Genomic DNA, 144,179 nt, shown 5'->3' with positions numbered 1-144,179 from the left:
CCACCACCATTCGTTCATACTTACTAAGGTTTTGTCCCTTTTCCTTCTTCGCAGAATCTGCGCATACCTACATCTGATGTATGCAGAGCGGCTACCGCGAAAATCGAAATTCTCAAATTGCGGAGATCTTTCTCTTTTACTCCAATGAAGGCGTAATTAGAGTGACAGAGAAAAATCCCCGCAATTTGCGCTTCGATTTTCGCGGTTATAGCCCAGGTTTCCTCACGATGTTTTCCTTCACCGAAAAGCTAGTGGTACCTATATATCAAATTATATTCCGTATATAGTTTTCGGAAAACTCATTAGTACGAGTAAGTATTTGAACTCGCGACCTACGGATTTAAGTCAGACGCGTCAGAGCCCCTAATGTACATTTCATTCGATAGCATGACGAGCGTTCGCGTTTGCGTTATTTCTATTTTTGTATGGGATTTTGAACAGCGCGTCAAGCGGGACGTTTTGGAAACTCAAAAATCCCATACAAAATCGCACTTAAAGGGGTCCACTGATTAACAGTCCGCCGGACGGTATCGGCCTGTCAGTTGTTCGGAACTGTCAAAATTTTGTTCTAACTGACAGGCCGATACCGTCCGGCGGACTGTTAATCAGTGGGCCACTTAATGAAAACGCGTACGTCACGTCACGTTATCGAATGAAATTTATACTAGGGGTCAGATCGACTACTTCCAAAATGCAAAGAAAATACTGTATGTAGTAGTGTATGTGTGTAGTAGACGTGCGCGCCGCCGCGGCGCGCCGCCGCCATAAGGAGTCAGCGCGCCGCCGCCGCCGCCGGTAGTTTAAAATTCGCGCCGAGACAAAACCCGCAAGAGGGTATAATTTTAAAATCAATGGACATAAAGCGCGTATAACGTGCCTAGCTTTAGCGTTCCGACTGTTCCGTTTTTTTAATTCATTGCTTGATTTATTTTAACCCTTAAATCGATAATGTCCACTATACTGGACATCCCAAGAAAAAAAATCTGCACCAAATATTAAAGCATAGCGTTACTTTCCCCTGGTAGCGTACTTACACTACCAGGAAACTACGACTACTACTGCTACTTGAATGATATGTTATTTTTAAGTATGTAAGAAAATATTGGGAACCAGTGTGAACATAATCTTTTTGTCAAAATGCTACAGAACGCAGAACTTGCAAGGAAGCATCCGACAGACTGACATTTTTCCCATATTTCATTTTTTTTTTATATGACAGTATTAAGTAGCGTTAAAACGTGTAATCAGTTACTAACTGGTCTGTTTTTTACGTGGCAATATGATTTACATAAAAATGTTTTGTGTTTATGGGTACAAACAAGTGTAAAAAGTGTAATGTCCAGTATTTTGCCCGGTGCCGATTACACGGCACTTTTGCTAAGGGGCTATTCATAAATTACGTCATTTCAAATTAGGGGTTTCAAAGAACCCCGTACCAAAAGTATGGAAAATGTGGTTTCAGTTAAATATTCTGAGATTTTGATATAATATAGATTTTAACGTCCTGAACAAAAGTCTCTATGGGGAGTCCCTTTCAGAGTTACGACTAATTTTGTATCAGATAACAAATCATTAATTAGATGCAATTACCAACTATTTATTTAAACAATTGACATTAGATTGAACCTATATTGCGATATTTGCGATAAGCTGGCCATTTGACGAAAGATAAAATGACTATTGGTTGTTGTGCTCATGTTGCCAGTGTCGTATGGTACCTTGGTTATGCACGACATCAAGAAAACGGGAAATACCCAAGTACTGCATTATTAAACCACATACTTGACTGTGCGAACAGAAATGAACCCTTAATAAACCGAGTTTAAAAGTGTACATGTGTATCTATGAAAATATGTAAATATATGTAGATAAGATTTAACGAGCAACACTATTTTTCTTTCATTTTATCCGTTATTAATGGTTTGTTTTGTCTGGTACAGTCTACTGTAAAAATATGGGTGCATTAAAATGCACAAAAATATGTTCCAATGATCTGTATGTCGGTCGTTGTAATAAGAACTTCGTAAAATATTTATGAAACGATTTATTTTGCACTTGAAAAAGACGCTGGAGGTGTCATATTACTGATATTACTGTCACTGTGACAAGGTGCGAATTGGTACTAGAGTCGATTTCCTTGAGGGTACAAAATCAGTCGTAACTCTGAAAGGGACTCGGCAACAGTGGTAGCCCCCATAGACACTTTTGTTCAGGACGTTAAAATCTATATTATATCAAAATCTCAGAATATTTAACTGAAACCACATTTTCCATACTTTTGGTACGGGGTTCTTTCAAATGACGGTAGCATGACGTAGGAGGAAACGGGGTCATTCGAAGCATGATTTTTGGATGATTTTAGGGGGGGGGGTCCAAAATCGATGACGTAATTTATGGCATGTTTCCTTGACTTGTCCAAAGCTTTTGATCTCGTGTCTTATGATCTACTTTGGAACAGGTTAAGGGAGACAGGCGTGGCACCTGAGGTTGTCAGTCTTTTTTCATATTGGTATGGTAATCAAAAGAACAAAGTGAGGTGGGCAAATGTGTATTCTGACGAGTATTCACTCGGCTGTGGGGTAAGACAGGGAGGGTTAACATCGCCAAGGTTATTTAACCTATATGTTGATCAGCTGATTGGCGAGCTGAGTAGCATGCATATCGGTTGCCGCCTGGATAATATCAGCGTAAATAATATAAGTTATGCGGACGATATGGTGCTGCTCAGTCCGTCTTTCTATGGACTGCAAAAGCTGATAAATATATGTGAAAGGTATGCGGATACTCATGGCTTAAGGTATAACGTGAAAAAAAGCGAGTTCATGATTTTCAAAGGTAGGAACAGGTTGCCACAATACATTCCACCGCTTCTTTTAAACAGTGTACCGTTAAAACGAGTGACAGAATTTAAATATCTGGGCCATGTGCTATCCGAAGACCTTAAAGATGATAAGGATATAGAACGTGAGCGAAGATCATTGTCCGTTCGCGGCAATATGCTGGCTCATAGATTCACTCGCTGTAGTGTGCCTGTAAAACTATCTCTTTTTAGAGCGTACTGCCAAAGTTTTTACACGAGTGGTCTATGGGTCAGCTTTACGAAGCGGGCGTACAATGCACTAAGAGTGCAATACAATAACGCATTCAGGGCCCTGTTGCGGCTCCCTCGCTATTGCAGCGCGTCGGGCATGTTTGCCGACGCGGCCGTCGACGATTTTTATGCGATAATACGCAAAAAGTCAGCGTCCGTCATACGACGTGTGCGAGGGAGCGGCAACAGTATCCTGCAGATGATCGCGGACAGGTTGGATTCGCCCGTCCTCGGCCGCTTCATGGATCTGCATGTTATGAGGAGGCCATGGGATGCATGAAGCGACGGAGGGGGGTGGTCGCGTGTATTTTTGTGTTGTTAGGTACTTGTTATTTTATAATTTAATTTTATTTTATTCTATTTTTATGTGCTCTTTCTCTCCTGTCTTTTTACAAATAAACTAACATAGTTGTTAAGTTAAGAGTTACTAACCATATTATGGAACCTGTTTTCTGAAATAAATGATTTTTATTATTTTTATTTTATTTATGGACAGCCCCTAACTCCAATATGTTGGACGTTGCCAAGTATGCGAAGAGTAAAATTATTAAATTTTCTGGTAGTTTTTGTGGTAAATAAATTAAATAGAGGGATGTTAGGTGTTTCAAAACGTTCTAAAAAGTCATTACTTGCCGTATTACAACGTAATGAACCAAATAGATAAAAATATATATTTTTATGGATTTTTTTCCTATGGATGTGGTGTGTGTGTCTGTATGTGTGTGTTTGTTTCCTGTTTGTGTGTCGATTTGTTTTCATCAAGAGACAGACCCGATTTCATTTGAGAAATTTATTACGAAAATTTTGATAATAGTGCATGCATTATTGTAAAAACCATTGCTCAGATGTTACTGCTTCATGATACCCCGCTAAGTTAGATTTAATGAGAAATAAATGACGTCAATGACTGGTAAAATTTTACCACCTACGAGCTATAAAGTTATTGCAAAAATATAAAAATAATAGGTTTTACTTACTTAAACTCATTACATAAGTTGACATTATCAGTAAGTGTATTTCTAATTTAAAAAATGCAATTATTCTATATTTATTAAAAAAAACATGTATTGGACTAAAAAAACCTTATGCACATAAATTAGGTAGGTACTCTATAAGTCTATACTCGGCGTGTCCAAAATACTGAACGTCTTTTCATTACGCGGCGTATCTTTTTATTTACACCGATCATAGCAACGTCCAACATCCAACATACGTGACATATGTTTTTTTTTCAAAAAAACGATGTAACACAGTTTTTTTGAGAAGTTTTCCCTTGTTGATTTAAGAATTAATCTTGGTTTTTCATTATACGTATATTGAAAAGTTGAAATCCCACGCCGCCGGCGTTACGCCGCCGCCGTGGATTTTTTCGTGGCGCGCCGCCGCCCGGTATTTTTCTACCGGCGCGCACGTCTAGTGTGTAGTATGCTCAAAGTACCTATTAGTCTGAAAATACCAGACAGAAATATGATTCCAAAGTTAACTCGGCATTTTATAGGTACAATCCTCTTAAACGGCTAGTGGGCGTAAAGAAATATCTTCCAACAGTCGCCTCTGGGGACCATAAATTTTACGGTAACCTACTACATTCTCATAATGAAGAAACTTGAAGATAAATGTTACTTCTTACGTAAAATGCAAGCGATGATCTTTATATTGTAATTTAAGAGTTTTTTTTACAACACCACGACGTACCTAAAGGCACTTTTTAAACTTCAAAAACTGATGAGAAAATATCTCTTCTATCTATCTATCTATACATATAATAAAGCTGAAGAGGGTCGAAAGTCTGTACATGGAAGATATTCGAAAAAAAATTGGCTGGGGATACTTAGAATCGATAACAGAACACGTTCCAATAGTTTTTAGAATTTTTGTCTGTTTGTCTGTTTATCTGTTTATCTGTTTGTCTGTTTATTTGAACGCGCATCACGTGAAAACGGCTGAACGGATTTTGATGAAAACTTTACTAATCTGTCGAAAATATCCTCGGCCAGGTTATAGGCTATAAAAATTCAACCCCTAAAAGGGGGGGTAGCCACAACACACGATTGACTTAAGTTTGCCCCTAAATCCTATGGCGCTACTTAGGAAGGAGGGGCAAACTTTTTCGCGCCTGGTTGGGACTAAAAGTAAAAATGTACAACTGTCTATCAAATTGCGTTTATTATATCGAAAAATTTTCGCGCTCGCTTCGCTCGCGTTTTCAATAACATTCTAAGATATGATAAAGGTGATATTCGGGTGGCAACTGCAGCAGCATTACGAGTACTTTGTTGCAACGTTACTGCTGCAGCACTGTCAATTTTCGTGATAAAATGATGTGACTGATTTCCATACTAAAAGTAAGAGAGTGAGGGTACGTATGAACATCTCCATCGTAGGCATCCGATTTGACCTTACGCGGAGGCCCTTAAAGTCATGGAAAAAATCTTGCTTTCGGGCTTGCGTTACCGATTTTATAGCGAATTTTGCTCTCTTGCACGGCAGATTTGTCGGCCAAGGCGAGTTGCTCCTTAGCCGCGATCCCCGTGAAAGCCGAAAACTAAAAGCATCCTATCAAGTAGCGCTTTCGAGTGAAGCCAAAGAGCGAGCAGTACAAGAGTCGTGATTACATGCGTAGATTCGATTTCAAGCTACTCTTTTGCAGTTCGGCGTGAGGTCTTAAGGATGACTCACGTTAGACCGGGCCGTGTCCAGACCGGAGCTTCCGACGCTTATTTTTCTATGACATGACAGGCGATCACGTGACACTTTCCATAGAAAACGATGCGCCGGAAGCTCCGGTCCGGACACGGCCCGGTCTAACGTGAGTCATCCTTTATGCGAGGCCTTCTGCCTTACGGCAAAATTGATCTTCTGCCTTAATCACACTTGGGCGTGGATCCAAATCCAAGCTTTCCTCTTTCGCAGCTGGGCCTTCTGCCTTGCTCACATTTCGCCAATTCAATTCACTTGGTCAATTCCAAGCTCTGCTTTCTTGCATCTTTTCTGTATGAAAACAACCTCGCTGAGACCCTTAAATATCGAGCCCTATGCGAAGCTAGGCTGATAGAAAACTGTCCCATCCCTTCTCTGTATGAAATCCTGAACTCGCGCCTGGTTGGGACTAAAAGTAAAAATGTACAACGTCTATCAAATTGCGTTTTTTATATCGAAAAATTTTCGCGCTCGCTTCGTTCGCATTTTCAATAACAATCTAAGATATTATAAAGGTGATATTCGGGTGGCAACTGCAGCAGCATTACGAGTACTCTGTTGCAACGTTACTGCTGCAGCACTGTCAATTTTCGTGATAAAATGATGTGACTGATTTCCATACTAAAAGTAAAAATGTACAACTGTCTATCAAATTGCGTTTTTATATCGAAAAATTTTCGCGCTCGCTTCGCTCGCGTTTTCAATAACATTCTAGAGTATGATAAAGGTGATATTTGGGTGGCAACTGCAGCAGCATTACTCTGTTGCAACGTTACTGCTGCAGCACTGTCAATTTTGGTGATAAAATGATGTGACTGATTTCCATACTAAAAGTAAAAATGTACAGTCTATCAAATTGCTTTTTTATATCGAAAAATTTTCGCGCTCGCTTCGCTCGTGTTGTCAACAACATTCTAAGATATGATAAAGGTGATATTCGGGTGGCGACTGCAGCAGCATTACTCTGTTGCAACGTTACTGCTGCAGGACTGTCAATTTTCGTGATAAAATGATGTGACTGATTTCCATACTCAGCTGTATTGCGGCAATGAACGTCACTCAATTTACCAAAAAAATTCAATATAATCTTGATGACCCTAGGGAGAGGGGGCACCATGGTCTAGAAATGCTTAGTGCATCAAAATATCTTAATCCGGCACTGGTCGTTTGCGGAGTCAAACGATTTGGGACTCGCATTTTATACGCATTACCATGCCTTCCCGAAAAAAATCGAATCATTCGCGAAAGTCTCGAAACGCATTGAGGTTACAAGGGGCACGTGGTCTTCCCCAGTAGTCTGAAGAAGACCACGGTGAGTGGCGCTCTAGCCAGGCAAGCCGCTTCGCTTTCGCTCGCGCGCGTTTATTTACTGTATCGTCCGATATACACCTACTACTCTGTCGTTTAAATCACGTGTAAAATTTTAATAAGGGCGAAAAAACTATTGATTTTGGAGTGTAGTTTTATTCAGTGGTACCTAACTGTAAAATATTTTATCTGGACTACAGTCCTCTAGCATATCCATCTGTCAACTTTACTTCAAGTTCCGCCTCCAGGGTAGAGGGAAAGAAACAGAACAGACCGAATTCCACGCGGGCGGAGCCGCGGGCACAGCTAGTATACAATATGACTAAAAACGAATTTGTTTAAATTGTATTTTTGGACAAAGATATGCCTGGAGGCTAGTATAAAAGTACTCATATCTAATACTACGAGTAGGTAGGTATATGTATCACTACACTTTATAAAAGAAAGTCCCTGCCGTGTCTGTCTGTTTGTATGTTCGCGATAAACTCAAAAACCAGTGACCGGATTTTCATGAGGTTTTCACCTATTAATAGAGTGATTCTTGAGGAAGGTTTAGGTGTAGGTATAATTTGTTAACCCGTGCGAAGCCGGGGCGGGTCGCTAGTAGGTACTAAGAAAGAACATTAATCTTCGAGCTTTCTTCATTAAACTAGGCTTTGGTAGTGTTATACGGTTTACGGTTAAATTTATGGCCCCCTGTGGCTACGGTTGGAAGATATCTCTTTGAGGCATCATATAAAAATGGAAGGATAATATTTTTAGAAAGCACAGTTGACAGTAGTGTGCAAAATATACGTTATTTGCGACATAAACGGCCCTATCTTTTTATTTTTTCACAGCTTCAAGGGACTGTAAACTTGAGTACCGTAAAACGGGGTGAGTAGGTTTCACGGGGAGCTATGGGTTATGAAGGGGGAGAGAAGGATTGAGAGGGGGGTGAGGTGGGTTTTTAAGGCTACTGCTACAAAAATAATGTATTCCAATTAAAAATGGTGCTATAGTAATGTTCATAATAAAAAAAAAATCGATCCAACAATCTTCCAAAATCACCTTTGTATGAAAAACCCTCTCACCCCAAATACCAGGCACTACGGGGAGAGGTGGGTTTTCCTCTTTATCGTTAAAGTTATGAAATGGAACTACCCAAAATAAAATACAAACTAAAATACAAACGTCCGAACCACTTATTATATACACCATTCAGTTCAGTGTAAAAATAAAATTTTATCGAGGTTTGAAAGTCAAATTTTACCCAACTCACCCCATTTTAAGGTATGAGTATATGGTTTTAATTTCATATTTCAACTCGATACTTCCACGCGTTCTCGAGATAAAGGGTCTTGATAGACGGACGGACGAACACTAAAGTGATCCTATAATGGTTCCGTTTATTCCTTTTGAGGTACGGAACCTTAAAAACCGCAAGAAGTCCATCGACAATAGGGGGTTTTTTGACAAGTTTTCACAGACAATAAATACTGACATTGATGCATCAAGGCGGTTTGTTAAAGGTCCTAGGCAAAAAACGAAATTTTGTTGGGTATCTGCCTCTTTATCGCTCGAATATGCAAGAGTGGTTAGATAACGATTTCTTGTTTCGCGGTAGACCCCCAAATTGTGATGGATTGTGGTTGTGTAGCGCCCCCTATGCAGAGTTTCGCGTAATATTCCCTATTAACAACAAATTCCGAATGATGGGCCATTAGTATACTTTGCGAGGAAGATTGTCATGAATATAGAAAAGCTTCATATTTTCTGGATGACATGGGTGTAGATGTTGTTGGTGTGACGGCGGATGTCACCTTTAAGGTGACATTCGGATGTCAGCCGCAGCCGCATTACTTTTGCGATATTTACGCGACGGCGTTAATGCTATATTCATTTTATCAAGTATATCGTCGACATCAATCTGCAGCTGCAATTGACAAATAAATAAAAATCTAAAAATACCAATTTTCAGAAAAAATGGTACGATTTACTTTTTTTCGAAAAACCATCAACTTTTGGGTTATTGAAACTCAGAATCATGAGTACTGAATGAGATAAAGTAGGTACCTATTGAATGAGATAAAGAAAAAAAGTGTCCCCAGTTTTCCATACAAATTTTGGGTTTCAGTTTTGTAACGATCCATACAAAATGTACTTATGTGAAAATGCGTTAAAAAACTGTATTTTTTTTGCGGCACATTTTTTTCTTTTTAATTCTGTAGTCCTCGTGATCCTGAGTCGAATCGAAAAAAATCGAATGAAATGTACCTACACTAGGGGCTCTGAAGTATTTTGTAAAAGTTGTCCCGTAATATTTAGGTATATTTAAATCATACATCAAACCAATCTAGGTTAAAGCTGACAGCAATCAGTCACACATGTGCGCTGTGCGCTCGTTATATGTGGAACAATAGACTAGTAAATAATAAAGACAATTTTCATACAGTCACGTTCCGCATTACTGTTGTTGGTGTGTGCACTTACCCTACTAGACCAGTACGGCTACCACCAGTTTTGACATTGACATAACGCTCACGTTTACGTAACTTACTTTCTATGCATCTCGCTCGTACTCGCATATGCGAGCAATAGTGGAAGCGAGATGTACAGAAAGTAAATTACGTAGACGTGAGCGTTATGTCAATGTTAAAACTGATGGTAGAGGCTCAGTACACCTTATAAAACAAAATACCCGACGCGTCTGTCCGTCTGTATATGTTTCCCGACTGTGACCTTATACTGTGTTCTGTATCTTTAGGTATTTTCATGGTATAATAATATACTCCGCCTGGTACTCCATTCCCGTCTTTTCTAGGTCACCTAACTGACACGGGCCTACGTCATCATGCGACAGCGCTATATGATAATATGCGATAGCGCTATATATAGCGGCCATGTTGTTGTGACGTAGGCCCGTGTCACTCTGGGAATGGAAGACCATGTTTTATTAGACTATGGGTATTTTAATAAAAGTAAACAAAATCTACCCTCAAATGTCTCCTTAAGCTGAGTGTAGATGAAAACATTACACGATCAAATAACGTAGGTCAGTATTAGTAGTAGGTAGTCAGGGCGTTCAGTTACAGATCCACGCAGTTTTGTAATTGGTCGGTTAACCAATAAAAGTTATAACTACCCGAAAATGTACCTACAAATTGTTTGTTTACTTTTATCTGCTTTTATTTAAATACCGAAAGATACAGACTATTGGTATAGCTCGTAGCATTACCCTATTGTATTGTGGTTCAATGTCACTTAACGACATTGAACCACAATACACCATATTAATTATGAGTGATCAATCTTACGTCATTCCATTTGCATCAACCACGAGTAAAGCATTGTGTGATATATGGTACGCAAACCTTATTGTTTACATGTCTCTGGTAAAACACATGCAAATCACACGAATATCAGTAGGAAACGACGCCATTATGACGTCATGAAGCGTCAGCTGATGTAAATGGGATTGTTACATCACGGAACAATCATCATCAGCATCAACCGTTTATTGAATACTAGCTTGTGCCCGCGACTTCTTCTGCGTGGGATGATGATGATTGATAGAACCGGACAATTGCGAATAGGACTCGCCTACCGAGGGTTCCGTACTTTTTAGTATTTGCCTTTTGTATTTGCAACAGAAATACATCATCTGTGAAAATTTCAACTGTCTATCACGGTTCATGAGATACAGCCTGGTGACAGACAGACGGACGGACAGACGGACAGACGGACAGTGGAGACAGTAATAGGGTCCCGTTTTTACCCTTTGGCAACAGGCTAAAGGCTTTGGGTACAGAACCCTAGAAAACTAGCCTATGTCCTTTCTACGGTCCTCAAATTATCTCCATACCAAAGGAGATCGTCGATTTTCTTAAGCGTTTGGGCCTCATCAAATTTAACGTAGAAAATAACTGAACTTAATTAATAAGAAATAAAATTTGATCAGTATCCTAAAACACGATTTCGTTGTTATAAACCAACCTGTTGGCCGGTGTAACACAGTTCGCAAGTCCCAATTTTTGTGCAAACATTTCTTTCAGTGTATACTCACACTGAAAGAAATACTGCTACACTTAGATTTCGCAAAAATCCTTTTTGTGAAACCAAAGACGTCTCATCAGGCAAATATTTACCGGAATGAGAGACTTCCCCCTTATGTAGCAAAGGCCTACGCGCTCATTAGGGGCAAAAAGACTGTACCGATTGCCCTTTCATGTCCCGTCTTCCCTATTCTGTTGAGCCCGTATTTGGGAAGACAAACGGCCCAATTCCAACAATGCTTATATTATAAGATGCCACTGCCACACCGATACGATACCAACCAAAAACCGAATCAAAATTGACGTTGGTTTTTGGTTGGGATCGTATCGGTGTGATATCTTATAAGTATTGTTCGAATCGGGCCGAAGTGTAATACCAGTGAGTACCTAAAGGTACCGTTCTAAGTCAGCAACAGTATCTATTGCGGCGCGACATCGATGCCGCTAATGACAATCACCCGGGCAGCAACATCGATTTTAATATTTGCGGCAAATTGGTAATACAAAACACTTGATTGTGGCTCAGTTAATGTTAAATAGTATACTACATTACCCCGTTGTTAAAACTAGATGTATAAATGTAACACCCCGCAACCTATTATATAAGATGAATAAAGTCTAAGAAAAAAACGTGCCTCGGAAAACATAATTTACTATCACAGGACCCCTCTATACTATCTATTCTCTTTGCTATTATGTAACCTTCTTTCTTCGGCCATGTTTCTCGTCGTGGTAATGACTCCATAGAGCGTCTCGTAGTGCAGGGAAAGGTCGAAGGCACCAGGCCACGTGGTAGATCACCAATGAAATGGACAGACCAGATCAAGGCCGCAACTAAGTGCTCGGTTTACGAATGTACCCGGAAAGCTGCAGTCCGCGACGAATGGCGCCGTATTAGCAAGATCATCACTCATCGAGATTCACATAGATCACCAATGAGATGGACAGACCAGATCAAGGCCGCAACTAAGTGCTCGGTTTACGAATGTACCCGGAAAGCTGCAGTCCGCGACGAATGGCGCCGTATTAGCAAGATCATCACTCATCGAGATTCACATAGATCACCAATGAGATGGACAGACCAGATCAAGGCCGCAACTAAGTGCTCGGTTTACGAATGTACCCGGAAAGCTGCAGTCCGCGACGAATGGCGCCGTATTAGCAAGATCATCACTCATCGAGATTCACATAGATCACCAATGAGATGGACAGACCAGATCAAGGCCGCAACTAAGTTCTCGGTTTACGAATGTACCCGGAAAGCTGCAGTCCGCGACGAATGGCGCCGTATTAGCAAGATCATCACTCATCGAGATTCACAATGATGACCACGACCATGCACTCTGGCAAGAGTGTACCGACTAAGAAGATTATGTAACCTACAAATGGAAATAGAGGTCATAATAATTATTATTATAAATACAAAAACCGGCCAAGTGCGAGTCGGACTCGCGCACGAAGGGTTCCGTACCATTACGCAAAAAACAGCAAAAAAAAATGTGGTATGGGAGCCCCACAATAAGTATTTATTTTACTCTGTTTTTAATACTTAATTGTTGTTATTGCGGCAACAGAAATACATTATCTGTGAAAATTTCAACTGTCTAGCTATCACGGTTTATGAGATACAGCCTGGTGTGTCTCTCACACCGGCGGACAGACAGACAGATAGATGGACAGAGGAGTCTTAGTAATAGGGTCCCGTTTTTACCCTTTGGGTACGTAACTCTAAAAATGACCATGACCTCTTTTTCCAAAGCGCGACGCGCTGACAAACGAAAAGAATTCAAATTGAATTCGTTCTTGTCTTCTTGTTGAGTAGGTACAATCAGCAGCAGAAGTTGCTAGGCGGGCGAGGTGTTCAAAATTATCTTGACACGCTCTTATTGTCTTAACAATAAAGTCGCGCTTAGCAACTTCTGCTGCTGACTGTACAGGGCGGAACTCGCAGATACAATATTTGCGACTTGTTTTCTTCGTCTTTGATATCAAACAAAGTAACACAGTGATTTTTTACGCCTACAAATTGCTGTAGGCAATAGTCTTTCATCCCTAACAGATAAGTACCTACTTCTCATGAAAAATGTGTCAATAAAGGTGACGTTCGGATGTCAACTGCAGCGTTTCTACCGTGTAAAACCCAATTTTTGGAACTTATGTACGAAATATCATTAGATATTTACCAGTCGCTTTTCTGTGAAGGAAAGCATCGTGAGGAAACCGGACTAATCCCAACAAGACCTAGTTTTCCCTCTGGGTTAGAAGGTCAGATGTCAGTCGCTTTCGTAAAAACAAGCGCCTACGCCAATTCTCGGGATTAGTTGCCAAGGGGACCCCAGGCATAGCCGTGGCATAAAAAGCCGGGATGGGGGGGGGGGGGGGCCTTCGGAGAGTTCCGAGGTTTTCGCGAGGGTCTACAGTATGGGGTTCTTCAAAAAAGGAGTGTACAGGTTTTTAAAAGGTCGGCAACGCGCATGTAACACCGCTGGAGTTGCCGGCGTCCACAGGCTACGGTGACTGCTCACCATCAGGCGGGCCTTATGCTTGTTTGCCACCGATGTGGTATAAAAAAAGGAAGATGATGGAATTTTACAGATACAGGGGGCGGCATGACGACGCCGTAACAGTATTGCAGCTGCCGTTGACATCTGAACGTCACCTTAATGGTAACATTCCATTTCTAACCGCAGCTGCACTACCAGTACTGAACGCGTCGCTGTCATTGTCAATTTCCATAGTAAAATGAACAGTATTGCAGCTGCAGTTGGAAATGGAATGTCACTCTGAGGGTAACATTCCATTTCTGACCGCAGCTGCACTACTAGTACGAACGTCGGTGTTATTGTCAATTTCCATAGTAAAATAATTGGTAGTGCTGCTGTCGTTGGAAATGGACTGTCACCTTAATGCTCGCAACTTATGTACAGTAATATTTTGTTCGTAAGCAAAGTCACTACCAACTAGGCTTGTGTAACAGATACTTTGAAACTTTATTTTATCCGAACCCCTAGAGTAAATTTCATTCGATAGCGTGACGAACGTACGCGTTTGGGTTATTTCCCATTTTGTATGGGGTTTTGAACAGCGCGCCAAGCGGGACGTTTAGGAGACTCAAAATCCCATACAAAATAACACTTAACGCAAACGCGTACCTACGTCACTACGGCTACCATCAGTTTTGACATTAACATAATAGCTCGCGTCTACGTAAATTACTTTCTATACATCTCGCTTACACTAATATGCGAGTACGAGCGAGATGCATACAAAGTAAGTTACTTAGAAGTGAGTGAATATAAAAATGTCAAAACTGGTGGGGGTACCGATTATATCGCAGTATTCCACTTCAGCCAGTAATGCTGTCAGGTATGAAAAATTGCTAACGTGCCTCGTATAGTATAGGTATAGTCCTCGAGGTCTACACTGGAACGTCAGAAATATACAACCTTTGGTCTTGAACGTGACCTTTATAAAAAGGGTAAGCGCTCTCGACCCCTGGCTATTAGCATACTTTCCCCTCTTGGCTATAATTATAATAAAACAATAGACTTATGGAAATGAGGAGGAAGCTGTAAAAAATCGGGCAAGTGCGAGTCGGACTCGCGCACGAAGGGTTCCGTACCATATAAAAAAAAAACAAAAAAAAAGCAAAAAAAAAAACGGTCACCCATCCAAGTACTGACCACTCCCGACGTTGCTTAACTTTGGTCAAAACTCACGTTTGTTGTATGGGAGCCCCATTTAAATCTTTATTTTATTCTGTTTTTAGTATTTGTTGTTATAGCGGCAACAGAAATACATCATCTGTGAAAATTTCAACTGTCTAGCTATCACGGTTCGTGAGATACAGCCTGGTGACAGACGGACGGACGGACGGACGGACGGACGGACGGACAGCGAAGTCTTAGTAATAGGGTCCCGTTTTACCCTTTGGGTACGGAACCCTAAAAAGATTGTTATTTCTATTTTATTTGTAGATTGAAGTTAAGATTGAAGGAATAGGGAAATTGATGTTGCGATAGCTGTAGGCTCTGTTTACATTTTCAGATGAGACTAGTAAACAATACGGACTGATATTATTAATAACAAAATTTCCGCGGGACACTGAAATATTTAATACTAGCGACCCGCCCCGGGTTACACAAAATGGTAGGGGAGCCCAAGAGGGGATTTTTGTGTTTACTCGAGCGCGTCAGATTAAGATATGAATAATATTTTGCTAACCCGTGTAGTCTACCTTTACCCCTTTTAGCCATCTATGTTGAGCCCTTGGTTGGTGGGGGGTTGGTGGGGGGTTCAACAAATTGTTAAGCAGATTGTGGATGTGGTCATATTAGTCCAAATTAATGCTATTATTGTGCTATTACTAAATCTGATAATTATTTGCACGCATTTCCTTAATCTGACGGTTACAATGTAAAAATTAGGCGTCAAACTTGTGTTCGTCAGATTAAGAAAATGCCTACAAATAAGTGTTATATTAAGTTATAGAAAAAATATAGCATTAACGTGGACAAAAACGACCAAACCCACAAACTGCTTAACGATTTTTTAACCCTCCACCAACCTCCCGAAATTAAAAAAAAATTGTAGACGCTTTCCGGCTCGCTGGAAAAAAAACACTTTATAATTATATTTAACTTTTTTTTCTTCTTATCATCTAATATTTCGATTCCAATAGGTCTGTACGACACTCGAGTAAATCCCGATTTAGCATCGTGGGTTGCCCTACCAAAACTTTCCTCAAGAATCACTCTATTGATAGGTGAAAACCGCCTGAAGATCCGTTCAGTAGTTTTTGAGCTTATCACGAACATACATACACACAAACAGACAGACGTGGCGGGGGACTTTGTTTCATAAGGTGTAGTGATAGCTATATTAAAACGGGTCATTGGCGGACCGACGAAAACTACCACAGTAAAGTACCTTCTCAAACGCAAATGGGGAATTATCTATGAAAAGGGACCTTATTGTCGATGGCGCTTACGCCGCACAGCGTTGGGCGGCATTGTATTTATATCGGAGCATCGTTAATAATGACGTAAGCGACATCGACAATAAGGTCCCTTTTCATAGATAACGTCGCAAATGTTCGCTTGCTTTTTGTGGCCTTTGCTTGTTTCGACGAAAAATGTTGCGAGGGCTGTAGGCTCTGTTTACATTTTCCTGTACGATATCGTTTTCGGAGCAGATGACGGCTGGAAAGTGAAAATATTAATAACAGGCGTATTTTAATTCGTATAAAATCGACATGAACATAATAAATAACACAATATATTATTAAATATTAATTAATTTCGAACCTACAGCGTAAAAACAAAATGACAATTAAAAATAAAAGGCTTACGTATACATACAAATATTCCAAATAAACAAAAAAAAACATAAACAAAAAACGTGTCAAAAGTGATATTTTTTCAATCAAAAATGTGACTTTTGACACTGACAGATCCGATCCATATCGTATCGAGATCAAATTTTTGATGTTTATTTAAAATTAGAGTCAGGCCGCCATTTTACTTCATTACCCTTCAGCGGAAATTGAGTCAAATTCACAGTATTTATAAAAGATCCCAGTCAATGAAGACTGATCGCGTCGTTTTATAAAGTTGGCTGAATGATGTCAAGAATGCCATTCACCATTCATTCACGTTACTGAATTATTGAATTGTGTCAGACTAGCCAGTATAAGATGGAACTCTGCTGCGTAGTTCGAGTCGTGTCATTAGGCATCTCGCTCGCACTTATTTATGTACGTGAGATGCACTGCGAGACGTGTCATGGTCGTACCATAACAATGTCAAAACTATAACAAATTGTAAAATCAGAATACCGACATTAAACTATTTTTACGGATAAGCAGGAAATATTACTTGAGCCTCTTTTTTAAAGAAATTTAAATCAATGTTGCTGTCTCGCAGGCACGGGCGCAGCCTCAATAATGTGGGATAAGGACAACTGCAGCTCCATCCAAAAATTTGACATAAAAACCTCAGAAATCGAGGTTTCGTTCTCGACATTTTCTTCATCCAAAACTTAACCAATCGTAACGAAATTTTGGGAATGGAATGAGAAAAAAATTATCTGTTTGACCGTTTCGATTATTGCGTTTATTGTTGCCGATTTTGTATGCTAGGCGTCTGTTTACGACACATTTATTTGGCCGTTTTTAGCGGTGTTTGAAGTAACCTAGGTAGTTGTTATAAAAACAAGAAGAAATATAAAAAAAACCGGGCAAGTGCGAGTCGGACTCGCGCACGAAGGGTTCCGTACCATAATGCAAAAAAAAAAAAAAGCAAAAAAAAAAAAACGGTCACCCATCCAAATACTGACCACTCCCGACGTTGCTTAACTTTGGTCAAAAATCACGTTTGTTGTATGGGAGCCCCATTTAAATCTTTATTTTATTCTGTTTTTAGTATTTGTTGTTATAGCGGCAACAGAAATACATCATCTGTGAAAATTTCAACTGTCTAGCTATCACGGTTCGTGAGATACAGCCTGGTGACAGACGGACGGACGGACGGACGGACGGACGGACGGACGGACGGACGGACGGACGGACGGACAGCGAAGTCTTAGTAATAGGGTCCCGTTTTACCCTTTGGGTACGGAACCCTAAAAAAAGAACAAGACATACAGACATAGGTATTGTTTATACGACAACGGTTTGTTGGCGACATGTTTCGGGCCCGTCGGGGGTCCTTCCTCAGGCTCGAGTGCTCGCGGCGGCTGCAACTCGTGCACTAAAAATTATTAGCGACTAAAAATTCAAGTGAGTGAAACCGTTGTCGTATAAACAATTTAAAATATATGTCGCACGAAAGTTTAATATGGACATAGGTATTGGTAATATTGATCAATGTACAGTAAGCTGCAGAGATAAGTGACCTCCCCTACATAGACACATCACAACACAAGACACAAGAGCAGCTGATGCAACGAAGCCACGCCGTTTTGTCGACTAAGCGCCACTTGCACCATCCCACTAACCCGGGATTAACCCGTTAAGCCGTTAACCTAGTGTCAAATTGTACTGGTAACCATGGTAACTTAAGTTTTATCCGGTTAACCCCGGGTTAGTGGGATGGTGCAAGTGGCCCTAAATAGTGTTTAGTTTAGTTAGTATGTTAGTCTGTAAGGTATTTGTAATATGGGCCTTGATGCCTGATTTAAATTTGTAAATAAATAAAATAAATAAATAAATAGAAACTTGTTTGCAGGGGGGATCAGTTTTCTGCAGCTAACTACCAAGTTCCTCGTGCTAACGTTCTTTCACACAGTGTTTTGTGAATGGCGCTCGCTCTGTGCAGATTCCACGAGATAACTTTATGATTTATGGCCCCAGCACTCGTCGCTCACTGTATAAGTTTACAACTTGCCCTCTCCGTCATTATCTGTGCTCGATTTGCTTTAATCTGTCGGAAAGTGTCTTCGTAAACTAAAAGAATCTTGTTTTATAGGAAACTGCATAAACGCACGTGGAACAAATTTAAATGTTTGAATAATATACTTACAGCTTTTGTTCGCGTGCGTGATGCCGTCACATTATTTCGACCTTAACTGCTGAACAGACTAAATTGTGTATCAATGCTTATTCTCTAGACAATATATATCTTCACATGAACTTCTCATAGTTTCCTTTTACGCCCTGATTTAACAGGTTATGGGCCCAGTGTTGGAAAGTGTCTTCGTAAATGTGTCTTGTTAAAATAGCGGCGGTTAAAAATAGTTGCGCGACTGACGAAGATGGGGGGATTACGTCGTTAATTACCTAAAGGATGACTCACGTTAGACCGGGCCGTGTCCGGGCCGGAGCTCCCGGCGCTTACTTTTCTATGACATGACAGGCGATCACGTGATACTTTCCGTAGAAAACGATGCGCCGGAAGCTCCGGGTCGGACACGGCTCGGTCTAATGTGAGTCATCCTTAAGAGGAAAGGGGGCGGCGGCTTCTCCATACAAACGTACTTCCTGCTTCGTAGGCAGGGTCACTACTGACTAGGCTAGGAGGCCCCTGTACCGGGGGGGCGTCCTGGTAGAATGTTCGCGATCCCAGGACGCCTCCCCAAACGGCATATTGTGGGAAACGCCGGTGTGGGTTTAGTGGAGGAGCCTACCTCCCCTCTTTTCACAATTGAAAAGAGATGGGAGGTGAGAGTCCCACATAACCCCCATAATAGGCCCACCTCGGGGCCAGGGGGACAATGCGTAACAGCATTCCCACATCGACAAAAAAAAAGGCTAGGAGGCCGTCTTTTTTGATGTTTCCTGAATTTAACTGCAGTGATGTCGCACTACAATACTGCTGGTACAGTCCTAATCCGAACTGTGCCTTTTATAATCCCTGAGCAGCTTCATTAGTATTGTGAAAAGGGTTTCATCTAATACCTTCAAACGAGCAATTCTTGTTTATTATATATATTTCGGGGTCTATATAGGGGTTTTCGGGGTCGAAAAATCGATCTAGCTAGGTCTTATCTCGTGGAAAACGCATATCTTTGAGTTTTTATATGTTTTCCGAGCTCAGCTCGGTCTCCCAGATATTTATTTATTTATTTAAATTTAAATTTTATTGCACAAAGTATATACAAAAATGTACAAATGGCGGACTTAATGCCATATGGCATTCTCTACCAGTCAACCATAGGACCAAACAGACATTTACAATTGGTGCAGAGAGAGAGAAATATACCTATTTTATTTATTTCAAGTTAATAGGTACGAAACATTTTAAAATAAGCTGATGTCAACTGGCTTCAAAGCAAGTTAACGAGAGCGTGAAGAATTCTAAAAATATAACACATTCATTAAGAGATATGTTATCTAATAGCCTTGCTTCTTACTTTGCCGGTTTTTTATTTTTGCAGAAATGACGCAACGAGTACGTACCTCAAAGGATTATTCCACACGATCTTATATTAAGAAACGGAATTCCTTACAATTAGCCAATACTAATTTTCATCAAGGTCTTACGGAAAACTAGTTTTAACTAGTGAAAACGCTTTTCACTCAAAACGGGTTTTTATACTAATTTTCTATTTGTTCCATAGTTCGTGAGGAACACGATATTTTTAACATTGCGAATATTTTCAGTGGTTTCAGTATACGATCCACCAGGTTACCCAAACACAAAGCGTAGGTATACGTGTGATTATAATAGTTAATTAAAATAAGAACATTAACAGTGATAATTCAAATTAGACATTGTTTACAAACACAAAAGGGTCAATTTTATTCGGCCAACATTAAGTACCCCATTATTCCCTACCCTCCCCTGTATGTGCTCGCGTGACGTGTCATTATACTGTCCGTTAGAACAATAGACAGACCCTTATATTACCCATTATAATGAAGAAAGGATTCAGTGGACCTGAACCGCATATCATCTTAATATCAGATGAGACTAGTAAACAATACAGACTAGGTATTCTTAATAGACGGAGAGCTAGCTACGGAAATAGGTTTGCAATTTATAGAGCAACGAAATCCGTCTAGTTAGTGTGCCATTCTATCATTATTAATTAATTCGGGCGTCTGGCAGCTGTTCAGCGGTTGCACACGGAGGAGGGATTTCATTGCTCTATAAATTGCAAACCTTTTTCCGTAGAAAGACACAGACATATTTAATACTATTAGCGACCCGCGACAATTATACACAAATAAAACAAATTATACACCTACACTTTCCTTGAGAATCACTCTTTTGATAGGTGAAAACAGCATGAGACTCCGTTCAGTAGCTTTTGAGCTTATCGCGAACATACATACACACAAACAGACCGACGCGGCGGGGGACTTTGTTTCATAAGGTGTAGTGATAGCTATATTAAAACGGGTCATGTGCGGACCGACGAAAACTACCACAATAAACTACCGTAAAATGGGGTGAGTAGGGATTGCGTGGAGAGTTGGGTTATGAATGGGGAGAAGCGATGCCAGGGGGGTGAGATGGTTTTTAAAGGCTACTGCTACCTAAATAATGTATTAGTATTACAAATGGAGCTATAATAGTGATATTCATAAGAAAAAAAAATCGATGCAACAACGTTCCAAAATCACCTTTGTATGGAATCCCATCTCACTCCAAAACTACGAGGTACTACGGGGTGAGGAGGGATTTTGTGTTTATCGGTAAAGTTATGAAATGGAACTACCCAAAATCATAAAAAAATCTAAAATACAAACGTCCGGAACATTTATTATATGTATATACCATTCACTTTACATATGTAAAAAAAAATGGTATCGAAGGTCTGAATGTCAGTTTTGTCCCTACTCACCCCATTTTACGGAATTTACTTTACTAAACGCAAATTCGCTTGCTTTTTGTGGACTTTGCTCGTTTCGACGAAAAATTGCGGTAAGTAAAATTGCAGTAAGTAAAATTGCGGTAAGTAAAATTGCGGTAAGTAAAATTGCGGTAGTTACAACGAAAACGAATATAAAACTGATTCGGGCTACTTTCTAAGGCGAGTCGTCTTACAACAACGAAGATAAATGCGATTTTAATACAAATTTATAGTCTTTATATTTACTTATCTCTGTCCGTGAAGCTAATCTAGAAAACAAAGGGCCTCTCCACACAAGCAATGGAGGGTTAAATGGTGCGAAAGCTTCACACCCCTGAGTGATATATGAAGTCTATAAATATACGAGTAGTAGTACTTACTTCACTGGCCAGTGTTCACTTTACTAGTTACAATCAACCAAAAAACGTTACAAAATGTGAGTTTGTATGATTGTTAGCTCATTAAAACGCGTCCTTCCTAGTCAAAAAGGCGGTATAAAGTTATGGAAGGTAGAGGTACTTTACTCTATACTCCATGGTAAAAAATATGGGCGCCAAGGGTTATCCTCCTCTTTTTCTACTGAAACAGTGGGTTTGCCCGAGTATATATAGTTATATACTATGTTTATTGCGCAAGGAAACTAATCTTTCGTTCTGTATTAATTATTAATGATTGCTAATGAAACGGCCGAAAGTTTCCCTCGCCGCGGAGAAAGAAATAATGGAACAGTTTGTTTAGCCTCTTAAGGCCCGGCCATACAAATGAAAAATCCAGAAATTGCCACTGAAATTTGAACCTTTAGTGCAGGGAATAGAGTTGATTTTGGTTTTGTTCGAAAATTTAACGAAACAAAACAAATGCGACTCTGTTCCAATTGAATATGATTTAAATTTCATCGAACTGAATAAGTAATAGGTAGGACCTTGGGCCTTAGGAGGTTAGGTCATCTCACACAACACAACAAACACATTAACACATTCAATACCACTAAGTGCTACGGGTTACGCTCGTAGCGCGTAGCCACGGTTTCGTCGTATGTAGCGCGTAGTCGCTACGAACAGTGTACCCGACAGTCGAGTTCTTGGTGTTGAATGTGTTAACTTTTAGAGTAAATGGAGCGTAAAGTGCATTCATTATTACGTGTCTTATCATGTAAACAAACGTGACGTCAAAGCTTTGAGGGCCCGATTCGGATTTTGAAATAGACATCTATTAGATATCTTTTAGACATCACCAAGATACGATAACGATATGTTTAAGATCTAACCTGTCAAATTTGACATTTGCGTGATTCTGGAGATACCATTGAACGATTTCCACAGGATATGACTTAGAGATCCAATTCACATAGATATCTTACTCTATCTAACGTAAAAGTGACATTGGTTGCCCGAATTGCGCTGCAAAAGAGAACTAGTTGATATCTAAACTATAACGTATCTAGAATGGATCTAGTAGGTGTCGTCTCTTGTGAATATCTTGAAGTTCGAATACGGCAGTGAGTATTTAGTAACTGGAGACGCCATGGCTGTCATTTTCTGTACAAAATAGTCTGCCGGTTTTGCCGGGGAGGACGTCAAATGTATGGCTATTTGTATATGATTTGTACGGAACGTACAAATAGCCATCTCAGATAAACGTCAGTCCATACAAAAGTTTGCACAGTTGTGCAAGGTTTTCGGCAGAGGGGCTCTTAAAGGCGACTCCGGTTATTAAATGCTCTAAGCGTCAAAGTGTCATTCCAACAATACTATTTATAGGCAATCTAGGCATCGTAATGTCAGATGTTTTTGAGATGATCCGTTCGTTACTGTGATTATTGATGAAAATTATTTGATCGACGGCCCCGACACTATCATGAATACTGACATTACTTTGAAGGAATGATGTTTTTAGTGATAGTGTAGGGATTGTCATGAAGGAATGACGGCAAGTAATGAAGTTCATTTTAATAATTTCCGTCAGTATTGGAGTTATGTCAAAGTAATGGTACTAGAAATGACATTACTACTGACAGTGAATTGATTAGAATGATGGAATCAGAAATGACAGAAAGAATGATGGACGATAATGAAGTTATTAAACATTTTTAATATTTTTGAAGTAATGTCAAAATAATGACATTATACTGATAGTGAGTGGAGCGCAATCGATTTCAATTCTATGTAAGTTTCTTTAAGTGTACCTACAACAACATCTTGAGTGATGATTATTGTGTAATTCCAGAGAAAAGTGTGATGATGTCTTCGAGTAGTGTTTGTTTACATGATACTTAGGACTAGAAAGGATGAATAAATACACTTTAGGTGTATTAAGAGCTTATTAGATCCACACGGTCGCCGGGCACTTGCCAACTGGGCCCGATGTCGGGCCCGATGGCTCTTGCAACGAAATATCACATATACATAAAAAATATCATATAGGGGTTTAACGAAATATCAACACATCGTTACCAATATTTGAAGATTTTGTAATTTAAAAAGAATGTTGAAGTATTTTTGAAGTGAAAACTTCTTTAGCGGCGCTGTGCACTTTTTGTGATGGGGAAAAAATGTTAAACTCGCGAGAGCGTAAGACGTAAGACGTGACGTCACGTGTGACGGACACGTAACGAACGTTACGTGATTTAAATGCCATCTAGTGAGTTTCCCTCTAACTGGTACTAATATAACTTGAGTACTAACAGTGATGTGCTTAGGGGTTTCAAGTAATGCGACGAAATAACGCTAGATGGCGTTAACCTCAAATATACATAGTGCTGCAGACATTTTGCACTAGATGGGGCTGTTATTAATATTTTGACGTAAGACGCAACTAACTGTACAATGTAACTGTTACAATGTCATTGAGTTTTCACTTCGCCGGCACTCCCGGAGTGCACCCCGTTGTTTTTTACATATCAAATAGGTATTGTTAACGATTGTGCTGAATGATGTTAGTTATTATTCTCACACATATCAAATTATGTCTATGAGTGACAATGACCGCTTCCAATCAGAACGTCTGCTCATTTGCTGACTATCACATAAAATAAAATTAATACATTCTGTGGCGTTACAAACAGGCCAAACAGCAACGCTCTGAACTGTCCATCGGTGGACCTTATTACAAAAGGCATAAGGTATATCTATGGACAGTTATATAAGAGTGTGGGCGATGGCACAAACGACCAAACTTCGTTGCAGTATTTACCGCGTGCCGCGTGTACTTTTACGAGCAATTACCTCAGGCCTACCGCGAATTACGTTCGACGTTTTGCCTCTCTACCGCACTTGTAAATTTGTACGTAAGTGTGACAGGGAGGCAACACGTCGAACGTTCGCGGTAGGCCCTCAGCACGTTCGTGCTAAACTGCCCCACAAAGCGGTTCAAAGTTCTCGCCAATTAATCTACTTACAAAATTGCAACTAACTTCAACTTGATCTGGCCTGATATTCCGAACGCTCGAATCTCGGGTACTTAAGTAAATTTAAAAAGTTTAAAACTGAAAATCGAACCTGCATCATGCATGTAAATAAAATTTCATTCGATAACCTGACGAGCGTTCACGTTTGTGTTGTCTATTTCTGGTTCAAATCGTTTTATTTAGTGTGCCGTACAAAACTTTACTTAAGGGGCCCACTGGCCTGTCAGTCAGAACAAAATTTTGACAGTTCCGAACAACTGACAGGCCGATACCGTCCGGCGGACTGTTAATCAGTGGGCCCCTTTATGGGATCACTTCGGTCTTGCAAATCAGTTAAATGCGTTTTTCTCAGGGACCGTTTGACGTAGATAGCTAAAATTTGGAACGGTTATAGCAATTACCACCACTATTTATGTGACTGTTACATAATGCAAACGAGCCGACATCGACAGGCGAATATATATCATTAACATTACTCGACTGTTTACGATATGTGTCCATCATAAGGGGTTTAGATTTATTATATGTTTGTAAGCAGATAAAATAAATTCAATAGTTAGGCAACTAACTACTGAATTTTCTGAGGCAATGCCCATGTTTAACTTGGGAAGAAACCCCCGGGGCAATTATGGAGTTCCCGCAAACTAGATCATGCAAATTAAAAGTATGAGGCGCCACTGAATCGTTGCTTCAAAGGAATCGAAGGAAAGGAAGTTAGTAAGATTGAATATCGCGAATTCGTTGCGTATACTATTATGCCTCACTCTCCAATCATTCTGAACCTCTAATGTAAATTTCATTCCATAGCGTGACGAGTGTTCATGTTTGCGATATGTCTATTTTTATACAACACAAACACACAACAGTAACAATATAAAAGGTAATCACGGTTCATATCCCGGTCGATATAAATGTAATGTCTATTTTTCTATGGGATATTGAACAGCGCGTCAAACCGGACGTTTCGGAAACTCAAAAACCCATACAAAATGACACTTAACGCAAACGCGTAGGTACCTACGTTACGTCAAGCTATCTTATGTATACTACGGGTAATGAATAATGATAAGACAAACTTTAACAGTCAAGTTCCACCGCAAACACCGAAGTTCACGAATTGCGGGCATCTCTTTTTTTTTTTTTTGACAATCTACTCTCGTGTTCGTTTCGTTTTAGAGAGAGAGAGAGAGAGAGAGTCTTTATTTGTGAAAACACAGGTACAATTTACAATTTGTAAATTAAATATTAATCATTAGAACATAGTCACAAAATTTAGAACATAATCATACTTAAGAAATAAAATTTATACATACATTTAATTTTCATTCAAATAGTCGCTTATTTTATAATAACATTTTTCGATTAATAGTGCAGTCAGTTGTTTCTTAAATTGTGATAGTGGTAATGTTTTTAAACAATCAGGAATTTTATTATATATTCTGGTTGCCGTTCCAAAAATGCTTTTCCGCATCAATGTGGTGTTCCGTTGCTCATTGTGCAACTTCTGGTCATATTGTGATCGCGTTGGATATTTGCGGTACTCTGAGACTTTAGCGAACAAATTAGAGTTGCATTTAACAAATACTGCCATTTCTAAGATATAAATACACGGAAATGTTAAAATTTTCATTACTTTGAATAACGGAACACTGCTTTCTGCGGGTTTTTTTCCGCACATTGCTCTTACACACCGTTTTTGGGCTATAAGTACATTTTCCCTATCGACTGAGTTACCCCAGAATATAATCCCATATCGCAGTTTTGAGATTACAAGTCCATGGTAGGCCGACAGAACTGTGTCTTGATTTACTATTTTTGATAGTTTAGAAAGTGCATAAGCAGATTTGTTTAGTTGTTGACATATATCAGCAACATGAGTTTTCCAGGTAAGTTGACTATCTATTAATAAGCCTAAAAACCGTGTCGTGTCTACATTTTCAATTTTGTCATGTTTATAGTTTATGTCAATTGTATCAGTATTAATAGGATTTATACGATTGTAGAAGTGCATTACATTAGTCTTTTTAAGATTGATTATTAGATTATTATTATTTAACCACATTATAATATTATTTAATTCTGAATTAATGTCCTTTTCGTATGTAATCAGGCTATCACAATTTATTATAGATGTGCTGTCGTCAGCAAATAGTACCATTGGATAGTCAACGCCATTTGGCAGGTCATTAATATAAACGAGGAACAGTAGGGGGCCGAGCACACTGCCCTGTGGGACTCCATGTGTGACATACTGCTCTCTCGAATAGTACTTTTGTTCTGTTTTTGTCTTCGTACAGATTCTAGATATTTCGGTACATTGAGGCCTTTATCTTAAGAAAGATTCGATAAGATTTAGCGCATTACCCCTAATACCATACATTTCAAGCTTGCATAACAGTCGGTCATGGTTAACATAGTCAAAGGCTTGAGTCATATCAGTAAAAATAGCGCAAACGGGCTTTCGTTCATCAACATTTTCCATTACAATGTTAAGAAGGTCATATATAGCCATATTAATACTTATATTTTTTCTAAATCCCTTTTGTTCACTTCTAAGTAAATTTAATTTGTTAAGATATGCGTATAAACGATCTCTGTCATTCTAATTACGCCTTTCTTGGAGTGAAAGGGAGAAATACCCGCAATTTGCGAACTTCGGTGTTCGCGGTAGGCTCGCTGCTGAAAAAACTCGCCTGCGATACTGCCCACCCGTAACAACTCATAAGTAAAATAACCAGTTCAAACTTGTACTTTACAGCCCAGTAATACGGTTCATAATTGAATGAGTTTCCTAATGTAACCTGTTGATAAGGTGCGGAATATACGGACAACACTACGATGTTCTAATGAGGTGGAAATGCTTCTGCTTATGCATCTGAACATAAAATATGCGTCTATACGCATATTTTATGTTCAGATGATTGATCGCTTTTGCCGTTTGTTTGTTTATTTTGCCGAAAGTTTTGTTTACCTTGTACAGTCAACAACACTCCCAGCTGTAATAAGCCTTTTGTAATAAGGTCCACCGATGTACAGCTGGGTGTGTTGTTGACTGTACCACAGAATAAATAATAGTACTAGGTACAGAAGGTTCACTCTCTAACGAAACGCGTCTATTATGAGAAATAGTATGGTGCGTGGCAATTACTACTGCTAGACACCAAAACTGGTGTGGCCGCGTGTGCTTGTAGTGACGCGATGAAATCGCAGAGTGAGCCACGCCTGCTTGTACTATTACTTTTGGTTTTATTAACTTACCTAGTAGTTATTCGGCTTATTCCATATAAGTACAGTGATTTGAGTGAAAGTGATTAGAAAGTTAGAAACTTCTCCATACAATCGTAGACTCCATTTTCCTCTCTGGATGTTGACTTTATGGAAAATATTTTTACACAGTTTGATATATATGAACCATAGTTGCAAAGCTATGACCAGGGAATGCTCCCGGTACTGTTTGTATGGCGAGAACCGGGAATTCCCGGTTTCGGTACTGTTTGTATAGAAAACCGGGAGCACTCCTTAGCTATGACATCTCTTAGTAGTAGGCGTATTATGCTGGACCTGATGTTCATGCACAAGCTTCTAAACGACAAGATTGATTGTATGCATATGGTTAGTCAGATAGGGCTAAAAGTGCCGTCTCGTTTGCCACGTTATCCTTGTGCCTTACTCTATGTGCGTCGTAGTCGAACTAACCTCTTAGCTCACTCCCCTCTGCCTCGCCTGGCTCGCCTATACAACAAGCATGCTAACATTGTCCCCTCATTGGATGTGTTTCACGACAGTGAAGCCTCGTTTAAAAACAAATTATTATCTGCTGGCAACCTCAGCTAGCTCGTCTAACTCACCTTAATAGTTACGTTGTGTGGAAAAATTATTGTTAAGTAATATTGAGTTGTTAATTAGTATTTTATAGGGACTTATTCTAATTATTGTAAATTATACTTAGTTAGTCTTTTTCTTGAGTGTTAACTAAAATGTGTAAATTAAACATTATAATACTTAATGCATGCTGTGATTGCCTATAAGTGGGGGAGCAATAATAAATGTGCCCTCTTAGTGTGTTACTTATATTTAGTATGTAAATTGTATCTTCTGTTGGTGATCCTAATAAACAAATAAACAAATAAACAAATGACCTTTGTTTGTGTTTTACCGATTTATTTTAATCGGAGCAAAAAAAAATTCTTATTTGAATTGCTAGGGTCAGGCAAAACTCAGGATGGCCGATTGTTAGAAAAGCCGCTTAGTTTAAATTAAACATTATTAAAAAACACCTTTATGCCATTCTCGTCTTAAGTAGAAAAACCAAGCAGTCATCATAAGTGCATTGCAGAGCTCTGTGGCGCTTAACGGCGCTCTAATGAGGTGGAACGGCGGTAGGTGCATACTTGATGTCGATATGATCGATCACCCCTGCCCGTAATATTAAGCGTACCTTTGTTTTGCGAATAACCTGTACAAAATAATATGGTTGTTAGAGTTATAGATAGAATAGGTTTTAAATCGTTTCTTAAATCAACACCCGTGTTTCAATACTTTTAATGCATTACATTAAGTAGCAGTCACATAAACTACTATTAAAATTCAAGGATGGTGATCTAAAATACCTTTGAACGAGCAATTCTTGTTTATTTATATATATATTACGGGGATCTCGGAAATGGCTCTAACGATTTCGATGAAATTTGCTATATGGGGATGGGTATTCATTTTGAAATAAGATATCAACTGAAAAATTAACGCCTCAAAATATGTTGTTGACTGCTTCTTAAATCTTTAATATCCCTCCCTGATCAAATTCATAAAAGACCTGCGAATTCATAAAATCAAATGCAAATGACAAGACCTAATTAAACATAACATGGGCCCCGGGGAAAAAGCCATTAAAGTTGATTCCTACGTTTACCTGTCAACGAAAGAAAAGTAATTTCAGAGTTTTAACTAACCCTTTTAATGTTCCAAATGTCTCCTTGATGTGACAAAATAAGGCTTATCATAAAAGCGTTTTTTCTTGATTGCTGAATTTTCGTTGACAAATTATTTTAAAAGGAAAGAGGACGCTTCATACTAACGTAGTCCCCATTTTCCTCTCTGGATATTGACATTATTATTGAAAAATGTAAATCTTTATAATACGTATTTCGTTGAGTAATCACCAGCGAAATCATAATGGTCCAACTATCGAACCTGCTCACAAAAAATCACGAAAATCGGTCAGAACTGCGACAAGGAGAACATCCGGACATGAAAGTATTTTGCTCAAGTCATAAAGGAGACCTTCGCTAACGCTTCGGTCAATATTGAATAATTTTACGGCTTAGACTCACTTGTTTTAGTCACTCGCGCGACATGTCAATATGGGCTTCGATCAATAATTATTGAACCTGCGTATGATATTTTTCGAAAATCTGTTGAAAATTGCGATGCAGGAGGAGAATAGCCGGACAGACATAGAAAGCATTTTTTCCAAAGCTGAAACGCAGGCGCTCCGCTCGCGCTTCACACTTGCTCGGTCAATAAGTATGGGTTAAACGTGAATCCAATTCCACGGAAGTCTTTCAACTATTAAACGACGCATTTGCGGCGTGAAGGTTCTTACTAAACCGTGAAAATTTAATTCCCCTCACACCTTTCTAAGGAATTGTCCTTTGAATGTACTCGCCCGTGAAATGGTTCCGACACGTGGGATTATTTGGTCTAAAGACTCTAAAGCGTTTATCACACTGAAGATACCGGTACTGTTTACGGCGCGGCGTTCAACGCGCTAAAAGAAAAATACCACTTTGATCCCTTCTAGCAGGGAAGACAAAGCCCCTTTTCCGCTTACGTGAAGTCTTCTATACCTAGACTTAGTATGGACACCGTGCCCGCACAATGTGAAGATCGCCTAAAAAGGGGCCTCAAAGCCCCCCAGTAGTATAAGACCTTTGTCTGCGATATCAATTTGACCGTGTAAATCCGATCGAGATCCTTTGATACTCGGATAAACTACATCAAAAGGGCTGAGACTTTAAGTCTATTGATGAAGGAGTGTTTTCGCTTGGCTGGCGATAAAGTTACGATTGGTCAGAGAGGCGTGGGTTTTTGATGAAGCTGTTCTGTCTGGACGAATTTTTACTACTACAGCAATTCCTAGGCATATCGTGAAACGTGAAAACGTTTATCTCGTTCCGTGAGTCAACGGAGCCCCGGTATGCGAACGAACCTATCGATGTGACCGTCAAAACATTATAAGGTGGTGGTACTGGTGCTCGACGCGGTCCCAGTACATGTCATCTTGAAACTTAAGTCATTGTCAATAATAGAGGTGACAGCCGGGTATCTATTGGGCATTAGCATGTCGAGCACTAGTACCGCCACCTTACAGGAACATTACGATTTGCCTGATATTACGATCGACCGCCGACAAAGGGCGATTGTGCACTACAATGAATTTTACTGTCCGGCAGTCCGAGTTTTTACGGTCCGATATGGCACGCCATTAAATGTATATAGTAGCTTGTGCACTAGACGTAATTTTACCGTCCGACATTTTACTTTTCGCCATTCCGGACAGTTTTTTTCCGGTCCGAGATGACAGCTATGAAAAACGTGTTTATGCTTGTGCACTGCGTCTGGAAGTACATAGTATTATTCATGACTTGGCCGGGCGGGGGCGGGCGGGGGCGGACTATGGGGGATGTGTGTTTCATGCTACTACGCCGCACCTGCGAGTAAAAAGACGGACAAGTGCACAAGCCAATCATCCGTTTTTTTCATGCCATATCGGACCATGAAAACTCAGACTGCCGGACAGTAAAATTCATTGTAGTGCACAATCGCCCAAAGACACACTTGGAATATGGTAGCAGCACCCCTAGTGCAAATTTCATTTGATAACTGAAAATCGTACAAAATGACACTTAACGCAAACGAGTACGTCACGTCACGCTCTCGAATGAAAGGGCCATGGGCAACTTTGTATGGAGCCTGGATCCCACGCCAACAGAAATGAGAGTAAGGTCATTAGATAGATATTTCTATGTACATCATTTTGTTCTATGGGCACCAAGCGGAATTCCATTGCAGAACTGAGATATTGGTAGTTTAGCCAAAATGTCGTCACCCTTATTACCTAGGCAATAAAGACTGAGTAAGTAAATTAATTGCTGCAAGGTAGATGTTCGCGCACTGCCGGGTGAGCACACCGAATGATTTGCCGCGCTCGCCCGGCGGTGGACTCTATTGCCTAGGTAATAAGGGTGACGACATTTTGACTAAAATACCAATTACTCAGTTCTGCAATGGAATTCCGCTTGGTGCCCATTGAACGAAATAAAGTACAGAGAAATACCTATCTAATGACCTAACTCTCAACTCTCTTGGTTTTGGGGCAATTTTGACGCATAGTCCTTTACAATAGGGGTTCAGAGCCTCTGCCTCTGTAGAGTCGGAAGGCGATCGGAACTAAATCAACGTGTGCTAGGCTGTTATTGAGAGATAGGGTTGGACCAATTACCTTTGCGCCCGTGTCCGACCCAACAACCTTTGAAATAGTTTCAAATGTAACGTAATTCGAGATTCGAGAGGTGTTGTGATCTTAAAAAAATATTAAGAAGTAGCGTTGGACCTATTACCTTCACGACTACGAGTACCATGAGCCATTCGACATTTACGCTAGCGACTGCGGAACGCAACGCAAATACATCAGTGCGAGCGATATGGACTGCGATCGAGTTCACGCAGTCGCTAGTGTAAACGTCAAGTGTCAACTCATGGTAGCCTGTGCACTCGGACTAGTCGAGCAACTCCACAATAGAGAAAATTATAAAAGAAACCGAAAGACATAGGAAGGAGATAGTGCCACGAAATCGAAATGACTCATCTCAGTATGATGATCCCAACTTCCAGCGCTAATCTTCCGATGCCACCATCTAATGAAACAATCACAACAACCACCACGAGTCACTGACAGTGTCAACACTGACATACGCTAAGGTCTACGTAATTTACTTTCTATACATCTAGCTCTCACTAATATGCAAGTGCGAGCGAGATGCATGGAAAGTAAGTTACGTTCACGCTAGCGTTTATGTCAGATCTGTACGGTTACCATCAGTTTGTCACTGACATAAACGCCGTCGAGAACGTAATTTACTTTCTATACATCCCGTTTGCACTAATATGCGAGTGCGAGCGAGATGTATCGAAAGTAAATTACGTTTTCGACGGCGTTTATGTCAGTGACAAACTGATGGTAACCGTACAGGAAATACCTACGTGTAATAATCCGGTAAAATGTGACAGGATAACCCTTTTAATTATCATAAATTTTTCATTACATTCCCTTTTTAGGGTTCCGTACCCAAAAGGGTAAAGACGGGACCCTATTACAAAGACTTCGCTGTCCGTCTGTCCGTATGTCGGTTCGTCTGTCTGTCACCAGGCTGTATCTCATGAACCGTTATAGCTAGACAGTTGAAATTTTCTGAGATGATGTATTTCTGTTGCCGCTATAACATCAAATACTAAAAACAGAATAAAATAAATATTTGAGTGGGGCTCCCATACAACAAACGTGATTTTTTTGCCGTTTTTTGTGTAATGGTACGGAACCCTTCGTGCGCGAGTCCGACTCGCACTTGGCCGGTTTTTCTGTATCACGGTATGTAGGTAAAATACAATACAATAAAAGCGCAACAGTTCATCAAGCTTATCCTTTTTACAGCCATCAAAATGAAACATCTGCCCCAGGTGAAAAAAACCCTAATTAATTTATTACGCATTTGAGATAAAATAATTGAGGCTATTTGTCTCTGGAGTGATCGCCGTGTCTCGATGTTTATAGCAATTAATTTGATGTACAGGAAAATGTAATAAAAATACATACAGATAATATTTACACTAGGTACATACTTTTCACCACACCAGCTCGTAAAAGCTCTATTTAGTACACTATTCAAAAACTGATGAAAAGGTTGTAATTTGGCAAAGTTATATCTTTTCCTTCCTTGTTTCCTCATGTTGGCAGGTGGACTTACTTGTAAGAGTAGATTTTGTTTGTAAAATATTTTATAGCCTTGGTAAAAATTGGGATTTGAGTTTTCATATTTTAAAGTTATTATTTTTGGGTTGGCGTGGTGAAAAATGTTGAATTCACTTGGTAGCAAAGTCTTCATGTCTTCATCAAACTTCGTCTCTTGAAACCTCCGCAATGCTCAAGGCTCTTCTTTCCAGACCATTCGCTACGCTCGTGGCTCAATTTGGAAATCTTTCGCTTGCTCGGGTATCAATAACAACATTAGCACAAGGAGTAAAACAATAACTTTGCCCCCTTGTGAAACAAACATCTATTAAATTGTGACATTTATCCCTGTTGTTTTACTTGTTGATTCTAGTTTCAAATTAAAATGTTATTGTAAAGAACTATTCTTTGCTAATAGACCTTTTTTATTTTTTTATGAAAACACCGGGCCATTTCCAGGACAAAGCTCAAAAGGAAATCCTAAACCGTTTGAATCCAATTTTGCTCGACTCCATGCAATTATTCGCTTGTAATGACATGTCAACGGAGCGGTGCCAATAGAGAAGTGCCGCGGGAATATTCCCGTTCCCAAAAAAATTGAAATACCTTAAGAGAATAATACGTTCATCGATTTCAAATAAATACTAACATTATCATTTTGATATAATTTGACTTTTATAGGTTTTATATGTATAATTATGTTTTTTTTTAATACATGGCGGTGAAGAGATCTTATTGATATCATATTGACATTAAAATGATATCATTTTGGCGTGCATCTCGCTCGCACCGATACATGTACGGACAAGTACGAGCAAAATGCACGCGCGAATGATAACTAGCAGATCATTAAGATGTCAGAATGTTATTTTAAATTGGCCTTTGGGGAACGTTACACTATTTACTATACTCTGTATCTTTAGGTATTTAAAATTTTAAATTAAACAAAATCTACCCTGAAATGGCTCCTTATACCAGTTGAGGGTAGATGAGAACATTACATGATCAAATAATATAGGTTAAAGTCAGGTCGTTCAGTCCAGTCTGATCCAGGCGGCTTTTGTATTTGGTTGGTTAACCGATATATGTTATATCTACCCGAAAATGTACAAATTGTTTGTTTACTTTTATTTTAATACCTAAAGATACAGACTCAAGGCTTGGCAATTTATCCAGGTTTCGTCCCATCACTAGATGTGGAGCAAAAACAATTTCACATTTTTGTAGGCCGTAACGTGCAGAAAAGGGGAAATGATAATGGCGGCTGAAAATCGAGACTGAAAATAAATGCGGACTGGGACCGGTCTGAAATTTGGGGAAGCGATTAGGGATTTTGTTTTAAGCCGGAAATTGCGATTATCGAGACAAATCTTGGGCACAGATTTAATTTTACTAGGACAGATATGTCACTTAATAAAAATCATACAGTTCTCCGACACAGATTTGTTTCACATCATCATCGTCATCATCATCGTCATCATCATCATCAGGCTATAGTAGTCCACTGCTGGACATAGCCCTCCCCTAAAGAGCGCGATATATAGCGCCCTGTCTTCAGCTTGCCGCATCCAGCATCTGCCTGCAATCATTCGCAGATCGTCATCCCACCTGGTCGGGGGGCGTCCTACACTACGTCAATAAATTCAATTCAATTTAAGTGTATTCAATTTCAAACAATTTATTTGAGAAAATACATTCCAAACAAAATAAAATAGGTAACTAAAATAAAATTAAATATGTTAGTAACAATAGGTAATTCTTAAGAAACTTATGTTAGCATACAGGAAATAAATTGATAAAATTAATTAAAATTACAATTATTATAGTTAAATCCATTCGAAATATATAATTTATTTCACCACTGTGGTATGGGGTTGGATCCATCGCCGCATCGCGGCTGTGTTTCGGCTCTTAATGACGTTCTCCCGAGAAATATTGGCGGAAATAGGACGCATCACCCGTCCTATCATTCAGCATAACAGAGAATGAATACATATATATTCGTCTAGTTTCTACAACACAATACTTACTGAGCTTACTGTGGGTCTAGGTCGATCTGTGTAAAATTGATTAATAGATTGATTGATTAATTGTTGTGTGTATTTGTTGAATTGATTTAATATTTATTTACATGCCTGATAGTAAGCAATTATCGTGGTCTATAGCATCTAACACTGCTTTTATTAAGTGCTTCTAGTCTAATAAATACTAGCCTTTTTTTTAATTACTCCGCTCTTGAAGTTAAGCCAATGCACCGCACCTTAAATAAAATTAAATAATGTAGTTGTCTTTGTTTGTCTAAAAAAAATGCCGATGACAGGGTCGAGTGGAGCAAACGAGGGGAGGCCTTTGCCCAGCAGTGGGACACCAAAGTAGGCTAGAAAAAAAAAATAGTTGTCTTATCTTTCGTATTGTTTAATCTGTGTCTGAGTATTTGTTTCCGTATTAGGTATAACTTTATTGAAAACTCTTAATCCAGATAAATTGAGTCGCAGAACTTTAAACTCGGTTAAATCCATCTGTCAGATTATGCAATTTTGGTTTTAACAACAGGTAATAGCTTAGATATTTAGGTACTGAGGGGGTCGAATGGATTTACCCGAGTTTGAAGCTAAGCGATAAAATAAAATTGATTGATTGTACAAAAAAAAATTTCTTTTATTATAAATACACTTTGTTTGGCAAAATATAGGCTTTGTTATTCAGTAATTATAAGCAGTATGCAAAAATGAAAAATGAAGATATTGGTCCAGGTACCTACTCTTATTCTCATTATTTCCTGTAATAAAAGGTAGGTCGAGTTTTCGGTTTATTTTACGTATTTGTAATTAAATTTCCAATTGAATGAAAAATAGAATAAAAAATGTTCGGATGGATTAACGTTTAGAAACTTGCAGAGTTTATATTTTGTTTTACCTTTTATTTTATTTATTAAATTTTAAGAGTTTTAATTATAACTAAGCTTTTGCTTTAAATTTTAAAATATCCAATTCGGAGCTAAAACTTTTACATTAAATGTGATAAACTGTGGTATGTTAAATCTAATTAAGATCTGCTTTATTATTTACGTATGATTTAATTTTACATCATTAACAATATGAGTTAAATTCAACATATAATATTTATATCTCCTTACAGAATTTAATGGGAGTCCTAATTACGAACAAAAGCATATTTACTTAACGTATGTAATATGTATTCTGCACTAGTGATGTTCCACGGGAATATTTTTATTACCAGGAATATTTCTGCCAGGAATATTCAGAAATTACGTTAGTCTAATAAAAGACTAACAGAGTTCTTAAATTTAATAATACAAGCGGCTGTTGAATATCGCAGGTAAATTTCTCAAGAAGCGTGTAAAAGGAATGAATCAATCAATCAAAATAAATAAATCAATCAATAGCTCGGAGCAGTATGAAAATCCCCTAGAAATGTTTCTCTTGCCTAAGTATTTCACATACTCTATCTAACCTTACGTGAGTTTCGTGCAGTTTTTTCTCTCTATTGTAATCCTCTTCTTTCGGAAATACTTCTCAAATAAGGTAAAACGATCATTAAAATAGTTATGTAGCGTTAGTGGGAACATTCCCGAAAGTATTCTTTACGTAAGAAAATAAAAAAAATTACATAACCTAATTCAATTACGTAATTTGATATTTCCTCTAGTAGGTAAATAATATCTTCGGGAATATTCCCACAAACGGTACATCTCTATTCCAGACGGTTTGTTAACATTAGGTACATTAGGAACTCTCCAAATATTTGCTAGAATTTATTCCCCAGATGAAACATGTGCGGCTTTAGTGGTACAGCTCTGGACAAGTACAAGCATGTACAAGCATGTACATTTAATGTAACAAATGTCGGAGTTTACTAAATAATGTACCTATATGTGACGTTATCTATGAAAAGGGACCTTATTGTCGATGGCGCTTACACCATTATTAACGATGCTCCGATATAAATACAATGCCGCGCGACGCTGTGCGGCGTAAGCGCCATCGACAATAAGGTCCCTTTTCATAGATAATGCCCCATATGAAGGCGAAATGAAGACATGAGCTATGGGGTAGTTTCTGATTTAACTTTTGTTAAGGTTTTAATCTTGTTTTTATACGAACTAGGAATCCTCTAGCTAGATGGAGCTTAGAGCAATTATTTCATGAAACCGATGCTGCCAAAAATACAGGGGTGCGGGGGACGAGGTGAGCGAGTCCCGTGCCGTGATTGGTCCGTTCAAAGACACGGACGTCACACAAAGACACTTGACTCGAAAATGGAGTAAAACTACCGTATATTTGTGGCAGAGGGGGCAGCGCTACGAGCTGGAGGATGTCTTGTCTGTGAATGGGACTCTCGATGATAAGAGTGAAATTATTAAGTTAGAATCGTTGGAATTCTGGAAATAAATTAAACCAGAAAATTATTTTTAATAGACATTTATTTCTTACATCTCTCGGTACTTGTTATATGTTACATGAAATGTCTACTCTTTTAATTTAAACAAAGTAACGGCACTTTAGAAAACAATATACTTAATCCAATACAGTCGCCATCAGATATATCGGAGCGGCCGAGGTGCTCACAAATATCTGAACACGCCTCTATTGTCAAGGCGTTAGAGTGCGTGTCCAGATATTTTTGGGCACCTTGGCCGCTCCGATATATCTGATGGCCATTGAACATTGTTTTGTAAGGCGAGATATGCCCATCCCTAGTGTAAATTTCATTCGATAGCGTGACGCGCGTTCGCGTTTGCGTTGTCTATTTTTGTATGGGATTTTGAACAGCGCGCCAAGCGGGACGTATTGGAAACTCGAAATCCCATACAAAATGACACTTAACGCAAACGCGTACGTCACGTCACGCAATTTAGTGGTAGGTATTCTTTAGTCGATTTTCTATCGAAAGAACATTAAGTATGTAATAGAAAATACTTCAAATCGCTTTGTGCATATCTCGCCTTGATGAGGTCGGTTTAAGGTGACGTTCGGATATCAACTGCAGCTGCATTACTGTTGCGGCGACGTTGTTGCCGCCGCTGTATCTGTCAATTACCTTGATAAAATTGAGTGACGGATTGAATGTCAAGCCCGCTCCCCACTCGAGCGCGAATCGCGGCGCGTAGCCGCGAACGCGAGTGTGGAGTCGATGTCGCTGATCTGCGAACTCGACTCCACACTCGCTCTGCGAACTTGACTCCACACTCGCGTTCGCGGTTTCGCGCCGCGATTCGCGCACGAGTGTGGAGCGGGCTTCATGATCACGGAGTAATACGGCAGCGAACTTCATTTTATGAAAGAATGGAAGAAACACGGGGCTATAACGACGCCGCAACAGTAATTCTGCTGCAGTCGACATCCGAACATCACCTTAACACTTTACTGTCTAATAGTTTAATATAATAACACCGTATATTATAAAATCAAGGCATTAACAATTTCACAATTGCCTCTGTATATACAAGCGGCAAGCTTGAGCGGTATTCTGATTTCAAAATCTGTAAAAGTTTTGATATTTGATTGTTTTTGTTTTGGTTGGACTGCGTGTGTCATTTTGACTCATTTGGCGCATTAATATATGTCTCGCACTATATTTGGTGCACGGGAGTCGTAACAATATCAAAACTTGAATACATTTTGCAATCTGAATTCCACTATTTCTAACTTAACTTTTATACGAATATCTATTACAAGGAACTTATTTACAGCTTGGAACATTTACAGACAAACAGTATTTACAATTATATTATACAGTGTGGCATTTCAGACAGAGCACAAATTTTCAATTTTCACACTTTCGCTGCGGCAATTAAGCATTCGTATTCGCATCGGGCCGATTTGACCTGCAGCGGCAAACGTGTTATTTTAAATAAAAAAATGGAGTTTGAATATTGTTTCGTTATTAAAATAGGACAAAAGCAGTAACTCTAATTTAAGTATACTTACTCAATCAAAAAAATGTGCACTGTCTAATTTTCATCATGCAAGTATTAACCCTTTCGGCGTCGCTTAAGGGACCGTGCGCGTTGGAGGGTCTGCCATCTTGTGGTCTGAATCGCAAACATATGTGCACATGTACATTGCCAAAGCAAGTGCTACCATCTACCGTTCTCGTCGGTACGTTTCCTTGTGCATAGTAGGTTCTGCCATCTTGTGGGCTACGTGGAAGCATAAACGACACATTTACGCCTCGCGCCTATAATCTGACGGCTCCTATGCTGCCCCTATAGTTCATGCACGGGGCCTATTATTGAGCTTATTTTGAAGATGTTTTAGTGATAGCTCGTTATATTGTCGATTTTTCGTCACGTTTTCGATTTCGAACTTTGATATTCGAATTGAAAGTCAGTCATAGTAGACTTATTAAATATACAAAATAATACAGGATGGCCCAAATATACATTGACAATTTTTTCATATATTTTTCTTACTTACACATACCTAGACGTTTTACAAAATGTCATTAAAAATTAAAACTATGATCATTTATAACTAAATCAAAACGAAATATTTTCAACATATTCTCCTTTAGTTTTGATACACAAACGCAAACGTTTGTTAAAATTATCAATAATATGCGGCAAAATTTTTTTTCTTAACTGAAAGTTCAACGCCAGTATAATTTTCAGCCATCCTCTTTTTTGCCTAGTATGTTTTTGGGTCTCTCTCAGATCTCGTTCAGACAGATGTTAGAAAGAGATAGATTAGTCAGAGCGAGTGAAGACTAGCGTCAGTATCGCTCTCAGCCCCCCCAAGTAGTAACGTCGACTCGCGGGGCCCCGGGGGGTTGTCGTCCAATAGTCACAGTTCGATGGCCGCAGCACCTTTCCAAGTGACGCCAGCACGGAGGAGGTGGTACAGCCGAAGCACGCACCAGATGCATAGGCACTGCACAAAAAAATTTTTTGTAAAACTACTGTAAGGATGAGACCCAGGACAGTAGTAAAACACAAGAGTGCCGAGTAAATACTGTCCTGGGTCTCATCCTTACATGGCGACCTTGCCATTGGCGTTAAGTCTCTAACGTCACATGTGGCCTGCCGGTGCAGTATAGGTGGGGAGGCTTACACGTGGAAGGTGTCCAGTAGCTTGACCTAAATACCATTCCTTATATAGAGGAGAGTCATCTTACATGATTCTCCGTACATGGACTACATTCCTAACCTAATATGGAGGAGAGTTATTTTACATGCCTCTCCTTATATGTACCTACTACAATAATAGATTATGTTACTTATACCTACATTCCACTACCCTGTATATTTTATGACAAAATACAACCTGTATGTTTATATAGGATGTATTTTTAACCATTAACCGTTAAATTTTCGGCTTCGTCTCAAATTGTTACTCACACCACTCGCCTTTTTTGACATCTCTTAAACAACGGTTGCATAAAATACTATTTTATACCGTATTAAATAAATTGAATTTAATTAATTACAATTCGCCTACAAGTCTGTTATCTAAAGAATATGGTTATTACTTATTACTTAAAATATTCGCTCTTTCTCCAGTTTCCGTAAATTTTTAATTCAACTTGTTTTTTACTCGCCAACAAATCTCTTTAACAAACTTTGCCGAGATTCAGATAGGGATTAGTCCATTCTCGGAAACTTAATTAAACCTACTTTCTTAACTCTGACATTTTAATTAGTGTCGCCATTTTTGCGGTCTTTCATTAATAACTTTCCTTTTTTACACAGATAGACGTATTCTGATTTCAATAACAGGTTATAAATTAGTCTGCAGCGGTATCATGGTGGCATTTTTATCACCTGTCATGCCATGCGTCACTTTCTCACTGACATATTTGTTAGAACGTGACAGGCATGGTGAAAAATTATAAAGAGCCGACCATCTTAGCCCTTCTTAACTGAAAGTCTTGATTTCATATCATGCCGATTTTCTCGTGTTCTAGACACGCACACATTCCTTAGAGCATTTAGTAACTGGAGACGCCTTAGCTGTCATTTTCTGTACAAACAGTCTGCCTATTTTTGCGGGGGAGGGGACGTCAAATGTATCTATTTGTACATGATTTGTACGTAACGTACAAACAGCCGTGTCAGTCCATACAAAAGTTTGCACAGTTGTGCAAGGTTTTCGGCAGAGGGGTAAGCTCTTAAAGGCGACTCCAGTTATTAAATGCTCTAAGACACATTCACAGCTTGCTCGAAAACGACCTTATTTCATGCAGCTGTATTAAATGACAAAGGCCTATATGTTCCCGCGGGAGTTATAGGGTGAAAAAAGTTATAACTCCCTAGGGAGTTAATAAAAAATTATCTAGCCGCAAACGACTTTTCTGCGACTTTTCTGCAATTTTTCCTTTAATATTAAAAGGAAATAGCTGATCCTTCCAATTAGAATTAAAGAGTAATAGTATAAAGGATGACTCACGTTAGACCGGGCCGTGCCCGGGCCGGAGCTTCCGGAGCCTACTTTTCTATGACATGACAGGCGATCACGTGATGCTTTCCATTAAAAACAATGCGCTGGAAGCTCCGGGTCGGACACGGCCCGGTCTAACGTGAGTCATCTTTAAGAAAAATGAATTTGTAAAATAACTTACGTTTAGAAGTATTCTTGGTATTAAAAATGATATCTCTGCTTTACACATAGCGTCGAATTGCTGAAACAAAGGAAAACACAAAGTTTTTATCTGAGTTCACATTTTTCATTTCTACAAAGCATTATGTTCGAACAAAACTTTTGTAATGTCTGCAATTAAGAAGATCATTCTAGATTTATTATAAACAAACAAAAGTCTTGCTGCATTCAGATTTTGTAACTGATAATAAGACATGGGAGTTTGGGGTCGATAAAAAATAGTTATTTGTACAACAAGAGATCAAAGTTTGATATTTCTTCGAGTGCTTATTTTGAGTCCCTTGCAAGCGAAAGATTCTATAATAGAATTTACTACGCTCAAGATTCTAATTTAGAATCTTGAGCGTAGTAAGGGACTCAAAAGCGCACGAGATGTAAATAACTTTGATCACTTAATATCTATGCACTCATGTTTTCTTACGATATACTAACAATTAAGTTTAATTACCGCAATCGAACACAAAAAAAAAACGTAATGATAAATTTCAGTAAAATAATATGGAAATAACGAACATCAACTGACACTTCAATCGACAACTTTTTTTTTGTTAAATAAATTTCGTAAGATACCGTCCGAATTGCGGATAGAAAGTCTTAAAAGTAGAATAATTAATTTTGCGTGATAATCTGTGTATTTTTTTAGTTCATTATTTGAATTGTACAATAAAATACCTAAAATATAGTGTTTTTATCAGTTTTTATCAAATCTTAAATTTTATTTTTATTAAGAATTCATACTCGTACGTGGTTTGGAACGATGCGTTCTGACGTTTTTCGGGGGTCTATTTATAAACCGTCAATATACCGTTGAATGTCGTTTGAACTTTTTTTTGTCTGTTTCTTTTTGCTAACACTGTAAAAGGGACAGAGATAATAGAACCCAAGTATTTCGAACTTGTATTAGACCTCGCATGTTGAAATGACATTCGACTATAAAGGTCACTTGAATGTCATTTTGTCTCACTCCACTGAGTCGCATCGCATTTTGCTCACTGTTTTTAAGAAGCAAAGTACCCTTGTTCGAGCTGCTGCGGTGAAAAAAATATTACCTAGCGCAGAAACCTCTAGGCTAGTGTAAATTTCTTTCGATGGCGTGACGTGAGGTACGCGTTTGCGTCAAGTGTCATTTTGTATGGGATTTTGAGTTACCAAAACGTCCCGCTTGGCGCGCTGTTCTAAATACCATACAAAAATAGATAACGCAAACGCGAACGCTCGTCACGCTACCGAATGAAATTTACACTAGGGGTTCTGAATTTACGCTAGGGGTTCTAAATTTGCACTAGGGGTTCTGGGCCAAACTATAGTTTACTCTTGAGGCGAATGCTCCTCTGCGTGTTAAGAACAACTGGGCAAAGTCGATCACAATTTTCTAATAAACGCAAACGCGCGTCACGCTATCGAAGGAAATTTACACTAGGGGTTCTGATGGGTCCACGCGTATTGCGCTAAAGCGTGCCAAGGTTGTTACAAACAATATCATAATCTTTAAAGGGGCCCACTGATTATCAGTCCGCCGGACGGTATCGGACTGTCAGTTAGAACAAAATTTTTACAGTTCCGAATAACTGAGAGGCCGATACCGTCCGGCGGACTGTTAATCAGTGGGCCCCTTTACAAATTTCAAAACCAGGACTAACGGCCCAATTCAAACTTTAAGATACGTCAATTAATAGATCTAGAAACGATATGGATTAGATGTCAGTGTCAAATGTGACGTTTCTTCAAACAAGAACGTCACTTTTGACACTGACACATCTAATCCATATCGTTTCTAGATCTATCAATTGACGTATCTTAAAGTTCGAATCGGGCAGACAGTCGTATCATGACTATAATCAAACAAATTAAGATTTTACACTTACGGCTCGATTCGGGAAATAAATTAGAGATTCACTAGATATGAAATAGTAAAGATACGTGACTTTCCACGGCAAAAGGTACCTTATGGCGGCTGGCGCCGGGATTCGGGAAATGAATTAGAGATTCACTAGATATAAAATAGTAAAGTTATGTGACGTTCCACGGCAAAAGGTACCTTATGGCCGCTGGCGCTTACGTCGCATATCGCCGCAATAATATTGGAGCGACGTTAATAATAGCGTAAGCGCGAACCGCCGTAAGGTACCTTTACCCGTTGGACGTCACATATCTTTACTATATCGTATCTAGTTAGCTCTTCATTTCCCGAATCGCGCCGTTAGAATCGGCCCCCTACGCAAATGGCATCGCTACGGACACGTCGTAGACACGTAGCACGTACTACACGTCCTACGATAGCCTACGTGATCTACGTAGACGAATCAGAGCCTCTACCATCAGTTTTAACATTGACATAACGCTCACGTCTACGTAATTTACTTTCTGTACATCTCGCTTGCACTATTGCTCGCATATGCGAGTACGAGCGAGATGCATAGAAAGTAGGTTACGTAAACGTGAGCGTTATGTCAATGTCAAAACTGGTGGTAGCCGTACAGTGGGTTTAACGACGTGTCTAAAGTTTGTACAAAAAGGGGGCCGATTTTTGAATTTCGAGCGTTCGATTTCGTCACTCGAAAATCGGTGGAAAACAACGAAATGCAAATTTTTTAAATACGATAGAATTTGGGAATCGAGTGGTATTGACTCGTTTTCAATTCTATTAGTAGAATTTAAATGCCGGGTACTGGAGATATTACTGAACGAAATACACGAAATCGAGCGGTCGAAATTCAAAAATCGGCCCCCAGTAACTCTTTACTGTCCATCGGTGGAGCTTATGCCTATTATAATAAGGTTTACGAACTGTCAGTTAAGAGCCAACGGGAGTGGTAATTTCTCCATACAAAGGTACTCCTCGTTTTCCTCCGTGGTTTTTGTAGCTAGAGCAATGATTTTTTCAACACAGATTAATATTGTCAATATCTGTGTCGGACCGTTTTGCTTTTTTTGATATTTTTGTTTTTTAAGGCGCTAGAGCCCTTCGAAAATGGCCAAAATGGCCTAATTGACTATGCCGCAATGAGAGGCGTGGCATTCAAAACTGATATCAATTAGCCAAAAAAGCAATACGGTCCGACACAGATAATTTCATAATCATTTAGATTTCCAAATTTGGTTACGATTGGTTAAGTTTTGGAGGAGGAAACAGAGGAGTACGAAACCTCGATTTTTGAGATTTTTACGCAGGATTTTTCGCCTTGTCCTTATCGCACTACTTTTAGGTGCCGCTTCCGTTAGCGAGACGGGTATATTTACCTAAAATATGTAAAACTCAGCTCCTGTTTCGTCTTAACCGTGTGATGGTATCTATTTCAGGTAATCGATTCTGTTCTAACAATATGATAATTACTATGAAGTATTTGAACAAATTAAATTATTTTTCAGAAAATATTTTAATTTGTTTTTATCAAGTAGAAACACTACTATATAAATTATAAACTGAAATAAATGTCATATACTAAGAAAAAGTGACCAAGGCCTCCAGTGCCCCAGGCTGGAATCGAACCAGCGTCCTCTGCTATCGCGGCAGGTGCCTGAACCACTCGGCCACCGGGCCACAGCGACATTAGTCAAATTTTCCAAGTATATGCACTTCCTACCGAAGGCTTGTGGCGCCCCCTGGCCATCTCTAAGGTAGAACAGTATGGTTCGAACCTTCTATCTGGATCATTCTCATGATGATACCGAGCTAGCGAGAGAGATGGCGCTGCCAATCACCTAGCTCGCTAGCTCGGTATCATCATGAGAATGATCCAGATAGAAGGTTCGAACCATACTGTTCTACCTTAGAGATGGCCAGGGGGCGCCACAAGCCTTCAGTAGGAAGTGCATATACTTGGAAAATTTGACTAATGTCGCTGTGGCCCGGTGGCCGAGTGGTTCAGGCACCTGCCGCGATAGCAGAGGACGCTGGTTCGATTCCAGCCTGGGGCACTGGAGGCCTTGGTCACTTTTTCTTAGTATATGACATTTATTTTAGTTTATAATTTATATAGTAGTGTTTCTACTTGATAAAAACAAATTAAAATATTTTCTGAAAAATAATTTAATTTGTTCAAATACTTCATAGTATTGATTGGCAGCGCCATCTCTCTCGCTAGCTCGGTATCATCATGAGAATGATCCAGATAGAAGGTTCGAACCATACTGTTCTACCTTAGAGATGGCCAGGGGGCGCCACAAGCCTTCAGTAGGAAGTGCATATACTTGGAAAATTTGACTAATGTCGCTGTGGCCCGGTGGCCGAGTGGTTCAGGCACCTGCCGCGATAGCAGAGGACGCTGGTTCGATTCCAGCCTGGGGCACTGGAGGCCTTGGTCACTTTTTCTTAGTATATGACATTTATTTCAGTTTAATATGATAATTATGCTTTTTATCTTGTTTTGATACTATCTTGAAGGGCACTCTCGCTGATTTCATTGTTGTATCGAAAGGGGTCATCCATTAATTATGGGTACATCACACGTTAGGGGGAGGGGGGTCAAGAAAATGTGCCATGTTGTGAAAAGGGGGACGGAGTCACAAACTTTGTGACGTGACTTTAACTTATTTAAATTATTTTACAGTAGGTACATATGGTCCTACTAGCTGTGCCCGCGGCTCCGCCCGCGTGGAATTTGGTATGTGTCAGTAAGCGGCTAGTTTCTAATCCTAATTTCTCTCCCTCTCCCCTGGAGGCGGAACTTGAAGTAAAGTTGACAGATGGATATGCTGCAGGACTGTAGTCCAGATAAAATATTTTACAATTAGGTACCACTTAATAAAACTACACTCCAAAAGCAATAGTTTTTTCGCCTTTATTCAAATTTTACACGTGATTTAAAGGACAGAGTAGTAGATGTATATCAGAAGATACAGTAAGGTATACGCGCGCGAGCGAAAGCGAAGCGGCCTGCCTGGCTATTAAGAGCGCCACCCACTCACCGTGATCTTCTTCAGACCCCTGAGGAAGACCACGTGCCCCTTGTAACCTCGATGCGTTGCGAAACTTTCGCGAATGATTCGATTTTTTTCGGGAAGGCATGGTAATGCGTATAAAATGCGAGTCCCAAATCGTTTGACTCCGCAAACGACCAGTGCCGGATTAAGATATTTTGATGCCCTAAGCATTTCTAGACCATGGTGCCCCCTCTCCCTAGGGTCATCGAGATTACATTGTTTTTTTTTTGGTAAGTTGAGTGACGTTCATTGCCGCATTACAGCTGAGAATGGAAATCAGACACATAATTTTATCACGAAAATTGACAGTGCTGCAGTAGTAACGTTGCAACAGAGTATTGCTGCTGCAGTCGCCATATCTTAGAAAGTTATTGAAAACGCGAGCGAAGCGAGCGCGAAAAATGTTCGATATAAAAACGCAATTTGATAGACAGTTGTAAATTTTTACTTTTAGTATGGAAATCAGTCACATAATTTTATCACGAAAATTGACAGTGCTGCAGCAGTAACGTTGCAACAGAGTAATGCTGCAGCAGTCACCATATCTTAGAAAGTGATTGATAACGCGAGCGAAGCGAGCGCGAAAAATGTTCGATATAAAAACGCAATTTGATAGACAGTTGTACATTTTTACTTTTAGTATGGAAATCAGTTACATAATTTTATCACGAAAATTGACAGTGCTTCAGCAGTAACGTTGCAACAGAGTAATGCTGCTGCAGTCGCCATATCTTAGGAAGTGATAGAAAACGCGAGCGAAGCGAGCGCGAAATTTTTTCGATATAAAAACGCAATTTGATAGACAGTTGTACATTTTTTCTTTTAGTATGGAAATCAGTTACATAATTCTACCACGGAAATTGACAGTGCTGCAGCAGTAACGTTGCAACAGAGTAATGCTACTGCAGTCGCCACCCGAATGTCACCTCTATCATATCTTATAATGTTATTGAAAACGCGAACGAAGCGAGCGCGAAATTTTTTCAATATAAAAAACGCAATTTGACTTAGAAAGTGATTGAAAACGCGAGCGAAGCGAGAGCGAAAATTGTTCGATATAAAAACGCAATTTGATAGACAGTTGTACATTTTTTCTTTTAGTATGGAAATCAGTCACATGATTTTATCACGAAAATTTACAGTGCTGCAGCAGTAACGTTGCAACAGAGTAATGCTGCTTCAGTCGCCATATCTTAGAAAGTTATTGAAAACGCGATCGAAGCGAGCGCGAAAATTTTTCGGTATAAAAACGCAATTTAATAGACAATTGTACATTTCTACTTTTAGTATGGAAATCAGTCACATAATTTTATCACGAAAGTTGACAGTGCTGCAGCAGTAACGTTGCAACAGAGTAATGCTGCTGCAGTCGCCATATCTTAGAAAGTGATAGTAAACGCGAGCGAAGCGAGCTAGTGCTTATTTTGCTTAAAACTCTAAAAGGGTTAATCCGGCACTGCAAATGACAGAGGTCAATGTTTTATTTTTTCAAAGTACCCACCTTCGTGGCCTAAAGTGCATAAAGGAGGCGATACCTACGTATGAATATGAATTTGATATGGGTGCGATATAATTACGATTAGGTATAATTCATGATGGAGAAAATTTATAATTTTAAATAATTATGCAATTATACGCGTGTATGTGTGCGTGTGTGTGTATGTGTGTTTATTTTACTACTACGTAACTATGTAAACTCATTTTTAGTTTTCTTGATTACTTAATGTTTACTCAGTTCCCCAAAAGATGGCACTGTGCAATGAGGGGCAATTAATTTACTGTCGTTTAATTTTGTTGTATTATTAATTTACTAAATCAACATAATTATTCAATTATTTTTGTTGTTATCCGTACCCCCTCTTCTTAACTTAGAGTTAATTTGGCAAAATCTTCGGCTTAAAAAATCGGTGGCTTATTCATGTCACAACGTATTAAATTCAGCGCCATCTGTTAGTTTACCAGGGTACTCAATAGTGGTAGAACATATTTGAAAAAAGTTTGCCACTCCTTCCTAAGTAGCGCCATCAGATTCAGGGGCAAACTTAAGTCAATCGAGTGTTGTGGCTACCCCCCCTTTTAGGGGTTGAATTTTTATAGCCTATAACCTGGCCGGGAATTTTCTCGACAGATTAGTAAAGTTTTCATCAAAATCCGTTCAGCCGTTTTCACGTGATGCGCGTTCAAATAAACAGACAAACAGACAAACAGACAAAAATTCTAAAAACTTTTGGAACGTGTTCTGTTATCGATTCTAAGTATCCCCAGCCAACTTTTTTTCAAATATCTTCCATGTACAGACTTTCGACCGTCTTCAGCTTTATTATATGTATAGATTATTCGCTGTACAGTTAAATAACAAGTTTTTGGAACGATAATAATTTTTATTCGTTTAATTTTCTTTCCTAAACACTTTTGGGTTATAAAATTATAATTTTTCTTTTGTCAAAAATATTTTGACAAAATATTAATAATACCTACTTTTTTTTTTTATAAATATTACTTAATCATTTATTTACATACAATATATATACAGTGGTACTACTAAACGAAATATCTACTTAATTCGATTTGCGGTTTTCGTTGAAAAAATGTGACGTCACACCAGGGGAGGGAGTTGCCAAATGTGACAAGGAGGGGGAGGGGTGAAAAAACCTAGAAATTCGTGTGACGTAATTAATGGATGACCCCAAATGAAGTGAATGTAGTGTGTGAGATGCACGCCAATCATCAAGACGATCAAAGTCGTATCAAAACCATATCAATTATTTTAATTGGAATCGACCTTTGCGGCTACCTCCAGTTTGGCACTGACATAAACGATACCGAGAACGGAACTTACTTTCTATGATTCTCGCTCGTACTCGCATATTAGTGCGAGCAAGATGTATAGAATAGAAAGTAAATTACGTGGACGTTAGCGTATATGTCAGTTTTGTCACTGTCAGTGACTCATGGCACGGGTACTTATTGTTGTTTTCAAGAACCAGGGCATGAAATCAATAATCGATAAAATACTTCGAAGTTCACATATCGATAATTGTACGGTATGAAATGTCTAATGCCTCTATTAATCATTTGCTTTGACGTCATGCTTAATAGCTGTAAGACACTATCACACCGCTCCGCGACCTTGATGCGTCGCACCCATAAGTGAGAGCGAGGAAGAGATATCTGTTTCTCGCTCTCACTTATGGGGGTGCGACGCACCAAGGTCGCGGTGCGGTGCGATAGTGTGTTATCATTTTAAGGGAAGCCCTAAGAGCGCGGCCACACTAGCGGTTTGGGAGCGAGTTGAAAGCGAGGCTAGTGCGCAGCGATTTAGCCGTGAGCGCGCAACGATATCGCCGCGATACTGTTATTTAAATACCTAAAGATACAGAGTATAGTCGCAGAATAAATAATAGTCCTAGGTACAGAATATTCACTCTCTAACAAAACGCGTCTGTTACGATTAGGACAGATATGACCGCTAGGTGGCGCCAGCGCCACGCGCGGCTTATGGCTAGCCACCAAAATTGGTATGGGGCGGATGTACTTGTTGCGACGCGACGAAATCGCGGAGTGAGCCACGCCTGGTACAGTATGGATTTTTTTTAGTTCCATTTTATTTAATTTCTACTATTATGTCGCACTATAGCTATGAATCGTTTATCAGTCATTTTAACGGTATTTTTAAGAAGGGATAAAACATAATTTAACTAAATCAGGCCCGTACAGTTCTATGATTAGTCCTTCAAAACGTCAAAACAATGAACTCAAGTACGTCTAAAGCCCGTGTCAGGAACGACAAAGGGCCCGTTATTCCTGATCATTAACTAATAATTTCCACAATGAAACCACTGTTACTTTGACCTTAGAATACGGAAATGCTATGCGTGATCAGAGATCTCACGTAAAGGTTTGCTTGAGGTCAAGGCCGTTAGTGTGCCACGTTTCACTCTATTCAGTAATTTACTACACGGGGTCATCATCATCATAATTTTATCGCCTGCATTTTATACTGCTGAGCACAGCCGGGCTAGCACATGATTGGCGCGACAGTATCGCGCGGCGAGATAGACTACCCGTCCCTCTTTAATTAACATAGAAAAATACGGGTAGTCTATCTCGCCGCGAGAAACTGTCGCATCAATCATGTGCTAGGCCTACATAGTCGGTAGTAGGTATGGTAGGATTGTTATCGCCTGTCACTATGCCTGTCACTTTCGCACTTACAGACTTGTTAGAATGTGACAAGCATGGTGACAGGCGATAAAAATGCGGCCATACTACAAAGTAACACTTTTCTGTTAGAACAGAAAACACACTATTTTTAATTTTTTTTGCACATTATTTTTTTAGCTTAAATAATCTGTTTAAGCATCAGATTGTGTCAACACTAAGATTTTTTATTTTCCTCATAGTTGATGTGAAAAGCAGTATGTGTCACACGGTATCAAAATTATTTCGTCTTAAGCGTTAACACTTGAATCCCTCATTACGCTCAGGATTCAATGTACGCCCTTGACGGAAATATATCATTTTGATCCCTTGTAACACAAACTACTATAGTAGTGTGTGTGACACCACGACTCTTTGAAGCACGCGCGCGGGGATCAAACAGCGCGGCGTGAGCGATTGTCGAAGTCATATCAAAACAAGATGAAAGTTATAACAAATTGTAAAATCAGAATTGTTTTTTTCGTAGTAAACAGATCGATACTTCACGAAGGTACATTGCTAAGGACCGTGACGATAATCGCTTTGACTTTGACAAGTTCACACGAATTTCGTTAAACGATGGATAATTGGCTAAAGTTTACCAAACGACAATAATTTGACGGAGTTTATAATCAACACTCAAGGCTCCGTAAAAACTTTCTGTTAACTTGCGTTAACAGCGCCATCTATCTGATCCTTTATACACCTCTTAAAACCCTAGCTTATCCAAATCGATGTTACATATCTAACAAGGGTACGTAGTTCCAGAGACAGTCCATAGGTGGCGCTGTAATTAATAATAATAAATTTAGGATAGTTAATTCGTAAGTACTCTCATCATTTTCCGAATATACGCCATAAGAAGAACACGCTGGTTTGTCTCCAACTCCCCTCAAGATCCTCCGACCTCCGCCCACGTGCTATCACTTTCACTTTTACTTTTTTTATGTACTACTTACCTAGTTCTATCCGATTTATTAAATAGAAATTGTGTCAAAAAGTCTACTTTTTTTCTGATAATTTTCTAATGCTTTATTTCGTGCATTGTAATAATTTATTTGAAAAACAGGCATACTAGGGAGTATAGCGCTGTATGTATATGAAAGTTTCAGCAAGACCGAACACGAAACAGCAAGTTATAACGAAAATCAATTTACAGTCCTTTGACTGCAGCTAACACAATAATAACATCCAAACAAACGCTAACCGAGTTGTGATGTTTGTAGATCAATATACGGATCGTTGTCCAAATTGCATAGACTAGGAATCCTCTAGACGAAGTTTAGAGCAATAATTTCATGAAACCGATGCTGCCAAAAGTACGGGGGTGCGGGGGACGAGGTGAGCGAGGTGCCGTGCCGTGATTGGTCCGTTCAAAGACACGGACGTCACACAAAGACACTTTTGACTCGAAAATGGAGTAAAACTACCGTATTTGTGGCAGAGGGGGTAGAGCTAGCTCAGTCTGGAGGATGTCTTGTTTGTGCCTAATTGATATGAGCATGAGTTGCGTTCTCGCGCGCGACTCCATATATCTAGCGCGACTTCAAGTATGAACTCGCCGCGAGAACGCAATTAGGGCTCATTTCGACGGTGCGAGAACTCACATGTAAGTTTCATTACATTGCGTTCTTTGATCGGGCGGCTGAGTTGATGTAACCTCAATGACCCGCAATGTAACTAAAATCGCATGCGAGTTCGCCCGCCATCTAAATGAGCCCTTACTTATGCTAGACCGCCAGTAGGGCTAAGATGTTCGGTTTTTTATCATCTGTCATCATGCCTGTCACGTTCTAACAAGTATGTAAGCGAAAGTGACGCATGACATGACAAGTGATAAATGCGACCATAACGACGCAGGAGCGGTATTTTGATTATAAAATCTGTTAAATCGCTGCTAAATTGATGTTGCGATACTGCTGTAGTAATGCAGTCAGCAACATTACGGTAGAAATATTGCAGCGCGAGAGCGTGACATTACTGCCGACGGCATTATTGCCGCAAAGTCAAAATCGATGTTGCTTGCCGGATTTTTGACATTAGCGGCAGCGATATCGGAAGTAATGACGCGCTGTAACAGGGCTCTGAACCGGTATTGAAATACCTGTTAATATCGTTCCAAAACCGTTATATTATTTCGTTCATTAAAAAACCGGTTAATTGATGGAGCGCGAACTAAACACTTACGTTCTCTCTCCTAACCGGTAATAAGAGGGAACGGAACTTTATGGTTCGCAGGGTACGATATAATACCGGTTACTCTTGGCTTTCGGAGACTCTCGGTTAAACTCGTTGTCATACGTGAAAGAGATAGCAATACTTACTCGTTCCATCTCGCTTCGATATTTTCATATTAACCGGTTAATTTCGTTCCACAAAAACGGAAGGCGAACGAATTAGGCATAAATCAGTATCTTAATAGAACAGTTCTTTAACCGGTAACCGCAAACGGAAACGAAATCCTTTTCATTCCCGGGTTAATGAACGAAACCGGTTTGAAAAATAAAACGGTTTCCGAGCCCTGCGGTGTAATACAGCAGCAGTACCTAATGCTGGTAAAGTCAGAATTAGAACGGTACATTAAGTAGCAAGTTGCGAGTAAAATCCAGTCGGTTCTTTGACCGCTGTGTCTGCTGTGCACTTGTGCAGCTAACACAATAATAACACAAACAAATGCTAGCCGAGTTGCGCTGTTTGTGGAACAATAGATACGGATTGCTGCACAAATTGACATGACATTGGAGCTGGCTCGTATACGGCCAAAAAATAAGTGCATTCCCGTTGCCAGGGAGGTTTTGGGATTACACTAAGCAACTTTTCCTATGGCACCAACCCCGAAATCGCGAAAAAAAAAATTTGACTGTTTCATACATTTTGGCTGGCCCATTTTCTATGGGAGGGTAAAGTTTTTTTTCGCGATTTTGGGTATTGGTTCCATAGTAAAAGTTGGTCAGTATAATCCCAAAACCTCCCTGGCAACGGGAATGCACTTATTCTTTGACCACCGTGTAGGTATATACAGTTTTGTACCATGAGTCACTGACAGCTGACAGCACAGTAAAACCATGGTATAATAATATACTCCGCCTGGTACTCCATTCCCGTCTTTTCTAGGTCACCTAACTGACACGGGCCTACGTCATCATGCGACAGCGCTATATGATAATATGCGATAGCGCTATATATAGCGGCCATGTTGTTGTGACGTAGGCCCGTGTCACTCTGGGAATGGAAGACCATGTTTTATTAGACTATGAGTAAAACATAAAACAATACAGTCATCCGACGAAGACGTCTAGACAAACGCCGTGTAAAAGTAGTAGTAGTAAACTCCCCCCCTTAAAAAAAAAGTTAAAGTCTGTGACAACCCTACTGTGTTCTTGTGCGGTGTCGGCATTTACGCAAATACCAAAGCCGACGCCTTTGTTGACTGTTACTTTTTACACTGTGCTGATATTGTCAACACTGACATATACGCCAACGTCTACGTACTAATAATGCCAGTACGACCGAGATTCACAGAAGGTAAGTTACGTTCACGCTAGCATTTATGTCAGTGTCAAACTGGTGGTAGCCACAATGGGGTAGGTAAATTTCATTCGATGGCGTGACGAACGTACGCGTTTGCGTCTCATTTTGTATGGGATTTTGAACAGCGCACCAAGCGGGACGTTCCGTTACCACGTGATTCTATTACCACGAGTACCTATCTACATCCGCTATCGACTACGTAAACTAACTCACAATCGCAATGCATCTTCCTCGTACTGACGTTGGTGCAAGCGAGATGCACTGCGTTTGAATTGACGCAGTCGCTAGCATTTAAGGCCGCGTAAAACTCATGATGAGGATACTGGTTCTTGTTTCAATTTTTATTTATGACTTGCGTTACAACAATCAGATCCAGTTATCTCTAAAAAACTAAAATTTCAAAAAATTTCAAAATACTCACTCTGTTAACATGATCTCTGAGGATGTTGGAGTAGACCATGGCCATGGCTTCTAAAGCCATGAAGGTCATGCAGCCCACCACCCACGGGACCAAGAACGCCACGTTTTCCTGAAAAAAAAAACGCAAGTTAATTACTAAGTCAAAGAAAGTCAAATAACTTACAGACAGGTTACAGGCTCATTTTGCTTGTGTTTAAGTTTTCGGTAATAGAGATCATGTTTATCACAGAGTTTCTATGGCCACCTCCCGTCTCCATCATCAGATCAGCTCGATGGTATCATAATATGTATGTACTTACACATGTATGCCAATCTTCAGCTTCACTGGATTGGGTCAAATTTAACTTGAAAGATTTAGTTAGGTGCATTGCAAGTTAATAGAGATTGTAGCCTATATACGTCCCACTGCTGGGCACAGGCCTACTGCATGAGAGGGGTTGACCTATAGTCCCCACGCTGGCCCAACGCGGGTTAGAGACTTCACATACACCTTTGAATTTCTTTGCGGATGTATGCAGGTTTCCTCGCGATGTTTTTCTTCACTGAAAAGCTAGTGGTAAATATGGAATGATATTCCGTACATAAGTTCCGAAAAACTCATTGGTACAGGCAAGGATTTGAACCCGCGACCTCCGGATTGAAAGTCGGACATCAGATCCACTCGGCCACCACCACCGCTTCAAGTTAAATAACACACATGGATCTATTTCTAATTAAAGACAATAATAATAAGCGAATAATTACACAAAAACCTTTGAACATGCCAGTAGCAAATTTGAGCCTATTTAAAAAGAATGCCTATTATATAATATGTTAAGCAAAATTTATAATGCAGTGCCGAAATCTATTACTAGTTTAGTTGGACATAAATTTTATACAAATCTTAAGACATGGCTAATTGAAGAATGTTACTATTCATTAAATGATTTCTTTAATAATAACAATTTATAGAAATTGACATATTTATTACGTATTCTGACATTTAGTAATAATTATTGCCTTATTTTTACAATTTATATAAATTTAGATTTCAAAATAGCCAAATTATTAATGATTAATATTAATTTTCTTTTTGCTCTCAACTCTTAATTGTATATAAGATTGTTTGCATGTTGCATGTTGTAAGACTTGTAAGAGACTTTAGATATAGGTGTACATTTTGCATGCTGCAATTCAGCTAAATGTGTGATGCTTTTTCAACTATAATATTTTAGACCTTTTGTTACCACATTTAATGCAAATAAAGAGCTTACTTACTTACACACTTCCTCTACCTCTACCTCTGCCTCTATATCCACCACCACAATAATGCATAGATTGTCGAATAGTGCGTTATCTACGCCCGTCTCAAACAGGATAGATAGAGTTAGACCAAGAAAAATCTGCAGCGATTTTGAAAGCCTACGCAGTGCAAGTGTTATTCTGCCGTCATAATCCCGATAATTCACAACAAACACCGATAACGAACTCTGCGAAACATGAAGTCATAATTGTCCTGTGAAAAATGTCGTTCTGACTTTTTGACTATTTTAAGGTTAGGCTACAGGGCAAACCCTTAACCCGATCGTCTTTGTTTTAGGCTCAAATTGTAGCTGACTAAATTGTCCAGAGCCGTTTTTCTCAAATTTTTGATATCATTCTTCGTTTCCAAATTATCGAGCACCAAAATCAAAAATTCGGAAAAAATTGAATTTTATTTTCACTATTTCGACCATAACTTTTTTGTTTTTGACTTTCTCGAATAATTATTTTTGCACCTTACAGCTCTCGTGATTATGCGTCTTTTGAGCCTATTTTTTAATATCATATCTTCACAACTTTCCGAGATATAAGGGGATCGCACTTTTTCGTGAAATCGGACCGTATACTGGAGCGAACGAAAAGACATTTCCAATGTCAAAACACCGTGTAAATTTTGAAGACGGTCAGGTTGTACTGGACGACTCAATTTCTATTAATAGTGTACTTACACTAATGGTCCATTATTGATCTCTCCTAAGCCTAAGTAAATATTTCAACAGGCCGGTTCCCTAAAGACTAAGTACCTACTAAATGTAATTGATTTGTTGAGAGCTTGAAACTTGCTAAAGTAGGCACTGTCTGTACTCAACAGAGCCGTTTGTTAATGAAAACATTTTTTCTATAAAGAAAAAATTAAAAAAATCGCCGCCATTGAGAATTCTGGGCTGTTCAAATATTCTGTTTCTTTTTTTTTCATTAACCTCTTATTATTATTATTTGAATCGCATTTATAGGTATGGATAAAGGCATTAGTGCGGTGGTACAGGTTTTCTATCATTTTAAATTTTTATATAATTTATGTGTTTCCTATACTGTACCTACCTACCACAACAATGTTTAATGTACAATGTATCCACGAATGTACCACCCGATTTTAATTTTAAGATACGACAAATATTATGTCTAGATACGATATGGATTAGATATATCAGTGTAAAAATTCACAGATTTCGTGCCTCACACGACTATCGAGCACATTGGAAATGAATCTACGGAATTCGAAAAAATATTGTCGCTGAGCGACGAGAAAGTCTGGATAAGGAAAAAGTTACAAAATAAAACTACAACGTTGAATGATAATTATTTTATTCTTAGACTAACACAAGTATCCTGGACATAACGCATGTGAACAAACAAATTGCAAAATTTCCACACGCGTATCCAAGTTTGAATAATTGTCGCCGTGGCGCATAAGTATAGGTACATATTTCATTTTTCGATTAATAAGCAGGATATATTAATGTTCAAAGTACAAGAAAATTATTACACGGCAAATCCGTAGTCAACTCGAGAAGTGGTGATCGGCAGCGGCCCATTTGCTGCAAGAAATGAAATTTTCTTGACAGCAGTTTGACGCGACGAGAGATGACCATAACAGCGTTTGTCTATGTTGCACCAAACCTGAGTTCCAATAGGTACTACCAGGGTTCAGCATCAGCTATCTTGGGTAATGCTCTACCATGTGCTCATCATGACGAATCGGGTGTCCAAAACAGCGTGTGCCTAAGTTGCACCAAACCTGAGTTCCGCTAGGTACAACCAGGGTTCAGCATCAGGTATCTGCTAGCAGCCGCCAGCAACATGCTATAAGTTTTTATTTTGTGTCTCTCCCTCTCCCTCTCCCTCTCCCTCTCCCTCTCCCTCTCCCTCTCCCTCTCCCTCTCCCTCTCCCTCTCCCTCTCCCTCTCCCTCTCCCTCTCCCTCTCCCTCTCCCTCTCCCTCTCCCTCTCCCTCTCCCTCTCCCTCTCCCTCTCCCTCTCCCTCTCCCTCTCCCTCTCCCTCTCCCTCTCCCTCTCCCTCTCCCTCTCCCTCTCCCTCTCCCTCTCCCTCTCCCTCTCCCTCTCCCTCTCCCTCTCCCTCTCCCTCTCCCTCTCCCTCTCCCTCTCCCTCTCCCTCTCCCTCTCCCTCTCCCTCTCCCTCTCCCTCTCCCTCTCCCTCTCCCTCTCCCTCTCCCTCTCCCTCTCCCTCTCCCTCTCCCTCTCCCTCTCCCTCTCCCTCTCCCTCTCCCTCTCCCTCTCCCTCTCCCTCTCCCTCTCCCTCTCCCTCTCCCTCTCCCTCTCCCTCTCCCTCTCCCTCTCCCTCTCCCTCTCCCTCTCCCTCTCCCTCTCCCTCTCCCTCTCCCTCTCCCTCTCCCTCTCCCTCTCCCTCTCCCTCTCCCTCTCCCTCTCCCTCTCCCTCTCCCTCTCCCTCTCCCTCTCCCTCTCCCTCTCCCTCTCCCTCTCCCTCTCCCTCTCCCTCTCCCTCTCCCTCTCCCTCTCCCTCTCCCTCTCCCTCTCCCTCTCCCTCTCCCTCTCCCTCTCCCTCTCCCTCTCCCTCTCCCTCTCCCTCTCCCTCTCCCTCTCCCTCTCCCTCTCCCTCTCCCTCTCCCTCTCCCTCTCCCTCTCCCTCTCCCTCTCCCTCTCCCTCTCCCTCTCCCTCTCCCTCTCCCTCTCCCTCTCCCTCTCCCTCTCCCTCTCCCTCTCCCTCTCCCTCTCCCTCTCCCTCTCCCTCTCCCTCTCCCTCTCCCTCTCCCTCTCCCTCTCCCTCTCCCTCTCCCTCTCCCTCTCCCTCTCCCTCTCCCTCTCCCTCTCCCTCTCCCTCTCCCTCTCCCTCTCCCTCTCCCTCTCCCTCTCCCTCTCCCTCTCCCTCTCCCTCTCCCACTCCCTCTCCCTCTCCCTCTCCCTCTTTTTGCAAGCCCACGCAGTGCAAGTGTTATTCTGCCGTCATAATCCCGATAATTCACAACAAACACCGATAACGAACTCTGCGAAACATGAAGTCATAAATGTCCTGTGAAAAATGTTGTTCTGACTTTTTGACTATTTTAAGGTTAGGCTACAGGGCAAACCCTTAACCCGATCGTCTTTGTTTTAGGCTCAAATTGTAGCTGACTAAATTGTCCAGAGCCGTTTTTCTCAAATTTTTGATATCATTCTTCGTTTCCAAATTATCGAGCACCAAAATCAAAAATTCGGAAAAAATTGAATTTTATTTTCACTATTTCGACCATAACTTTTTTTGTTTTTGACTTTCTCGAATAATTATTTTTGCATACTATGAAGTATTTGAACAAATTAAATTATTTTTTCAGAAAATATTTTAATTTGTTTTTATCAAGTATTTGTTCAAATACTTCATAGTATTGATTGGCAGCGCCATCTCTCTCGCTAGCTCGGTATCATCATGAGAATGATCCAGATAGAAGGTTCGAACCATACTGTTCTACCTTAGAGATGGCTAGGGGGCGCCACAAGCCTTCAGTAGGAAGTGCATATACTTGGAAAATTTGACTAATGTCGCTGTGGCCCGGTGGCCGAGTGGTTCAGGCACCTGCCGCGATAGCAGAGGACGCTGGTTCGATTCCAGCCTGGGGCACTGGAGGCCTTGGTCACTTTTTCTTAGTATATGACATTTATTTCAGTTTATAATTATTTTTGCACCGTGAAATCGGACCGTATACTGGAGCGAACGAAAAGACATTTCCAATGTCAAAACGTGACGTTTGTGTTTGAAGAAATATTTGACGTATCTTAAAGTTCGAATCGGGCCGGTAGTATCGATACAAACCCGTTAGAGTTTCACGGCACTTTTCTATTTTATTTAATATAATATTTTAATATGACTTTTATTTTAATATAGATTAATACATTTTAAAAATCCGGAAATCGCTGGTTCATATCCTGGGTCGTACCAATGAGTAATATTAACCACTAGCTTTTCGTTGCATTCGTTATATTCGTTACATCTTTCACTGGACCAGCGTGGGAACAGCCCAAGCGTGAGAGGAGGCTATTGCCCAGCAGTGGGACGTATTATAGGCGGAATTATTATTATTTTATTATTTATGGGTACTTACTTTATAAATCCCGTAGAATAAGATTATGCTGAGCATAATCATGAACATTTGGGTTCCTATAATTGCAAAATACGCTATCTGTACACCTGAAACAATGGAAAATATTAAATTAGTATAACATACTATTTATATAGCACACATACATGAAAATATAGATCACAGATCATTTTCTGCTTCACCACGAATAACTAACATAAAACCCTAAGTTAATTATGTATTAAGCTAGTAAACAGCGGATGTGGCCGAGTATATGGCGGATATGACGCCCGACTTTCAATCCGGAGGTCGCGGGTTCAAATCCTGGCTCGTACCGATGAGTTTTTCGGAACTTACGAAATATCATTTGATATTTACCACTAGCTTTTCGGTGAAGGAAAACATCGTGAGGAAACCTGCATACGTCTGCGAAGAAATTCAAAGGTGTACGTGAAGTTCCCAATCCGCATTGGGCCAGCGTGGGGACTATAGCCAAAGCCCTCTCGCGCATGAGAGGAGGCCTGTGCCCAGCAGTGGGACGTACATAGGCTGAGTTGTTAGTGAAGTCTCGGTAGCTCAGTTGGCAGTGCGATGGGCTAGTGATCCAAAGTCGCGAGTTCGAGTCTCTCCCGAGAAAGTGAACTTTTCCACTTTTCATCTATTTCTAAGCTTTGATAAACCCTATGGCCCATTATAGGGTACAATAAAAATCAGTTAAAATTTTTGATAGCTTATTCAGTAAGTTTTCTTTTTATGGGATTTTATATTCTTAGCATATTTTGTGAATTACTACCTAAATAAGACTGAAACTGTTTCAAAGCGTCTTTCAAAGCTCTTCAATTTAATACTCCACACGACAGGTTTACAAGATTTGTTTTTTCTTAAGGTCGCGCAATGTCCTACATAAGTGTATTAAGTCCGCCATGTTGATTTAATTATGACGTCTTATATGATGTATATGTTACCCGAGATAACGCAAGGATTCTAATGATACATCGCACATCTAAATCGGTTAAGGAGTTCAGAAGTTATGGTGGAATAAAGAAACTCATATACAAACATGAATAAAACACACTCCTATTTTGGGCCGTCGATTAATGAAGCCCTAAACGAATTTAGAAAGCAATTTCAAATGTTAATTGATATTTTAATGAATTAGGTATCGTATTTAATGGCGGGTAATGAAATTCATTAAGTAGGTACCTATGCCAAACAATGGCATGGCTAATATTTTGGGAAGTGGTAATATTCTAAAGAAAATATATGGATTCAAGTCCGAATCTCGTCTCGTCTCGAACAATCGCTTAAAATACAATTATTTTCATCTTATTAATTAGTAAAATCCGGCGTTACTTTGCGAAAATCTGTATTAATTAACACAAAATTACTTTGCTTATCCGCGAAATAATAACGTGCTAGTCAATCAGTATAGGGGGAGTTGTAATAGTACATTACATACCTAGGGAGGTAAATTCGTAAATGCTCCAGATCGCAGGTGTTTGTGGCCCGAACCGAAGGTGAGGGCCATAAATATGCGATCTGGGGCTTTACAAATTACCGCCCGTGGTTTGTATAAAGTTTTACGTCTTGCCTTGGCCAGGAAGTGAGATTTTCTTCCCGTCCCGTGGGAAGAAAATCCCACTTACGGGCCTAGGGTGACGTAAAGGTATAAACATGGCCGACCATTCTAGACTAGACAGGCCATTCCGATGCCGGATCTCAGACCGTTAACATCTCTAGCATCTCCTGAGAATCTTGTAGAGAGACGAACTTCCGACGTGTCGGAAGCCCATGTCGCTCGAAGGAGACGAACCACGTGTCGAGTTTTTTACTGTTGGTGGTGGTTTGTAAGAGGTATATTTATTTTTGCGGTGGGAAATACAATAAATACGGTCGAAGAGTATGGAAATGCATTGTACCGCGTATATTGAATAGATTTCCAAATGAATTAATAAGCTCAATAGAAGATCAAACATGTGGGCAAGCTAGATACATTACAATCCCTATCTTGTAACAATAAAACTGTAATAGTAGTGTATAATTAATTCAATATGACTACCTAGACTCCTTAACTTAAAAAATCTTTTTAATTTAAGATTAAATATTGTGAGATTAGATATAATTAAGTTTGTAAATATGCATGCTTTTTTTTAATGAAAAACAGATTTTTTTTGTGAAATTTTCCAACCATATTTATTTCCGTACCTACAAAGCCTAATTCAACAATTTCTAAATTCGACTGTACCCTCCATGTTCTGACTCGACATAAAATTACATTTACCCACTTATTCCGCCGATATATTTTATATCCCGCCAATTACGGAGCATATGGAGAGACTTCGTATCCTATACCTTTCTTCATTAAAGTGATTACATTCATGAAACATTTATTGACCGAAGCGAAGCGAAGGTCTACGTTTTGACTCGGGCATTTTGCTTTCGTATGTCCGGATGTTCTCCTCTACAGGTCGCAATTCTTAACCGATTCTCGTGAAATTTTGTGACCGAATTTTATGACTAAATAATTTTTTTTTGTCAATCCGGTTTTTGGAAATTTTTAAAAATGGCGGAGTCGTGATACCTGGCGCCTAAACAAATAGTCGTATCGATATCATAAGAGTTTTTTCTTTTTGAGACGTGTTTACAGAGTTAATAGCAAAAAATGCAGAAAAAAATTATCGCTGGTTTAGGCGGTATTTAGATATTTAGTTTTGTATTTCCGGATGTTCTCCTCTACAGGTCGCAATTCTTAACCGATTCTCATGAAATTTTGTGATCAGATTCTATGACTATATAAAATTTTTTTGTCAATCCGGTTTTTGGAAATTTTTAAAAATGGCGGAGTTGTGATACCTGGCGCCTAAACAAATAGTCGTATCGATATCATAAGAGTTTTTCTTTTTGAGACATGTTTACAGAGTTAATAGCAAAAAATGCAGAAAAAAATTATCGCTGGTTTAGGCGGTATTTAGATATTTAGTTTTGTATTTCCGGATGTTCTCCTCTACAGGTCGCAATTCTTAACCGATTCTCATGAAATTTTGTGACCAGATTCTATGACTAAATAAAAATTTTTTGTCAATCCGGTTTTTGGAATTTTCTAAAAATGGCGGAGTCGTGATACCTGTTGCCTAAACAAATAGTCGTATCGATATCATAAGATTTTTTTCTTTTTGATATATGTTTATAGATTAAATGGCCAAAAATTCAGAAAATTTGTATCGCTGGTTTCGGCGGTATTTAGTTTTTACTTGAGAATGAGTAGCTAAATTTCGTCAGCTTTAGTAAGAACTATCATGGCGCATTTTGCAAACGTTCGCTTTTTTGTTTGCATAGGGAGGTCTCTGGTTCCATCCCCAGTAATTGTATGCTGCTACATAACTTTTTGTATTTTTTTATACTTAAATTTCGTATCAATTGTTGTTTTTTATTTTATTTTTTTATTTTGAAAAAATGAAAAAAATCGTATTTTTTATTTGTCAAGCGCGGGCTAAGCGCATTCGTTTATTTTTTGCAAGAGATGATGGCTTTTTGCGCTTTAAAGAAAATTTGATTCTTGAATATACGGCGCCATACCTTTGGCCTATGCTCGTCTAGATGGCGACACCATTTTATATTTAACAATTTTTACTCATATCAGCAAAAGAACATGGGTCAAAATCATATGGCGTTCTAAAAATAAAAAAAATCATTTATCCATACATACATAAGTACATACACATTTATTGATATTTTTTTACATTTTCATTTTAATCCTGTATCGAAAGATGGCAGTAAATTTACTGTGACTACAAAATTTTGTATGACAATAACCCTCTACATATAGGGACCGTGCGCGTTGGAGGGTCTGCCATCTTGTGGCCTGAATCGGAAACATGTACCTTGCCAAAACAAGTTCTACCATCTACCGTTCTTGTAGGTACGTTTCCTTATGCATAGTAGGTTCTGTCATCTTGTGGGCTACATCGGAAGCATAAACGTCACATTTACGCCTCACGCCAAAAATCTGACGGCTCCTATGCTACCCCCTATAGTTCACGCACGCCCACTATAGGGACCGTGCGCGTTGGAGGGCCTGCCATCTGGTGGCCTGAATCGGAAACATATGTGCACATGTACATTGCCAAAGCAAGTGCTACCATCTACCGTTCTCGTAAGTACGTTTCCTTGTGCATAGTAGGTTCTGCCATCTCGTGGGCTACATCGGAATCATAAACTACTCATCTACGCTTCGCGCGAAGGATCTGACGGCTCGTGTGCTGCCCCCTATAGTTCATGCACGTCCCCTATACACTTTATTCTCTTTAGATTAGATATTTAAATTCTTACTCGAGAATAAGTAACCAAATTTCGTCAGCTCATCTAAATGCTATCATAGCGCAGTTGGAAAGACGCTTACAAGCAAGGATATGGGATAGGTACCCGGTTCGATCCCCAGTAAATGCAAATTTTTTTATTTATTTTTTGCACTTAAACATCGTATTGCTGATTGATCAAGCGAGCGCGAAGCGCGAGGTAAGCGTATTCGTTTGAGTTTTTGTTTGAACATTTTTTTAGCGGTTTTAGTTCAAGGGCATGGCTGTTCCAGGAGTCAATTTCCACTTACGTTTATAGCATGGGCGGTCACCATCGTAGGTAGGTTAGGGTTATTTTTTTTGATGACCCTAAAAACGAAACTGCTCCCAGAGATAGGTAGGTTAGGGTTATTTTTTTTGATGACCCTAAAAACGAAACTGCTCCCAGAGATAGGTAGGTTAGGGTTATTTTTTTTTGATGACCCTAAAAACGAATCTGCTCCCAGAGATAGGTAGGTTAGAGTTATTGGCTGACAGCGTTTGGTTTTTTACTTGTAGTTTTTTAGATTATGTTTTAATTTTAGTGTTTTTGATATTTGTTGTATGTGAAATACCTACAAGTAACAAATATAATTACTACACTATTAACATACAGTAACAAGAAAATATTATCCTAGATATTTAAAAGAACGAAAACTATAGGGAAAAGATTAATTTAAAAATATTAAAAATAGGCGATTGCGGAAGAAAACCATTGGGAAAATATGGGAACGGAGTAATTGCTACCGAGAATGAATGATTTCGGGAAATTATGGGCAACGCAAAATATGAGAACGGAGTAATTGCCGCGAAGAAAAAATGATTTTCGGAAATTATGGGCCACACTCGCGCACGAAGCTTCTTAGTTGCAGTTTACAGGTTAATTCAAAGGTAATGTTGGTTTCAAGAAAAGTCTGCAGAGATTTTGACACTGGCACAAATAACATTGGCACTGCGTGTGCTGTCAAAATCTCTGCAGACTTTTCTTGGTCTAACTCTATCCACTTTTCTATGCAATTAGTATGGCGACGTGTATACTTAAGGGGCATCGACCGTACACTGACATCGGGATGATATTTTTATCATGTTATTTAGTAGTCATCATGCGTCTCGCTTGCGCCAATACATGTACGGACAAGAACGAGTGAAATGCACGATAACTAAATGACATCAGTTAGATGTCTTTCTGATATCAGTGTAAGTTTTAATTGGCATGTTAGCCAAAAATTGTTTCGTATGTTCTACTCTACAGGTCGCATATCTAAACCAATTCCCGAATTTTGTAAGCAATTGATAGTTAAGTTTTTATGGTCAAATTAGATTCTCTAAATTCTTCAAAACAACGAAACCATACATTTATTCAGTTTTAAACTCTGCTCGCGAGGTCTACAGCTCACAGAGCCACTAGTTTTTACTGTATTGTGACAAGTATAACTTGATCTAGACACAACCCTCCTTATCCTAATTAGTACTATGTAAAACAAAAGTAAAATCGTGTCTAAGTATGACCTACAACATGACAGACAAACGTTATAGTCATAATACATAATAATATTATTTATTTTTAAATGGGCGTTTCAGATTTACGAATCCATTGCACAAAGGCAGAAGGTTGGCAAATTGATAATTTAAAACTATTGTTACACTACCATTCAATTTATCACCTTCGGGGCGAAGATTTTGTCAGAATGGCCGAATATTTAGTGATATTTTTGATTTCATGAACAGGCTGCCAAAAAAATATTAGGTTGCCTACTACGATTTAAGAATGCGTTTCCTAAGAGTAAATGTGTGTGTTTTGTGTGTTCGGTGTCTGTACCGATGTGTATAATGTCTTCTAACATGGGAGTTTTTTTTAAATCACTTTTATACTAATGAACAATGTAAACGGGGGATCTTTATTAGAATATTCAAACAATGTGACTGTTTTTATTACTTTTGTAATATTTTGGTTTGTTTGACCGTATGTGTTTGGCAGTGTTGCGAATATCATCCTTCTCTTTAGGTGAAACATTTCTACGTGCAAAAGTGTGCGTGACATGTGAGACTGTGAGTGTATTCCGTAGATACGCACTTATTAAACGTAGCTTTGCGTTTCGCCTCCAAAGAGTTTCTGTTACGCCTTTTTGGGTTTGGCGAGTCCGTCAAAAGACACGAGGCAGGGCGGTATAATATAACCTTGTTTGCGTTTTGCAAATTAACTTCCCGTTTTATGTGGATATTGTACACGTGTGTAGATATAAGAGTCTTTGTCTGTTGTAGTTTGTAACGGTTTATAATAGGGTATTTTCCTACTAGTCAAATCAGTTACTTTTTTAGAGCTGTCAAAACGATTTGCTAATATGGAATTTATATGAAATATTACATCGTGACGTCACGGTCAACTCACCTACTTTTTATATTTCTAATCGATTTATTAAATAGAACTTGTGTTTAAAAATAACTCCTATCTGTGTTTTTCTAATAATTATCTGGTGCTTTATTTCATGCATGGTGTAAAATAATTTATTTGAAATGCAGTATAATACCGTATTATAAATACATATAATACAAACATTGGTAAACTCAGAAAACTGAATGATTTCTGAAAAGATAATTCATTTTACAGGCCCATTCGAACAAACATTGATATTTGAACGACATCTAAATGAATGTCATTTGTTGTTATTCAGTTATCGTGCATTTCGATCTTACTTGCCCGTACATGTATTGGTGCGAGCGAGACCCACGATAACTAACTAAATGACATCATTCAAATAAGATTCTGGTCTCAATGTACGTTCGAATTGGCCTGATAATGTATATTTTTATCTAAGCTGTGGCTAAGCTCTACAATTTTTAAAGAATATGTTCCAAATTTCAAGTTCGTACCTTCAAAAAGTTACACTGTTTATTATATTTAGATAGAGTTAGACCAAGATAAGTCTGCAACAATTTTAAACGTCAAAACTTCTACAAGATTATGACGTATAAATAACACTTGCACTGCATGTGCTATCAAAATCGTTTCAGACTTGTCTTGGTCTAACATTATGTACCTACTTAATAATAATGATTACTCAAGGAGTAACAACGAAAAACGTGCGATTATTTCTTGTATACCCGGTAAAAACGGAACTACTGAACAAACTTGTGTCGACTTCTGACAATGTGTCCAGAATCATCCTGTATACGTTATTGTTTTATTGGAACACGTTGCCGCCGCTTCCATCGGATGAAGTGTGCTTCAATTTTTGAAGCGTCGGCTTCATTGTTAAGCTATCGCCAAACCGTTTGAAAGATAGCCAAGGGCTTTTCATTTCGTCATCGGATTTTTAACCAACGGTTTCGGAGGTATTTAATTTTGTCGCTACTTTGCAAAATTGGTATGGGATTTTAAAATTATGAACAAAGTTGCTATGGATTTGTATTCAATACATGATTTTATTCGGCCACAGAACTATAATTTTTAGGGTTCCGTACCCAAAGGGTAAAACGGGACATTATTACTAAGACTCCATGTCCGTCCGTCCGTCCGTCCGTCCGTCCGTCCATCTGTCACCAGGCTGTATCTCACGAACCGTGATAGCTAGACAGTTGAAATTTTCACAGATGATGTATTTCTGTTGCCGCTATAACAACAAATACTAAAAAGTACGTAACCCTCGGTGGGCGAGTCCGACTCGCACTTGTCCGGTTTTTTATCAATAATAGCTATAATTTAAAAATGAAACGTTCGAAAAATATCTGAGGGCGTAAAAGACAGACAGACATATTTACTTTCACATTTGTAGTAAGGATACCTATGTTCCCAATGAAGAGATAGAAATATTTGAGCCAGTATTAGTGAAACGTGCTCAAAAGGCGTAGCAGAGGTCCTCCTATACGTCTTTTCAAGGACGTTTCCACTCACGATTCACATCAAATATATTATATTTTATCAGACATATCATCGAGATATCACACGAACACCCTGGGGGCCTTGAAACTTTTAATACCCAATTCCAGGTAAGGATCATATTATTTATTCGCGACATGCCTAAGTGACATAATTCCACACTTCCTCGGCGTTCTCGTCACACTTTTACCAACTCGACACACAGCCGTAACCAACATTGGAAAGCAGTTTGAATTTGGAATCTATTGCACGGTGATACTGTAGAGATTTCAACGGGTTTTCCAATGGATGTTACGGCCAGGCTAGTGGGTGCAATCGTCACTGACTTTAATGTTAACGAATTCTGAGAAAATCGTGCCGTATTTTCTTTTTTTATATTGTTTTTGTTTATTGCTCTGCCATGGAAATTTGCACGTCAAAGACGCATTGACTTGTTCGCACGAGTAAAGTAAACGTACTGATGCTCGACGCGGTCCCAGTACATGTCATCTTGAAACTTAAGTCATTGTATAGAGGTGACAGCAAGGTGTCATCTATTGGGCATTAGCATGTCGAGCATTAGTACGTTTAGTCGTTTACCTTATTAGTTAAAGCCTGACCAATAATATATGATCATTGTCAAGAGGGCGCTGTTATTCTTATTGTGACAGTTCAGTACGGTATGAAAAAAATAGTTCCAGTGAAATTCCGCAAAATGGCGCGTGATCATATATTCCTGCGGGCTCAGCACGGTTCCATTTTTATCGACTATCACTATGCGCGTCCCTTTCGCACTTACATACTTGTTAGAACGTGACAGGCATGGTGACAAGGGATAAAAACGCGACCGTGCTAAGCCGCCTGGTCAGGCTTTAACTGATATGATTCCAATATCATTCTAATATTACTGACCTATTATTATCGGTTTGATGTCAGTGCACGTTCGAATGGCCTGAGTGCCTCTCCTGCTTTGAGTGACCTTCACTTTATAAAAACACAGAGTTCACTTCACTTAGAATCAACAGGTGAAGCTTTTGACCCCTAGTAATAATTAATGAGCGCTCTCGCATACAGGGTGAAATTGTTATCTCTGTCCAAACTCTGATGGGTGAATAGTTATACTCGTACTTAACAACTTTGACTATAAAATATTTTCATAGTAAATTTAATTTAAGATGATGCCTTAATATTCTAGACATTCATATTTTTCGTTTTCTGATGGTTTTGTTGACATTTGTATATATATTGCTTTTTAATTTAGTGTTAGTACTGTTAGTTATGTTATGTATTTTTAATTTTAGTTTTATTTTTTATCGTATATTTTGACGTGTTTTTGACATTAAAGATATGTATTGAAATTGAAATGGGGCCAACCCCGAAAACGCGAAAAATATCTACATCTACATTTCGGTGAACACTGGGTCAATGTTTTTTATGGAACAGCTGATTGTTTTCGCGATTTCGGGGTTGGCCCCATAGTAAAAGTTGTTCAGTATGACTTACATATCCACCCCTCAGAGTATAGTCAGAGATACAATTTCACCCTGTATTTAAGGAGATTCCTCGACAATGGAAAATGATTGAATGTTATAAAAACTTTATCTCAACTGTTTTTGTATAAAACTTCATTGTTTTTGGATTCTTCGTCACTCATTTTATCGATTGACAGTGAAACCTGCTGCTATGCTGGAAGAAAGGAGCCCAAGCGATATCTACGCCAGTAATTTGGGGGGGGGGAACGTGCACACAGTCGCACTTCTCACTCGCTACATACAAAATCCAATGACACAAATACATAATACCTAAATGACACACGTCAAAAACAATCCAGCACACCTCGATCTCTTTTTGAGTGCAGTTGGGCATGTGTTTCGGACTCCCTTGTATCTAGGGTTGCCATGTCCGGATTGCGGCCGGACTTGGCAAGTATTCGGATTTTTAGGAATGACCTTATAAAAAATATGTTTACGTGATATATTATACTGCGTAACGAATGCGATGCGGGTCGGGCGGAGGGAAAGGGAAAGGTAGATCCACGATACAGTACACCGCAGAAAGCAGCGCGCCGCCGCCGCGGCGTCTTTAAAGCTACGCCAAATCTCTGTTACAAGAAATGTCCGGATTTTTAGGGTGATGTCCGGATTTTTATAAGGACATTTAATTCTTCCAGATGGCAACCCTACTTGTATCCGACCGTATAGCAAAGGTGACGTTCGGATCCAGGCTGTCTATATACAGGTGGAAGTTGCTTGAAGGATTCTATTAACTAGTGTTGGTTAAAATCGACTCCTTTGAGTGCTTAAAGACTCGATTCAGATTCTAGACTCAAATAATTTAGTCAAAACTCGAGCTATTTTCAAATTGTTGGGGATCCGAGTCTTTTGTAAAGACTTGAGTTGAGTCCTTTTCAAAGAATCATTCAATCAAAATCGAAGTTCTCATATTAAGAATCCAAGCATGTATCTGCCTCTTAACTGGTCCCACATTTTAAAACGAACAAAGAGACTTGAAACGAAATCGATTCCCAAGTGCGAGAACAAATCTGACCCCGTTCCTATGGTAACGCTATACGCGAGAATAAGTCGGGACCAACTAACTGTGACCTGCACCCCTATAGGTAGGTACTCGTACTTGTCGCAAAGTGGCGAGTCAGGTCATAATGCCATCTCTTTCACTCTTGGTTGGTCTTAACAAGGGTAAAGGAGATAGCATTATGATCTCAGTCGCCAGGTATTGCGTTAAGTATAGAGTAAATTTCATTCCATAGCGTGACGTGACGTACGCGTTTGCGTTAAGTTTCATTTTGTATGGGATTTAGAGTTTCCAAAATGTCATTGGCGCGCTGTTCAAAATCCCATTCAAAAATAGACATAACGCAAACGCGAACGCACGTCACGCTATCGAATGCAATTTACACTAGGGGTTCTGAATTTACACTAGGGGTTCTGAATTTACGCTAGGGGTTCTGAGTTTGCACTAGGGGTTCTGGGCCAAACTGTACTTTACTCTTGAGGCGAATGATCCTCTGCGTATTAGGAACAACTATATAAAGTCGATCACAATTTTCTCTAGAGTGTTTGCTGCCTTCGGCTTCTCTGTAAATAGGATGGAAATAAAACCAATGCTAATAATTTAAATTACTTATTTACTTGTTACAGTTAAGTAAGGATCACGTTAGACCGGGCCGGAGCTTCCGGAGCTTCGTTTTCTATCGAAAGCACCACGTGATCACCGTCAGCCGTCATAGAAAATGACATGTCGGACGCCTCGGCCTGGGCACGGCCCGGTCTAGCGTGAGTCATTCTTTAAGTGTTATAATTGTATGAAAATTAATTTATATAAAATAATGGATTATTTGAAGAACACACTGTCTCGTTCACGATAATATGTAATGTAGATATTGAAATATTTGTACTAGTATTCGTGACATTATACGTATGTATAAACTCTTTATTGTAGGTACGAAACACAAATATGACACAGGATAGGCAGTACAAAGGCGGACTTATCCCTATAATATTATAATATTTACATATTTAAACGGGTATTTATATAGCCAAATATACCAAATATACCTCCATTTAAAATTCTAACCTCGCCAGGTCGGGCAGAGACACTGCAAAGCATAATTATTAAGGGGTCCACTGATTAACAGTCCGCCGGACGGTATCGGCCTGTCAGTTGTTCGGAACTGTCAAAATTTTGTTCTAACTGACAGGCCGATACCGTCCGGCGGACTGTTAATCGGTGGGCGCCTTTAAACATGACTACCTATTAATATTGTAGTGTCCACACCCACTTACGGCCCGGCCACGACATTGCGCGACCGGCGGCGGCGGCGGAGGTAACCATAGGTGGGGAATGAAAGAAATATTAGCAAGTTGTTGTGACAGTTCGAAAAAATAAACTGATTTGACTAGTAGTCAAAAATCTTGCGCGGCATTACAATATTTGATGTTGACAGCTGTGCGCAGTGGGGTCATTTTTAGGGTTCCGTACCCAAAGGGTAAAAACCGGACCCTATTACAAGACACTGGCACTGTCCGTCTGTCTGTCACCTGGGGGCCTATTATTGAATTTCGATCGCTCGATTTCATGTATTTCGTTCAATAATATCTCCACTACTAGGCATTTAAATTCTACTAATAGAATTGAAATCGAGTGGTCAATACCACTAGATTCCAAATTTCGATCGCTCGTATTTCAAAAATTAGAATTTCACCGTTTTCCACCGTTTTTCGAGTGACGAAATCGAGCGATCGAAATTCAAAAATCGGCGCTCTGGCTGTATCTCATGAACCGTGATGGACATTTGAAATTTTCACAAATGTATTTCTGTTGCCGCTAAACAACGAATACTAAAAAGTACGGAACCCTCGGTGGGCGGGTCCGACTCGCACTTGTCCGGTTTTTTTGAGCTATAGTAGACTTATATTTTAGCTATCCCAATTCGCTTTGTAATATTAATTGTAGACCACACAGATAAACTACAACACTGCAAGTCTATCTTCATCTGCAATTGCAGAGAATATCAGAAATGCTTGCAGCTAAATGCCGTAGGGATTGGAAACAATTGCTTCTCGATATTCTGCCGTTCCTATTTCAAATGGAGCCGTTATATTTCAACAATGTCAACGATGTACAGTCGCCGTCAGATGTATCGGAGCGGCCGAGGTGCTCACAAATATCTAGACACGCCTGTTAGCGTTAGAGTGAGAGATATTTTTGAGCATCTTGGCCGCTCGCCGCTCCGTTATATCTGATGGCGTGTACGGAAGAGAAATTCGGATTGTTTTATGACGTATCTACGTTGGTATATGAGATGGATCAGACTTTAAAAAAATATGGACTAAATATTGAAATTGAAGCTAGAGTTGGACCAAGATAAGTCTGCAATTATTTGATAGCACATGCGGTGCAAGTGTTACTTTGAACGTTAAATTTCTATAAAATTATGACGTATTAAATAACACTTGCACCGCGTGTGCTATCAAAATCGTTACAGACTAATCTTGGTCTAAATCTAAATCTCAAACATTTTTTAAATAGAAAATTAAAAATACAAAAATATTTTTTTATAACATCAGTACAACAACAGTACTAATGAAATTGTTTTGGTTTTTAGACAAAAAATGCAAAATTATAGTTTTCAGATAATTTATATCCAGGAAAATTTATTAAAACGTATTTCGTACCTGCTTAAGAGTTTTTAATTGACCGAAGCGAAGCGAAGGTCTACGTTTTGACTCGGGCATTTTGCTTTCGTATGTCCGGATGTTCTCCTCTACAGGTCGCAATTCTTAACCGATTCTCGTGAAATTTTGTGACCGAATTTTGTGACTAAATAAAATTTTTTTGTCAATCCGGTTTTTGGAAATTTTTAAAAATGGCGGAGTCGTGATACCTGGCGCCTAAACAAATAGTCGTATCGATATCATAAGAGTTTTTTCTTTTTGAGACATGTTTACAGAGTTAATAGCAAAAAATGCAGAAAAAAATTATCGCTGGTTTCGGCGGTATTTAGATATTTAGTTTTTACTTGAGAATGAGTAGCTAAATTTCGTCAGCTTTAGTAAGAACTATCATGGCGCATTTTGCAAACGTTCGCTTTTTTGTTTGCATAGGGAGGTCCCTGGTTCCATCCCCAGTAATTGTATGCTGCTACATAACTTTTTGTATTTTTTTATACTTAAATTTCGTATCAATTGTTGTTTTTTATTTTATTTTTTTATTTTGAAAAAATGAAAAAAATCGTATTTTTTATTTATCAAGCGCGGGCTAAGCGCATTCGTTTATTTTTTGCAAGAGATGATGGCTTTTTGCGCTTTAAAGAAAATTTGATTCTTGAATATACGGCGCCATACCTTTGGCCTATGCTCGTCTAGATGGCGACACCATTTTATATTTAACAATTTTTACTCATATCAGTAAAAGAACATGGGTCAAAATCATATGGCGTTCTAAAAATAAAAAAAATCATTTATCCATACATATATACATTTATTGATTTTTTTTTCATTTTCATTTTAATCCTGTATCGAAAGATGGCAGTAAATTTACTGTGACTACAAAATTTTGTATGACAATAACCCTCTACTACATATAGGGACCGTGCGCGTTGGAGGGTCTGCCATCTTGTGGCCTGAATCGGAAACATGTACATTGCCAAAACAAGTTCTACCATCTACCGTTCTTGTAGGTACGTTTCCTTATGCATAGTAGGTTCTGTCATCTTGTGGACTACATCGGAAGCATAAACGTCACATTTACGCCTCACGCCAAAAATCTGACGGCTCCTATGCTACCCCCTATAGTTCACGCGCGCCCACTATAGGGACCGTGCGCGTTGGGGGGCCTGCCATCTTGTGGCCTGAATCGGAAACATATGTGCACATGTACATTGCCAAAGCAAGTGCTACCATCTACCGTTCTCGTAAGTACGTTTCCTTGTGCATAGTAGGTTCTGCCATCTCGTGGGCTACATCGGAATCATAAACTACATATCTACGCTTCGCGCCAAAGATCTGACGGCTCCTGTGCTGCCCCCTATACACTTTATTCTCTTTAGATTAGATATTTAAATTCTTACTCGAGAATAAGTAACCAAATTTCGTCAGCTCATCTAAATGCTATCATAGCGCAGTTGGAAAGACGCTTACAAGCAAGGATATGGGATAGGTACCCGGTTCGATCCCCAGTAAATGCAATTTTTTTTATTTGTTTTTTGCACTTAAACATCGTATTGCTGATTGATCAAGCGAGCGCGAAGCGCGAGGTAAGCGTATTCGTTTGAGTTTTTGTTTGAAATTTTTTTTAGCGATTTTAGTTCAAGGGCATGGCTGTTCCAGGAGTCAATTTCCACTTACGTTTATAGCATGGGCGGTCACCATCCATAAATCGCAGGGGTTAACATTGCCTAGGGTAGTGGTCGACCTTGGGCTCAGGGAACTAGCTGTAGGTTGCTCGTACGTTGCGCTTTCCCGGGCTCAAAGTCTAACTAACAATAATGTTAGTTAGACTTTGAGCCTTTTAATTTGGATCGCCTCGCTAAAATGGCCCATAATTTCCGCAAATCATTTTTTCTTCGAGGCAATTACTCCGTTTTCATTTTTTCCCAGTGGAATTTCTTCGCTTTATTTAATTTTTCGTGTACATTTTTTCATAAACTAAATTTTCCTTTTCTCAATTTATTCCCTTTTCTTTTTAATCCCAGTAGTTAAAATAACCAGTAGGTTTTTTTTTCATTAACTAAATATTCTCTATCTCCATATTTTCTCTTTTTTTTAATGCTAGTGGTAAAAATAACCAGGTTTCTTTCAAATAGGTATCATCATTCATCATTTCAGCCTATATACGTCCCACTGCTGGGCACAGGCCTCCTCTCATGCGCGAGAGGGCTTGGGCTATAAGTCCCCACGCTAGCCCAATGCGGATTGGGGACTTCACATACACCTTTGAATTTCTTCGCAGATGTATGCAGGTTTCCTCACGATGTTTTCCTTCACCGAAAAGCTAGTGGTAAATATCAAATGATATTTCGTACATAAGTTCCGAAAAACTCATTGGTACGAGCCAGGATTTGAACCCGCGACCTCCGGATTGAAAGTCGGACGTCATATCCACTCGGCCACCACCGCTACAAATAGGTAGGTTAGGGTTATTTTTTTTGATGACCCTAAAAACGAAACTGCTCCCAGAGATAGGTAGGTTAGGGTTATTTTTTTTTTGATGACCCTAAAAACGAAACTGCTCCCAGAGATAGGTAGGTTAGGGTTATTTTTTTTTGATGACCCTAAAAACGAATCTGCTCCCAGAGATAGGTAGGTTAGAGTTATTGGCTGACAGCGTTTGGTTTTTTACTTGTAGTTTTGTAGATTATGTTTTAATTTTAGTGTTTTTGATATTTGTTGTATGTGAAATACCTACAAGTAACAAATATAATTACTACACTATTAACATACAGTAACAAGAAAATATTATCCTAGATATTTAAAAGAACGAAACCTATAAGGAAAAGATTAATTTAAAAATATTAAAAATAGGCGATTGCGGAAGAAAACCATTGGGAAAATATGGGAACGGAGTAATTGCTACCGAGAATGAATGATTTCGGGAAATTATGGGCAACGCAAAATATGAGAACGGAGTAATTGCCTCGAAGAAAAAATGATTTTCGGAAATTATGGGCCACACTCGCGCACGAAGCTTCTTAGTTGCAGTTTACAGGTTAATTCAAAGGTAATGTTGGTTTCCTAACATAGGTAGAGTTAGACCAAGAAAAGTCTGCAGAGATTTTGACACTGGCACAAATAACATTGGAACTGCGTGTGCTGTCAAAATCTCTGCAGACTTTTCTTGGTCTAACTCTATCCACTTTTCTATACAATTAGTATGGCGACGTGTATACTTAAGGGGCATCGACCGTACACTGACATCGGGATGATATTTTTATCATGTTATTTAGTAGTCATCGTGCGTCTCGCTTGCGCCAATACATGTACGGACAAGAACGAGTGAAATGCACGATAACTAAATGACATCAGTTAGATAGATGTCTTTCTGATATCAGTGTAAGTTTGAATTGGCCTGTTAGCCAAAAATTGTTTCGTATGTCCATATGTTCTACTCTACAGGTCGCATATCTAAACCAATTCCCGAATTTTGTAAGCAATTGATAGTTAAGTTTTTATGGTCAAATTAGATTCTCTAAATTCTTCAAAACAACGGAACCATACATTTATTCAGTTTTAAACTCTGCTCGCGAGGTCTACAGCTCACAGAGCCACTAGTCATAAAACTATCCATCATGTGCCATAAATTTGTGTTTAGTACAATAAAGAGTTTATACATACCTACATACATACAAAATTTAACAAATTGTACATACCTACATACACATAATCCGTACTAAGTAAAGTCAGTCCATGAAAAGTCTGCAGCGGATTTGATAGCCCACGCAGTGCACGTGTTATTTTAAACGTCAAACTTCTATGAAATTATGACGTATAAATGACACTTGCACTGCGTGGGCTTATGGGCTATATCCGCTGCAGACTTTTGTTGGTCTAACTATACTATACGATGCAAGCCGTTTTAAATTTCTCATTAAGTACTTATGTAAATATCTATAGAAGTCTTTAGTCCATCGATAATCAAAATAGCGAATGAAAGACCCTTGGGCGAAAACAATGTCGTTGGAAATCACTAGCGGCATATCGCTTTAAAGACTGCCTTTACACCGTGCCGTATCTATACTTGACTGTCTCATTTCAAACATCATCATCATCAATAAGATGATGGTTTAAACAGCGTCCAAATTAAGAGTGCGGCACTTCCGCAAATGACTATTAAGTCCAATGCGAGAGCGGCAGCCGCGACCGCATAGCTGGCAGGAGAATGCCGTGCCCGGTGACGAAGGTGGGAGAGCGGCGCGCTGGTGTCTCAGTTCTCGCCTAGCGTGAAGGCCGAAGATCGCGACCAATGGAGGAAAACCCTGGGTGAAGAGGTACCTAGTTGCATACTATGAAGCGTGGTTTAGCCTTCTTCACGCTAGGCGAGAACTGAGACACCATTTCAAACATAGACAGAGAGAATCATACTGTCTTTGTCTTACGCTAGTATTAGTACCTTAAAGAAAGGGATGAGTATAATTTTCCTAGTTCTTACTGACTGACAAGTTGTGTTTGCCAGACTAACGTTAATTTCATCAGTGCCGCAACATGTACAGAACCCCTGATGTAAATTTCATGACGAGCGTAGGAGGGAAAAACAGGTTTCTCTTATAAAAAAAACTGGGTGCTAGTCGGACTCTCGATCCAAGGGTTCCATATATTAAGTCCGAATCACGCTTGACTGCACATTTCTAATAGGTTTTCCTGTCATCTATAGGTAAAGAACTATTTAGTGTATTTTTTTCATTTGACCCAGTAGTTTCGGAGATAAAGGGGGAATGGTCATTTTTAACTAAAATGAGCTCTTTCATTTGACATATAACACGATATAGTTTGAAAAAGTTTATTTTTTAATTTTCTCATTTACCCCCCAAAAGTGGCCCCCATGTAAAATTCGTTTATTTACGTTACATGCCCATTTTTGGATCACTAATTTACATATGTGTACAAAATTTTAACTTAATTGGTCCGTTTTTTTCCTTTTGAGGTACGGAACCCTAATAAAGTAAAAATCGAAAAAAAGCAAATGGTCGGGGGCATGGATATAGTTAAAATACCTACATAATATAAAAATATTTTCGATAATTGTCACTCCAGGGAGGAAAACGAGGACTACTTTTGTATGACAAATCGATTTCCCCTATCCTCTTAATAAATTCTAAAATTCCACAAAATCCGTTCAGCTCTGTTCGGTATACAGGGTGTCCCTCTGAGACCCGGGCCGATAATGAGAATTCCTAGTTACTGCTATCCTCAGGTGGCGCTTCAAGAATTTTCTCACTATCCATTTTAAGAGGAAATGTGAGCGCTTCGTTCATATAAAATCTTTAAGAGCGCTCTTACAAGAAAAGTCGAAATAATGCAAAATTGATGATACTAGTCGACGAAATTCAGGACTTTGCGCTCATTATTAGAAACAATTAGTGCTTGTTCCAGTAAAAGCGTCTTCTTATCTTTATAAATATCGTTGTAAATATTAGAAAAAGGACTTATTAAATTAGTAATGATTTTTTTTCTGATGGTCGTTTCCGAAAAACCCCGTGAAGCACTGAATGGCGAGCTCTTATTTGGAAATGTTGAGAATTTTACTCTGCTAAACCTGGCTGTTTTGTATTACTAATACCCTGTACTTTAGGCATATCAAACTATATTTTTCCTACATACCTTTGAGAAAGAGAAAATCAAAGTAAAACGAACTCGATTTTCTCTCCGAAACAAGTGTCAATTCCTACGAAAATCTACTTAATATCGAAGTCATTTTCATACTCAAGCAATCTGCAACGTTTGCTTATACTGTTGGTATACATTAGTGTTTATGAAATTCTACTATAATTTTTTGGCAATTTTTTGAAAACTACTCTATATTACCGATGACGCGCGCTGCGCCAGCTCAGTGCCGCGGCAGAGCTTGTAGAGGCAGGACGTGTGTCGGTCGGCTCCGCACATTTTCAACGGCGACGACGAGGTTTCTTATCATTGTGTGCGGCGGGCGCCGTGTAAAACGCTATACTGTGTGCGTGTAAACCGCAACGAGAGACTTTGATCCTAGCACTGTTTTTATAGTATTATAATTTATAATGGTACAGTTTAATAAACTACCGGACAGGATTAAAAATATTTGAAACGACCTGACATTCTATATGTATTTATTTGACTCAAGATAGTACTCAGGGTCTGATGATGGAGCCGGAAGGTGGTCACCGGTACCAATCAACCATGCAACTAAACCACTTCGTGTTTAGGCTCGTTTTATTCATCTCAACAACATCTTTGACACAAGATAGTACTCAGGGTCTGATGATGGAGCCGGAAGGTGGTCACCGGTACCAATCAACCATGCAACTAAACCACTTCGTGTTTGGGCTCGTTTGATTCGGCTCAACAAGATCTTTGACTTAAGATAGTACTCAGGGTCTGATGATGGAGCCGGAAGGTGGTCACCAGTACCAATCAACAATGCAACTAAACCACTTCGTGTTTAGGCTCGTTTTATTCGTCTCAACAAGATCTTTGACTTAAGATAGTACTCAGGGTCTGATGATGGAGCCGGAAGGTGGTCACCGGTACCAATCAACCATGCAACTAAACCACTTCGTGTTTGGGCTCGTTTGATTCGTCTCAACAAGATCTTTGGCACAAGATAATGCTCAGGGTCTGATGATGGAGCCGGAAGGTGGTCACCGGTACCAATCAACCATGCAACTAAACCACTTCGTGTTTAGGCTCGTTTGATTCATCTCAACAAGATCTTTGACACAAGATAGTACTCAGGGTCTGATGATGGAGCCGGAAGGTGGTCACCGGTACCAATCAACCATGCAACTAAACCACTTCGTGTTTGGGCTCGTTTGATTCGGCTCAACAAGATCTTTGACTTAAGATAGTACTCAGGGTCTAATGATGGAGCCGGAAGGTGGTCACCAGTACCAATCAACAATGCAACTAAACCACTTCGTGTTTAGGCTCGTTTTATTCGTCTCAACAAGATCTTTGACTTAAGATAGTACTCAGGGTCTGATGATGGAGCCGGAAGGTGATCACCGGTACCAATCAACCATGCAACTAAACCACTTCGTGTTTGGGCTCGTTTGATTCGTCTCAACAAGATCTTTGGCACAAGATAATACTCAGGGTCTGATGATGGAGCCGGAAGGTGGTCACCGGTACCAATCAACCATGCAACTAAACCACTTCGTGTTTAGGCTCGTTTGATTCGTCTCAACAAGATCTTTGACACAAGATAGTACTCAGGGTCTGATGATGGAGCCGGCAGGTGGTCACCGGTACCAATCAACCATGCCACTAAACCACTTCGTGTTTAGGCTCGTTTTATTCGTTTCTATAAGATCTTTGACACAAGATAGTACTCAGGGTCTGATGATGGAGCCGGCAGGTGGTCACCGGTACCAATCAACCATGCCACTAAACTACTTCGTGTTTAGGCTCGTTTGATTCGTCTCAACAAGACCTTGGACACAAGATAGTACTCAGGATCTGATGATGGAGCTGGAAGGTGGCCACGGGTACCAGTCTACCATGCAACTGAACCACTTCGTGTTTGGGCTCGTTTGGTTTGTCGCAACAAGATCTTTGACACAAGGTAGTACTGAGGGTCTGATGATGGATCCGGAAGGTGGTGACCGGTACCAATCAACCATGCAACTAAACCACTTCGTGTTTGGCTTCGTTCGATTCGTCGCAACAAGATCTTTGACACAAGTTAGTACTCAGGGTCTGATGATGGAGCTGGACTGTGGCCACGGGTACCAGTCTACCATGTAACTGAACCACTTCGTGTTTGGGCTCGTTTGATTTGTCGCAACAAGATCTTTGACACAAGGTAGTACTGAGGGTCTGATGATGGATCCGGAAGGTGGTCACCGGTACCAATCAACCATGCAACTAAACCACTTCGTGTTTGGCTTCGTTCGATTCGTCGCAACAAGATCTTTGACACAAGTTAGTACTCAGGGTCTGATGATGGAGCTGGACTGTGGCAACGGGTACCAGTCTACCATGTAGCTGAACCACTTCGTGTTTGGGCTCGTTTGATTCGTCGCAATAAGATGTTTGACATAAGATACTACTCAGGGTCTGATGATGGAGCTGATGATGATAGACAGGTACCCGTCGCCACCTTCGCGCTCCATCATCAGACCCTGAGTACTACCTTGTGTCAAAGATCTTGTTGAGATGAATAAAACGTGCCTAAACACGAAGTGGTTTAGTTGAATGGTTGATTGGTACCGGTGACCACCTTCCAGCTCCAACATCAGACCCTGAGTACTATCTTGTGTCAAAGATCTTGTTGAAACGAATAAAACGAGCCTAAACACGAAGTGGTTTAGTTGCATGGTTGATTGGTACCGGTGACCACCTTCCAGCTCCATCATCAGACTCTGAGTATCACCTAGTGTCAAAGATCTTGTTGAGACGAATCAAACGATCCTAAACACGATGTGGTTTAGTTGCATGGTTGATTGGTAATGGTACCTTCCAGCTCCATCATCAGACCCTGAGTACTGTCTTGTGTCAAAGATCTTGTTGAGACGAATCAAACGAGCCCAAACACGAAGTTGTTTAGTTACATGATAGACTGGTACCCGTGGCCACCTTCCAGCTCCATCATCAGACCCTGTGTATCTTCAGTGTCAAAGATCTTGTTGAGACGAATCAAACGAGTCTAATCATGTTACTACATGGTTGATTGGTATCCGTGACCACCTTAATCATCATCAGATCCTCAGTACCAGTTCGTTTTTAAACCCTCGTTGATACAAACTTTACAACCTATAGGTACCAAATGCAATGACGAAACATGTAAATAAGCGAGTAGGTACCTATAATTTCTTTCGAGTAATATACCTTCATAAGTACGAGTATGGGGCTATTCATAAATTACGACGTTTCAAATGGGAGGAGTGGGGGGGGGGGGGGTCTGGACATCGGATGATGGTAACATGACGTAGGAGGAAACAGATTCATCCGAAGCTTGATTTTTGGATGATTTGAGGGGTGGGGGGGGTAAAAAATCGTCAAAAATAGATGACGTAATTTATGAACAGCCCCTATGTACATTTGCACTGCATTTAGTATTTTCGTACTTACCAAATAACAGTTTTAGAACTTTAAAAGTTAAGTACAGTTAGTGTTGTTATGGTTGATTTCAATATGCTTCGCGAAGGATCAAGAATGTTTAATCCATCATTGTAGTGCGAGTGTGGTAGAAGGGATCGGCATACTGAGCTCGCACGGCCTGCCGCAGCGCGTAAAATACCTAAACTCGCTCAACGCCGAAATGTAATAGCGCTCTTAAACGATTTGGAGTTTTGAACTAGGTATCTATACAGGGTGTCGATTCCAGTATGGATCATAGGAATACCTTAAAAGCTTTTTTAGGTTTCCGTATCCAAAAGGTAAAAACGGGACCCTATTACTAAGACTCCGCTGTCCGTCTGTCTGTCTGTCAGTCTCCATGCTGCATCTCATGAACTGTTGCCGCTATAACAACAAATACTAAAAAGTACGAAACCCTCGGTGGGCGAGTCCAACTCGCACTTGTCCGGTTGTTTTAGTATTTATGTCTTTGCATTAATAGGTCAGTCAGTCACGGCTCGATTCGGAAAATGAATTAGATTTCTACTAGACTTCAACAAGTTACGATACGGATAATTTAAAGATATTTTGTAAGATAGATATGTCAAATTTGACGTTTCCGCGATTCTGGAGGTCCCCTTGAACGATTTCGATAAGTTATGATTTAGATATCCAAGTCACATCTAGTCGATATCTAATGTACATCTAGTTGATCTCTAAATCGTCTCAAGATATTGTGATAATCTCGAAATCCGAATAGGCCTGTCAGTCACTTCAGATCACAGGCATGTAGATTGTAGGTATAGTTATAGGTACAGTCGCCATCAGATATATCGGAGCGGCCAAGGTGTTCACAATATCTGAACACGCGCTCTAACGCCCTGACAATAGAGGCGTGTTCCGATATTTGTGAGCACCTTGGCCGCTCCGATATATCTGATGGCGACTGTACCTATAACTAGATAATAATTTAAATTGCCGCCATTTTTAGTACACTATCATTATTAAACGAAAGCAATTTAATATTTATTACAATCACCTGAACCATCTCATTAATATTAAGCGGTAAGTTTTAAAACAAATTAAAATAAATCAATCAAAATATTTCATCATTTTAATAAATTAACCCTTGTAATTAAAAGCGTAACAGAGCGCTATTCAGGGTTTACAAATTATTACATTTTTGATATTGTTATGATACTTGACTTGGACTCATTAGGCATCTCGCTCGCACTTATTGGTAATAAAAGAAAGTATCGCTCTTCAGCGATAAGACCGCCTGTTGTTACCTCTTGTTTTTTTTATTTTATTTTTCATTAGGGGACATCTTACACAGATCAACCTAGCCTGAAATTAAGTAAAGCTTGTACTATGGGTGCTTAGGTGACGATTCATGTAGGTACATACCTACTTATATGTCTTTATGTATTATATGTGTCTCTCTGTATCTAAATGTTTTTCGAGGTTGTGCAATACAGAGGATTTGTACTGTATTGTATTGTTTCCTCAAAAAGGCAGATATTTTTTTTCTATCTATCTAGAATTCTAGAAAGTTACGTATGCAAATCTCACGCGCATAAGTATGTTTGTAATCCTATATAAATATATGCGATTACAAAGTTACTTATGTTTGCAATGCATTTCGCGCGTAGGTAGTTACTTATACGAGTATTAGGTATAAATATATCTACATCATAACCGAAGCAGATTTTGAAATCAGAATACCGCTACCAGTTCAATTTCATTTTCAACTGAGGTCCAAAGATTTTAAAATTGGAAGCATAAACTTCCACGTTCTAGCTTCAAAAGAGCAATAATTGTCAGATAAAACTTGAATGAAATAAAATTAAAGATGTAAGTTTTAGAAAACTAATAATACTGTTAAAGTACAAAACTTTCTATCAAAGAATACGTCTATGCTTAATATTCAAAGCAAATACAAGCACAATAATAAGATTTGAAAGTTAGAAGAAAAAACATAATATTGCAAAAGAAATAACGAGTATTGTATTGTAACTTATACGAGAGTCCATGTGAACTTTTCGCATTACCGAAGTATAACGGCTTGTAATACGTACTCACGTACTCAGGTTATATCCGGAAGGCGACAGTAATATCGCACCAATAACGTGCAGCTGCAGTTGGAAACGGACCTTTAGAGCGTTTTCACATTATCCGATCCGATATCGGATGTAGGATCCTATTAACGACATTTACGAACATTATGCCTACACATACGCACGCAAACAAATATTATCGGTCCGACAGCTGATGGGGGGATCCGTTTCCGGGAATTTATCGGAAGCGCTTTTCCGATATCGAATGTCACAAGGCGCCTACACTGAGAGAAAAGTGTAACAAAAACACACTTAGAATTACAAAAAAAACTTAAGACGAAACAGGAGCTGAGTTTTAAATATTTTAGGTAAATATACCCGTCTCGCTAACGGAAGCGGCACCTAAAAGTAGTGCGATAAGGACAAGGCGAAAAATCCTGCGTAAAAATCTCAAAAAATCGAGGTTTCGTACTCCTCTGTTTCCTCCTCCAAAACTTGACCAATCGTAACCAAATTCGGAAATCTAAATGATTATGAAATTATCTGTGTCGGACCGTTTTGCTTTTTTGGCTAATTGATATCAGTTTTGAATGCCACGCCTCTCATTGCGGCATAGTCAATTAGGCCATTTTGGCCATTTTTGAAGGGCGCTAGCCTAGCGCCTTAAAAAACAAAAATATCAAAAAAAGCAAAACGGTCCGACACAGATATTGACAATATTAATCTGTGTTGAAAAAATCATTGCTCTAGCTTCAAAAACCACGGAGGAAAACGAGGAGTACATTTGTATGGAGAAATGACCACTCCCGTTGGCTCTTAATCCGGGGACAAGGAGAGTTAACTTATAGGAACAAATTGACTTTTGCACTTTCTATTAGTTCTTGCAATTTCTATCATCTGTTTGTTGAAATTAGATTTAGGATTACTGAGCTGTTTGAAGAAATAAATAAACTTTACAGAAATAGTGAAACTTCCATAATTATTGCTAAACTTCATTTTTTCCCTGTTTGAACTGTTTTTTAATTCCTGGTGATGATTTTTCTCTCAGTGCATGACTAAAACAGCTGCAGAAGAGTGCCATTGGCCTTAAGTCCGCCTTTTTTGCGTTATTTATCATTTTTAAGTAATAATGGTTTATTAAATGTATAAATAAATACAGAGAAACACATATTTCATACATTTAACTTCCTTCCGACATCCGATATCGGATCGGACAATGTGAAAACGCTCTTACTGTTGCGACGTTACTGCTCAGCATAAAATGCGTCGCAGCACTCTATCGCGGCTGCAAGCACATAGCTGCCAAAATTCAAATAGCACCTTAACTGGCCAAGTAATTCCATTACACAAGACTGGGCAATTAATATTGAACACTACCCTTGGCACGGTGACAACTGTAACATTGTGGTTCAAACTAATGAATTATTTATAAGCCACTCCGAACTAGACAGAGGGCCTACCGCGAACTATCTTCGACGTGTTGCCTCTCTGTCGTACTTGTAAATTCGTACGCAAGTGTGACAAGGAGGCAACACGTCGAACGTGATTCGCGGTAGGCCCTCTGAATAGAACTAGTGCTTTGTACAAGCGCGATATTCGCACTTTACAAATTGATTTCAATTTATAAACTGAAATAAATAAATTTATTTCAATTTATAAACTGAAATAAATAAATTGATTTCAATTTATAAACTGAAATAAATGTCATATATATACCTACTAAGAAAAAGTGACCAAGGCCTCCAGTGCCCCAGGCTGGAATCGAACCAGCGTCCTCTGCTATCGCGGCAGGTGCCTGATTTCAATTTGACATTCGTACTTGATTTGGATTGCATCTCGCGCATACTTAGGATACCATATACTTCGTTTTTTTAGCATTAGAAAAAAGGTAAACAATCTTGATGTGTCTTTATTGAAAACACTTGAAAAATAAGTCACAGCAAGTATGTAACTTTGCAACGAAAACTATTAGTTATATATGTTACGGATATGTTTTATAATGTTTTAAAAATAGATAATAACTGAGATTGTATGGGAGCGGCTGTTTGGCTCAAGGTTTGTGTGACTAGTCTCACCTCCAGCCGCAATAACTTGTCACAATTTTGTAAAAAGATGTAAATTATATAAATAATTTGTTACTCTCCTCTCTCGCTGCAAATTAATTTCTCGCCCCTAAGTTACGAGTATATCCAATACATCACTCTCATTTCCATAATCCCGTGATGTATGAGATGTCACGGCTGAAACATAATGTTTAACGAAACTTTTCTAGCAAAAAAACGAAAATGGGGCTAGAGAAAATAGAATAAGGAGGGTTGTAACATGTTTCAATATTCTTTATTGAAACATGTTTTAATCATTATTTGCTTTATTCATTTAACATTTTAGGCTAGGTGATTTATAATATGAATAAGTATAAAAGTAAAATACTTACAAAACAATAAAAAATAAACACATTATAAAAATTCAATCAATTATTATTACATATATAATGTGCTGAAACAGGGTGATTCTGTTATGTCTGACCATACGATGACCATACTCTGACCCAGTGCCGGTTCACATTATTCTAGTAGCATTCCAATGCTGGTTTCGATCACTGGACTGGAGAGCTATAGGCCGACAAGAACTTGTAGAAAATAATTGAGGGCGCCACTTCCTACGTAACAGTCACATTTTTGAAGTAAAATGCACATGGCAATAATTTAGTATAGATTTATTTAGTTCCATTTTAGAGTTAGACCAAGTAAAGTCTGCCGCGATTTTGATAGCCCACGCAGTGCAAGTGTTATTTATACGTCTTAATTTCATAGAAGTTTTACGTTTAAAATAACACTTGCACGGCGTGGGCTATCAAAATCGCTGCAGACTTTTCTTGGTCTAACTCAATTTAATTTCTACTATATATGTCGCACTATAAGTAGGTAGTGCCTAGACACAATACTGGAATACTTAGATGTGAACCGAGCCTTAGATCTAGACTTAATGTAAAGTCAAGTTTCCTATGCACATATTGATGTAAGGTGGAGTATTTTACGACCGAATCGCGTCTTGAAATTTAAAACAGCTTCCGCAGGTTTTGAATAAGTAAGGACTCGCTGTATTTCCTGCACTTGAATTTTTGGCCTGGTATGTCAATTTGTTCTTTCTAGAGTACATAAAATAAGCAACGTAACGTTAATACTGCAGCCGCGTGATTCAGGATAGAGTTAGACCAAGAAAAGTCTGCAGCGATTTCGATAGCCCACGCAGTGCAAGTGTTATTTTAAACTTCAAACGTCTATGAAATTATGACGTATGAATAACACTGCACTGCGTGGGCTATCAAAATCGCTGCAGACTTTACTTGGTCTAACTCTATGAAACATCGAGTTTTTACCTGTTAATTTGTGCCAATAAGTAAGATTTGTTATGTTTGACGGCTTCAATCTTCCTAAAAAAGGATTTCTCGAGAAGGGTTCTAAATTCGGTTGTATGTTTTTTTATGGTTGTTAGTTACTCGTACCTCAGAAGTAATTCCTCAACTGATTCAGAAAATTATTTTTTTGCTTGAAAGTATTATACTTACATATTGGTCCTATTTTTGTCTAAATCTGATTACAACAGGCGGTCTTATCGCTAAAGAGCGATCTCTTCCAGATAACTTTATATAAATACGGAATATATAGTGTTTTTTTTTTCGTTAGCAAAATTATTTTCTGTGGCCATTTTTATTGTCATAACTTATTCGTATCATGTGTCCGATTCTTCGTACTTGGTATTAGAACAAATTGGTGTATTTACCACAATACAAAATGACAATGTCTCGTAATAACTGCCTGAAATAAGCACAAAGAGACGATTTTCTAGGTACAAAAGATTCCCTAACAAGCTTTTTCCTTGAAAAATAACGGCATTTTCACGTTTGAGCAATGACGCGAAAGCCGCAGTAATGTAGGGGAAGGTCGGACAATCACGGACAGCAAGAATATGTGTTGAGTATTTCCTAACCTAACCTAACATAACTTTTTTTTTATTATAAAGACATTCTTACACAAATTGACTAAGTCCCACGGTAAGCTCAAGAAGGCTTGTGTTGTGGGTACTCAGACAACGATAAATATAAATTACAAATGGTTAAATACATAGAAAACAACTATTCTTATCACACAAATAAATGCCCTTACTGGGATTCGAACCATCGGCTTCACAGGCAGGGTCACTAGTGTCACTACCCACTAGGCCAGACCGGTCGTCGGACTTTATTTTGGAATTGTTGTTTTTAATACTGCATAATTTATTTTCTACATATTTAGTTTATTATCGATATGGCATAACCACAAATATTTTATTTTTAATTTAGCTTTATCATTTCAAGTTTATCTCAAGTGTTCGCAATTGCCCTAATCTCCTTAATGCTTAGAAATGATGACAGTTGGAAAATACATAAAAATATAACGAGATAAACACTGCGCAATGTGCGAGTTCTAAACATTCATTATTACTAAACGCCCATTCTCTTCTTAATACCTGCTCATTCTTTATACCTGAATAGGTAGGGTTACCCCAGATTCCCTATTTTACGGGACAGTCATAATTCTAAATTACGGAGCGCTGGTGGCCTAGCGGTAAGAGTTTGCGACTTTCAAACTTGGGATTTCTAAGCTGTATTTCGGTGTATCTTCTTCTCATCTTTCCATCCGGTTTCCCCCTGCTGGGGTGAAGGGCTCGAATCTTTTCTTTTTGGTGTATACCGATCAAAATTCGGGACAGCCTCCTGTCCCAAATCGAACACCCCAAATATTCGGACATGGTCTGAAAATTAGGACGTCCCTACAATTCGGAACGTGTAGTCACCCTCATCTACGGGCAAAATTGGCTTCCTTTAAGCGTTGTATTGTATCGGCTGAGAAAATATGTCCCTATACAGGGAAAATTTATTCGTGGTTTTAGGGACATAAATCCTTTCAAGTCTTATTTAATGGAAATGCGGTGCTTTTTGGTGGCTCGTGTGAAAAAAATATATGAGTGCCTATTTTAAAAAACAATATTTCTATTAAGGAAAATAAATATTTTGTAGAACGTGGCGGTGATGAATTCCATATAAATTACCTGCCTAACCCTTATATTACACCTAAGAACTGATATAAAATTATAAAATTTTGAAAGGCTTTATCTCGGAAAATATTAGATGTTCAGAGACAATTCTAGTGTCTTATTGTAGCAAATTTAGTCTACTTTAAAAACGCCCTAGGAAGTTACTACCAAAAACTAGTACTATAGGGTTATAATCGTCCAAATCTAAAAAAAAATGCGGTTTATTCGATTTTTGACAAAGTTGCGTTCGGCGCTCGAAGTCACAAACTTGGATTATTCATTGGGCCAACATTATAAACAAGTCTGCAAAAAATCAGAACTACCGGATTTGACGCAAAAGAGCCAGGTTACAAAATTCGACAAAGTTACTGGATTAGTTTCGTACTCGACTGTTTCCTCAACCATATGTAACAAAATTTTGAAATCTAAAGTTAAGTTTTGAATACCATGCTTCTCTTTGCGGCCTAGTAAATTAGGCCGATTTGCGAATATTTGAAGTGCTCTAGCGCCTTAAAAAACAAATATATCAAAAAAAGCAAAACAGTCCGGCACAGATATTAATAATAATAATCGGTGTAGAAAAAAACATTACTCTAGCTTCAAAAAACACGGAGGAAACAGTCGAGTACGTTTGTATGGAGAAATTACCACTCCTGTTGCCTCTTAATGCTTCAAAATACGGAGTCTTTTAGAGAAAGTCTGCAGTATTTCAAAGGCTTTTACTAAATCTACCATTGGCGAAAGCCAAAGGCATTTTGGGCGCGTTTTTCTTAATTTCGGCTGGACGTCTTAATGGCATGAGGAAAACGCGAAAATACAGATTGACGTTACTTTGTTTTTTTTTTAGTGAAACGGAGTTTTCACGCGACCACTAATAAAAAATGTTTTTAGGGTTCCGTACCCAAAGGGTAAAACGGGACCCTATTACTAAGACTCCGCTGTCCGTCCGTCCGTCCGTCTGTCACCAGGCTGTATCTCATGAACCGTGATAGCTAGACAGTTGAAATTTTCACAGATGATGTATTTCTGTTGCCGCTATAACAACAAATACTAAAAACAGAATAAAATAAAGATTTAAGTGGGGCTCCCATACAACAAACGTGACGGACAGACAGACACACGGACAGACAGACAGACAGACGGACGGACCCTACGGAACCGGAAACCGGTACGGAACCCTAAAAAGGCAATTCGTACTTATACAAGTAGGTACGTCGGGACTTGCAAGGTTAATTATTTACCTACTTTTTGTCTATTTAGTAGAATACATAATTACACGCACATCTTAATTATCACAATGGCGTTACTTGGCATTAATTTAGCTTTCCCATTAATGCCTTAATTGCGATGTTTCTCATTTACCTGACAATGATAAATACCGTAGGGAATATGATGACAAAATGGCCACGATTTTCTTAAGACGAAGATTTACTTTTAGGTAAGTCAGATTGTATGGGTATTTCTTAGAGCGTTTAATAACTGGAGTCGCCTTTAAGAGCTTACCCTCTGCCGAAAAACTTGCACAATTATGCAAACTTTTGTATGGACTGACACTGACATAGCTATTTATTTTGTACGTTACGTACAAATCATATAGAAATGGCAATACATTTGACGTCCCCTCCCCCGCAAAAATCGGCAGACTGTTTGGTACAGAAAATGACAGTTATGACGTCTCCAGTTACTAAATGCTCCAAGGCATATTTACAAGTGAAGATTATTTAGTGATGTGTAGGTAAATTATGTAAATATGTTTCAGTCTTTTGAATTTATAGTTATATTAATTGCGGTAGTCCAAGCCTGAAATGATGCCTTTCACCCGAGTTAAACACTCTACTTTTCATTTCGAATACGAGGAAGGTAAAATAAATGTGTTTTTTAAAAACATGACAAAGTAGTATACATTTTATAGTACCTATATATTATTATTTATATTATGTATATTATTAGGAATTATAATTCTGGAGGGTATATTTCTTTCAATTAACAATTTAGGCAAAAGTATCGTTATTTGTGGAATGAGGACTTAAATATCAGAAGTCAGAATGGAAATTGTATAAAAAATCCATTTAAAATGAAATTTCACTTATCATTTAAAAAATTTAAAAAATATACCTGCAGAGTAAAATGCTGTGCATTAACGTATCATTTTCTGCACACCTTTTAGAACAACAATGACCATCTTTCAGAGCATGAGAAATGATAAATAATTTGCAACTCACCATAATAAACATCGTCCAACTCCTTATACCTCTTGGCATTAACTCCAATCCTCCAACTATATAACAGCACCACTAATATTGATATATTCTGAAACAAAGAAAATGAATATAATTTAATACATATTACATTTTCAAAGAATGTGAGGAAGGAATAACACATTTTTCTGACGCAAAAAGGCAAATACATAAAAGACTTAAAATTAAAAACCGGCCAAAATGCGAGTCGGACTCGCGCACGAAGGGTTCCGCAACATTATGCAAAAAACGGCAAAAGAATCACGTTTGTTGTATGGGAGACATTTAAATATTTATTTTATTCTGCTTCTAGTAATTGTTGTAATAGCGGCAACAGAAATACGTCATCTGTGAAAATTTATATTGTCTAGCTGTCACGGTTCATGAGATACAGCCTAGTGACAGACAGACAGACAGTGGAGTCTTAATAATAGGGTCCCGTTTTTACCCTTTGATACGGAACATTTAAAAAGTGTCCATAATTTAAGTACTTAGTTCAATTAAATTAAATGAACAACATTATAATATAATTACTTTGACTCAGACCAGCATTAAGACGAAACAGGAGCTGAGTTTTAAATATTATAGGTAAATATACCCGTCTCGCTAACGGAAGCGGCACCTAAAAGTAGTGCGATAAGGACAAGGCGAAAAATCCTGCGTAAAAATCTCAAAAATCGAGGTTTCGTACTCCTCTGTTTCCTCCTCCAAAACTTAACCAATCGTAACCAAATTTGGAAATCTAAATGATTATGAAATTATCTGTGTCGGACCGTTTTGCTTTTTTGGCTAATTGATATCAGTTTTGAATGCCACGCCTCTCATTGCGGCATAGTCAATTAGGCCATTTTGGCCATTTTTGAAGGGCTCTACCGCCTTAAAAAACAAAAATATCAAAAAAACAAAACGGTCCGACACAGATATTGACAATATTAATCTGTGTTGAAAAAATCATTGCTCTAGCTTCAAAGACCACGGAGAAAAACGAGGAGTACGTTTGTATGGAGAAATGACCACTCCCGTTGGCTCTTAATATACCAAACTACCGAAATTAAAACTATACAAGTAAAATACCTTTACATAAAATGTTTTTTTACTTCCCCTTAAAGTTACTTAAGAAAATGGTCTTTATTTTCCTCTCCCAGTACGAAACGAGATAGGGGCATCACGTCACTCCGACGTACGAGCGGGATGTCGCTCTAATACGCGCATAGCGTTGTCTCGCTTAAACTTGCGAATCGGACGCAGTGTGCCATGACGCACAAAATCCCTCGAAAGCTGTTCTATCATTGTAGCTTTAAACTTCCTAGACCATCTTTCAGGCAAAGCTACAAAGTTAAGATAAGTTAAGTCTCCTTTGAGATTTTTGTAGTAGATACCTACACTATACAGAATGATTCAAAAGTCGTGATCAGAAATATGTGTTTCTTACTCTATATGTTTAATATAAACACTTGTACGTAAAAATACTCAATAATCTATAAACGTATATTGTTAACTCGTATTAATTAATTAACCCTAGAGTGCTCGCGCTATGAGCATTTTGCCGCCCTCGGCGGAAAAACTGTGATTACTTGAAAACGGTTCGTTTGTCAAGGACATGCGTCCTATTAGCTGTTCCCCCCTGTTCTTTAATTCTCTATTTTCCAAATTTGGAGAAATTTCGTGCATATGGGTGACTGCTGGCGGCTTAGCACGGTCGCGTTTTTATCCCTTGTCACCATGCCTGTCACGTTCTAACAAGTACGTAAGTGCGAAAGGGACGCGCATAGTGATAGACGATAAAAATGGAACCGTGCTGCGCCCACAGGAAGCAAATGTTGCTGCCGCTGTGTCGCGTATGGCGGCAAATTGCTCACCGCGCGACTACTCACGTAAGGGGCTGTCCATAAATTACGTCATCGATTTTTGTCGATCTTTGACCCCCCCCCCCTAAAATCATCCAAAAATCATGCTTCGAATGACCCCGTTTCCTCCTACATCATGCTACCGTCATCCGATGTCCAGACCCCCCCCCCCCCTAATTTGAAATGACGTAATTTATGAATAGCCCCTAAGTAAAATTTGGGGTCCGTTTTTTTTCTTAAGTCAAAATATGAATAGGTTTCACTAAGTTTAATATTGTTTTGATATTAACAAAGTAAAAATAATAGATAATATTATTTAATTTATTCTAATTTATTATTATTTTTTTAAATTACTAAGCACATGTTATTGTGACGGACCTTTTTGAAAGAAATTCTACGAGCTATGTTCATACCACATATAATCAAAAGATCTAACGTAAATACTTTACAGAAACATTTGGGGAACCAAATCTCTTGTTTTGTGTCATCTGAACACCAAAATACACCCTCAGGTAGAGAAGATACATTATTTGCACTATGCTCGTCCAAGGAAAATAGAAGGTCCAACAAGAGCACAATATAAGTGCAAAGTTACTGTGCAACGTACATTGTATACCCATGTAACAGGACTGATTTGCTAAAATGTATATAGAAGATAATCAAAACGTTTAAATTTGTTAAAAATATCAATATTTCTTTTTTTTATGTCAGCTAAGGCAAAGACCGTGTTAAAATTCGAAAAATTTTACCTAAGATTTCCTGATTTTTTTAAATGTACTATTATGTATACAATTATAACATAAGTTACTTTTTCTAACAGTATTTGATTCATTTTATCCCATTAAAATTATTACAACATGATTTAGTTATTATATTAAACAAAAAATCATGTTAATTATAGGCGGCAAAATGCTCCCTATGCGAGCCCTCGCGTTACACGGAGAGGCGCGACTACTCTAGGGTTAATGTTTAAACTTACATAATTATTGACTCTCATTGTTACCCTACTTCACCTACTTGTTAAAAATTAAAAAGCAATAAGATTCTGGCAAAAATTACATTTTGGTACAAGCTTTTATCGCTGACTGTACTTTTTGTACACAGGCAACTAATACTCATCGAGACAATTCTAAAAACCCCAAACACAGTTAGGTTACGTTGTTTTATCACAGAGTTCCTATGACCACCTCCTGTCTCCATCATCAGATCAGCTCGATGTTACCATAATATTGCATTGTCATCCGACTTATGTATGCAAATTTTCATCTTCATCGGAAATCGGGCAGTGGGTCAAATTTAACTACATAGGTAGGCACAATAAAAAGCTTGTAAAAATAGGTCAAAGGAGGTGCGTGGCGCCCATTGTCTCAAAATGAATTACAACCCACAAAAAAAAAAATATGTCTCCCTTGCCGTTTCCCTTGAAATTTACATAAGAATGGTTTTTTGTAACATGCCGTAATGAGAAAGTGCGTTGTCAAAGTCGAGTCAAGAACACTTGAAAGAAACAAGAGTTTTCAGACGGTGATTAGATGTTTATTGTTCAAGTAGGAGTTGCCAGGAGTGTAAGCGGATTACCGTATAGTCCGACAAGAAATTGTAGAAAATTATTGAGGGCGTCACTTTCTACGTAACTGTCACATTTTTGACGTAAAATGGCTACAATTTAGTATGGATTTTTTTAGGTCTATTTTATATAATTTCTATACTTTTTTGTCTCACTATACCTACCTATCGTACCGATGGAATGCAGTTATTTGTTTTACAAGGGGGCCAGTTGTTGTTTTTTTAAACGCTCGTAGTAATATTGATACGAAGCGAAGGATTTGAACCACAAGCGAGTAGAACTTTACGTCTTTCGTATTCGATATCTCTTCGCAACCTAAAACGGGATATAGGAACCCGATTCAAATCAAAGAAAGTAGCAGAAACAATAAAATCCAAATACATTCCTGAGTTTATTGTCGAGACGTGAAGAGCTCTCAAATAAAACGCAATTTGTAGATAGCATCTAAATTAGGCGGGAAACCCTCATGATGAAATTTGGACAGACGAATATCTTATTATGAAAAGTGGGCCGCGTAATAAGCTTAAAGAATATTTAGGTTTTTTGAACATGATAGCAATTTGGGTTGGAGGGCGCGTAAACCCAGCAAATTAGATAGGAATAAAAAATACGACGCGCCGTGCGAAACTTGTGACGGAAGATTTGATGATTGTAACGTTTTTCGTCAATAACTCCTTAATTATACTTCTGATTAAAATTTCGCTGCACAAATCCCTTGGCTCTATCACTAGCTTATTTTACACTAAAATTATACTGCTATGGACTGCAGGGTAATGATATACAATTGAAAATAAATGAAAATTAGACATGCTGTCGTAGTTTTTTTCTATCGAGCCAACTTTATCCTTTTAAGAGTTTGCTTGCAGCCTGCCCTCGAATATATAGTCTAGTTTCTATATGATTTTTTTCATTGCATTTGCTCCTCATTAAAACGTGTAAAAATTAAAAAAAGAATCTGCAATTTTGCGGGAGCCCCCTCTTAAGTATAGTTATTAGGTGGTCGCTCCGTGCATAACTGTGGCGCCACCCTAGTGGGTGTGGGACCTAATTGCTTATTTTGTTCGCACGTCATACAAAAGTTCATATTTTCACCACGACGTGCGCTGATGTGGCATGTATTTCTCCCACCACCAACTTCGCACATAGCCAATATTTTTGATAGAGGGACATGCCAAGATAAAATTGTATTGTGCGCAATGCAACTTACATAATTTGATTTTAACTTTTTATCCTTTAGTTCCTATAGTAGAAATTCTTTGGGTTTTGGGAGGAATTGTGAGTTATGTCTAGCTTAGTCGGTAGAGCATGAGACTCTTAATCTCAGGGTCGTGGGTTCGGGCCCCACGTTGGGCGCCACTTTTTACCAATGTAGCTGATCTCAACTGTTACACTTTTGGTCACTAATCGGCATGACCTACAGGACGATAATAATAATTCAGCCTATATACGTCCCACTGCTGGGCACAGGCCTCCTCTCAAGGGAGAGACAACTACATTTGATTTTATATATTTAATATTTATCGTTATATAAAGGAATCTCAATCTGAATATAATCATAATATTTTAAAATTCTAAATAGGTACGCATCCTCCGTATACAGGGTGATTTCGGGGTCGTGATCCAGAACCACTTTTTCTGACTCTGTAAATGATCCACATTATCATATGGTAGTATTTGATTAAAAGATAATTACTTGAATTATTCTTATTTTTCAAGTAAAATTAATGTTAAGTAATTATGGTCACCCTATGACTTTTGACATACGCTGTATGGAAAGCGACAAGACGTCACATTGAGTAGGGTCCCCAAATTGTATGCAAAAATGTTTTTTCCTACTTGTCATCTGGAAAATAATCATCATTATTGGTGATAAACAATAATTAACAACATCATTAGGCTCATCTTTGGATTCTGTATGATGTCTGGCTCTCTTGCTCCACGACCCCGAAATCACCCTGTATTTCATTTGGCCGTATTTTTCCGTCCAAGTGCGCGGTATGACATACATAATTTCAAATGTATTATCGTTTCATCCTTCTCGTTTATCTCCGTAATTGTTATAATTTATAGCTTTAATTGTTCCTTTATCATTTCAGCGTTCCTTCTCGCTATTCGCGTTATCTCCTGTGCAGGGTTAATTTATTTTATTCAATTAAGGGCCACTTGCGCCATCCCACTAACCCGGGGTTAAGCGGTTAAACCGGTAAACCTGTGTCAAATTGTACTGGTAATCATGGTAACTCCAGGTTTAACCGGTTAACCCCGGGTTAGTGGGATGGTGCAACTGGCGCTAAGAGGAAAGGGGACGGCCGCTTCTCGATACAAACGTAATTCCCATTTTCCTCTCTGGATATTGACATTATGGAAAATATTTTTACATAATTTGATGTATATTGACCATAGCTATGCCCCTACGTTTGACTTTTTTCGATTTGTTTATTATTGTAAAAAATAGGAGCTAAAAACCGATTTCATACAAATTTTAAAATGCTCTTAATTTTTATAATAATCGATAATTCGTAAAAAATCAAACGTCTCCTACATAGCTGTGGTAGATATCAAAAAATTGTGTCAAAATATTTTCAATAATGTTAATATCCAGGGAGGAAATGAGGACTACGACGTTTGTCTGAAAAGGCGATTTCGCGCGGGTCCATCTTCGTCTTAAGATTAGTTATTTTCACTGCGGATTTATTTGACCTCTATTGGAAGTAGGGGCGGTATTCTGATTTTACGATTCGGTAAAGTTATAAAAAAAGTCTTTGTTGAAGTGTACGGAATATTTACATATTTAATTGCAAGTTAATACTTACAATGTACCATCATCACGCTCCGCGATTGTTACGCCGTTTATGGTCCTAGCTAAATTGGTTGTTCTATACTTACGCTATACTATTACGCTATGGAATATCCAAATTAGCTAGAACCCTAAATGGCGTAACAATCACGGAGCGTACGGGTCAAACTTTCAAATAACATTTCTCATTTCTTTTATGCAAATTGACATGTTATTTTTTTTGTTAATTCTATATTATCCTTAGTTCATTAAGTGAATTGTATATATAAATGACAATGTATAACTATTACTGAATAAATGATATGATATGATATGATATGATCCACTTCCCGACTTCCTATGAAGCTGGAATTTGCATACATTTGTAAGTCGGGTTACAATGCAATATTATGGTACTTACCATCGAGCTGATCTGATGGAGACAGGAGGTGGTCATAGGAACTCTGTGTTAAAACAACGAAACCTAATTGTGTTTGGGATTTTTAGAATTGTCTCGATGAGTATTAGTTGCCTGTGGAAAAAAAACAGTCAGTGATAAAACTTGTACCAAAAAGGAAATTTTTGCCAAAAACTTATTTACCACTTAGGCTTAGCAAGCCTTCAAGTTCGTTAAGTGGGCCCGCCTGTTTCGTGTCCGTTTTATAGGTTATCAGGGCTCGTAAAATTGGCACGCCCCGTGGTCATTGTCACAAGTTTTGCGGGAGAGGTCTTTTATTACATATTTACGAGCAGAACGCGCTTAATGAGCTTTCAAGTGGCGCTTTTATTCGTTGTGTATTGGTTGATATTATGAAAAGAAGCTTTTTTTAAACCGTGGTAGATAAAAAGGTAAAAGTAATACTCAAACACGGTTATGCCAAAAGGTGTGTTGTAAGTACATTATGTTGTCTTTCAGAGAGGATTACATAAAAGTGAGTGCGTATGTGTACAAACATTGTACGAGTTAAAATAAAAAAATCACTTATTTTTTGAGGTTTATCAAATTTTTTTTTAATTTTGTCCAATCCTGTTAGGTAGGTACTATTACCTAATGTACAGTCACCTGCAATAATATGCTACTCTTCGAAGGCCGCAAAAATATGTGACGCTCTCCTATGGCTCTACAAATAGACCGTGTCAGATATTTGTGCGGCCTTCGTTGTGTAACATACTATTGCGGGTGACTGTACCCATTTAACAGTAACCTACTTTAAGATTTAAACCATTTGAAACTAACGATATATTAATTTATACATTTACACCTAGGTATAGGTTATGTAACTACAAAATAGAATTTTCAAATTCCTTTGAATTTTCAATTCGCTCAGGTCGGAAGGGAGATGTTTTCCTTAAATACCTAACGCACGGAATGTGATAATAAATGGCCTTTCAGATACGACAATTTAGTAATAACCATCGCTTCACTTGCCTACCTTAATTAATACGTCTAGTTACGTTATCGGCTGCAGGAGACGGGAGAGGAAATTTATGTTTTCCTCATTTGTGGGATACGACAATAATACCTACCTTAGTTGTGTTGTGATTTGTGATATCTGATTGTTCGAATTCTGGGTCATGCTAAATAATATTGTCTTTGGTTACCGCGATAGCTATTCATGAAATAACACTATGGAAACGGATTAGGTGTATTACCCACTTTGGTAACCGGCACTGTGGTGTGGGCAGCCTAAGTACATCATAACTACACCTTATAAAACAAAGCCCCCCACCGCGCCTGTCTGTTTGTGTGTTTGTTCGCGATAAACTCAAAAACTACTGAACGGATTTTCATGCGGTTTTCACCTATCAATAGAGTGATTCTTGAGGAAGGTTTAGGTGTATAATTTGTTAACCCGTGCGAAGCCGGGGGCGGGTCGTTAGTTGTGAATGAAACTAAGATTTAACCCAAATAAACGTAAAGAAATAGCAATTTAGGCAATCCGTCATCAGTCCACAACAAGCTCAAATGAAACTAGTTTTCCGAATGCCCAGTCACGAAAGAGGTGTGAAAAGATTTCTACTAGTTAGAGCATGGACCGTATAGAGTTGAATGGGGTTCTATACGAAACCTCAATTGGTTTCTATTTGACACACCCACAATTTGTCCTACACAAATTTACACTTAATGTCTTTGGATTTGAGAGTGGGATGTGGGTTTTTTGAAGTGAAAACTTCTTTAGCGGCGCTGTGCACTTTTTGCGATGGGGATAAAATATTAAACTCGCGAGAGCGTAAGACGTAACGTCACGTGTCATTAAGTTTTTCTTTATTGATTTAAATGCCATCTGGTGAGTTTCTCTCTAACTGGTATAATATAACTGGAGTACTAACAGCGATCTGCTCAGGGGTTTCAAGTAATGCGACGAAATAACGCTAGATGGCGTTAACCTCAATTATACATAGTGAAAACTTCTTTAGCGGCGCTGTGCAATGTTATTGAGTTTTCACTTCTGCCGGCACTCCCGGAGTGCAACCCGTTGTTTTTTGTGTATGGATGAAATACTGGGTGGCTGAGTTTAAAGACGGCCGCCAGGCGCCAAGAGATGTTCAAAAGAGATGTTTACTGTAATGCTGTGTTACTTATTTGACTAATAAATAAATAAATAAAAACGCTTCATTTAGTTGAAGAGATCGATTAATATATTTCGCTCACGGTGATTACTGATTAATTAACTGCGTATTCAAAATAATAACAATCTCACGAAGGTAATTTACACGTGTTTCTACTATTTGAACTACAATCGCTATTCGAGAAAGCTATTAAATTCAACCATGCGTGTGAATTTCAATTGTTTGCGGAATTGCGTGCTCAGAGATAAAATCAAATAGGTACCGACACAGGTGTATGTATATCTTAATAGAATGATCACATCAAACGAAAACCGTTCACGAGTAAGCTTGGCAACTCTTCGAGTTAAATATAACCAATAATTAAAAAAAAAACAAAAAAAAAAAGCCTTTTGGTTCTTGAATAGTACAATGTCAAACATAAAATTTCTTACAAATACAATTTAATTATTTTCTAATTTAATCAGTTTTTTTTTAGTAAATTTGTGGTCACTTATGTAATGTTATATATTATTACTTATTATTTTTCATCTCTCCTGTTCGGAAGTTCACCTTTCATAGGCTGATAACCGGGTGGAAAATTGCTTTTCCCACCCTAGGGTGGAAAGTATTTTTTTTTTTATTTTTACTTCGAGCAACGGCTAACAGCCATATATGCCATATTATACAGTTAAAATATCTCATATTAGCTTCCGCATGACTGAAATTGGTGCCGTTTACATTTTCATCGGAAAGAAATCTAAAACCATAGACAATCCAATCTTAAATTGGGATGTTTCTGAAACGGCCTTAATGTATACGCGCCTTAAAAAAAAGTGAAACTGAATGAATGAATGTAATGTAATGATAATATTTTAATAAACATTCATTGTCATTTATATTATTAATTTATTAACAAATATTTATGTTTATTTTATACATTTAAATATTAAATACAAGTAGTATTATTTTTATGCACAATAATAAATATTTTGGCAGTAGCAATATTTTTATTTTCATAAAATAGAAAAATAAACTATTTAGGAAAAGGCGGGAATAGGTATTGGTACTAAATAAACTGTTGAGACATTACTTGCTCTGGTTCAAAATTGATCTTTCAAGTGATTCGAGTGACTTAAACATAGAATTATGTAACTCCTGAATCTGTTAAAGAAGAAGCAAAAAGAGTGATTGATAATCTTTTACCTGCATCTTCAAAACAAAGATACCTAAAGGCATACGAGCACTTCATGAAATGGAGAAGCGTTAAAAAAGTGAAGTCGCTGTCAGAAAACGTATTTTTGGCTTCTTTCAGTGAAATGTCTAAATCATTACAACCTTCCACACTTTGGAGCAATTACTCTATGCTTAAATCAGTGATGAATACAAAGCATCAAGTGAACTTGAAAAACTTCATAAATACTTACCAATAATAAACCTACATTTCTCGTGTTTGACTTTCCTCATAGTCGAAATGAAAAGCAGAGTGTTTAACTCGGGTAAAAGTAACCATCTCACCCTCGAACTATTGGCGCTCTCTCTTCGTTCGAGCGCCAAAATATCTCGGGTGAAATGGTTCACTTTCCACCCTTGGTTAACAATCTACTATTTCACTAAATTATAATTATTTAGAGCAAGAACCCCCTCTCAGCCTATAAATATAAATACGTAAAGTAAACATAGTGCACTTAGTACGTGTAGTGTTTTGGTTTTTAAGGGGCCGGTATATGACGTTTTCGATTTAGACCTCACTTTGTAACCATAATTTGTTCAATAAATGTTTGATGATTGCATTAAATTACACGTAAATTTATTCACGAAGAAACCGTGTACCGACTCTTTATGCCATTATATTTTTAATTTGCTGTTATTCTCTACAAATCGACACTAAAAGTATCAAAAAATCAAAATATGGAGTTCCGTTTGAGACAGAAGCAAAACAATTTTGTCTTTGACAGTAATTGAATTATTGTATGATTTTGGAAGCTAGATAATTCAGCTACCAATTTATTATCGATTTATATTTTTACTCACAAAGACAACACAGAAATTCAATCTCAAATGTAAACTTTCGAACAATTTCCATACATTGACGACATCACTCAAGATTCTTCTTCAAGTCAGATGCCCGTTGGGGCTACACCGGAGCACACGTGTACTTCTTCAAATGAAAATGACAGCTTGATTTTCTTGCTTTTGACAATTATATTGACATTAAATCATATACGCACACGAGAAAGCATACCAGTAGATAAAATGTATTTCAAAAAATAGGGTACATAAATATCAGCTCGCGTCTCATTTAAATTTCATTTGCTGTTATTTACGGGTCATTATTGTTGAAAACCGCAGTAAACTATCTTAAAATAATACGATTACAGTCGAATTTAAATATTATCTTCCTTCAAAACTCGCTTAAAATGAAAAAAGTTTAAAGACTCATCTTTACTGATTGGGATCAATTTTTATTATGCTGGTATCATTTTGCGTCATTTTAAAAACGTATTTGACTTCTGTATGTCAATGAATTTTGATGACAACTGTAATCTTGTATTATATTATAGAACTTTTATATTAAAATATTGCCTATTAACAGTCTTGTAACTAGATCTGTAATACCATGGATTGCGACGAATAAATTATTATGATTATGCCGTTCGTTCCGTCTATATGTATAATGCGTGTACGTGCTGTTCTCTGAAAATCTTCAAGAAAAAATAAAGGCTAGACCAGCACTAAGTACTAGCAAGTTTTTGCGGCTTTGGAGACCGAGATGAAGCTTACAGGCCAATAGCGTTGTGGCCTGGTTATGAAAAATGAAAAAAATGAAAAATGTTTATTGTGTTAAACAGTACAATTTGTATACAATTAGACTTGAGTCCTCCTTGTAAGTATATGTATACCTGTATCAGGAGAACCCGCGCTTTATTAATGTATGTACATAATTTTAATTCAGCTTAGGTATGCTATATTTTTATTAATTATTAAATATATTTATTGTTGTTTAATATTAACTATACGATAGTGTGTGTGTGTGCGTGTGTGTGTGTGTTTGTGTGTGTGTGTGTGTGCGTGCGTTTCAGTTTATAAGTAATTCAGTTTCATTATAATTAAGGGATTCTAACCATCTTTTTACAGTAATTTTACATTTAGATAGCGGCAAGTGATAAATTGATAGTTTATTGTTTATAGTATTATACAAGTGAGCAGATTGTGCCGTGTTTTGTCTTTTGGCAAACAAAGAACTTATTGTTATGTATACCTATGTATCGAATGTTTTATAAATTTACTATAAAAAGCAATGTTTTATTTCGATTAGGTCTACATTTTGTGCATATTGCATATCTGAAGTATTTTCGTACTAAACTTGAAACTTTCGTTGAAACTAAATAAAATAATTATTCCAAATGTACAGTCACCTGCAATTTATGTTACACAACGAAGGCCGCAAAAATATCTGACACGATCTTATTTGTAGAACCATAAGAGCATGTCACATATTTTTGCGACCTTCGAAGAGTAGGTACCGTCATTACTCATTATCATCAACTTTGCCCGCTTTTTTTTTTAAACACGAATTTCTCAAAAAATATCACATCATATGACTTTTTTTTGCTCAGCACGTCCATTGTGATCAAACGCATCAGTTTATGTGAAGAAAACATTTTTTTATCGTGTTTTTACCCATTTTTTTGCGTTTTAGAGGGCGGGCAAATAAAAAAATATCCGGGGTTTTCGCCAACATTGCCCACGTCAATTTGGTATTCAAATACAGCTCGTATATATGATGATGATGTCTAAGGATCACTTAAAGGTTTTGGGCAATCCTACCATTCCCTGTTAATAACTTAGCGATAAGTGTAAAAACTTTTAAATAAATTTGCTGGGCAATGTTGCCTACCCGTTTTTGCCCATTTCCAAATAAGGCTCGCCTAAGCATTTTACAAAGGCTAGGGTTGTCACTTTTGAGAAAATCTGTTACAATAGTTTAATGACCAAAAATATGATTTTTGTTGTGTTTTCATTCGTTAACGGGATAAAACATCTAAATAAAGGATAATAAGACAAATTAAATACAGTATATATTTATAAACTTATTTTAGTGTACAAACATAACCTTCTTTTACTTGCGAAGTTGGGTAAATTAGATGAAAGTGACAACCCTAATCCGTTTTTGGTGGTGGGCAATGTTGGTATGGATGCCAAATTACCGGATTACTTTGCCCACCGCTAAAACTTTTGTGTATTTAGGCCTTATTAGTTTAAATCTCAATAGACATAATCTATGCTTCATGTGTTATAACTGAAACCCGGAAATATTTGTCAAAGGGTTCTCAATTTTTTCTACTTGCATTCATTATTTATCAATTTTTTGCCCGCCGAAATATACCCTATATTAGACTCGCTCAAACTCAAAATTCCCAAGTCAAGTTATGCACAAGTTTGGCATATACTTTGTCAGAAATATAACCAATTTTCTACTAAAAACAGCAGGGTGGCCATAACTCTTATCAATTTTTCTACATTAACGAATTTGTTTAAAATTGTCGTTTTGGGCAAAGTTTCCCTGGAGGCAAAGTTGGCGCTAATGACGTAACATATTATTGCAGGTGACTGTACATAAATGTTTCGGTGATTTTGAGATTATTTTCCAGGTTAGTTTACTAACAATCAAGTTATGCAGATACCGATTTCGTGAACGTATAAGTAGTAAGGTACCGCTATTGTTTAGCGATACCGATTATTTTTGAAGGTAAAACTATACCGGTTGAAATATAAAGATATTAAAATTACAGCAGGGACAATCATTTTTTATAGGTGTACCTAAACCATCATTGGCCGAGCGTTAGCAAAGGTCTCCGTTTCAGCTTGGGCAAAAATGCTTTTGTATGTTCTCCTTTGCAGATCACATTTCTCAACTGATTCTCGTGAAAATTTGTAAGCAGGTTCGATAGAACTATTCTGTTTCGCTTTATCCGCCAAAATGGAATTGCCACCCTGCTGAAACTTTATTTATTTAAATTCCTATTGAATGGATTTTGCACCTTATGAAAAACCGTATAGAGTAGTAAATAACATTTTACATCTGACTTAATGACATCTTGTTTTATTCGCTTTAATTGTACAAAACGCGTATCTCGACAAAGCAATAGTAGGTAGTAAAACAGTCAACAATCAAATGAATTAAATAGGTACGTCACGTGTGACATGAACAGACAAGGAAAGCAAGATTAAATGCATTGTTTCTCTTTCATATTTAAATGGAATGCTTTTACCCTCAAAGGAGGCTAGTGGTCAATACTAAACTAAAAGTCCAATCTTAAAAAAACATGATGGGTCACTGACCTGTCCCAGTAAAGTGAGGTAGTGTGCGTGAAGTGCGCTTGTGTGTGAAATGGGGTAAATTGACAGAATCTGATATTTTACCCACCGCTACCGTCGCCTTAAGACTTCCTTTTAAAATAAATAATACGTTTGTGCTGTTAGAGTCTGGCTACTGAAATATTACACAAATTGTTGGCGGGAAATTCAAAAAATCTTGGGCTGGTCACAGTTTGTGTAGTAGGAATTATGGTTTAGATACTAGAAAATATTTTTGATTTTCTGTGCACACGTAAGGTACCTAAGGAAATAAGTTAAATATACGTTGACGTGCACTCAAAGTCAGCTAACATAATTTCTACCACTATTTAAAGTACAGTCAACGACAAACACAGTCATATGTTTACGTTCCAATGTTTTGATTTTATTGATTATTTTCCAGAACTTCTAGTTTATCCGTTTCTTTACACACTTGTCCTGGTTATGAGATTCAGGTATTAATAAATATACGACATACGTACTATGTTATAGGCAAATATTAGAACTAGTACTTAAAGTATCTAAATATTAATAGACCACCAACCTACTAAATTGTTTACGACTTGTAAACATTGCAGTTTTTCGTTATACAATCGCTTCACTCTCGTAATTATTAACGAGCTTAAATAATAATTTGCTCGGTATAATTATTATTAATATTATTTAAAATAAACGCCTTATAAACCGCGAACAATTTGAATGAATTACATCAATTGACAACAGACTTTTAACTTTTTTTTAAATCATAGACAATTGGTGATGCAACAAGGAAATATCTGTCAAAAAAATTTGGCTAGCCAGACTCTATACCTACATTTAAATATCCAGGTATGTACAATTATCGCGGCGGCCGAATCGTTCAAGCTTAAAGTTGAAATTTCCGGAACGCTTGGTATGTGGCACTCGAGAATTTTTGGTGAAATGCGGTGTGAAGTATTTTACGGATGCTTGGGAAAGTAATAAGACCGGTACTTTACATAACATACCAGGGGTTTAGCCAAGTTACAACCATTACAAGCTTTTATTTAATCATGATGTGATAAGGCCGTTGCACTTTCTTCTTTTCAAGGTTTTGGTTGGAGTCTGCTCTTGCAAATATTTACATAGCTTTTGCCCGCGACTTCGTCAACGTGGAATTATTAATTTAGGTAGGTAGCTATTTTTATTCAATCTACGTTTTGTTGATTCCCCATACATACTTCAACCCCCCTTTTCACCCCGTCAAAGGGTGATTTCTTGAATGATAACTACCCATTGTCCTTCCCCGGGACTCAAACTATCTCTATACCAAATTTCAACTAAATCATGCACCAGCGCCGGTGCTACACCGCGCGGGCGGGACAGTTCCTATTGACAAAGTTTGTTGTGCAGTTATTGTTAAGTCCCCATACAAAATTCCACCCCTTTAAGGGATGATTTCTGGGATAAAAACTATCCTACGTCCTTCCTCGGGACTCAAACAATCTTTATACCAAATTTCATCTAAATCGGTTCAGCGGTTTAAGCGTGAAGAGGTAACAGACAGACAGACAGACTTCCGCTTATAATATTAGTATGGGAGTATGGATTAGGCATTAGAACACTCGTGTGATGTTTCTATGAAACTTGCTTGGAGCTCGTTTCATAATCCCACACTCATATTTTAATGCCTTTCATTGTGTAGCAGTTTCAAAAGTTGGGACAATAACTACATGAATAAAAAAATTAATTCATTAAAATAAATAAATTAAAAATTAAAAAACACGACTGCGAAAATGCGAACTGAAAATCCAAAAATAGTTTTTAGTTGTGTTAGTTACTCAACTTAATGAATGTAAATTAGAATATAAGTGTTTAGTGAAGGTTATAAACAGCAAACGCAAAAGTTTAATGCTCATTTAGGATCGTGACTGTACCTGTGTATTTTATTTCAATTGCAGTCGGGGACATTTTCCCATTTATACCAAAAATATTTATGCCAAAAATGCCTTACATCATCTCGGAAAAGAGCTGATACTCGTACCTTTCAAACTGCTGGATCGATTTCTATAAAACATAGGGAGCTAAGAAATCTAAAGCAGCCCATCCGTTGAGCTACGATGCCACAGACAGACAGACATTGGCGTCAAACATATATGTGGCTTTTCAACGGAAAAGGGCTATGCTTCATGTGCAATATAAATATCACAATTTCTGTTGGAATTTCTAATGGAAAGGTCCTCATTGCACATTAACAATAAGGACCCTTCTGTGTTGGAAAGCCACATATTATACCTAGGTACCCCTTTTTTGCGTCGGTGGTTAAAAATGAGACTTACCAATGTATAGAGTGCGCTGGCATATGCCGCATGCTTGATGTGCAGCGTGCGGCAGCAGGGCAACGAGGTGTCCTGCTCTGTCGCGGTCCACGCCTTCATCTGTGAAAGAGACAAACATAGTTTCATCAGCGTCTTTAGAAACAGACCATATCCAAGATTGCAGGAGAGGATGTTGTGAGCGTGTGCCGCGTGGTGCGTAGCCAACATGCCAATCGCTTACGCTCCGTAGCGAACAAAACGCAATTGGCCTGGCGCACTAATATGGAAGAGTGATAAAGAGACACAAAGCGTTTCGTTGTCGTGGTGCAATCGATTGTCACCTTGGCTAGGCTTTAGTTCGACATTCCTATTGTTACTTTAATACCTAAGTTTAACAACAAAAAGGTTAAGAAATAAATACATACAGCCCAATTCGAGGCTTATAAGTCTGATCTGACGTTACTCTGACAGATCGGTATCGTATCGCTGTGACATCTTATAACCATTGTTCGAATTGGGCCGATAGACCAGAAAATGCTGTCAAAATTTACAGCTAATTCATCAAAAATGTGAGGTGACATTGAAAAAGGACCACTTCATTCTTGTCCAGATCATCTCGTATTCTCCGCCCTTAACAATATTAATTCGACCTTCTTAACCCCATGTGTAAAAACCCCTGTCATCCTTGTAGAGTAGCCTTCGGAGAGAGGGGCATGGCACACTGCGTCTGATTAACACGTCGCTCCGACGCGCGAGCGAGATGTCGCTATAAAACGCGCATTGCGTTGTCTCGCTCAAACTTCGGAGCGAACGTGCGAATCGGACGCAGTGTACCATGCCCAGGGTCGATGGCTGCGAGTGTTATTTGTATTGTTTGCAAGGTTAGGGCATAAGGTTTTCTGCAAAAAATATTTTTCAACATACCAGCTCGTAAAAGCTCTCTTTATTATTATAAAACTCATGATAAAGCATTAGAGTGGCAAAGTAATTTGATGCAAATTTTTTTGCTCATTGGTTTTCTTTTCTCATGCTGGCTCATGAAAATGACTTGTATTAAATATTAAATGACGTTCATTTGGATTTGTAATGCTTTCTTCAAGTATTTTCTAATTTAAATTCATAAGATATTTTTGAAGTGAAAACTTCTTTAGCGGCGCTGAGCACTTTTTGTGATGGGGAAAAAATGTTAAACTCGCGACAGGTAAGATTCGCAAGACGTGACGTTACGTGTGACGGACACTGTTACAATGTCATTAAGTTTTTCTTTATTGATTTAAATGCCATCTAGTGAGTTTCCCTCAAACTGGCACTAATATATCTCGAGTACTAACAGTGATGTGCTTAGGGGTTTCAAGTAATGCGACGAAATAACGCTAGATGGCGTTAACCTCAATTATACATAGTGCTGCAGTCATTTTGCACAAGATGCCTGTTATTAATATTTTGAGTTACAATGTCATTGAGTTTTCACTTCTGCCGACACTCCCGGAGTGCAACCCGTTGTTTTTTTTTTGGTTTCACTCTGTAACAAAGTTTGTTCAAGCCTCGTGCCTTGAAACCTAAGCAACGCTTAAGATTCCACTTTTCACACGCACGATAACGTCGATAACTAAATGACATCCAGGCCAATTCGAACGTATATTTGTTACTAAAAACGATAATAAATATCTATATAAATGATATCAGTTTTAGTTATCATTCGCGCGTGCGTGCGTTTTGCTCGCGCTAATAAGTACGTGTGCGGACAAGTCCGAATGAACGCGCAAATGATAATTGATAACTGACTGACATTATTCAGATATCGGTATGATGTCAAGTGTAGGTTTCGAAGTGGCCTGATCCTTTAGATATCATTCTGTTGGAATTAGCATGTAAGTTGCGATCATGAATCGGTGCCGATCATATTTTTGTATGGGTATTGAAACTTTCCGAAACGTAAAATGGAAGGTTCTTATATCTTTCTTGAAATTTTCAAGATTTTTCCGAGACCATTACCTCAATTTGCATATCTGTAATCATGAAAGCAATGGGAATAACTAGAGGTCCCAAGAGTATATCGCATAAATCCGTCTAAAGTGCTCCCTGTTGCCTGGCGACCGCGCCGAGTTTTTAATAGGGGATTTGCCATTTATATTTTAAAACCAGGAAATTCTGCCAGCATGTTACCAGTGAAATGACTGCCTCAAATGACAAAATCGATGGTAAAGCTGTAATGGTTTGCAATCTTTACAGCCTTTTTGATCAGTGACTGGCAACAGTTACATATTTAAATTTAAACTCTGATCTCGCTGTCAGATGGAACGGGTGTGCGGGCCGGCATTGGAAGACGCAGCCATTTTAAGACTAGGTATAGTCGAATATTGTAACGTAGCTTAAGTATATGAAAAAATATAAAGAAGACCAAAGAAGTGTATTTAATCATCTTCATCCTCCTCCCTGCTAGGTCGCATGCCTTTACACTGCCGACTGTAAAGACTTTGCACTACATTGCTGACGCAAACGTCTAAAGCCTGGGCAGCAACATCAACTATTGCAGGAACAATACAGTCGGGAGCCACAACCGCATTACTGCAGCAGTAATGCGGAGGAAGTCTGCATTTGAACAGTACCTTTAATAGTAGTGGATAGAACAACGTGTCATCAATCATTTGCTGGCCCTTTTCCCATCATTTGGGGAACCAGCGTGTTTCTTCTTCCATACCTCACTGTCGTTCGTCATCTCATCATTCACCTGCTTTATTTTCCTATAATCTGTCACACAATCCATCCACCTTTTCCTTGGTTTTCCTTTCTTCTTACATCCCTCCACCTTCATTTCTAATATCTTTCGCGTTTCATCCCTCCACATCACATGCCCGTACCACGCTATATATACTATTTGATCTCGCCCGCTAAAGTTTAACAACTAGATATACCTAACCAGTGTCGCGCCGCAATACTGCAGCAGTAATGTTTGTGTAATCTTAACCCGAATGGTACCTTAAATCGGGGCCGGATAAAGTTCAATGCCCAGTATTTTAAAATTCAATATCCTCTTTTCTTCTTTTTTATTGTTATATTCTTAGGATATTCTCTTTCCATATTATCGTAGGACGAGATCAATCTAGTTACAAAAATAAATAATACACTTATCTAAGGTCCGATACCGGACCTCTTTTACAAGTGACTGTCCCTTTTAAGAGGCTACTCATTTTTGGAGAGATAGAAAGAAAACATTTTTATATTATACATCTTTTATTTTGTCCGAGAAATATGGAAATATTTTACAACGTTACAACGTTACTTTCAGAAGTTATTTAAAGTTGAAGATGTTTTATGAGATAAGGAATGATAAAGGGGTTTTTATGATAGTGATAGCGGTACAGCCTGATATTACGGAATCAGCTGCAAATGGTGTTAAAGGTATGAAAATCGGCACGATTAATCTTTAGGCCATTTGAATCAATTAGACCCGTAGCACCAAAAAAAATAAAACAAACGGAAAGGAGTTATGACGTCATCTTTTTTTTTGTATGGAAAAAAAATTGTTCGGAAACCTATCGTGTGTGGTATTAAATGAAAGGGCATTTTGATCCGGTTCTAAAAATATATCACATTATTATATTTCCGTCACTAGCATTCAATTAAAATAAAAATAATTTTCAAAACATACCAAGTTAGATACGAAACCGTTGAATTATTTTTTGTAAAATATACCTCAATTAATACCCAATATCCTCATATCTAACCCCAAGAAATTAATTGCGAAAATATTTAGTTTTAGTATTTTATTTTTTATTAGACAAAATTAAAGCTGAGACAGGGCATACTAACGGCCTGCTTCTAATTTTAATAAACGTCAAAAATTAGATCTCGATACGATATGGATCGAATCTGTCAGTGTCAAAAGTGTCAAAAGTCACTTTTGTATTTTTTGCTAGCAGACAGCACAACAGCGACTAAAAAGAGATGAATTTAAAAGTTAAAAATCCTCTAGCAAGAAAAGTGAAGCAAAATACTTCTTTTCAGGTCGACTGAAGCTACGTTTTGGAGCTTGGCCTACTCTGTAATTAGCGTTTCCACAGATCACTTTACTGTAGATGGAGCATCTCAAACAACTCGCGTTCACCACAGATTGGTGCTTCCCTATACTAAGGGCAAGGTGGAGAAGACCGTCTATAAAGTAAGACTGTCTACAAACTCATTCGTCGCTTTTAACTCTTTTTTCTCATTAAGAAGTCAAAAGTACCAGTTATTATAGTTGATAACAATGCAAAGGAAGATTCACGGTAAAAGAATTGTCGGAGGAATAAGAATATCGTGGCTTAGAAATCTGCGCCAATGGTTCCAAAAAAAATACACGGTCACTTTTCCGAGCTGCTGTGTCGAAGGTTCAGATTGCTATAATGAGTGCCAAACTGCGATAGCAGACAGCACGCGAAGAAGATGAGTAAACAAGGTTTTTTCTTTTAAATAAATATTATTCATATTCTTATTCTAAACGCTTTTTGAAACGGAATCTATATGAGGTGATCTATGGCTCTCCACCTGCTTTGACAAACTTGGTCGCTTTCCGCTCTCTTTAAGTCCCATTTCACACCAATTAAGGAAAATGAACGCTTTGATGCCATCCCGCATCACATGCACGTGCACGTATTTATCTCTGAACAAAAAACGAGGGTAGTAATTCTGTGAAAAGTATTGAAATGAAATGAAATGAAATTGTTTTATTCCAGAAATAACTTCCATAAAATTACAATAAAATAAAATTAAAATTAAACTATTCGACTGTACAATAAAATTAAATTATTCACTAACGTCCGTAACGTATTGTAACCAGTATATTGTGTAACAAGGGAGCAACATGACATATTTACAGCGAAGACGTACATTGAATTCTGAACAAAGAAGGGATTCTAAAATAGAATCCTGAACGTAGTGAGGAATATAATTTTGCTACCATGTGACACATACTGCTTTTACAATAATTAAGGACAAAGAACCTTTGATGCTATTGCGCATCATATGTAGGTGGTAGTAGCCCCTGAACCAAGAAGAGTGTTAACTTCATTTGGAAGCACAAGAGTGCATTTGGGATACGTCGACCTTATCCAAGGAAAAGTGGTCCTTGTCGGGTTCGTAAAAACTTATTATTTAAATTTGTAATAGCCTAGGCCGTGAAATTTTGACATTTGTATTTTAACATGGAAAAAATATTATTTAAATATGTGATTTTACTGTGTAGGTACTCAGTTTTTGGTATCGTTAGACTATTTTTTTTCGTATATCATTTTCCATATTTATTTTTCTGTCTGTGCCACCACTAATTCGTAGTTTTTTAAGTCAAGTCCCTACTGAAAACCATTGCCAAAAATTACCAATACATTCCTTCAGTCTCCACAGACATTTTCAAACATCAATAACTTAAATGTACGAAAATTGCTACATAAACAACATTGTCAAATTAAAGCTAGCAAATCAAAATTCGGCACAAATTCCCTGAAATTATAAAGTTAGAAGTAAATATTTTGAGAATCCGTGTCCTTCGCTAAGGTAAGTAAACAAGTTAATGGGCCAATGGCGGGGTAAATATGCTTGTTAAAATTGTTTACTTACCCTACTCCTCCTTCCTAGCTCAAAAAGTCTTGTGTTGTGGGTACTTAGGAAACAATATACATATATATTTTTTTTTATTTTTTTTATTTAACCTATTCAGCAAAATGGCTTTTTCTTGACTGCTAGGATCAAAGTGGTACTTTTCTGTTCTAGGAAATTTTATTGCCGGTAGGAAATATCACAATGACATATGAAAATAGTTTGCACATAATCGATAACAATTACTTTATAATCGATTACCTACGTGGATTCCACCTTGGGCGTTAACACTTGAGTCCCTCACTACGCTCAGGATTCAATGTATGCCCACGCCGTAAGTATATATATATAAATATATGTCATTTTGCTCTCTTGTGACACAATCTACTATTATTGCACACGTCTTTTCTTATGGCACTCTTACTTTTCGCTAAAACTCTCTAAAGTATCTGCAAATGACAAAACGACGTCAATTAACGAAGAAGAGGGTACCTGTCAGAATAGAATATGTACAATTGATTGTACAAACCAAAATCAATGTTATTAGAGCGTTTTCATCATAAAATGAGCAAAAGATTTCAGGTGATGTCAATCAAATATTTTTAACAATCCTGGGACTCGAAGATTTTGAAAGATAAAAAGGAATTTCCTTTTATAGAAATAATATCAGGGAAAAATCTGCTTCATTACTCGTTAAATATTTGGAAGACAACGCAAGACAGCAGAATTGTCGCTTTTAACTTTAAATGATCGGTAATTTTATAAATCAAATATTACTCTGATGAAATGGCAGTCTTTTCTTTTTCCCTGTCCCTGAATTCCTCAATTTACTGAACTCCTAGTGTAAATTTCATTCGATAGCGTGTCGGTACGAGTTTTGTATGGGATTTTGAACAGCGCGCCAAGCGGGACGTGTTGGAAACTGAAAATCCCATAAAAAATTAGATTTACGTCACGCTATCGAATCTACAATCTACAACTTTTCCAATTTGACGTTTATAGGAATACTGTAAACAAAAGCCAAATGAGGGATTTGCGGTTACCCCCGGCTTGATTAATGCCCTGTCACTTTATCCTATAAAACGCCTGTTAACCCATAAAAGGAATATACGTTGAAATTCCACCTTTATAGGTATGCACAGAAGACAGCGTTCATGCGATCGATGTCATTGTCAATTTCCTTGATAAATTGCGTTGCTCTGCGGGCTGCTGATTCCATTTTTATCGCCTGTCACTTTCGCACTTACATACTTGTTAGAACGTGACAGGCATGGTGACAAGTGGTAAAAATGCGACCGTCCTACCGGCGCTGGTTGCCGCATGGCTGTAGAAAAACCTTAATATACCTTTTTGAGATGTAATCCAAAGTAACCTTTTAAAATCATCGGGAAATATAAATAAAATACCTACCTAACAAGGGGGAGGCCTATGTCAAGGGGGAGGCCTATGTCAAGGGGGAGGCCTATATTCAGCAGTGCACGTCTTATGGCTGAGATGATGATGATGATGATGACTTACCTAACGGTGACGAAACGGTTTTCAGATTTCCCTGTATCCCTAGTGTAAATTTCATTCGATAGCGTGACGTGACGTACTTACGCGTTTGCGTTAAGTCGAAACAGGAGCTGAGTTTTAAATATTTTTACCCGACTACGGCAACGCAAAAGGAGGGTTATGATTTTGACCGGTATGTTTGTGGGTATGTATGTATGTATATTGTTTGTATGTATGTATGTTCATCTGTTCCCTCATAACTTCTAAAGTACTCATTGAAATTTGACAAACGACGTGTCATTCGAATCGTCTTAATCGTCCGCTGGTTATAGGCTATATGACGTCACAAAAAAATGAACACGGCGCCCTCTAGAGGTCATAAAGTCACGAACCAAAAAAATAAAAATAAGTAATGATGACGTGTTGTATATCATTTGAAAGAGCTCAATTAGCACATTTCAAATATATACACACTGTTAGCTTTTGCACCCGGCTTTGCTTGCATGCACCCGATAAAACATTAATTTATCTGGTAGGTAATTCGAACTACGAATCTACAATCGCCCTGGATTCTATCTATCCGCGTGTTACGCGACTACGGCGATACAAGAAGGATTTTTCAAAAGAAATTTGTTTGGCCGCTATATACATGGTGTTTTTTAAAATGACCTGCAATATTTTATAACGTGAATAGGTATAGAAGTCCAGATCAGCAATTTTTTTTACGAGATCGGGTTAGGTCCCATGGTAAAAGTTGCTTAGTAATCTTAGTATATTCACCTCGTTAAAATTCGCAGTGGTCAGGCGAAGCATACTGAAACGTACCTATGTGACGCACCGGACTCGGTCCAAAAGGCGACACTAATAAAAGGGTCAGGCGTAGCCCGATGTACGTGGCGCGTTGTACGCGGTCCAAAGCCGGGCGCCTTCGGCACCCTCATACTAAAAGAGTCGGGCGTAGCTCAACGTACGAGGCCTGATGTACGCGTTCCAAAGCCGGGCGCCTTCGGCGCCCTCATACTAAACGAGTCGGGCGTAGCCCGACGTACGAGGCTCGCTGTACGCGTTCCAAAGCCGGGCGCCTTCGGCGCCCTCATACTAAAAGAGTCGGGCGTAGCCCGACGTACGAGGCTCGCTGTACGCGTTCCAAAGCCGGGCGCCTTCGGCGCCCTCATACTAAAAGAGTCGGGCGTAGCCCGACGTACGAGGCTCGCTGTACGCGTTCCAAAGCCGGGCGCCTTCGGCGCCCTCATACTAAAAGAGTCGGCCGTAGCCCGACGTACGAAGCACGATGTACGCGTTCCAAAGCCGGGCGCCTTCGGCGCCCTCATACTAAAAGAGTCGGGCGTAGCCCGACGTACGAGGCTCGCTGTACGCGTTCCAAAACCGGGCGCCTTCGGCGCCCTCATACTAAGAGTCGGGCGTAGCCCGACGTTCGAAGCACGATGTACGCGTTCCAAAGCCGGGCGCCTTCGGCGCCCTCATACTAAAAGAGTCGGGCGTAGCCCGACGTACGAGGCTCGCTGTACGCGTTCCAAAGCCGGGCGCCGAAGGTGACTTCAAATATTATTGTAAGTAACGAAATCCTGACCCCAAAATTAATTAATTAAAAAATAAGTTCAAAAACTAAAACCCGACTACTGCAAATCGCGCTCTAAAAAGTATGAAACAAGATATAATTCTTATCTGAAATTATCATATAGGAAAATTATAAGAGTTATCATTTTTTTATATATTTACAGAGATTCAGAGGATAGCCGTGGTCGTATGCCACTTTACCTTAAAGTTTATAATCGTGGCATACGTCCTCATCCTTTGAATATCTCTGTAAATATATAAAAAAATGATAACTCTTATAATTTTCCTATATGATAATTTCAGATAAGAATTATATCTTGTTTCATACTTTTTAGAGGGCGATTTGCAGTAGTCGGGTTTTAGTTTTTGAACTTATTTTTTTAGGTAAATATACCCGTCTCGCTAACGGAGGCGGCACCTAAAAGTAGTGCGATAAGGACAAGGCGAAAAATCCTGCGTAAAAATCTCAAAAATCGAGGTTTCGTACTCCTCTGTTTTCTCCTCCAAAACTTAACCAATCGTAACCAAATTTGGAAATCTAAATGATTATGAAATGATCTGTGTCGGACCGTTTTCCTTTTTTGGCTAATTGATATCAGTTTTGAATGCCACGCCTCTCATTGCGGCATAGTCAATTAGGCCATTTTGGCCATTTTTGAAGGGCTCTAGCGCCTTAAAAAACAAAAATATCAAAAAAAGCACAACGGTCCGACACAGATATTGACAATATTCATCTGTGTTGAAAAAATCATTGCTCTAGCTTCAAAAACCACGGAGGAAAACGAGGAGTACGTTTGTATGGAGAAATGACCACTCCCGTTGGCTCTTAATTGTCATTATGTATAGGATTTTGAGTTACCAAAACGTCCCACTTGGCGCGCTGTTCAAAATTCCATATAAAAATAGACATACAAACAAATAGACGCAAACGCGAACTCTCGTCACGCTTTCGAATGAAATTTACAATAGAGGTTCTGAACCACGAACGACGAATTTCAATTGTCATTCTCTCAACGTTTATCAATTTTCATGGAAGCCATCCCCTGGTTCACGCGAATACGAACATTTTAAATTGGATCGGCCAAATTGGCCCAGGCATTTTTTAATCCCGCGCAGCGTTAACCCGCACGCCTCTCTTGCACTGAAAACTCGTTGAAACTGTGATTTTTTATAGGTAAACAATGATTTTTATATACTGCAGAAACAAAGAGGGTGACCATAAATGTCGTATATAAATTAAAACGTTTTTATTAACAGCAATAAATAAATTAACGTTAATCTCACAAATACTGGTACGAAAACCCCTATTGGGTTGATAAGTATTAATACTATTAAGGGCCACTACCATCCCACTAACCCAAGGTTAAGCGGTTAGACCGTTAACCCAATGTCAAATTGTACTGGTAACCATGGTAACTTCAGGTTTAATCGGTTAACCCCGGGCTACTGGCATGGTGCAAGTGGCGCTAAGTACATGTTAATGTTAACGCTATGAATACAATTGTTTATTTAATGAAATGCAACGAATCGCATGTTTTTTTGTCTGAAGTAAAAATATTATATATTCTGAAACTTTAAGGGCTTGCACTTTTTGATCATTTCAACATTTTTGAATTATCTACTTTATTATGATTTACTGTTGAAGTATTACCACGAAACGAGAAAAAAACGTTTATTTATATTTATATACAAGATATATACAGTGGCACTAATAAACGAAATTAATAACTGGCTTAAATCTAAAATACCAAGGATGCTGGAGGCATTTCCTCGCTGTATCGCAATGCTGATACGTTGTGCGAGGTAGCCGCCAGCTCTTCGGTCACCAGTTACGTCAACCAGACGCTTCGCGATTTCTGCGAACAACTTATACGCGCTGGGACCCCATGGCATTTCAACTTCCACGAAACTAGATTAGGTATGTAAAATTGTACTCGTAATGTGCTTTTTAATATAGGAGGCAAAGGAGCAGACGAATCGCCTGGTGGTAAAAAAGAACCGTTGCCTATGAATATGAACACCTAAAATACGCTCTTTTCTTCATCATAATATATGTGTCATCCTAGTTATAAATTCTACGTCATTAATAATGATGGTGACTCATTATGTCATCGTCCCCCTCGTTAGTAATAATTTGCTTCACCTTGAACCGTGCCGGATAATACGTAGAATTATCGATTTTGTCATTTACGGGTTTTCATCAAATTAATAATATATGGTCTAAGTGTAATAACAAGTTTTACCTACATGAAATCTACATGTTATTTTCAATAGCTGATTGATAAATTCAATGGAGTGGTTGCATAAGAATTGATTGTATAATTCACGTATAATTAATAGTTTTTTAAGTTTTATTTGTGTTTTTTTGTTACCTATAAGATATTTTATTAACAGTTTTGAATGATTCACGGTTACTTTTATTAGATTTATGTCGAATATCGGGAGCACAAATCTAGAGATTTAAAGACGCGTGTATCAAATTTAATTAAATACATTTTTGAGTAATTAATTATTATGTGTAATCACGAGGTATTATTTTCTTTGGTAAACAAATAATTTCGTTTTACTTTATTTTGGAATGTTTAAATTAAAAGGCTTGATTTTAGCCGAAATGTAAAAAGTCTATAGTTCTTATTCATGTTTATTATTATAAATAAATGAAAAAAAAAATTGTTTATAAATTGTGCTCTGATTTGGTAAAATTAATTAATTTTTTTTTTGTTTTTATAAACAAGATCATTAAAATTAGTTCTTTTTTTATATTAATGTTCGACGAGTGTATCCAAAGCGTAGTAATTTTTGAAAGTTGTACCTATAGGTACCTACATACTTTAAATTGTCTAGTAGGTACTTAAATTGTCAAAAAGCTCAATATTATTCGTAGGAAACTAAAATATAAAATTCTTTATACGGAAAAAAATTATACCTGTTTTAAATATAACGGCATTAGAGGATAATATATTATAATTAATCAAATTATTACAGTGTGGACAAAGGTACTTCATTCAATCATTGATTTCAAACGTATAAAATTACGCATCTCTCACGATTTTAGGTAGGTAGGTATAATATGTAATTTTTATTTACCACCATATAGATGCGTGTTTTACTGTGTACACTGTTATATTCCAATATTCTGACCAACAGAATGACATAAACAAATATTCTAACATAAAAAAAAATAATATTATGTATTTCTCACCAACACTTACGACTAAAACAAGCATACAAAAGTCGAAACCCAAATACCCTAAAATCATCTTACATCAACACACAGGTACCTTTTTCGTAAAACACCTCAAAGTCCGAACATGGCATACTAGTGAAAAGTTTCGGTATATGTCACAAGCGTCGGGCGCGCGTGCTGACTGCGCGGCGTTCGGCGGAAGACTGACGCTTGCTTGGTCGGACTGTACTACATAACAGTACGGGTTGTAAACAGCGACTGGTCGCATTTGCGATTGCGACTACAGCCGCTGTAGTCGCAGTCGTTGTTTTGTTTTTCAGCCGAGTTTCAGACAGTTTGAGATTAATGTGCACTGTTATATTGGGCCCGATTCGGATATTGAAACAGATTAGACTATTCAAAACAGATAGACTAAATATCTTTTAGACGTCACCAAGATACGATAACGATATGTTTAAGATCTAACCTGTCAAATTTGACATTTATGCGATTCTGGAGATACTCTTGAACGATTTCCACAAGATATGTCTTAGAGATCCAATTCACATCTAATAGATATCTAACACTATCTGACGTAAAAGTGACACTGGTTGCCCGAATTGAGCTGCAAAAGAGAACTAGTTGAAATCTAAACTATAACGTATCTAGAATGGATCTATAGTACGTGTCGTCTCTTGTGAATATCTTGAAGTTCGAATACGGCAGATTGTGTGCGGAAAGAGAAGAGTCGTAGAATATATTGGCTCCCTGGGGACCGATTTTTTAATTTCGAGCGCTTTTTTCGTTTCATTTCGTCACTCGATAGTTTGTGGAAAACGGCGAATTGATTTTGAAATACCTATGAGCAATAGATATTGGGAATCTTGTATTGACCACTCGTTTTCAATTCCATTAGTAGAATAAATTCTATAAGGCATTTAAAAATGACTAGTTGTGGAGATATAATATATCCTAATAGAATTTATTCTACTAATGGAATTGAAAACGTGAGGTCAATACTAGCCAGATTTCGTAATTTTCCCTTCAATATAATTGAAGGGAAAATCACGAAATCTGACTTATCTGACATTATACACGGTGGCTAAAAATAACTGCATTTTTGTTGCTAAAGTGGGTTTTGGGATTATACCAAGCAACTTTTACTCTGGGATCAACCCCGAAATCGCGAAAAAAAATTACCCTCCCATAGAAAATGGAACAGCCAAAATGTATGAAACACAGCCAAATTCGTTTCGCGACTTCGGGGTTGGTCCCATAGTAAAAGTTTCTCAGTATAATCCCAAAACCTCCCTAGCAACAGGAATGCAGTTATTTTTTAGCCATCCTGTATAGAATTATTTTCCCAGTAGGTACAGATATATCTCCACAGTTTCTGATCTCAAGTATGTCATAATTATAGAGAATTATCTTTTTGTTATTAAGCTGTTTCAGAATTTTTGATGTTGACTGTACACAGGAACAGTAAATGATTAATTATACGCTCTTTTCATAAATCCTAATAGCGTGCTATTATTATGCTTATAATATAATCATGGAAGGTATCCGAATTGGGTCAAATGTCAGCCTGTGTGACAGCCCGTATTCCCATTGTAGGAATCTACATACAGAGAGTCTACCGCGAAAACCGAAATTCGCAAATTGCGGGGATTTTTCTCTTTTACTCCAACGAAGCCGTAATTAGAGTGACAGAGAAAAATGCCCGCAATTTGCGAACTTCGATTTTCGCGGTTATAGCCCAGATGTAGTGCATACATAATTGTTTTCCATCGTATTTTCTTGTAGTTCGTATTTGTCATGCTACTTCAGTCGATCTCAGTAATTTTTGTACCGAGACTGACTGAAATAGCAAGACACGTTCGTACGTTTCCGTGAAAAAACGATGGATAATAATTATGCACTGGAGAGTTGAGGTGAGTGATTACCAAACTGTTTGACAGAAGCAAAAATAGACTTTGAATAAACTACGTACAGAAGGTTCACTCTCTAACCAAACGCATCTATTACGACACGACAGATATGACCGCTAGGTGGCGCAAGCGCGAGCAGGCGTCCGTTCCGTAGCGGTGCGCGGCAACTACTATGGCTAGACACCAAAATTGGTGCGGGCCGCATGTACTTGTAGCGACGCGGAGTGAGCCATTGTGCTGGTGTAGTCTGACCCAAACACTCGTTAAGGGTTCGGAATTACACCAGGGTATCGTTTGACAGGTGAGGGGAAACCCGCACAACGTGGACATGGGTCGGACAAAAACGTCATTGCTTTTTTTACATAATTATACTTTGATGGACACTTTGATGGAAGCTTTCGTTTCCGCTATTTTATTTTTAGAAGTTTTGCATTAAGGCGAGATACAGTCAGGCCAATTCGAACGTACACTGACATCAGAATGATATCTAAATCTGTAATTTAGTTATCATGTATTTCGCTCGTACTTGTAGGTACTATTTATTGGCACGAGCGAGATGCACGATAACTAATTTACATTATTTAGATATCATTCTGAGGGCCTACCGCGAACCACGTTTGACGTGTTGCCTCTCAGTCGCCCTTGTATATTCGTACGTAGGTGTGACAGGAAGACAACACATCGAACGTGATTCGCGTTAGGCCCTCTGATGTCAGTGTACGTTCGAACGTACGTACAATTCGAATAGCATAAACAACACATACACACTCACATTTTCATGAATATTTGTTGATTTTGAATAATTGAAAGCGCTAAAATATTTGACCTCGTTTCTCAGTGTATTTGCATAAATTTGATTTCATGAAAATATCAATCAATTTACCTATAGAAATGAGCCGTGATGAATCCATTGACGAAGCAATATTAATTAACAAAAACATTAATATACATATAAATGGTAATCAATCGAATCCTTTACAAAGAGTTCGATTAACGTTATACCGTAAAACGGGGTGAGTAGGTTTCGCGGGGAGAGTTGGGTTATGAATGGGGAGAGTAGGGTTACGAGGGGGGTGAGAAGGGATTTTAAGGCTACTGCTACAAAAATAATGTATTGCAATTTAAAATGGAGCTATAGTAATACGCATAATAAAAAAAATCGATCCAACAATCTTCCGAAATCACCTTTGTATGAAAACCCCTCTCACCCCAAATACGAGGCACTACGGGGTGAGGTGGGTTTTCCTCTTTATCGTCAAAGTTATCAAATGGAACTACCCAAAATAAAATAAAAACTAAAATACAAACGTCCGGAACACTTATTATATACAACAATTCAGTTTTCATATGTAAAAATAAAATGTTATCGAGGTTTGAATTTCAGTTTTGACCCTACTCACCCCATTTTACGGTAACAATTTTATTGGATTTTGTATGTACACCCCCCACAAAAAATGGCAGAATGATTTGTACGGTAAGATATCGCTTAGGCTCCTCCCTTCCGACGTGTCGGAAGCCGGTGCTGTTCCAAGTGCGCATGAGAGAGACAAATCAAAATAAGATCAAATCGTTAGAGTCAGACCAAGAATAGTCTGCAGCGGATTTGATAGCCCACGCAGTGAAAGTGTTATTTTAAACGTCAAACTTCCATGAAATTATGACGTATAAATGACACTTGCACTGCGTGGGCTATCAAATCCGCTGCAGACTTTTTTTGGTCCGACTCTATCAAATTGTTTAACAGAACTGAATATATATTCATAGAGGGTCCATGAATATATCCAACCAAACATGAAATGAAGCGTCATATATTGTTTTCCGATATAGGAAGCAATTTCGCCTTGAACAGGAAAATAATATCAAATAAATATGATAAGGAAAACCCTCACTAACTTTGGATGCAGTGCGCTCGAACGATCATAGAAACACCGGAGAGTTTCTGGCGCAGTGTATTTACTAACATGACGAAATAAAAAAAAACTACTTTAAGAATTAGGTACCTATTATTTATACGCACTTTTATTCAGCTTTACCTACTGCGTAGGGTCAAGGAGGGTACAGTGCCTCGGAACAAACAGCCAGGTACAGTGGCTCACTCAACCTTATTCCAACATGAGAGTGGCTATTAGGTTTCCTACTAATACAGCAGAAACATTCAGTAATCGAACTAATTCAATTGGACGAGCAAGGGTATTCTAACGGCTAAAGAATGGAATGCGCTCCCGTCATCTGTATTCCCTGAGAAATATGACCTCGGTCTCTTTAAAGCTAGAGTGAATAGGCTATTACTGAACCGGTGAGCTCCATCTTAGGCTCTGTCTTCACTTCCATCAGGTGTGACTAGAGCCAATCGCCGATCAGTTTATAATAAAAAAAAAATGTCAGGGTGCTACAGTGTAAATTTAGGCGACTGAGCCACTGTTTGCGTTGAACCACTGTTCCCGCCGTGACACTACCTATATGTTTTGTTTGTTTCATATCTTCAAAATTAAATATGACAAGCAATAGGTAGGTAAAAATACTGACAGACGGACACGCTCGTGTGATGCAATACAAATCATATAAATTAATTAAGTATAAATAGTTAAATGTCAAATTATTTTAGTTTTTAGTTAAGGTTGACGGAATTTAAAGTGAGCCGATCTCACGAACAAGTTGTTTGTTTGTTCTTTCGTTTGTTCGTTCGTTCGTCCGTTTGTCCGTTCGTTCGTTCGTTCGTTCGTTCGTCCGTTTTTCTTTCGTTCGTTCGTTCGGTCGGTCGTTCGTCCCTTTGTTCGTTCGTTTGATGATGTAGTAGGAAGGACGCAAACGGAACTCCTCGGTGGAAAACCGCGACACAAATAGGTCACAAACTATTATTTATTTTTTATCGATCCCTGAATTAACTTTCTCTCATGTATTTTAAATGAAAACACTTCGGTGCCGTATGCATTATCTAAGAGCAAATGCTTAGGTTTAGCCACAAACGTAGCTCTCACGTGCAAAAAGAAACCTTATATCTGTAGTCTACGGTATGAAATCGTGTGGCAAAATGTCAATTATGTTTAGACGGTGTTCTAGAAAAGGCTTCCTCATACATTGAATAATTGATGAATTTGCTTTGTTTGCTTACCTTTAACTCTTTTGAAACCAGTGTTTGACTATATCACATATACCACATATACCATAGACTTATAAATCTTATAATACTAGACCGCCAATCTCTTCGAGCAACACGGAAGGGAGTCGGCATTCACACTATTTCCCCTCTGCCGAGGTACAAGATCAACTGTACATGCACACAACTAGCGCGGTGCGTGCTGTGACCCATCCGTACACAATAAAGAGATCGAGGTGTGCAAGATTTGTCTTTGACGTGTGTCGTTTTCTATGTATTTGTGTCGTCATACTCGTCATTACACATTGGATTTTGTATGTTGTGAGTGAGAAAGTGCGACTGTGTGCACGTTTCCCCCCGCAAAAAATGGCAGAACGATTTGTAAGGGCTTATTATTAACCGGGCAACTAAAATATTTAAACAGGAACTTTCATTGGGCATATAATAATATAATTTGGCTGTGCATTAATATTTTAGCGCCAAAAAATATATATTAGCCTCAAATATAAGCATCATATTATTAAAAAAACAGGCAGCAAAATCAAGCCACCCAATAAAATTATAGGGAACTTAAGTGATAGGTTGGCGACTAAAATAATAAATTGGCAACTAATATTGTAAAGCGATCATAAAATTTAGTTGTCATCTAGTTGTTCACACCTAAGTAATCAACTATAGTCATAACTGAGCATGTCGTTTGAGCTAGGCAGTATTTTAACACGAAAGCAGTTACATTTAATAAATATTGGTCACTTTTTACACAAAACACCTCAAATTAATTTACCAAAATGGTCAGTATACTTATAGTCGAAATTTCTAATCATGAAACACCTAATGGCCATTATACCATTAGATCTTTAAATTTTTAATTACTTATTTCAATAGTTACCACTGTGTTCTGCTAGAGTCAATAGATAGGTGCGACGACGAGCAAAGCGAGGAGGAGCGTGTTAGGTTGACCGTGTAATGACCAAACAATATATTTTAAAAGAACTTCATTTTTGAATTAATAGATAGCCGTTTTCTTTTTAAAATGTGCTTCATAAATGGTCTCCAATATAATAATTCAGTTGCCAAATAAATACTTGGTACCCTTTCTAAAATAATCAAGAGCTGTAACGGCATTAAAATACAACTTATATTGATATATTTTAAGGCTCCGTTTTTGTTGCCAAACTATTAATTTTAGTACCCATTTCTATTTTTTTAAACCACCCAAATTCGATTAATTAGTTGACCGGTTAAATACGTGCCATTTGTAAGTACGGTAAGATATCGCTTGGGCTCCTCCCTTCCGACGAGTCGGAAGCCGGTGTTGCTCGAAGGCAAATCTCCTTGACAGGCGCGTAACGAAAACGCTGCTTATTTTTTGGCGACATACCTAATTATCGAACCTAATCACAAAATTACACTAGATAAAATCTGTTGAGAAATGCGACCTGCAGAAGAGAACATCCGGAGATACGAAAGTATTTTTAATTTGCTCAAGCTGAAACAGAGACCTTTTGCTAACGTTCGGTCAGTCAGCAACTTGTACCTACTACAATCGGCAATACCTAGTTAAAAACTAGGGTTACGTTAGACCTCATCAAAATGTCATGACCAGTAATAGCTCACAGAACATAAGTAAAGGCAACCACTATAAGAGCTCTCTCCGATTACTCATTCTTATTACCTAGGGGTCAAATTGAACTGGCTTTGTCCTAGCAGGGATACTAGGGAGTCTATAAATAGCTTGTTAATTACTCTTAAAGCAATTCTGAACAATACAGAGGTCCTTTTTGTTGTAAATTGTGCTGTCAATCTTGTCCTCTGTCTTGCTAGCGGGTAAACATTACTTCCTCGTGCCTCGGATCAATATTATTTTTAGAGTTAAACCAAGATAAGTCTGCAACGATCAGGCTCCAATTTCACCACGGTGACAGGTGCGACAATTGTAAAACATCACTGTTGCTGACATCACAGGCATCCATGGGCTACGGTTACCGCTTACCATCGGGCGGGCCGTATTCCTGTTTGCCACCATCACTGTTTTATTAAAAAAAACTTTATTATATCGGAATAAAACAGATATTTCTCTTGCTAAGTTTATGACAATTGTCACAAGAAACACTACAATTGTCACGAAATTCCGACATATAACTCATTACCTGTCAAGAATTACCTACAATTCTTCTAAATCTTGACAATTGTCAGAAACTTCGCAAAAGAAATATCTGTTTTTTCCGATATAATAAAGTTTTTTTAAATAATGCAATGATGGTGGCAAACAGGAATACGGCCAGCCCGATGGTAAGTGGTAACCGTAGCCCATGGATGCCTGTGACGTCATCAACAGTGATTTTACAATGGTCGCACCTGTCACCGTGGTGAAATTGGGGCCAGCTCACAGGAAAGTAATGTAATTACACTTTTTATTATATTTTTATTATTTATCACTTTAAAGGGAAGGGAAGGGAGGGAGGGGGAAAGGGGAAGGGGGTTTTATAAGATGTGAAATTCCTATGTTATTTATTTATAACCTTCCTCTCAACATCCGGAAAGTCCAGAGTAAATTGACTTTCAAGCGCATGCTGCGTAAGCATTTATCTGCGAAATATAAGTAATGTTTCAGAGTAGGTACATGTATAATGTATGTATATATGTAGATATTTATGTAAGTGTATCATATAAAGTATATATGTAAGTTTATTATTTCATCGTATGTTAATTAGTGTTTATTTTGTAAATAGTAGTAGAAGTTTTGTGATTATCGTTTTAATTTCTCTATTATAAAACCTGCACCTAACAACCGTCTCTTTTTGGCCCAGTGGTTGACTGGTAGAGAATGCCTTATGGCATTAAGTCCGCCATTAGTACTTACAATTTTATGTGCAATAAAGTTTAAATAAATAAATAAATGTATAACTTAATTTTATATTAAAAGATGTTCCCTCGAGGGTAGACTCCTTTTACTCACGTAATAAGTCTATCTTTTTTACTGACTTATGTCGCTATTTCGCCGATTCTGTTGCTGTACATCATCGGGTTGTATTGACCGTACTTAACATATTGTGGACCAGGGTTCTTCAGTCCCGGTTTGTCCAAGATGCACAAATTATTTTTCACCACACCAGCTCGGAAAGGGTGTTCTGCCTTTTCGCAGAACTATTTTTGGCGGAATTTCATTTGCCAACCAACATTTCGCCGACGTTTCACTTTGACAACTAACGATTAGCAAAATTTTATATGACAACATTTCAATTGGTAGAATTATTGTAAAGCAGATTATTATAACGCCTCTAAACTTTTGGGAGACTTATCATAATTTGTCAAATCTTTCACTTGGTCGAACAGCTCTTGGACGAATAACGTTTCGTTGAAGCTACAGTTCGCTTTTCATACATTAGGCAAGTTACAAATAAGAAAAAGATATATACCAAAAAATCTAAAATGGCCGAGTTGTTGGACTTTTTATAATGTATATTTTAATATTTGAAGACCTTTCTGGGCAGAGCCGACTTGGATATGGTTAGGTTAGAAGACTAAGGTTCGAGGTTATTTTTTTTTTCAACAACCAAAAAAACGTAATTACCCAGCAACTTTCGGGTCAAATATCCCAACTTTCGTGTCAAATATCTTGGCCATTTTTGATTTTAGAAAAAAGTTATTCCTACAAAACATGCTTATTTTAGCATATTGTCTACGATTACCTACACAATAAAAAATAGATGTTATAATGACACAACATCCATCGTAAGTTTGACCAAGTCCTAGATTTTTCCCAACTTCGGGTCAAATATCTTGGCCATTTTTGATTTTAGAAAAAAGTTATTCCTACAAAACATGCTTATTTTAGCATATTGTCTACGATTACCTACACAATAAAAAATAGATGTTATAATGACACAACATCCATCGTAAGTTTGACCAAGTCCTAGATTTTTCTCAACTTCGTGTCAAATATCTTGGCCATTTTTGATTTTAGAAAAAAGTTATTCCTACAAAACATGCTTATTTTAGCATATTGTCTACGATTACCTACACAATAAAAAATAGATGTTATAATGACACAACATCCATCGTAAGTTTGACCAAGTCCTAGATTTTTCTCAACTTCGGGTCAAATATCTCGGCCATTTTTAATTTTAGAGAAAAGTTTATTAAGAAAAAAGTGATTATTTCATCAAAATCTTGTAAATTATTCTAAGTGTTTTGAAACCCCTATGTTTTTCTCAAAAAAAATTCTAAGTCCCAGAAACGGCCCCCCTTTGGTACAGTCTGACCAAATGAAACAATTGGTAAACAATAAACAACTAAGTGTATATTATGCCAACTAAAACATTCTACGACATGAAAGTTGGCATTTTGAAAATTGACATTATAAAACACAGTCCAAATGTTTAATTGGTAACTGTGCGGTTGGCAAATAAAAAAAAAACATTTGATAAGTTGGGAAATGAAAATTCGGCGAAATAAAATTCCGCCAAACGTGAGTTGGGAAGTGATAATCGGCCATACCATTTTCGGCGATAAATAAGAGAACCCTCGGAAAGGCTTACTTTGCACTTCAAAGTGCAACTTTGCTATCAGTAATTCACAGCATGTGAGGCAAAGTAATCAAATGCAAATTTTGAGTTATTTCTTATGTTTGCTGGTAGAATTGACTTTTAAATGATGATTTTGGATGATAAATATTTAATAACATTCATTTGAATTTGATTTGGTTTGATTTTGTTTGATATATATTTTACATTTAATATTTGCTTCGGGTTGGTGCTGTGAAAAATATTGTGTTTCACTCGGGGGCAAAATTTGTTTAACCCTCGTGCTTTGAAACCCTCGCAACGCTCAAGATTCCATTTTTCGAACCACTCGCTACGCTTAACGTCTACCCAATATGCTCGCGCAATAAAAATACCTCAACTTTTTTAATGAATGCGCGATGCGATATGTTTGCATATCAAATTTCAACGTTCTGAAAAATAATGGCGATCATTATACGAGCATGAATAGCATTATGAGTTCAAACCTTTTATTTCGTTTTTAGGGTTCCGCACCCAAAGGGTAAAAACGGGACTCTATTACTAAGACTCCACTGCCCGTCTGTCTGTCCGTCTGTATGTCTGTCGCCAGGCTGTATCTCATGAACCGTGAAAGTTGAAATTTTAACAGATGATTTATTTCTATTGCCGCTATAACAACAAATACTAAAAAGTACAGAACCCTCGGTGGGCGAGTCCGACTCGCACTTGTCCGGTTTTTTCTCATTATCTGATTAGCAAACTTCACAAGTAAATTTTAAAGTTTAATCAGATGGTAACAGCGAATTCAGCTCCCGGCGCCAAAAGTTCTAATTTCCTACACCAGAGGGCCTACCGCCGAAGCACGTTAGACGTGTTGCCTCCCTGTCACACTTACGTACGAATTTAAAAGTGCGACAGAGAGGTAACACATCGAACGTGGTTCGCGGTAGGCCCTCAGAGTTGGTTACGCGTTGCTTTTGTCGCCCGATAACGTTCTGATAGTGAAAGTTTTGGAAAGTAATCGAATAAATCAAATTATAAGGAGTTTGTGTGAAAATACGAATTAGGTATATATTTTTCAGTCACAGATAGGTACAATATTTATTGCTGGCAATGGCCACTTCAATGCACTAACTTTCAAAGCTATGTCAGTCATCTTGGTTCTCTGGCGGATCACTTCGTTCCGAATTTTTTCCTTCAGAGAGATTCTGAGCATAGCTTTCCATAGCACGTTGAGCGAATGGCATCCTAAAGTTACACCAAGAAAAGACTGCAGCGATTTTGATAGCCCACGCAGTGCCAGTGTTATTTACACGTCATAATTTCATTTAAAATGACACTTGGACTGCGTGGGCTATCAAAATCGCTGCAGACTTTTCTCGGTCTGACTCTAACGCTTGAATTCAAACTCAATAACGCGGTGCAGTCAACAAAGTCCGATACAGCTCCGCTAGAACTTTTTAATCTCCCAGTTCAATATCGGCGGTATTGAAATACGAGACTATTAGTGGCAGGAAATTGTGTTCTTTTGATTCCTAAGGCATGGAACACACGGAACACACGGAGCAACGAGCACGGCTCCGTCACTACTTTTTACGAAAACAGGTGCCATCAGAACCAGTGGGGAGACTCCTGACTTCGGGAAAACTCGGCTCCGTTCGGCTCAGCATTGATCCGAGTAATTATTGGGGTTGGCACCACTTGAGGATCTTTTACGCGCACGACCACAGATAAGATAATCACTTGAATTTTGACAACCCTATATAGCCGAAAGGGATGCCATACATTAGAAAGGGATAGCATGATTCGACCCTGAATCGCTGTCAAACTTCGGTTTTGTAGGAAGTGTCCTTTCTGTACGGTAGTACTATTATTTATTCTGTGTCAGAACCCCTAGTGTAGTTTTTTGATAGCGTGACGAGCGTTCGCGTTTGCGTTTTGTATATTTGCGAAGCGGGATGTTTTGGAAACTGAAAATCCCATACAAAATAACACTTCAAACGCGTACGTCACGTCACGCTATCGAATGAAATTTAAATTTGGCAATTGTTTCGCAGACTCGAAACATTTATTTGACAGGGCGTGTTTTTTTTTCAAAAGCTTCCGTATTTTCACACTCCGATAAATGCTGCTGTGTCATATTTTAGGTGCCAGAAAAAATATAAGCCCGTAGATACGCTAGACCGCACAACGCCGCAACGGACAGCTCTCCGTGTGTTCTACGCCTAATGTGTGAGGAATTAACGGTTTCAAATCAAACGGGGATTGAAGTCAATATCCTGCCTGCCCGATTCGAACTTTACGATACGTCAATTAATAGATCTAGAAACGATATGGATTAGATGTGTCAGTGTCAAAAGTGACGTTTTTGTTTGAAGAAACGTCACATTTGACACATATCTAATCCATATCGTTTCTAGATCTATTAATTGACGTATCTTAAAGTTCGAATCAGGCCGTGCTTCGCTGTTTCGCTCTTTTCATAATAATGATTGGATATTGGATACGGTGGATGTATTTCATACAAGCCGTCTTAAAGTATGATTCGGTCAAGTTATGTTCTAATGGGGAAGACAAAAAAATTATAGCCAGCTTGAAATGAATGTAGTATGATACCCTTATAATCCAGTAACTTTGTCGAATTTTGTAACCTGGCTCTTTTGCGTCAAATCCGGTAGTTGTGATTTTTTGCAGACTTGTTTATGATTTGGCCCAATGAATAATCGAAGTTTGTGACTTCGAGCGCCGAACGCAACTTTGGCTACCGGGCCAAATCAGCTTTGATTCTAGTGTCTTATTGTAGCAAATTTAGTCTACTTTAAAAACGCCCTAGGAAGTTACTATCAAAAACTAGTACTTTAGGGTTATAATCTAAATCTAAAAAAATTGCGGTTTATTATATTTTTGACAAAGTTGCGTTCGGCGCTCGAGGTCACTAACTTGGATTATTCATTGGGCCAACATCATAAACAAGTCTGCAAAAAAAAGAACTACCGGATTTGACGCAAACGCAAAATGTATAATTTTACTGTATTATTAGGTATGGTGCGCACACTTAGCGTTTCTAATATTGTAATACCTTTAAACGAGCAATTCTTGTTTATTTATATTTATATATATAAAGCTGGTCAAGCAGGTCTTGTCAGTAGAAAAAGGCGGCAAATTTGAAAAATGTAGGCGCGAAGGGATTTTGTGTCATAGAAAATTTGAATTTCGCGCCTTTTTCTACTGACAAGATTTGCTTGACCGTCTATATTTCGGCTCGACGAATCCGACTCGATTGGGCAGCGTTTGGGAAGCTACGGCACATCTTTTTGTCCAATATTCCGCAGTGTCTCAAGACGAAAGTCTTCGACCAGTGTGTGTTGCCAGCAGTGATGACATATGGAACTGAAACGTGGCCGCTTACTGTGTGCCTCATAAGAAGGCTCAATGTCACCCAAAGGGCAATGGAGAGGGCTATGCTTGGAGTCTCTCTGCGTGATCGCATCAGAAATGAGGCCATCCGCAGCAGAACCAAAGTAACCGATGTAGCCCTCCGAATCGCTAAACTTAAGTGGCAGTGGGCGGGGCACATTGCCCGCAGAACCGATGGCCGTTGGGGCGGAAAGGTTCTCGAGTGGCGACCACGTACCGGAAGGAGCAGCGTGGGTAGACCCCCCACAAGGTGGACTGACGACCTGGTTAAGGTCGCAGGAGTCCGCTGGATGCGGGTGGCGCAAGACCGGTCATTGTGGCACTCTTCGGGGGAGGCCTATGTCCAGCAGTGGACGTCCTCTGGCTGATATGATGATGATGATGATCATGATATATATTTCGGGCATCTCGGACACGGCCTTAACGATTCGATGAAATTTGCTATATAGGGGTTTCCGCGGGCGATAAATCGATCTAGCTAGGTCTTATCTCGGGGAAAACGTGCATTTTTGAGTTTTTATATATTTTCCGATCTAAGCTCGGTCTCCCAGATATTAAAATATCTAATACCTTTAAACTAGTTTAAACAGTTTAAACGAGCAATTCTTGTTTATTTATATCTCGGGGATCTCGGAAACGGCTTTAACGATTTCGATAATATTTGCTATAAGATGGGGGTTTTCGGGGGCGATAAATCGATCTAGCTAGGTCTTATCTCTGGGACAACGCGCAATTTTGAGTTTTTATATGTTTTCCGAGCTAAGCTCGGTCTCCCAGATATTAATAATTGTTATAGGCTATAGCCATTCACGTACTTAAATGTTTTGACAGTTGACGTTTCGCTTTCACAAGGGAATTGAATAATAACAAGCAAACGTCAAAAGAAATTACATAGGAGTGGTTCATAGAAATTGCTTTCACTAATGTAATTTGATTTTTATGAGTCGGCCAATGACAGGCCAATTCGAACCTGCACCTGACATCAAACCAATACGAATTTTTGAATTCATTCATTTCGCCGTTCATTTCGCTCGGACTTGGCCGTCAAAGTATTAGTGCGAGTGAGACGTCCGCGCGAATAACATCTACCTAACCAATGATATTATATAAATATTTATTTATTGGACAGATGGAATACCAACCTTATAAATTCTATACCAACGAAGTAAAGTAGGTAATCGGTTATTTTTGAATAATTTTCGCATTCCATTTGAAAGCCCACCCTGTGAGCCTTGTTCTGGGGATTATTATGCTGCTTTCAAATATAAAGACGATGTTCTTCTTGACAGGTTTATAATTAATATTCGTTTTACAAAGCAAGTTTCTCCATAGTTTCTCGTTTAGCCGCCATACTTCACAAGTTGACAGGCAAAGCCAAGCGTCACAGATAACATATATCAGCCCTACGCACTGTCATTAGAACTAATATTACAATCATCGTACGTTGGTACACTGTATTAGCCATATTGTTTTATTAAGCCGTTACGTTGTTAAGCTTGGAATAATACTATATAATATAAACTAGTACAGAATATAAAATGCTAATATTCGGCCAATCCTGGGGTACAACGCGTCTCTGCGTTTTAAAGAGTTAAACATAAGTAATCCACATTATACATACTTAATGCACAACAGAACAATAGAATCAATATTACTCAACTTATGAACTATATCACTACAGGCATTCCTCAAATGCCTGCAACGACTCACTCTTATAAACTAGATCAATACATGCCTTCACATGTTATTGACTCACTGTTTCTTACAAACTACATCAATGCATGCTTTTACATGTCATTGACTCACTGTTACATCAATACATACATTCACATGTTATTGACTCACTGTTATTTATAAACGACATCAATACATGGATTCAGATGCACATGCCATTGACTCACTGTTACTCATTTAATACATCGATACATAGGTTCACATGTTAATGACTCACTGATACTTAATATATGGATTCACATGTCATTGACTCACTTTAAATCACTTAATGCATCATTACATGGACTCACTGTTACTCACTGAATACATCAATACATGGGTTCACATGTCATTGACTCACTGATACTTAATAAATGGACTCACATGTCATTGACTCACTTTAAATCAATACATCATTACAAGGACTCACTGTTACTCATATAATACATCAATACATGGGTTCACTAGTCATTGACTTACTGATACTTAATACATCATTATATGGATTCACATGCCATTCACTGTTAATCACTTAATGCATCATTACATAGACTCACTGTTACTCATTTAATACAAAATACATGGATTCACATTTATCATTGACTCACTGTTATTTGTTACATCAATACATGGACTAACATGTCATTATCTCACTGATACTCACTTAATAGATCAATACATGGACTTACATGTCATTGACTCAGTTACTCATTTACTATATCAATACATGGACTCATGTCAGTTACTCACTGTTACTCATTTTATACAAAAATACATGGATTCACATATATCATTAACTCACTGTCACTCGTTACATCAATACATGGACTAATATGTTATTGGTTTCACTGTTACTCATTTACTATATCAATAGGTACATAATACATGCCATTGCCTCACTGTTACTCATTGAATACAAAAATAAATGGATTTACATATCATTGATTCACTATTATTCATTTACTACATCATTGCAGCTCTCCACCTGCAATGCCTCACTGTTAATGTATGTACCATATATAGCTCACTCAAATTTAATAATTGCATGTCTTTTATACTGAATCACTCTTTATTGTTTGACATATTACCAAATTGCTATATTATTCTTTATAAATTCGCTCTTATAACTCCTGTGTTACAAATTATTATACGATACCTTTTTCTCTTTAACGTCACAAAATTTATTATTCTTTATAAATTCGCTCTTATAATTACTCTTGTGTTACAAATTATTATACAATACGTTTTCTCATTAAGGTCACAAAATGTATTATTCTTTAAAAAATCGCTCTTATAATAATTTCTCTTGTGTTACAAATTATTATACAATACGTTTTCTCATTAAGGTAACAAAATGTATTATTCTTTAAAAATTCGCTCTTATAATAATTACTCTTGTGTTACAAATTATTATACAATAAGTACTTCTCTTTAAGGTCACAAAATTCTCTAACTCACTTTTTTTTTTAAATGATCATGGATAAGTACCTATATATAAAATAAATAAATATTATGGAACATCTTCACTGGTCAGGTACTTAACTATCTCTTAATAATATAAGTTTCTCTGTTTCACTTCATAACCAGTTGTATTGAATTGAATATATCTTTCACAATTTCATTATATTCATATTACTGTTACTCTTGTAGTGATCTCATCACAATTTCAACACAAAGATAAATAGGTAATATTTTAAACAGTCACATGCATAATTTAAGTTTTTAAGTCTCTTGACTCTCTTGTATTCCAAATTCCAAGTTATTATCACAAATATTAGTTTGCTAAGCATTTCAATTTTGCAACAGCTATGAATACTACTTTATTTTAAATTATGATTAATAAACCTCAAATTGATCATGATCACACCTTTTCACTAGGCTTGTGCCTGCTCATTCACTACAGAGAGTGCTCTGCTCTCGGTCAAAAGAACTATTTCGGTCTTTTAGTTCCTATAGTTAATGACTGACTCAAGCTTACTTTTCACATATATCATCATTATCTTTTATTTAATAACATCTTTAACATTATTAACATATATCAATTGTTGTGATAGTAAACATATTTACCCTCTGCTTTCACTCTGAATCACTATGTATGTATACTAGTATACTTATCTCCCACAAAAAATTTCTTTTAAGCCTTAACACCTTGTTTATTAGTTTAGTACCCTCTCTATTAAGTTCTACATCAACTTGTACCGGACATAAAATTATATCATTGGGCAACTCTAGGTATGAAATCATATTTACTAACTGTGCTGCAAATGGCAATTCAACCATTTATTACTTTAAGGGTCTAGCAAAGTTTATATATTCCTAAATCATCCTAAAGGACACATATACATAGAGTACACAACAGTCAGTGTTTTAATAATTTGTAGAGTATAATTTATTTTCATAAGGCGCTAACTGACTGCCACTAAAGTGCCTGCAATAGCTTGTGAGCCCAATGAATAGGCTACATTCCTACTAGTCAAATCAGTTTCTTTTTTTAGAACTGTCAAAACGATTTTTTTTAATATGGAATTTATATGAAAACAAATATAGTGACGTCACGGTAAACTCACCTACTTTTTATATTTCAATCCGATTTATGAAATACAAATTGTGTTTAAAAATAGCTGTTATCTATGTTTTTCTAATAATTATCTGGTGCTTTATTTCATGCACGGTTTGAAATAATTTATTTTAAGTACAGGAAACATCCCTGTTGTACATAATCCATCAGGGGTAACCGTGTACAACACTGCAGTCTATACATAAACATTACAGGACTTGAACAGGAAAACATTTTTACTAATTTCATACAAACATAAGTCATCAATAATTTTAACGACATTCTATAACATACTACAGTAATAAATAAAACTTAAATTATCATTCTGACATTGTCTACTTCTATGGTCACTACTTTCCTACCTACATGATTAACTAACAAATTGCATAAACCCCACAATAAAGTTATTAAGGTGACATGGACTGACCGGGTCCATGAGTAAATTTCAAACATCAGTTCTCTCTCTCTTTCTCTCAGGATGCTTGGTAGCTCAGGCTTTCAAAATCAACTTATGCCTGGTATTGTACCCTGCTAATATAAATTTACTTGAAATTATTGCCTATTTTTTTATATATGTTACCTGAACCAGCCTTTTTACTGAATATCTTTTTTTCGCTAGGTGGCTCTGCTACCGCCATCATCCAAAATTACGTCTCGCATTTTTACTTTGATATAAAAAAACTACAATGTTTCGATTAAGAAATATCAACGTCAGTGAATTATTATCAAACAAACTTTATGCACAAGTGTTATTATAGTGAATCCCGTGATATTTGTGGTATAAACTTGCCGAAACTTGTGATTTCTGAACCAAAGCAGGGGTGCGAAACTCCTGACTTCGGTCAAACTCGGCTCAGCATTGCTCCGAGCAATTATTAGGGTTGGCACCACTTGACTTCCTTTTGCGTGCACGACCACAGATAAGATAATCATGATTTTTGACAACCCTAAATAGCCGAAAGGGATAGTGCCATATATTAGAAAAGGACGGCATGATTCGACCCTGAAACGCTGTCAAACTTCGGTTTTGTAAGAAGTTTCCTTTCTGTATGATACTACTATTAACTATTCTGTGACCAAAGTGTTTTGACATTTAAGTGCTTACTTTTCACCCCCTTATAAAATTCCATTCATGCACAGACTACCCTATTTCCAACTCCTGTAACTGTGATTCAATACAGAATACTGATGTAATAAACTATCTTGGTCTATTATTAGATGAAAAACTGAATTTCAAAAACCACATTCACAAACTCTCTGCTAGAATAAGAAAATCCATATTTATTTTTAAAAAGCTTCGTAACACTGTCGATGATTCTGTGCTTAAATTAGTTTACACCGCGCTCTGTCGGTCTGTGATTAGCTACTGCATCACAGTTCACAGTTTGGGGAAGTGCGGCAAAAGACCTCTATGCTGGAAATTGAAAGGGCTCAATGCTCTGTTTTAAAAGTGATGCTTAAAAAACCCTTTTGATCTCCAACCATAGATCTCTAAGCCGAAGCCAAGGTTTTAACTGTATGCCAGCTATTTTTAATGAAAATCTCTTTACACACACACAAATTCTCAAAATTGTTGCCTTGCTATAGTTCTTTAATTAATAAACGCATCTTTAACTTACCAATTCCAGAAGTCCGTTCCGCCTTTGGGAAACTTTTTGGGGAAAGAGTCAGAGTGACTACTTACAACGCTTTGCTTAAACACTGCAACCTTAAATATTTACCATTATAGAAGCTAAAATACTCTTATTTAAATTTTTACATTCACTTACTTATGCCGAGACAGAAGATATTGTAGTTAAAATACTTTAAGTTTAATTTCCATACCTTGCAATAAGATTGTATATTTTCTCTTACTTGTATTTGAGTGAAATTGAAATCGTTTATTGCATATCACATAGCAGCTTCGTGCTTCTCTTTAAGTTTGTTATTTGTAATTGTAACTTTATTGTGTAACTAGTTCAATAATTTTAACTGTAACTGGTTCCCCTCGATACAGGCGTAGCCTTGTGTGGAGACCCCTGACATATTCTGTTGTGTGTTTTTATTGATAATAAAATTTATTCTTATTCTTATTTTTATCTCACTTATTACCTAATGCCATTTTATCATGATAATAATTTTCTATGCCGTGTGAAAATATCTGATGGCAGGCCTCGCTACCATCTATGTGAATGAGAAATGACTATTACAACAATCCATATCCAGAGACCTACTACTCACTTGTCTATATTATGGTGCATACTGATATTTGATATAGTACTGCCTTGCCTTGCACTTGACTTTTCCTTACTTTTTCTGTCACACTTTCTACTACAACCATGGAATCTTCCCATTTTTCACTTTTACTGTTTAAACTGACAATATGAAAACAAATCCACATACACATAACATGATAGTTACAACCAGTAATTCAGAGTGAAATTCAAAAGTAACAATTATGTAGGTACCAGAATTTCCTTAAAACTGATTTCCATTCACAATCAATACGCTCACGAGAAGCCAAACACATACTATTAATCGCTTGGTACTATTACAGCTATTGGGGTTACTGTAAGCATTTCAATAACAAAAAAAAAGAAATTACGCACACGAACAAAAGATAAACACATGAAACATGCTCTTGTTAGTACATTCACGACACAAAACACGCTATGTTATCTTATTCTTTTATTATGTGGACGTCAGTAAGTAGTGTAAAGTTTGTCCAAATAGGTTAGTTTTCCTTAAACGGATATCACTTTCTCCAACTCCCAGATTTGTTAGTGAATAATCACTTCTCTGACTGCCAAAACACGGTGAAAACAGATGAAAATAATTGGAATTATCAGACCTCTGGCTCCCAATTTATAGAAATAGCGTCTTTTCCAACTAGCGGGCATCGGTTTCAAAGCAAGCTGCTCCAACATATCCCGGCTTCTGAATTGAAAGCCCACCCTGTGAGCCTTGTTCTGGGGATTATTATGCTGCTTTCAAATATAAAGACGATGTTCTTCTTGACAGGTTTATAATTAATATTCGTTTTACAAAGCAAGTTTCTCCATAGTTTCTCGTTTAGCCGCCATACTTCACAAGTTGACAGGCAAAGCCAAGCGTCACAGATAACATATATCAGCCCTACGCACTGTCATTAGAACTAATATTACAATCATCGTACGTTGGTACACTGTATTAGCCATATTGTTTTATTAAGCCGTTACGTTGTTAAGCTTGGAATAATACTATATAATATAAACTAGTACAGAATATAAAATGCTAATACATTCATCTTTGTCATACTCGATGTTAAACATGAGCTTGTCTCCTTCGGTAAGCGGGAGCTCGGTAGCACGTGCACATTTCTCGCTTTCCCAGGTGCGACTAAAGGCAACTTGTAGAATTTGTCACAAGGTAAGCCCTTCAATTTTGGAACGCCTATAACATATCTTGAGTTATAAATTATAACAAATCATTTTACGGTTTTATGTCATGTGCACGTTCGAATTGGCCTGTAAGTCAAGATGAAAAATGGAATGGAAATATAATATGATTGGTTGATGGATCTGCCACTTCTGCCGATATTCATTAATATTGGTATAAAGTAATAAGTACCTATTACTTATTAATTTCGTAATGAAGAGTTAAGTAATACATAATAATATTATTTTGCTTAACAGAACCCTGCGTTTGAGTTATATCTTTCTTTTTATGGGATTTTGAACAGCGCGCGAAGCGAGACGTGTTGGAAACTCAAAATCCCATACAAAATGTCAACGCAAACACGTTCGTCATGGTCTAAGAGCTAGCTACGGAAATAGGTTTGCAATTTATAGAGCAACGAAATCCCTCTAGTTAGTGTGCCATACTATCATTATTAATTAATCTGGGCACCTGGCAGCTGTTCAGGGTGGGTGTGACAGTGGTTGGGCAACAAAGGGGTTGTAAAAATAATTGATGGTTTGCAATTTATAGAGGCGACCGAAAACGGGACCTTTAGTATTAAGTCCCGTTTTCACCCCTTGGGTAACGAAACACGATAAAATTTGACCCAGTAAATGAGATGACTTGGCACTTTTTCGCGCATCTTGGACATCACCTGGCACTGGCACTACTTTTCCCCCACCCTGGCAATGTTATATTCGAATTAAATACATAATTAGCTATTATATCACACCAAACTCAGAGCTCTATACACACCTTCAATTTATTTGACACCTCTCACACCCACCGCTGAACAGCTGCCAGGCGCCCAAATTAATTAATAATGATAGTATGGCACACTAACCTGCTCTATAAATTGCAAACCTATTTCCGTAGCTAGCTCTCGGTCTATCACGTCACGCTATCGAATGAAATTTACAGATGTAGTAGTAAATTTACATAATTATTTTCCTTCGTATTTTCTCGGAAACGTTCGTATTTGTCATGCCAATTCCTTCAACCCTCAGTACTTTTTGTACCGAGACTCACTGAAATAGCACACTTTCGTGCGTAGGAAAATAATTATGCACTACATATGTACACTAGGGGTTCTGTATCTTGCTTCAACTTGGCCTAGTTAAGCACGTTATGCATAATTAATGACGTCATACGACACGCTATGCTAAGATGGCTATGTGCTAGGTCAGCGGTTCCCAAACTGTACTCAAAAGCGTGGCGGCGTCTCAGCGGAGCCGAAACTGCTTCCTTCTCTTGTGTGACGGTAGGTACTAGAGATGCAACGGATAGTTGTTTGGCCGGATACCGGATATTCGGCCTGACCATCGGCCGAATATCCGGTATCCGGCCGCCGAATATTCGGCCAGCGGAACTATACCTACATTTCGGTTTTTCAGGTGCGTATTCTGCAGGTTTGACCTGTTTCCTAGTGAACGTTCGCGCGGACACATTTCTAGGTTCGAAATGAGTGCGCGTGTATGTCAGTGGAATGTTTAAATTATTTTAAAATAATAAACAAGTAAAATAATAAACGATTATGACCGTGACTTAAATCCAATTTGTTTACTCCGAAATCAAGCAATGTGACTATCCGGTATCCGGCTGGATAGTAGGTCACTATCCGGTATCCGCCGGATGTTAAAATAATGGCCGGATAGGTTGGATACCGGATAGTAACCGAATATCCGGTGCATCTCTAGTAGGTACAGTCACCACACGGGATTGTTATTCCATTTTAGGGTTCTTGCTAAATTGAAAATTCTATAGCGTAAGTATTGAACAACCAATTTAGCTAGGACCCTAAATGGCGCAACAATCGCGGAGCGTGATGATATATTATATTCTAGAGCTACACCAGAATACACATGGCCCGCAAGCAAAACCAAGTGACGACGTGTCTGAATACTCTGAATTGGGCAAGAAGATAATAATATATTACTGCCATTATTAGACTATCCGTTTCGCGTGGAGTGTACTAAATTGTACTAAGAGCAGAATCATTAGGGAATAATTCGGTCTAGTACAACGCAACGGAGGGAATAGTGTCTTTCTGACTTTAGTACATATACTACACAAGCCTAGTCGTTTGTAGAAGCGGTCAGCTCTTTTCTTGCCTAATTTGAATTTAAAGTCATACGAAGGGGCATAGCTGTTTCTGTAACGTTACAATTTCAGAAGGGAAAATGGGGTCTACTTTTGTATGGAGAAGCTCTTAAGGCGGACTGTCATTTCGCAATCAAAAATAAATGTACCTAGAATTGAATGTCGAACGTGAATTAAAAATGTTTGACTATCCAATTTAAACTGTTGTGAGACATACTAACATTGAATAATGACATGTCGCGCGAGTGACTAAAAACAAGTGAGTCTAAACCGTAAAATTATTCAATTTTTGAATATGTTGTATTTTTGTTTACAAGGGAGTGCGAATAAATGTGAACATGTGAAGTAGGTACCTACCGACTTATAACAAAAAGTTTGGGAACCGCGAGCTATAATCAAGGGACTAAGACAGTAAATTCTAGCTTGTTAGTGTAGACTAATAGGAATTAGGATTAGAAGTAGCTTAGCTTCTATAATGGAATATTAAATACAGACATGACGTATACGAGATTTTGCTAGATTTACGCTGCGTCTTACGTAAGCGAACAAATCGCGAACGCGGCGCG

General features: G+C 38.2%; 1 protein-coding gene across 1 annotated transcript; it reads right to left on the bottom strand.

The window, feature by feature from the left end:
* Positions 1–39,096: 39,096 nt before the first annotated feature.
* Positions 39,097–121,091, bottom strand: LOC134806438 (uncharacterized). The gene is made up of 7 exons (XM_063779717.1): positions 120,995–121,091; positions 109,089–109,187; positions 92,679–92,766; positions 60,891–60,976; positions 55,536–55,643; positions 42,423–42,482; positions 39,097–40,735 (listed from the first exon to the last, which is right to left on the bottom strand). Exons 2-7 carry the CDS (start codon positions 109,185–109,187, stop codon positions 40,649–40,651), a joined length of 528 nt encoding a protein of 175 aa, XP_063635787.1. The 5' UTR covers positions 120,995–121,091; the 3' UTR covers positions 39,097–40,648.
* Between the last annotated feature and the right edge of the window lie 23,088 nt (positions 121,092–144,179).

Source organism: Cydia splendana, chromosome 3, assembly GCF_910591565.1.
Source record: "Cydia splendana chromosome 3, ilCydSple1.2, whole genome shotgun sequence".
Classification (NCBI taxonomy): Eukaryota; Metazoa; Arthropoda; class Insecta; order Lepidoptera; family Tortricidae; genus Cydia; species Cydia splendana.
The sequence above is the reverse complement of the archived record's forward strand: the minus strand, read 5'-3'. Positions and strand labels throughout refer to the sequence as shown.

Coding starts and splice junctions, on each gene's coding strand:
- LOC134806438 (XM_063779717.1), bottom strand. CDS start 109,187: ATGAAGGCGTGGACCGCGACAGAGCAGGACACCTCGTTGCCCTGCTGC. Junction 92,767..109,088: donor CCAGCGCACTCTATACATTG/GTAAGTCTCATT, acceptor TCTTTGTTTCAG/AATATATCAATATTAGTGGT. Junction 55,644..60,890: donor TATTCTACGGGATTTATAAA/GTAAGTACCCAT, acceptor TTTTTTTTTCAG/GAAAACGTGGCGTTCTTGGT.